Here is a 144,179-nt window from a genome sequence, read left to right as displayed (position 1 = left end):
TTGCTGCTTTTAGTATTTGTTCTTTGTGTTTGATCTTTGTTAATTTGATTAACATGTGTCTTGGGGTGTTTTGCCATGAGTTTATCCTGTTTGGGACTCTGGTTTTCTTGGACTTGGGTGACTATTTCCTTCCCCATTTTAGGGAAGTTTTCAACTATTATCTCCTCAAGTATTTTCTCATGGCCTTTCTTTTGGTCTTCTTCTGGGACTCCTATGATTTGAATGTTGGGGTGTTTAACATGTCCCAGAGGTCTCTGAGATTGTCCTCATTTCTTTTAATTCTTTTTTCCTCTCTGCTTCATTTATTGCTACCATTCTATCTTCTACTTCACTTATCCTACCTTCTGCCTCAGTTATTCTACTGTTGGTTCCCTCCAGAGTGTGTTTGATCTCATTTAATATTGCATTATTCATTATATATTGACTCTTTTTTATTTCTTCTAGGTCCTTGTTAAACCTTTCTTGCATCTTCTCGATCCTTGTCTCCAGGCTATTTATCTGTAACTCCATTTTGTTTTCAAGATTTTGGATCATTTTCAATATCATTACTCGAAATTCTTTCTCAGGTAGATTCCCTATCTCTTCCTCTTTTGTTTGGTTTGGTGGGTATTTATCCTGTTCCTTTATCTGCCGAGTATTTCTCTGCCTTTTCATCTTGTTTAGGTTGTTGTGTTTGTGGTGGCCTTTCCGTATTCTGGCAGTTCATGGTTCCTCTTTATTGTGCGGGTTCCTCGCTGTGGGTGGGTTTGGACAGGTGTCTTGTCAAGGTTTCCTGGTTAAGGAAGCTTGTGTTGGTGTTCTGGTGGGTGAAGCTGTATCTCTTCTCTCTGGAGTGCAATGAAGTGTCCAGTAGTGAGTTTTGAGATGTCAGTGGGTTTAGTGTGACTTTGGTCAGCTTGTATATTGAAGCTCAGGGCTATGTTCCTGTGTTTCTGGAAAATTTGTATGGTATGTCTTGTTCTGGAACTTGTTGGCTCTTGGGTGGTGCTTGGTTTCAGTGTAGGTATGGAGGCTTTTGGATGAGCTCCTATTGATTAATGTTCCCTGGAGTCAGGAGTTCTCTGGTGTTCTGAGGTTTTGAACTTAAGCCTCCTGCTTGTGGTTTTCAGTCTTATTCTTACAGTAGCCTTAGGACTTTTCCATCTGGAGCAACGGCTGTAGAGGTTTCCCTGGGCACCTCTGGCCTGTCTTCCTCAGCTTCCTCCCACTGCTGTTGCTGCTGTTGCTGCTGCTGCTGCTGCTGCTGGATGAGGCTGAGGTCGGAGCAGCTAGCTTGGCTCTGGCGGCCATGGGGACCATCCTCGCCTTCAGCAGTACCACAGCTGAGAGATGGTTTTGAATGCTGCATGCCATCCCATGGACAGAGGAACCTGGCGGGCTACAGTCCAGGGGTTGCAAAGAGTCTGACACAACTGAACAAGTGAGCACACACACAATTCCTTCTAATCTTAATTCTACCCCCACCCATTCTAATGAAGCGTATTTGTCAATGAGTTCGTAATTTCATATTCAAGAGGCTTACCCAAATCATCATTGTCATCCAAGCATTTTACACCATTAATCCCCTACCTTGGCTTCCATATCACTACACTCTCCCACTTATTGCTCTTTATTTGATGTTTTCTATTGCAGTCTTTGAGGTAGGTGTCCCTGAGGACTTAGTCTTTGTTCCTTTCCTCTTCCTTCCTTACACTTTCACAATTATTAATCACCATCATGGCTTTGAGTAACTCTAACATCCATGTCTCTATCCTAGCTAAGTCTAAATCTTCTAGCAGTGATTCCTATCTAGATATACCACAGACTCCACAAACAGATAAAAACAAGACAAAATAAATATCTCATTTCCCTTCTTTATCTGAAGAGAGTCTTTCCTATTGACTACCTTATTTAGATCCATAATCTTCCTTAAATTTTCTCTTCCACTCTTAATCTCTCCCTCATATAAACAAAATACCTCTGACATTTAAAATGTTAGTGCCTTTCATTAGAATGTAAGTCTGAGGAGGGCAGGGTGTGACTTTTTCTCCACTTTATTTCTAGGGGCTGACAGATTAACACTCAATAAATTCATGTTGATTATCTGCACAAATGAATGTATTCATCTATCTAATCTATTCATCCATCTCTTTAGATAAATGAATAATTCACTAGCAGAATGGCTAAAAAAATTCATCTGGTCTTCTTTCATTCCCAAAGCAACCAGTTGGTTTCTGTCTCATATTATCTCTTGCCTGGATCACTGGGCCAGCCTTCTAATTCAACTCTCCACCTCTGGGTCTACTCTCCAGAGGACACAGGTATAAGAGAAATATTCCTAATGAGCAGCTCTAATTATTTGCTCCCTCCTGTCTAAAAAGCTTCAGTATATCTGTATCTCCATCTAAGCAAACTAAAATTCCTTAGCATGTATCCCAGGACATTCACAATTTGTCTATTTACATCATCCATGCTCTCAGCCCCTGCTTCCCAAATCTGACTGCATGTAAGAACTGTCTGGGGAGCTTATGAAAATACTGATGCTTGGGGATCACCACAAACTGGTTAAATTGCAATCTCTGGATTGGCAGAGGCATCTATATTTGTAAAAACTCTTCAGGTGATTCTAACATGCACCTGGGATTGAGAACTTCTTTAAGCCAACTGCACTAATTTTTGTTTCCTAAATTTGACCCACATATCTAGTTTCTCAGCTATTGGTCATGCTTTTTCTTTGAAAAATATTTTAAAAGATACAATTAATATACAATAAAATGAAGAAATTTTGAGTAGTTTTATCCATTTTTGAAAATCTAGGCATCCATATAACTTAGCCACACAGAATAAGAACATTTTTATCACTCCAGAGAGTTCTTTTGTGCCCCTCTGCAATTAGTTCCCTCCCCCTACTCTGAAACTACTTCTGGATTTCTAACAATATAGATTAGTTTTGCCTATTGTTCAGTTCAGTTCAGTTCAGTCGCTCAGTCGTGTCCGACTCTTTGTGACCACATGAATCGCAGCAAGCCAGGCCTCCCGACTTCATATAATTGAAACCACATGAGGTATACCATGTTTTGCCTGGTTTCTTTCCCTCAAAAAAGTGTCTTTACAATATATTACAATACATTATTGAAGTCCAGTAATTGCTTCTTCTTTTATTGCTGGGTTGTATTCCATTGTATGAATATACAACAGTTGTTTATTCATTTCTTGATTAAAGGACATTGGTCTGTTTTGATATATTCATCATTTTAAGCCCTACAAATCCTTCAAGGCCCAGTTCAATTTTTTAATAAAGTAGTCTTTATTATTATTTTAGCAGCTGCATAGCCCTGATTTTCTGTAATAGGCCTATTTCAAATGTCTCTACCATATTCCCAGTTTTTAATTCATAAACTACTGTCATCATATTGATCCATTTCCACCACTCTGGCCCAGTTCAAATTCTAACTTTATCATGAAATCTATATTCATTCCCTGGTTGTAAGCGATCTATTTTCACTGAACTCTCATAGCATTTTGTGCTATCTGAAAGAGTGTAAAATATATGAGTTTAAAGTATGTCTTTTTCACCAACTAGTTGATTTTAAATAACTTAGCATATTTATTTTCTATTCCTGCAGTAACAAATTTCCACTAATTTAATGGCTTAATGGGCTTCCCTTGTGGCTCAGCTGGTAAAGAATCTGCCTGCAATGCAGGAGACCTGGGTTTGATCCCTGGGTTGGGGAGATCCCCTGGATAAAGTAATGGCTAGGCACTCCAGTATTCTGGCCTGGAGAATTCCAGTCCATGGGGTTGCAAACAGGTGGACACAACTGAGCAACTTTCACTTACTTTCACTTTCACAGCATAATAAAATACAAAGATATTGTTATACAGTTCTGGGAGACAGAAGTATGACATCAGCATCCCTGAGCTAAGATTAAGATGTGAGTGGAGCTTTGTTCCTTTCTGTAGGCTGTGGTGAAGGATCTGTGCCATTTCCCTTCCAGCTGCCCATATTTCTTAGTTTATGCCCTCTTCCTCCATCTTCAAAACCAACAATGGCAAGTTGAGTCCTTCTCACATATCACTTTGACCTTTTATTCTCCTTCTCTCTTCCACTTTTAAGGACCTTCTTGATTACATTGGAGCCACCCAGATATCTCCCAATTTTAAGGCAAAATTAGGTTGCTTAACCTAATTTCGTCTGTAATTCTTAATACCTCCTTGCCATGTAACATAATACAATCACAGATAGCAGAGATTAGGATATGAACATCTTTGGAAAGGAGGCATTATTTTGCCTACCACACTCAGTTAATCCTTGAGTTTCAGTTTCTTCATCTAAAAAATGAGACTACTACCTATGTCGTAGGATTGTAGTGAAGATTAAATTAAATGAGTTCATATGTCTAGATTGCCTAGCATAGTTCCTAAAAAAACTGACAGTATCAGCTCAATGGGTAAAGAATCTGCCTGCAATGCAGGAGATACAGGAGATGTGGGTTCCATCCCTGGGTTGGGAATATCCATCCCCTGGAGAAGGAAATGGCAGCCCACTCCAGTATTCTTGCCTGGGAAATCCCATGGACAGAATAGCCTGGTGGGCTACAATCCATGTGTTTTCAAAGAGTCAGATATGACTGAGAGACTAAGCACACCCATGCATGATCATTCATTAAACAAACATTGATCTACTATGTGCTAGGCACAGTTGCTTATGCTAGTGATACAGTAATAAACAAAACAGACCAAGTATCTATTTCATGTTCACATTCTCATTGGAGGAGACACATAATAAACAATTAAACAAGCACCTGAATAAAATTTCATAAAATGTTAAATGTAGTGGAGAAAAAGCAGAGTACAGAGACAGTGAGTGATGCATATTACTTTCTATCAGTTGATTATAGATAGCCTCTTGGGTAAGGTAATATTTAAGCAAAGTTATAAAAAAGGTGAGGGAATGAACCACAGAGATATCTGAGGGATGAAAATTATAGGCATAAGAAACAATAAAGACCCAGAAGTTGAGCAGGCCAACCCAGTGGCATGGATTCAAATGATAAAAGAGAAGAAAGGCAGGAGACAAAGTCAAAGAGACAGTGGAAACTACTAGGATTTTTCTACTGCTTTCTGCTTTACAATTCTTTAGGGCTTGAGGGCAATGGACATGACCTTGGGCAAACTTCGGGAGATGGTCAGGGACAGGGAAGTCTAGCATGCTGCAGTACATGGAGTCACAGAGAGTTGGACACAACTGGGTGACTGAAAAACAACAGGGCTTGAGGGCATGGACCTTTGTCTTATTCAGTGTTGTATGCCTCTCAGTTTAGCACAATGGTCAATGCATAGTAACTGCTCAAAGCAACTTTATTGCATCAACTGAACTTGTACTACTTAATGCCACTTGGTGCATGCCCATATGTGTGCATGCTCATTTGTGTCTGATTCTTTGTGACCCCATGAACTGTAGCCCTCCAGGATCCTCTGTCCTTGGGATTTTCCAGGCAAGATACTGGAGTGGGTTGCCATTTCTTTCTTCAGGGGATCTTCCTAACCCAGAGATCAAACCTGCATCTCCTGCATTGGCAGGTGAATTCTTTACCACTGCATCATCTGGAAAGCCCTCTAAGTACACTCTACCTTGATATTATAACCAATCCTGCTTCTTTGATTAATGTTTGTAAGATAGCTTTTTCTATCTTTTCATTCAAACCCACATATAACGTTGCCTTTGAAGTGAGTTTCTCATAAACAGCATAAAATTTGGTTCTTTTTTTAATCCACTTTACCAATCTTTGTCTTCTAATTGGTGTCATTAGTCTTTACAGTGCATCCAATTATTGATTTGATAAAATTTATATATGCCGTTTTATTTTCTGTTTTCTGTTTTTTCTCTTTGTTTTCATTTCTCTGTTTTCCCCTCCATCTTCCTATGGGTTGCATCAACACTTTTAGAATTCCATTTTAATGTATCTATTGTTTTATCTTTGTATAAGTGTAGCTTTTTAATAGTAGTTTCTCAAGGTACCCCTGGCAGCTCAGATGGTAAAGAATCTGCCTGCAATGTGGGAGACCTGGGTTTGAGCCCTGGGTTGAAAAGAACCCCTGGAGAAGAAAGTGGCAACCCACTCCAGTATTCCTGCCTAGAGAATCTCATGGACAGAGGAGCCTTGTGGGCTCCGGTCCATGGGATTGCAAAGAGTTGAACACGACTGAGCAACTAAGCACAGCAAGGTATATGTTGTTGTTATTGTTGTCAGTCAGTCCTAAGTTATGTCTCACTCTTTGTGATCCCACTGACTGCAGAACGCCAGGCTCCTCTGTTCTCTACTATCTCCCGGAGTTTGCTCAAACTCATGTCCGTTGAGTTGGTGATGCCATCCAACCATCTCCTCCCTGGCCACCCCCTTCACCTTTTGCCTTCAATCTTTTCCAGCATCAGGGTCTTTCCCCATGAGTCAGTTCCAGGTTTGGAAAGAGTTGCCAATATTCATTATTGCCATTTCTTTTGGTCTCATCCTCTTATAAACCAAATCTAATCAGGTTTTTGTTGCCACCATGAACTGAAATTATTCTCGTCAGAACGCCAATGACCTCCACAGTTGAAAAGCAATAGTCATTTTTTATCCTTCATCTCACTTGGCTATCAGCAGCATTGATCAGCTGATCACTACCTTTCCTTGGAATACTCTTTACATTGGCTTCCAGAACACCACCATTTTCTGGTATTATTTCCCTGTAAAAGTTGCTTCTACTTCATTTTTCTTATTGGTTCTTTCCCATCTATCCTGTCTTTGAACATTGAAGTGATACTCTACTTTTCAGTGGCTCTGTCCTTATATCTTTTATCTCCTCTGTTCTCATTTTCTTGGTAATCTAATCCCCCATCATAGCTTTAAATTTCATTTATCTGTTGCTAGCTTCTAAGTTTATCTCAGTCCCACAGTTTATCCAGATCTCTCCACAAAACTCCAACCTCAAATATATCCAATGGCCTACTCAAAGCCTCCACTTGGATATACAATAGGCATCTCAGAGTCAACATGTCAAAAACCAAATTCATGATCTTCCATTCCTACCTCTGCTAGTCTTGTCCCTCCCACAATTTTTCCCATCTCAATTAATAGCAGCTCCATTTTTCTAGTCACGAATCTTTGACCTATTTCTTTCACTAAACATTTCACAGCCAATCTGTTAGAAATCATATCAACTCTTTCCTTAAAGTGCATCCAGAATCTGACTACTTCTCACTGCTTCCACTGCTGCCTCCCTGGTCCACTGTCTCTTGGCTGAGTTATTATAATAATCTTTTAACTCATATAGTACAATATAGCTTGTTCTCCACACAACTTCCTGAGTGATCTTTTTAAGACATTAAATCAGACCATGTCACTTATCACAACCCTCTATTAGCTTCTCATCTCATTTAGAGTGAAAGTCAAAGTCCTTACAATGGTCTACAATGCCTTATATATGTCTTCCAGCTTCACTACTTCTTTAATTGTATCTCTCCTACTCCCTTCCCTTGTTCACTTTGCCCAGCCACACTGGACTCTGTGCTAGGGATCCTCAACCTCTGGGATCTATCTCTGATGATCTGAGGTGGAGCTGATATAACAATAATAGAAATAAAATGCACAATAAATGTGCACTTGAGTCATCCTGAAACCATCCCCCACATACCCAGGTTCATGGAAAAACTATCTTCCACAAAACTGGGCCCTGGTGCCAAAAAGTTTGGGGACCACTTCTCTATGCTTTTCTTTGGATTCCCCAGGAATAACTTTGCTTTAGAATCTTGGCACCTACTATTCTCTTCACTTAGAACACTGAGATATCTACCTGATTCATTCTGTCTTTTATAATTTTATTTCCTCTTGGCTTTCCCTCTGACTCTCCCCTGGTCTATGTATCTTCCTAGGACTCATCATATTTTAATGACTGATATAGCTTATTCATTTTGTTTTATGCCAGTCTTCCCCCACCTAGAATATAAGTTCCATGAGGGCAAGGATTGTTGTCTGTGTTATTAACTGTGCTGTGTCTTCAATGCCTAAAACACTGCCTGTATATAAAATACTGAATAAATATTTGTTTAATGAATGAAGGTATTAATTCCCTGGAATTTGAATATACTCAGAAATGTATCTGTAGCATTAGTTCAGGCTGACCCTGTATTGAAGGGGTTTTTGTTTTTTTGCTTTTTAAACTCAGGAAGGTTACTTTATGGGTTAAGCAACTGTTATAGTGATTTGGAAGAAAGCCCATGAAGAAGATTTGAAGCAATTACAAGGTGTTGAGGGTGTCAGGCATGATTTGTGGAGGGTATCTATGAATTGATTAGAGGACTGGTCTCCACAATACCCAAATCAGAAAGTCCATGATTGTGTGACAAGGGCTTTTGCTGAGACATGTCTCTAAAAAACAAGAAGCTTCAAAGTGGAGAAAAAGTATGTAGAAGATCCTTAATGGAACTTGATGAATGTGTATGTTTGTATGCAGGTGTGTAATTGTTGCCTTAGCTCTTGTGGCAAAATAGCTATATTAAGTTCCTAATGTCTAGAAGAAGTAAATTATTCTCTCTTTGGCCTTGCTTAACTTTGGGTTAATACTCAGGTCTCTCCTTATCTCTCCATGAGACTAAAGCCTGTGGGAGATAGATATTCCAAAGTTCCTAGAGAAGCAGGAGCACTTTGGGGAATATTATGGCTATTTTTCATTTAAAAAAAACACAACATTTTGCCAGTTACTGTCTAAAAATGGTTCTTGATGGGAGTAGCCACACAGATGCATTGTACTTTAATGAGTTTTGATGAGACATTAAAATTTTTGCATTATAGTTATACCCTCTTAAAATGGAAGCCTGTTGTTAAAATGTGCAGAACTGGTGCTGTCTGTTGTTTACAGCTTTTTTTAAGTTAATATTTGATGTTTATTTTCTGCCACTAGCAATAGGGATAGCTAGCGATTTCTACAAAGGATTCTTGAGAGGCCAACTCTCTGTGGGTCAACTCTCTGTGTGGGTCACAGTGTGCCTGTTTTTATCTTCCTAAGGGATGCAACCTAAAACCTCACTACAATTTGAGGTATTTTATGGAAAATAAGTAGAGAGGTTTGTGTATCAGTTGAGATTCCAGCAAGAAATGGAACATATACTCAGTCTGTATTCTGAATAAAATGTAATGAAAGGTCTATATCAGAGGTGTAGACAGGGTTAAGGGAAACAAGAAGGGATGGTGAGGTACCCAGTGACTAACAACAGTGGGAAGCTCTCACCCCTCAGGCCAGGGAGAGCTGGGATCTGCAGAGGGGTTTGAGGAGCACCAGGCATGAGCTGGAGTTACAAGGAAACATAGCTATTGCTGGTACAACCATGTGGGGCAGAGAAAGGAGTTTAAGGAATTTGGGAAGGTGGTGCAGAAGGACACTAACCAATACATCTGTAAGTCAGCTCTCTGGGAAAGTGGTTTTTTAATACCCCAGGGAACCTTGCAAAGGGAAGCATGCATGAGTTAACATTGTATTCAGGCTTGATTAGTGATGTGAAAGTTCATATACTCTGTCCTTCCCTAGAGTTCTTAACCCAGGAATCTTGAAGTCCAAGCTACTTATAGGATGATCCACCATATAGTTGTCACCAAAAGCCAGACCATACATGTCAAGTCTGGCTATCTGTTTCTTTACTGAAATATAAAACCTTCATATTCTCAGGGATTTCATAACAGCACTTTTCTTATCAACAGAAAGCCACAAAGAATGGTAGAAATAGAATTTCCAATAAATTCACATTGGAAAGTCAGTCCCACCTCTGACTGGTCGAATAACCTTAAATCCCTTTTCTTTCCCTGTGGCTAGACATCCTCATCAGTAAAATAAGAGAGAGGGCTGAACCAGTGGTTTTTAAAGGTCTCTTTTTAGCTCTAAGATCATGGCATCTGGTCTCATCACTTCATGGCAACAATGAAATGGAAACAATGGAAACAGTGACAGACTTTATTTTTCTGGGCTCCAAAATCACTGCGATGATCACTGCAGCCATGAAATTAAAAGACTCTTGCTCCTGGGAAGAAAAGTTATGACCAACCTAGACAGTGTATTAAAAAGCAGAGACATTACTTTGCCAACAAAGGTACCTCTAGTCAAAGCTATGGTTTTTCCAGTAGTCATGTAGGGATGTGAGAGTTGGACTATAAAGAAAGCTGAGCACTGAAGAATTGATGCTTTTGAACTGTGGTGTTGTTGAAGACTCTTGAGAGTCCCTTGGACTGCAAGGAGATCTAACCAGTCCATCCTAAAGGAGATCAATCCTGAGTATTCACTGGAAGGACTAATTCTGAAACTCCAATACTTTGGCAACCTGATGTGAAAAATTGACTCATTTGAAAACACTCTGATACTGGGAAAGATTGAAGGCCGGGAGGAGAAGGGATGACAGAGGATGAGATGGTTGAATGGCATCACTGACTCAATGGACATGAGTTTGAGTAAACTCTGGCAGTTAGTGATGGACAGGGAAGCCTGGCGTGCTGCAGTCCATGGGGTCGCAAAGAGTCAGACACGACTGAGTGACTGAACTGAACTAAATTTAAGCTCTAACACCTTCACCTTGTGCACCCGTGCCATAAGTTGCTTCAGTCCTGTCCGACTCTTTGTGACCCTGTGGACCATAGCCCACTCAGCTCCTCGGTTCATGGGATTCTCCAGGCAAGAATGCTGGGGTGGGTTGCTGTGCCCTCCTCCAGGGTATCTTCCCAACCCAGGGATTGAACCTGCATCTCTCACATCTCCTGCATTGTCAGGTGGGCTCTTTACCACTAGCAAATGCCACTTAGGGAGCACCAATATTTTTGGCTTAGAGAAGAGTAATTTCCAGCATCAATGGTACTTCAGCAGTTTTCTTACAGCCTGGACTGTTCTTTCAGCTGTCAGCAGTGTGTCCAACTCTTTGCAACCCCATGGACTGTAACCTACCAGGTTCCTCTGTCCATGGGATTTTCCAGGCAAGAATACTGGAGTGGGTTGCCATTTCCTTCTCCAGGGGATCTTCCTGACCCAGGGGTTGAACCTGGGTCTCCCACATTGCAGGCAGACTCTTTAACATCTGAGCCACCAGGGAATCATTCTTTACTCTGTAACAAAAATAACTTAGATAGGGAAAAAGGCATTTATAACCTCTCCTTTCCTGTCCCTAAAATGTCAGTTCAACATTTTGAAAAGTCAGCATTTATTAAAAAGTTTTAAAATTGTACAGATATTCAAATGTTGATACTATACAAAAAGATATAAACAAAAGTTCAACTTTATCATGATTTTTAAAACTAATTACTTATTTTACAGGAGTATTGATTTGGATTGTTTGGTAAATGTTAGAAATGTCCCATCCTGTAGGACCAGATATCATGAATTATTTCTGGAAAATTGATTCTACTTGTACTTTTATAAATCTATTGTTCTTTTATAAGCTGGTTTATATAATAATCTTTATTAAAAAGTGCACTGAGAAATGAACATTGACTTTATATTTTTTACATTATTATTAGTTAAAGTAATACTTTATTCAGATTTTCATAGGTTTCTTTTTTTATCTTGTATTGAATTATAGTTGATTTACAATACTGTGTTAGATTCAAGTATACAGCAAAGTGATTCAGCTCTATATGTGTGTGTGCTCAGTCACCTTAGTCGTGTCTGACCCAATTCTTCATGGCCCTATGGACTGTAGCCTGCCAGGCTCCTCTGTCCATGGGATTCTCCAGGCAAGAATACTGGAGTGGGCTGCCATGCTGTTCTCCAGGGGATCTTCCTGACTCAGGGATTCAATCCTTATCTCTTACATCTCCTGCATTGGTGGGTAGGTTCTTTACTACTAACACCACCTGGGAAGCCCTCAGCTTTATATATGTGTGTGATTCTTTTCCATTATAGGTTATGACAAGATAGTGAATATATTTCCCTGTGCTATAAAGTCCTTATTGCTTATCTATTTTTTGTATAGAAGTTTGTATCTGTTAATCCACTATTGCTAATTTATCCCTCCCCCAAGCACTGACTTTAAATAGTTGAAGGACTGTCACATAAATAAGATTTCCACTAACTCTTGTAGTAGCACAATCTGGTCATTGCCTTACAGACTTAAGAATTAGGTATCTCTGACATAAGTATCAGTAAGTTTAAATAATTAACCAATGCATCATACCCCAAGTGCTTTCTGCAAATTTTATGTCACCACCCTCAGATCAAAAGATGTAGACTGAGAGTGTGACTCAACTATTTCATAACTAAGAAGTACCTAATTTGATCCTAATTAGTCATCTCTGAACTAGGACTTCACCCTGGCTTGCATGACAAGTTAAAAAGTCTTATAGAGAAGACATTTACAGGAGCATTTTGATGATGATACAAAATAAATGATATCATTAATAGTATAGATTTTTTTTTCACCAAGCAGTTTTCAAGTATAAGAAGTGTTCTATTTATTTACATGTATTAAAGTTTAAGGGGAGATCCTATTGGAAAAGAGATTTTTTTTCCCCCTGAGCCTTTTCAAAGAAAAACTAGCAAATCCTTGCTGGACTATTTCTTTTCTTTTTTAAAACATCCTCTTAACTAAAGAGAAACTGAAAGAACTGATATTTACTGAATGCCAACTCTGTAAAATAATGTTGTAGTATGAGCTTCTTATAAATAAGTAAATTTAACAATCATCTACTATTAATATATTTCTCTTTTATTGGTGAAGAAATTCCTGGTTACAGCAAGCACTAATTTGCCTAAGATTACCGAGCTGGTAATTGGTATGTGAAACCAGTGGCTCAAAGGTCATTAGCCGTGGTATTGTCATTACTTACTTGAGGTTTTCTGAGACCATATTCAATTGTGTCATAGAGTATATTCCCATGTTTTAACACTAAGGTGTTTAGATTTTTCACTTCCCAGGTCTTTGTCTTTTGAACAGATATCGATCTTTCAGTTCAGTTCAGTCGTTCAGTCGTGTCAGACTCTTTGCGACCCCATGAATTGCAACATGCCAGGCCTCCCTGTCCATCACCAACTCCCGGAGTTCACTCAGATTCAAGTCCATCGAGTCCGTGATGCCATCCAGTCATCTCATCCTCAATCGTCCCCTTCTCCTCCTGCCCCCAATCCCTCCCAGCATCAGAGTCTTTTCCAATGAGTCAACTCTTTGCATGAGGTGGCCAAAGTACTGGAGTTTCATCTTTAGCATCATTCCTTCCAAAGAAATCCCAGGGTTGATCTCCTTCAGAATGGACTGGTTGGATCTCCTTGCAGTCCAAGGGACTCCCAAGAGTCTTCTCCAACACCACAGTTCAAATGCACCAATTCATTGGCTCTCAGCCCTCTTCACAGTCGAACTCTCACATGCATACATGACTACTGGAAAAACCATAGCCTTGACTAGACAGGCCTTAGTTGGCAAAGTAATGTCTCTGCTTTTGAATATGCTACCTAGGTTGGTCATAACTTTTCTTCCAAGGAGTAAGCGTCTTTTAATTCCATGGCTGCAGTCACCATCTGCAGTGATTTTGGAGCCCCCCAAAATAAAGTCTGACACTGTCTCCACTGTTTCCCCATCTATTTCCCATGAAGTGATGGGACCAGATGCTATAATCTTTGTTTTCTGAATGTTGAGCTTTAAGCCAACTTTTTCACTCTCCTCTTTCACTTTCATCAAGAGGTTTTTTAGCTCCTCTTCACTTTCTGCCATAAGGGTGGTATCATCTGCATATCTGAGGTTATTGATATTTCTCCCTGCAGTCTTGATACCAGCTTGTGTTTCTTCCAGTCCAGCGTTTCTCATGATGTACTCTGCATAGAAGTTAAATAAGCACGGTGACAATATACAGCCTTGACATACTCCTTTTCCTATTTGGAACAAGTCTGTTGTTCCATGTCCAGTTCTAACTGTTGTTTCCTGACCTGCATACAGATTTCTCAAGAGGTAGGTCAGGTGGTGTGGTATTCCCATCTCTCTCAGAATTTTCCACAGTTTATTGAGATCCACACAGTCAAAGGCTTTGACATAGTCAATAAAGCAGAAATAGATGTTTTTCTGGAACTCTCTTGCTTTTTCTATGATCCAGAGGGTGTTGGTAATTTGATCTCTGGTTCCTCTGCCTTTTCTAAAACCAGCTTGAACATCAGAGAGTTCACGGTTCACATATTGCTGAAGCCTGGCTTGGAGAATTTTGAGCATTACTTTACTAGCATGTGAGATGAGTGTAATTGTGCCGTAGTTTGAGCATTCTTTGGCATTGCCTTTCTTTGGGATTGGAATGAAAACTTACCTTTTCCAGTCCTGTGGCCACTGCTGAGTTTTCCAAATTTGTTGGCATATTGAGTGCAGCACTTTCACAGCATCATCTTTTAGGATTTGAAATAGCTCCCCTGGAATTCCATCACTTCCACTAGCTTTGTTCGTAGTGATGCTTTCTAAGGCCCACTTGACTTCACATTGCAGGATGTCTGGCTCTAGATGAGTGATCACACCATCGTGATTATCCAGGTTGTGAAGATCTTTTTGTACAGTTCTTCTGTGTATTCTTGCCATCTCTTCTGAATATCTTCTGCTTCTGTTAGGTCCATACCATTTCTGTCCTTTATCAAGCCCATCTTTGAAATGTTCCCTTGGCCTCTCTAATTTTCTTGAAGAGATCTCTAGTCTTTCCCATTCTGTTCTTTTCCTCTATTTCTTTGCATTGATTGCTGGAGAAGGCTTTCTTATCTCTCCTGGCTATTCTTTGGAACTCCGCATTCAGATGCTTATATCTTTCCTTTTGTCCTTTGCTTTGAGCCTCTCTTCTTTTCACAGCTATTTGTAAGGCCTCTCCAGACAGCCATTTTGCTTTTTTACATTTCTTTTCCATGGGGATGGTCTTGATCCCTGTCTCCTGTACAATGTCACAAACCTCATTCCATAGTTCATCAGGCACTCTATCTATCAGATCTGGGCCCTTAAATCTATTTCTCACTTCCACTGTATAATCATAAGGCATTTGATTTAGGTCATACCTGAATGGTCTAGCGGTTTTCCCTACTTTCTTCAATTTGAGCCTGGATTTGGTGATAAGGAGTTCATGATCTGAGCCACAGTAAGTTCCTGGTCTTGTTTTTGTTGACTGTATAGAGTTTCTCCATCTTTGGCTGCAAAGAATATAATCAATCTGATTTCAGTGTTGACCATCTGGTGATGTCCATGTGTAGAGTCTTCTCTTGTGTTGTTGGAAGAGGGTGTTTGCTATGACCAGTGCATTTTCTTGGCAAAAGTCTATTAGTCTTTGCCCTGCTTCATTCTGCATTCCAAGGCCAAATTTGCCTGTTACTCCAGGTGTTTCTTGACTTCCTACTTTTGCATTCCAGTCCCCTATAATGAAAAGGAGATCTTTTTTGGGTGTTAGTTCTACAAGGTCTTGTAGGTCTTCATAGAACCGTTGAACTTCAGTTTCTTCAGCATTAATGGTTGGGGCATAGACTTGGATTACCATGATATTGAATGGTTTGCCTTGGAGACGAACAGAGATCATTCTGTTGCTTTTGAGATTGCATCCAAATACCTCATTTGGACTGTTTTGTTGACCATGATAGCTACTCTATTTCTTCTGAGGGATTCCTGCCCCCAGTAGTAGATATCAATCTTTAGCCAGGGCCAAGCAAGCTCAAGATTATACTTTAGAGAACTTCTGCTATCCAAGAAACCTGTAGAAAGCAAGCATGAAATCTGAGTTCTAACTCTTGATGATTGATATTAATAGAGCTACTGCTGAGTTCAAATAGCACCAAGAAGGCAGTGCTACTTAGTACTTTGGAAAACTTTGAGTAACATACGTATGATCAAGGTGTTAAGCACAGTGCTGTTTGTGATGGCAAAATTTTATAAACAACTTTCATTATGGTACATCAATATGGGAACAAATTCAGTCATTAAAACCAATAAAAATAGACCCATATTTATTGACATGATCATATACTCACAACATATAAATTTGTTATTATGGAAAATCCTAACATTACCAAATAAAATGCAGTGTTATATTTAAAAAGATAATATATCCCAAATCGTTGTGTTCAGTCACTAAGTCATGTCCAACTCTTTTCGACCCCATGGAGTGTACCCCACCAGGCCCCTCTATCTATAGGATTTCCCAAGCAAGAATACTGGAGTGGGTTGCCATTTCCTTCTCCAGGGGATCTTTTAGACCCAGGGATTGAACCTGTGTCTCCTGCACTGCAGGTGGATTCTTTACCCCTAAGCCACCAGGGTAGCCCGTATCCTAAATAGGTTAATTTTATTTCAGAAATGCAAAAGTGGTTTAACACTTTTAAATCAATGGATGTAATTAGCAGCAACAGAATCAAGGTTTAATTAATATTTTATCTCACTCAACATTTGATAAAGCCCATTCAAGACTAAAAAAATAATAAAAGATGGGAAACTAGGAAGAGAGGAGAAATTGTTTTTGTGTGTGTGTGTGTGTGTTACGAGAGGAGAAATTGTTTAGTCTGATAAGGAGGATATATCAAAAGCCTACAGGAAACATGTTTAACAGTAAAATATTGAAAGGCTCTTGCCCTAGTGTACACCAAGATTGTGAATGAGACACAGATACACATTTAACATTGTACCAAAAGTCTTAGCCAATGCAACAAAATAGGGAAAAAATGGTGTAAGGACTGGAAATAAATAAATAAAACTGTCATTGTTCACAGATGAGATTGTATATGAAGAGAATCCAAAAGACTCTGTAAGCAAGCTATTGCCATTAATAAGTGAATTATTAATGTCATACCACAAGATCAAATATACAACTGTGTTTATATGCCAGAAACAATCATAGAAAATGAATATTTACAATACCATAAAATAGCACATATCTAGGAAAAATCAAACAAAATCTATGACAAACTACAAAGAGTAATCAAGAGATATTAAAAATACCTAAATAGATGGAGGTATATGCCATGCACATAGTTTGTAAGACACTATTGTAGCGATTTTTCCAAACTGACCTATAAATTCTGTAACAGTCTTAATAAAAATTGCAGCAGGTGTTTTTGTGGGAATTGAAATGCTTAAGCCAGAAAGAAAAGCACCAATGCAGTATACTAACACATATATATGGAATTTAGGAAGATGGCAATGACGACCCTGTATGCGGGACAGGGAAAGAGACACAGATGTGTATAACGGACTTTTGGACTCAGAGGGAGAGGGAGAGGGTGGGATGATTTGGGAGAATGACATTCTAACATGTATAATATCATGTGAATTGAATCGCCAGTCTATGTCTGACGCAGGATGCAGCATGCTTGGGGCTGGTGCATGGGGATGACCCAGAACGATGTTGTGGGGAGAGAGGTGGGAGGGGGGTTCATGTTTGGGAATGCATGTAAGAATTAAAGATTTTAAAATTTAAAAAATAAAAAACTAAAAAAAAAAAAAAGAAATGCTTATTCTAAAGTTTTTATGGAAATGGAAATGACCAAGAATAATCAAGACAAAGAGAATAAAGATAGAGGACATGGACTGCCATGGACTGCCTGATAACAAGATATTATGAAGTTGCAAGAGTTAAGATAGCATGATGATGGTACAAAATTAGATAAATAGAGGAATGGAGCAGAATAGAGTGTTTAGAAACTGATTTGCATATATATAAAGTTACTTGATGTGGGAAAGATGACCTCAAAAAATGGTGCTAGATTCATAGCTTATTTCATTACACATAGAAAAAATAGGAACTCTAACCTCTGTATATCACCATATACAAATCAATTCCAGATGGACTGCCGATCTAAATGACAAAGATAAAGCAGTAAAATTTCCAGCAAAAAATAGGACAATATCTTTCTGACTTTGGGCAAAGATTTCTTAAACAGGACACAAAAAACTACAAAAGATGCAGTAAGATTGGTGTTAATCAAAATCATCATTAAAAGAATGAAAAAACAAGCTACAGATTGGGAGATGTAACCAGAATATCTAAAGAACTGGTGTAACCAGAATATCTAAAGAATTCTACACATTAACAATGACAGAAAACACAATAGACAAAAGGGTAATATACTTGATCAGACACCTCAAAAAAGGATAACCAGTGAATTTATGAAAAGCTACTCAGCATCGTCAAATATCATCAATATCAAAGAATTACAAGTTGAAAACAGGGTGAGACACAAATATGCATCTGTTTGCATGGCTAAAATGAAAAAGAGAGATAGTTTTGGTGAGGATGTGAACTGACTAGAATGCCATGAACTGCTGGTGGGAGTGTAAACTTACACAACAACAACTTTGGAAAATGGCTAATATAGCCTAAGACTCAGCAATTGCGTTTTTAAGTATGTTAAGAGAAACATGAACATAAATACACCAAATATATGTACAAGAATATTCAGAAGCAGCATTATTCATAAGAACCAAGAATTGGAAACATTCCAAATGTTCATCAAGTATGGAATGAATAAATAACGTTGTATACTCACACAATGGACTTCTGTACAATAATAAGGGTGATTATTGCCACATGCAACCGTTTGGATGAATCTTCTAATACAGCCTGAGGGAAGCCAGATACGAAAACAAGTGAATAGTCTATAATTCCACTTATAAAAATTTCAGAAACATAAAAGTAGCCAACCATGAAAGAAGACAGGATAGTGTTTTACTTTTGGAATGGGTGGTGTGGCACTGGGAAGCCAGTAATATTTTATTTCTTTAATATTACCTAGCCAGTAATATTTTATTTATTTCTTATTACATGGGCATGTTCACTTTGTGAAAAATCAGGCAACTGTATACTTACAGTTTGTGTATTTGTCTATAAGTATGTTGTTCTTAAGGATCAGAGTTGGACACAACTGAAGCAACTTAGCATACATGCATTCATGTTGTTCTTCAAAATATATAATATATATGTATATATTAATAATATATAAGGAAAATACTTGTTAAAAATACATTATTTCCACAGAAAAAGTTTTAAATTATTTATTACCAAAATGTTACATTTTGATGGATGGGATTATTGATGGTTTTGATTTTCTGCTTACTTTTCTTTATTGGGTGTGGGAGTGATATAGAAAGAAACACAGGGACATTGTGAAGGTATAGTCCAAACCTTGAGTTTCTATACTGTCTATGCTATGTCTTGAAGTTGAACAGATCTGAATCAGGCTGACAAGAGAGGCAAATACTAGAGAAATAACTCAGGTTCTCTTTAGTTACAATCATGACATCAACAGAAGAAACTTCTCTGCTTCAAGGTCTGTGCAAGAGGCAGTTGTCAAAGGCTCAGTGTAGATCTCCTCTCTGCCAGTAAACACTTCTTTCTTGAAGCACTGATGTAGTTGGTTGAGTTATTATTGATGCTAAAACTTAAAGGAGATTTAGGGAGGGTGACAAGAACAGAACATTTTTGACATTATTTCCATGGCTCTTAAGGGATCTTAGACTTGATACCTAAGGGAGGGGCTTAAAAATATAGGAGATATTTATGACACAACTTTTGACTAGTAAATCTCTATGCATATTGAAATCAATTTTCTTCTTTATTTTCTCTTCAAATGCATAGCTGCCTACTTTGTAGTTGGACTTTAGATATTAATTTGTTATGATTTAAGGGGGGTACATGAGCTTGGACTTCGATGTTTTCAATTTAATTGCTACATTTTTCTTAGCATATTGCTAAGTCACTTCAGTCGTGTCCGACTCTGTGCAACCCCATAGACGGCAGCCCACCAGGCTCCCCTGTCTCTGGGATTCTCCAGGCAAGAACACTGGAGTGGGTTGCCATTTCCTTCTCCAATGCATGAAAGTGAAAAGTGAAAGTTAAGTTGCTCAGTCGTGTCCGACTCTTAGCGACCCCATGGACGGCAGCCCACTCGGCTCCTCCATCCATGGGATATAGAAGAGTTCAAAGTTCTAGCCTCATAGTTGAATGTTTTGTCACAAGCCAAGTCAATCACAGATGAACCAAACAGGTCTAACATGATTTTACTAGGCAAAATCCGGCCAGCCTCTGCTGCACTGTCACTTACTTTACAAGTTTTTAATAATCTATGTAGTGGTTCCAGAGTGGCTGGGGCTCTCTAGTTCTGGGTGCAAGGGTGCATAAATACAGGTCCTTTGGGCAGTTTTGGTGGTTCCACCATTGTTCTATCCTATTCTTTAATTATCAGGTTTGGATTAAAAATTTAAGAAATCATTTTCCTATTAAAATTAAGAAAGCTAAAATTCCATTTAAGCAGGAAATTATTCAGGAAATTTTCTATATGTTAGCTCCAAAAATAGATATAGTACTTTTTTTAATTTCCAAAATAAAAAACATCAAGGTAGGAAAAGAACTTGTCAAACAACTTTTTCTTTTTTGTTGAGGGAAGGGCCTTGGTATGCGGGATCTTATTTCCTTGACCAGGGATCGAAGCCCTGCTGCCTGTAGTAGAGGCACTGAGTCAGCCACTGGACCCCCAAGGAATTCCCCTAAACAACTTTCCAAGAACCTTTTTATGTTGCTTACATAAAAGGAGTTACCTTTTGGGGTGCTTCCCTTGTTTTTTCCTAATAGCAGTTTATTTGCATTCTATTATTGAATCACAAAAGTCTGGTGAAAAAAGTACTATATTATTATCCCCATTTTACAAATGAAGAAACTGAGACATAAGATGCTTAAGAAACTTGTCCAGAGTCATTCAGCTTGGAAGTGGCAGAGCTAGAATTTTCATAAAGATTCATACTATTAGAGCGATCACATTCTTAAACATTCCAGTATAGTTCCCAAATATATGTGCTATCTAATAGTGCAAATATACCTTTCTTGATTCTTCTTTAAAATAAGAAAGAGGGAAGTATGGGAAGTAAGGAAGGGAAGAAGTTAATATTTTATGTCCTTACAGATATACCCTACCCTCTTGACTATCTTTGCCCAACTCAAGCATTTTCCTCTCTACAGCCATTTCTTTCTTCTTTACCTTAATCTTAAGCTCTGAGGGGAAATCAGAAATAACACCTTGCTACAAAGAAGTTGGGGACACTGTAGTGAGAGCAGTGGTTATCAACTGGCAAGATTTTGTCTACTATCTTCCACCCTCAACAATAGTTAGAACTGGACATGGAACAACAGACTGATTCCAAATAGGAAAAGGAGTATGTCAAGGCTGTATATTGTCATCCTGCTTATTTAACTTATATGCAGAGTATATTATGAGAAACGCTGGGCTGGAAGAAACACAAGCTGGAATCAGGATTGCCGGGAGAAATATCAATAACCTCAGATATGCAGATGACACCACCCTTATGGCAGAAAGTGAAGAGGAACTAAAAAGCCTCCTGATGAAACTGAAAGTGGAGAGTGAAAAAGCTGGCTTAAAGCTCAACATTCAGAAAACAAAGATCACGGCATCTGGTCCCATCACTTCATGGGAAATAGATGGGGAAACAGTGGAAACAGTGTCAGACTATTTTTTGGGACTCCAAAATCACTGCAGATTGTGACTCCAGCCATGAAGTTAAAAGACGCTTACTCCTCGGAAGAAAAGTTATGACCAACCTTGATACCATATTCAAGAGCAGAGACATTACTTTGCCGACTAAGGTCCGTCTAGTCAAGGCTATGGTTTGTCCTGTGGTCATGTATGGATGTGAGAGTTGGACTGTGAAGAAGGCTGAGCACCGAAGAATTGATGCTTTTGAACTGTGGTGTTGGAGAAGACTCTTGAGAGTACCTTGGACTGCAAGGAGATCCAACCAGTCCATTCTGAAGGAGATCAGCCCTGGGATTTCTTTGGAAGGAATGATGCTAAAGCTGAAACTCCAGGACTTTGGCCACCTCATGCGAAGAGTTGACTCATTGGAAAAGACTCTGATGCTGGGAGGGATTGGGGACAGGAGGAGAAGGGGACAACGGAGGATGAGATGGCTGGATGGCATCACTGACTCGATGGACGTGAGTCTGATTGAACTCCGGGAGATGGTGATGGACAGGGAGTCCTGGCGTGCTGCAATTCATGGGGTCGCAGAGTCAGACACGACTGAGTGACTGAACTGAACTGATCTTCCACCCTCAGGCACACTAATCAGTGTCTGGAGACATTTTTGATAAAAACAACTTGTGGGGAAGGCGTTGCTTATGGCACCTACTGGATAGAGGTCAGTGCAAAGAGTCAGAGATGACTGAAGTGAGTTAGCACGCATACATGCCACTGAACATCCGATGAATACAGGAATCCCTCCAAACAAAAGAGAACCATCTGGCCCAAAATGTCAGTAATGTTGAGTCTGAGAAACACTGACTGGGAGGATAATCATAAATTGCCTTACAAGGTTTGTTGGAAGAATTTATCTAAGACAATACCAGTGCTGTAACTTGGTGCTATCTTGTAAATTCCAGCAGTTTTAATGTACTCAAGATGGCTCCTGTGGACAAAAAGAATTGTCTCAGAGATTGTTTCCCAAATGTTTATAGGATTCTCATACAAGTGGTTGATAATTTATTGAAAGGAACAAGAAATAGACACTTGACAAGCAAGCCACTCCTTTTAAGGGAAGAGGAGGGAGCAAGATGCTCTGAAAGAAGTTGATTCATACATTAGATTAGTCCTTACCTCATATTTAGTAACATATATTGATGTAAAGACAGTCAAATTCTGCCCCTAGATATTTGTGTGGCATTTTGTAGGTGTCAGCAAGAGTTACAATGAAGGTCAGTACAGTTCAGTCACTTGGTCGTGTCCAACACTTTGTGACCCAAGGTACTGCAGCATGCCAGGCCCCCTGTCCATCACTAAATCCCGGAGCATGCTCATACTCATGTCCATCGAGTCAGTAATGCCATCCAACCATCTCATCCTCTGTCATCCCCTTCTCCTCCTGCCTTCAATCTTTCCCAGCATCAGGGTCTTTTCCAATGACTCAGTTCTTCGCATCAGGTGGCCAATATATTGGAGTTTCAGCTTCAGCATCAGTCCTTCCAATGAATATTCAGGACTGATTTCCTTTAGGATTGACTGGTTTGATCTCCTTGTAGTCCAAGGGACTTTCAAGAGTCTTGTCCAACACTACAGTTCAAAAGCATCAGTTCTTTGTTGCTCAGCTTTCTTTATGGCCCAACTCTCATATCCATACATGATTACTGGAAAAACCATAGCTTCGACCAGAAGGACCTTTGTCAACGAAGTAATGTCTCTGCCTTTTAATATGCTCTCTTGGTTGGTCACAGCTTTTCTTCCAAGGAGCAAGCATTTTTTAAATTTCATGGCTGCAGTCACCATCTGCAGTGCGAGACAGCAAAAAAGACACAGATGTAAAAACGGACTTTTGGACTCTGAGGGAGAGGGAGAGGGTGGGATGATTTAGGAGAATGGCATTGAAACATGTATACTACCATGTAAGAAATGAAGTGCCAATCTATGTTTGATACAGAATACAGGATGCTTGGGGCTGGTGCATGGGGATGATCCAGAGAGATGATATGGGGTGGGAGATGGGAGGGGGATTCAGGATTGGGAGCTTGTATACACCCGTGGTGGATTCATGTCAATGTATGGCAATACCAATACAGTATTGTAAAGTAAAATAAAGTAAAAATAAAATTTAAAAAAAGAAAAAAAGAAAAGAAAAGAAAGTCTGTCACTGTTTCCATTGTTTTCCCATCTAATTCCCATGAAGAGATGAGACCGGATGCCATGATCTTAGTTTTCTGAATGCTGAGTTTTAAGCCAACTTTTTCACTCTCCTCTTTCACTTTCATCAAGAGGCTCTTCAGTTCTTCTTCACTTTCTGCCACAAGCGTGGTGTCATCTGCATATCTAAGGTTATTGATATTTCTCCCAGCAATCTTGATACCAGCTTGTGCTTCATCCAGCCTGGCACTTCACTTGATGTACTCTGCATATAAGTTAAATAAGCAGGGTAACAATATATAGCCTTGACATACTCCTTTCCCAGTTTGGAACCAATCTGTTGTTGCATGTCTGGTTCTAACTGTTGCTTCCAGACCTGCATACAGATTTCTCTGGAGGCAGGTCAGGTGGTCTGGTATTCCCATCTCTTTAAAAATTTTCCACAGTTTGTTGTGATCAACACAGCCAAAAGCTTTGGCATAGTCAATAAAACAGAACCAGATGTTTTTCTGGAACTCTCTTGCTTTTTTATGATCCAACAGATGTTGGAAATTTGATTTCTGGTTCCTCTGCCTTTTCTAAATCCAGCTAGAACATCTTGAAGTTCACAGTTCACGTACTGTTGAAGCCTCACTTGGAGAATTTTGAGGATTCCTTTGCTAGCATGTGAGATGAGTGCTATTGTGCAGTAGTTTGAACATTCTTTAACATTGCCTTTCTTTGGGATGGGAATGAAAACTGACCTTTTCCAGTCCTATGTCCACTGTTGAGTTTTCCAAATTTGCTGGCATATTGAGTCAGCCCTTTAACAGCATCATTTTTTAGGACTTGAAATAGCTCAGCTGGAATTCCATCACCCCCACTAGCTTTGTTTGTAGTGATGCTTCCTAAGGCCCACTTGACTTTGGACTCCAGGATGTCTGGCTCTAGGTGAGTTATCACACCATCGTGGTTATCTGGGTCATGAAGCTATTTTTTTTTTTTTTTGTATAGTTCTTCTGTGTATTATTGCCACCTCTTCTTCATATCTTCTTCTGTTAGGTCCATACTGTTTCTATCCTTTATTGTGCCCATCTTTGCATGAAATGTTCCCTTGGTATCTCTAATTTTCTTGAAGAGATCTCTAGTCTTTCCCATTCTGTTCTTTTCCTCTATTTCTTTGCACTGATCACTGAGGAAGGCTGTCTTATCTCTCCTTGCTATTCTTTGGAACTCTGCATTCAGATGGGTATATCTTGCCTTTTCTCCTTTGCCTTTCACTTCTCTTCTTTTCTCACCTATTTTTAAGGCCTCCTCAGACAACCATTTTGCCTTTTTGCATTTCTTTTTCTTGAGGATGGTCTTGATCACTCCCTCCTGTACAATGTCATGAATGTCCATCCATAGTTCTTCAGACACACTGTCTATCAGATCTAATCCCTTGAATCTGTCACTTCCACTGTAAATCATAAGTGATTTGATTTCAGTCATACCTGCATTGTCTAGTAGTTTTCCCTACTTTCTTCAATTTAAGTCTGACTTTGGCAATTAGCAGTTCATGATCTGAGCCACAGTCAGCTCCCAGTCTTGTTTTTGCTGACTGTATAGAGGTTCTCCATCTTCAGCTGCAGAGAATATGGTCAATCTGATTTCAGTATTGATGTCCATATGTAGCGCCTCTGGTATTGTTGGAAGAGGGTGTTTGCTATGACCAGTGCATTCTCTTGGCAGAACTGTTAGCTTTTGCCCACTTCATTTTGTACTCCAAGGCCAAACTTACCTGTTACTCCAGGTATCTGACTCCCTATTTTTGCATTCCAGTCCCCTATGATGAAAAGGACATCTTTTTTGGTGTTAGTTCCAGAAGTCTTGTAGATCTTTATAGAACCATTCAACTTCAGCTTCTTCAGCATTACTGGTCGAGGCATAGACATGGATTACTGTGATATTGAATGGTTTCCTTGGAAATGGACAGAGATCATTCTGTCATTTTTGAGATTGCACCCAAGTACTGTATTTTGGACTCTTTTTTGACTATGAGGGCTACTCCATTCCTTTTAAGGGGTTCCTGCCCACAGTAGTAGATATAATGGTCACCTGAGTTAAATTTACTCATTCCAGTCCATTTTACTTCACTGACTCCTAAAATGTCAATGCCCACTCTTGCCATCTACTGTTTGACCACTTCCAGTTTACCTTGATTCATAGACCTAACATTCCAGGTTCCTATGCAGTATTGCTCTTGACAGCATCGGATTTTACTTCCACGACTAGTCACATCCACAACTGGGTGTTGTTTTCACTTTGGCTCAATCTCTTCATTCTTTCTGGAGTTATTTCTCCACTCTTCTCCAGTAGCATATTGGGCACCTACTGACCTGAGGAGTTCATCTTTCAGTGTCATAGCTTTTTGCCTTTTCATACTGTTAATGGGATTCTCAAGGCAAGAATACTGAAGTGGTTTGCCTTTCCCTTCTCCAGTGCACCACGTTTTGTCAGAACTCTCCAGCATGATCCGTCCATCTTGGGTGGCCCTACACGTCATGGCTTATAGTTTCATTGAGTTAGACAAGGCTGTGGTCCATGTGATCAGGTTGGTTAGTTTTCTGTGATTGTTGTTTTCATTCTGTCTGTCTCTGATGAATACAATGAAGGTATCTGAGGATAAATATTCTTTCCCAATATTGTTAAATAATAAAGTGTAAATGTACGCATAAACTAATAGACAACATTAGAATTGGAGCCACTGGGTTTAAGTCATTTTTACAGCAGCTTCAATGTCACATACTTTGTATAGATGTGTTGTTAAATTGAGTGGCTGTATTTAGACTTCTAATGGGCTCTGCAATCACTTATTGATTCATTTTCAGAATATTCCTGGGGTAGTACTAGTTTATGGAATAGAATAGTAATCAAACATAGTAATTAAAAATCAAATAGAATCAAAATAGTAAAAGACATGTAAAAATAGCAAAAAGATGAAAATTATTAATCATCAGAGATGATATTTCTGTTTCAGTTTACCTTTCAGAATGTCAAGTGGGGAAGTGGAAAGTGCTCTAGCTGTACTATCAAATATACTAGGGCCTAATATGTGGTTCTGCGATTTTCTAGTGGTTGGAGTAGAGTTACTTACACTCTCTAAGCCTATGTTTCCTCATCAGAACTTCACCTAAGAGTTTTGTGAAAATTAAATGAGATTATTCATGTAAGGTGAGAAGTATACACTTCTGGCACATGTTACTGTTCATAAAATGTAAGGCTTCACTCATAATTTTCACAGAAATTGACTGAAATCAATTAAAATTACCCAAAACATTAGGGAATTGCATTTTACATTTATTTGGTGACTTGTTCAGTCATCTGAAATCAGTCAGTGAAATTTTCACATGGATATTTGTCCTATAATTTTTATTACATTCTGGTGAGATTTAGGTTGTAAGTGAAATCCACAGAGAAATGTGACTAAGAGGTATAAGATAGCAAACCCACTAATTTGACTTCATGGTCATTTTAAAAAGTGATTTTTCATAAAGGTCAATGGAGAGTCTTTCTGTTTATAGTTAGGAAATTGCAGTAAATCTGATATGCAAATAATTAGATAAGAACTTTGCATATCTGGGACTGGGTCAGGATTCTCAAACCATACTGAAAATATTTCCAAGAATTGCCAAGGTTCTCTGATATACTTCTGGAGTTAATGTGAATTGGTACAATTTTGGATGGTAATTTAAAAATATGTCTTAAACCTTTAAACAGTCATTCCTTCTGAGTTCAAATCACACTTTTATACCAAGGAAATAATCCATAATAGTTTATAGATAAAGATTATTATCTAAACATTATTTATAGCAATGAAAACTTGAAAAATTATAAATTACCAGTAGGTCAAGTAAATTGTCATACCTATTGTAAAGAGATTCTATGAAGTCATTTTTTTTTGAATGTTGACCTAAGAAGATGCTCAAAATATAATACTAGGGGCAAAAAAAAAAGTATGTAAAACCTTTTTTAGCAACATGAAACTGATTTTATTTTTTTATACATATATACATATAAACACATTTACATAGGTATAAAATATATGTCTGAAAAACAGTGATTGTATCTGGGTGGAGGTATTATGAATGATTTTTGTTTTTACTTTATACTTTTCTTATTTTGCGATTAAAAAATATTTATTTATTTAACTATAAACTCTTTGTTTTGTATTGGGGTATACCTGATTAACAATGTTGTGGTAGTTTCAGGTAAACAGAAAAGGGACAGCCATACCTATACATGTATCCATTTTCCCCCAAACCCCACTCCATCCAGGCTAGCATGTAACATTGACTAGAGTTCCATGTGCTATACAATAGGCATTTGTTATCCATTTTAAAAACAGTATTATGTACACAACTTCCCCCAAAATATTGCTTTTATGCTCAATGTATATTTTCTGAAATGTTCACTTATATTTTATCCCAGTGATTTTTCACTTATTATAATATATGCTATGCCATTTTGGAGTACTTAAAGAAGGCACTGTTTTACCTCAGCCTTGGGGGTGGGACTGCTGGTCTGCGAGGAAAGAAGAAGGCCAAGTAAGTGAGCTGTTCCGCTTTGGAGAAAAATCTAGAGCAGCAGTGTCTTTAAGGGCCTAGTTAACAAGCAAGCTGTGTTGAGCTAATTTAAATAATAAACCTGTGTACCTGCAATTTACCTAGTCTGTGAATGGTTTATAATTTGAAACTGCCATGGTCTGTCAGTAGTGTTTTCACTCCAACTGACTCACTGAGCACGTGTGGGTAGTGGACATGGGGCAGATGAAGGAGACAAGAGAGAAAGAAAGAGGAAAGCTGATGGGCCATAGGGCACAGAGTTAAAAAAAAAAAAAAAAAAAAAAAAAAGAACCACCCTCCCCTCATATCTGCTACCCAGGCATTACCCTGGATGATGTCAGCAGAAAGTTAGCTAGCAGGAAACTGCCTGTTTGAGGTTAGTAGTCATATTTCTTAATACTCCCAATTACTGCAAAGTTGGGAGGAAGTAAACACTGTCAAAGCTGCTAGAGTCCATTTCCTTCATTTTCTGTTTAAATTTTATACCAACTTTAAGGGCAAGAAGCAGAAGAATAGAGGTTTATACTAGAATTCAAAGAGAATCCTAGGCTTAGAACTAGATATATCACTTTTTCCTCCTTGGGATACCAGAAAATAGAGAACTATCAAAATTAAACTAATTTTTTTGTTGTTGTTGTTCTGTTGTTATTTTCATGGATAGTCATACTGGGGCAAGAATGTTAAAAAGAAATTTGCAGGATTACCCCAAGAATGGACTTAGGGTACCTAGGCATAGTTCATAAGTACCTATGATATGTTCCTCAATTACATTAAATTTATTGTCACTTCCATTTCTCTGTCCGCTTTCTTTTTTTTTTTTTGCCTCTGCAGAAAGGATGAGAAGATAGATTTTAAAAAACAAATTCAGAAAGTATAGTTTTTCTTTGATTATAAAAAATACTTGTGGTAGTTGGAAATATAAACTATTATCTCATCACCTGGAGAGCCCCCATCCCTAATATTTTAGCATAATTTCTTCCAGACTTTCCAGTCTATTTGGGTACATGCTTATTTTTGTATGTAATTATTCTACAACAGAAATTTTCTTGGTTGAATAATATAAAATTAACTGAAACATTCACAAAATGTTTATTCAGTGTGTTACTAGTTTTTGTTGATTATGCTAAATTTTTGTTCATATCTTTGTTTTCTTAGACTACATTTCTAGCAGTAAGAAGTACCAGGTCAGAGGGTATGAACATTTTCCAAATTTTTGATACATGTTGCCAAACTGCCCTCTGGAAATTTATACCAATTTACCGTCTTATTAAATGTGCAAATAAATGTAAATCTAGATTTTTCAAACCACAAGAAATTATACAAATATTACCATAAATTTGATCCTAATGTCAGCCAAATAAAGAAAAGTGAATGCTACTTTGACCATTACTCAGCTTCATTTCACAGACTGGGACTGCTGTTTTTGCCCTTATCTACTTTGAGATTTCCTTAGATAGGATAAGGATGTAGGATGAAGCCTGGATACAAAATAAAATTTGAAATATTTCTAGAGGCACTTTGTGAAATGCTCAAGTGATTCTATTCTTGATGATAACTCCAAAGGCTCCCTCTTACCTACAAGGTGGAATCCAGATGGAAGCATCTCTATTCTCAGGCTCAGCAAGCAACAAATATTTATTGAGCCTGCTATTCTCCAGGCCTTCTTCAAGGCACCAGGGATCCAGTGGTGAACAAGACAAGGTCCCTTCTTGAACCTTGCAGTATGGTAATCCCACTGCTTTGAGCCAAACATTTTGTCTACTCCCCCTCCCTCACACAAAATTGTTTGCTTTAGTATCACCTGTATTATGCTGCTTTATGCTCATTGCTGCCTGATTAGTTATCTTGTCCCATAAACCCTAAGCTTTTCAGTCAAGGCTTATCCTACATCTCTTGTGACACTCTCCCTGGCTAACCCAGTTATCCAAGCACTTAGATCATTTAGCACATGATTGTTCATTGTCTTCTTGAACTCTAGCATTCTCCTGAGAAAGACTCCTTACCACAGCTTCCCCAAAGCACCTAGTGATGTATATATACAAAATGGCCCTTCCTTTACCATAACATTGCTTTAATATATTACAATGAGACTGTGAATAAGGCCTCTCTGTCTTGCAACAACCTGCCCAAGGAGATGTCATTAGTTAAGTCCCAAAGATCTTCATGTCAGTTTAGTTGCAAGGATAAAGCAGAGTGCCTGCAGTGAGGCTTAGAGTGGAGCTCCAGCAAAGAGCACAAGCCTGGGAAGCAGGGAACCAGAGTTCATTCCTGGCTCTGCCACTCACACAGGGGGTCTTTGAAAACACAATGTTTTGGGACAATCATATACTTCTTTGTGCTTTCGATTCTTTTGTAAAATGGGTCAATGATACATTTGCTACCTATTTCATAGTGTTATTTGGAAGATGATAAGTGAAGTTATATGTAAAAATTTATACACATGGAGGGGCTTCCCTTGTGGCTCAGCTGGTAAAGAATCTGCCTGCAATGTGGGAAACCTGGGTTTGATTCCTGGGTTGGGAAGATCCCCTTGAGAAGGGAATGGCTACCCACTCCAGTATTCTGGCTTGGAGAATTCCATGGAGTCCATGGAGTTGCAAAAAGTCGGACATGACTGAGCGACTTTAACTTCACTTCACTTCATACATGTGGAGTGTTTATTTTCCTCTTTTTAAATTTTATTTTTGAGATATAATTGAAATATAACATTATGTTAGTTTCAGGTGTGCAACATAAACACTTAATATTTGTATATATTGCAAAATTATTATCACAATAAGTGCTCTTTCTTCTTAAAGGGGAAGAGGATGGGTACTCCAATACCAAATGAAGGTGGAAAGGACTCCAAGATAACTGCTTGCCAGAAACTGCAAGACTTGGTAAAAGGAGGATGATGGTATGTCATTTTTTGTTTTCATCTCTGCTTATCTAGTAGACCATCTGGTCTGTCTCTTATGACTCTGGGCAACAGGAGAAAATAATAGAAGAGAGATGGCAGGGCAAAAAGAAGATTTGTCAGTGGAACAGCCTGAACTTCCAGTGTGGCATAGAAATTGTGTATGGGTTTCCCATTGGTCAAATGGATGCCACCAAAGAGAGCCAGTATTGAGTCATCTTGCTAGAATGCTACCCAAGAAGACAGCCTGTTGATGAAGATATTCCCAACAGCCAGAGGCTCTGGGGTGTACTACCGAGGCCAGCTTGGCAGGGGTTGCAACTGGATGTCACAGACTAGGGCAAAGATCAGTCACATGTCCACATGGTTCTAGATGACTTCACATGCACCCATAATTTGAATATGTTTCTTGCACAGGTCACTGATGACTGGTCATTCATAGTCAGGGAAGCAGTGACAACTGAACATGTATTTTACCAGGAGTACTTCCCATCTGAGAAAGGGAATCTAAAAAGAGAAGAAAAAAATAAAAGAGCCAGTAGTCTTTCCTCACCACTCCAGGTCTCTTGAGCTGAAGTCTGGCTATTACTAGAGGAAGAAAGAAAATGAAAAGTAAGTAGATAATAAATTGAAATTTTAAAATAGGTTGGACTAGGTTGAACTTTTAATACCTAAAAGTGACCCCAGAACTATAGAATATACCTGAGGCACTGTTTTTCTTTTTCCTCATGTGTCCTTTACTTTTTAAGAATTGAAGTATAATTTAAAAACATTATATTAGTTTCAGGTGTACAACATAATGATCCATATTTGTATTTTCTGCAAAATGATCACCACAATAATTGTAGCTAACATCTGTCACCTGGCATAGTTAAATTTTTTTTCTTGTGATGAGTACTTCTAAGATCTACTCTCTTGGCAACTTTCAAATGTACAATACAGTATTATTAACTATAGTCACCATGTTGTACATCACATCCCCAGAACTTAATCATGTTATAGCTGAATGTTTATAACTTTTGACCACCTATTTTGCCCACCTTTCTCAACCCATGCCCCTGGCAACCATCAATTTCTTCTCTGTATTCATGAGCTTGTTTTGTTTGTTTTTGTTTTAAATTCCACATATAAGTGATATTATGTCATATTTGTCTTTCTTTGCTTGACATTTCAGTTCGACACAAAAGATCTAAACAAATGAGTCAGTCAATAACCCACACTGAGGCATTAGCTGGTGTTGTGTAATTACAAGACAGGTGTATCACCACTCCTAAGCCTGAAAACAACAGTATCCCAATAACACAGGATCATGGGCAGCCTGAAATCCTGATCATCAGTGACTGGTTGCTGCACCCCACTGATGTTAATAACTGTAAGAGTACTGATTATGGAGCTGGACTGTATAAAAACACAAACAAATCAGTTGTCATGAGATTCAGCAATAAACAAAAGTGCACAGACGAAGGAGGCCTCAGATAGCCCTCCAGATGTCAGTTTGAGCAAACAAAGCTAGAGCACTGCTGTGCCTGGTGAAGGAAGAATGAATTGCATTATTTTGTTTACATAGTGGACTTTCTACTGCACATCACTTTTACATTAAAGGATTTTGGCCAAGCAAGAAAAAATAAATCCTATACTTTATACACATGATCAGTTTTGTTCATAGCCCTTCCTTTTTTCCAGTTCTCTGGAATATGTAGTAATGGCAACTCCCAACTTGATCTTTCTTAATTAGAATAAGAGATTGAGAATTCCTGCACATCAACATAGATAGTATTAATGTAACTATTCTTTAGTTGATTTCATCTTCTTAAAGGCCCCTAGTAGGTGAATTTCAATTAGGTTTCATACTGAAACGATTTTTTAATGCTTACTTTTATTTAAGAAGTTCACAAGATCAATTATTCTGTGGTTCATGTGAAGTGAATGATTTCCTTAGGTGGGAAAGCAAAAGATTAGACATCTGGATTTCTAAACGACTCAATATTTAAGTGCTGCAGCACATAGTTTTGGTACAGTTTATTACTGTAAATGCAAACTAGCAATAAGCATGCTTTACAGCAATGCTTTTGAAAGGAGATGTACCAGTATATCAAGAGTGAAGACTAAATATTTCTCTCCTTTAAAGCATCATTTAATAGTATCAGATAACTAGGTCAAATTAATGTGTTTATTATTACTAACAATTTAAAGAGTACCTCTGGTTGGTACAGATCCAAAGTTTCAGGGTTATAGAAAAAATGAATATTGGCATACTGAAGAAAGATACTCTCTGTCCTGGGAGAGAACATTCTCATTTTATTTTATTTTTTTAAATCCACGTTAGATCCATTGTCTAGTATGGTTCAAGTGCTTTGGTAAATTATATTTTAAAGAAAAATTACATTGTATAGGATGGTTAGTGAGCACCTAAGTGTTTTATATGCTTTAAATCCTATGTGTTTGTTGCACCTTAGAGAAAAATGTGTGTCCCTCTTTGTTTCAAAGTTCTCACTACTGAAATCCAGCCCTCACCCTGAACCCAGTTTTAATCATCCTCACTGTGAGTCAGTTGAATCTGAATCTCTCAATGATGACCCTTGCAAATTGACAATGTGAGACTCCACTAGGGAGGAAGCACAGATGTTGTCTCAGTTGTGACTTCTCCTTCAAGGAGGGAATACAGGTAAGCTTATTCTATCTCACTGAAGATGAAATTATACAAAATTTCACCTATGTGTACTATTCTACTGGATACGGAGGGTTGTCGAGACCAGCTCAACAAACAGGGTTTCTAAAAGAGCAGTACGGCAAGAGAATGAGAAATGAGACACAAGAATTCAGAGAAAAGCAAGGATCAGGGGACCAACACCGCTCTAAGGTGAAGGTGACAAAACTGAATCCAAGCCAGCTTTATTATACTTTCAGCCATGAATGAAAGAACAGAGACTGCTTTTCATTTATTCTTCCTGTCTCCTACATCTCCCCCTTTTTGATTTTGCACGTGATGAGAAATGGTGAGAAATGCTAGTTGCTGTTGTTGGCTACATTGTCTCTTGATCGTTCTTCTCCAGACTATACAGAAACACAAACACATAATTAATAGCACTTCCATAACCAGAGCAATTCCGTATCCAAATGTCTTGATCTATTTTAAGGGATTAAGAGAAGAAAGATTATCAGCAACAGTATCAAGAAAATCTGATCCAGAAATTACATCAAGATGTTTATTAAAAGCTTTTAATATATCTTGTTGTAGATCTTGAATATCTACAGAAATATTACCTTGGTTCAATAGGTGTTGTTTAACTCTATTGCAATTGAATTGTGTCTTATTGTATTTGAAAGCCATTACACAAAAGGAAGTATATTCCAATCTCATCTTAGTCTCATCTGTTTTTGTAAACTGACTAATTGAACTCCTAATAAAATAACAGATTGTTGAAGGTCGGCCACTTGGGAGGCCAACTTTCCAACAGTTTTTTGTTGAATGGTCCAAAGGACATCAGCATCTTTATGCCATTCTTGTACAAAATGAACTGTTTGTACAGATTTATGAAGAGCCATTCCAGCTATGGCTGCCGTAGTGGTAATAGCAATAATGCCTAAGGGGGCAGCAATTAGTAATCCCAGGAAATGTTTAACACATTTAAGATTTTTCAATGTTTGTTCAATAACATATAATGTAGGGCTTTCTTGCCAAGGTCATTGTAAATCAACTGGAACCCATATGCCAGTTCTGGTTTTAAGAACATAAATACTCTGCCAACTTTCATCAAAAGGAATGGTATTATTTATACATTTATAAAATGAACAGTTAATACATGTTACTAATCTCAAATTAGGATCATATTTTGCTGGCCCAATAATAAAAACAAAAAGGAATTCTTATACAAGTCTGAATAGTGTGGGTAGAGTTTTTTGTAAAATTAAAGGTAGCTTTTGGGTCATTTAAAATATATTTAGTATATCTTCCCTTCCAAGCATTTGGTTCTTTTAAGGCCATGGGTATTTTCCATAATTCATCATGGATAGGATAATGATCTGGACGAGGCACAGGGGTAGCTAATCCACCCCCCATGTCATATGAAGGCTTGACTACCATATGTACTAATTGTCTTTTCATTATATACCCATGGGGAAGACACTTTAGATTCTATAAGTTTAGGGGTTCCTCAGGGTTCCCAATCAATAATGGAGCCTTCTGCAACATTTAATAATAAGTGACCTTTTGATCCTTTACATAATTTCCATCTTAAACAATTTTCAATACCATGGCTACTTTCAGCAACACAATCAGGAAGGTCAGGTGGATTCATCATGCTGGAGGTTTCCTTTTTTTCTAAAAAATGTAAGGGCAGTTAACAGAAAGAGGGAAGTCTTATCCTCATTTGATTCTTTGACAAGTGACAGCCACTTTTGTTATACTGTTTTAAGACATATACTTCCAAAGCCAATACAAATAGGGGTGGCATCAGAGCCAATAGTATAATTTATCACTGACTACCTTCTTACCACAGCCTTATCTAACTCAATGAAACCAAGCCATGCCTGCGGGGCAACCCAAGACAGGTGGGTCATGGTGGAGAGGCCTGACAGAATGTAGTCCACTGGAGAAGGGAATGGCAAGCCACTTCAGTATTCTTGCCTTGAGGACACCATGAACAGTAGGAAAAGGCAAACTGATAGGATACCAAAAGAGGAACTCCCCAGTCATTAGGTGCCCAATATGCTACTGGAGATCAGTGGAGAAATAACTCCAGAAAGAATGAAGGAATGGAGCCAAAGCAAAAACAATACCCAGCTGTGGATGTGACTGGTGATAGAAGCAAGATCTGATGCTATAAAGAGCAATATTGCATAGGAACCTGGAATGCCAGGTCCATGAATCAAGGCAAATTGGAAGTGGTCAAACAAGAGATGGCAAGGGTGAACATTGACATTCTAGGAATCAGCGAACTAAAATGGACTGGAATGGGTGAATTTAACTCAGATGACCATTGCATCTACTCCTGTGGGCAGGAATCCCTCAGAAGAAATGGAGTAGCTATCATGGTCAACAAAAGAGTCTGAAATGCAGTACTTGGATGCAATCTCAAAAACGACAGAATGATCTCTGTTCATCTCCAAGGCAAACCATTCAATATCACAGTTATCCAAGTCTATGCCCCAGCCAGTAACGCTGAAGAAACTGAAGTTGAACGGTTTTATGAAGACCTACAAGATCTTTTAGAACTAACACCCAAAAAAGATGTCCTTTCCATTATAGGGGACTGGAATGCAAAAGTAGGAAGTCAAGAAACACCTGGAGTAACAGGCAAATTTGGCCTTGGAATGCTGAATGAAACAGGGCAAAGACTAATAGAGTTTTGCCAAGAAAATGCACTGGTCATAGCAAACACCCTCTTCCAACAACACAAGAGAAGACTCTACACATGGACATCACCAGATGGTCAACACCGAAATCAGATTGATTTTATTCTTTGCAGCCAAAGATGGAGAAGCTCTATGCAGTCAACAAAAACAAGACCAGGAGCTGACTGTGGCTCGGATCATGAACCCCTTATTACCAAATTCAGACTCAAATTGAAGAAAGTAGGGAAAACCACTTGATCATCCAGGTATGACCCTAATCATATCCCTTATGATTATACAGTGGAAGTGAGAAATAGATTTAAGGGCCTAGATCTGATAGATAGAGTGCCAGATGAACTATGGAATGAGGTTCGTGACATTGTACAGGAGACAGAGATCAAGACCATCCCCATGGAAAAGAAATATAAAAAAAGCAAAATGGCTGTCTGGGGAGGCCTTACAAATAGCTGTGAAAAGAAGAGAGGCAAAAAGCAAAGGAGAAAAGGGAAGAATAAGCATCTGAATGCAGAGTTCCAAAGAATAGCCAGGAGAGATAAGAGAGCCTTCTTCAGCGATCAATGCAAAGAAATAGAGGAAAACAACAGAATGGGAAAGACTAGAAATCTCCTCAAGAAAATTAGAGATACCAAGGGAACATTTCATGCAAAGATGGGCTTGATAAAGGACAGCAATGGTCTGGACCTAACAGAAGCAGAGGATATTAAGAAGAGGTGGCAAGAATACACGGAAGAACTGTACAAAAAAGATCTTCAAGACCCAGATAATCATGATGATGTGATCACTCATCTAGAGCCAGACATCTTGGGATGGGAAGTCAAGTGGGCCTTAGAAAGCATCACTATGAACAAAGCTAGTGGAGGTGATGGAATTCCAGTTGAGCTGTTTCAAATCCTGAAAGATGATGCTGTGAAAGTGCTGCACTCAATATGCCAGCAAGTTTGGAAAACTCAGCAGTGGCCACAGGACTGGAAAAGGTCAGTTTTCATTCCAATTCCAAAGAAAGGCAATGCCAAAGAATGCTCAAACTACCGCACAATTGCACTCATCTCTCATGCTAGTAAAGTAATGCTCAAAATTCTCCAAGCCAGGCTTCAGCAATACGTGAACCATGATATCCCTGATGTTCAAGCTGGTTTTAGAAAAAGCAGAGGAACCAGAGATCAAATTGCCAACATCCACTGGATCATGGAAAAGCAAGAGAGTTCCAGAAAAACATCTATTTCTGCTTTATTGACTCTGCCAAAGCCTTTGACTGTGTGGATCACAATAAACTGGAAAATTCTGGAAGAGATGGGAATACCAGACCACCTAACCTGCCTCTTGAGAAATCTATATGCAGGCCAGGAAGCAACAGTTAGAAGTGGACATGGAACAACAGACTGGTTCCAAATAGGAAAAGGAGTACATCAAGGCTGTATATTGTCACCCTGCTTATTTAACTTCTACGCAGAGTACATCATGAGAAACGGTGGACTGGAAGAAACACAAGCTGGAATCAAGATTGCTGGGAGAAATATCAATAACCTCAGATATGCAGATGACACCACCCTTATGGCAGAAAGTGAAGAGGAACTAAAAAGCCTCTTGATGAAAGTGAAAGAGGAGAGTGAAAAAGTTGACTTAAAGCTCAACATTCAGAAAACGAAGATAATGGCATCCGATCCCATCACTTCATGGGAAATAGATGGGGAAACAGTGTCAGACTTTATTTTTGGGGGCTCCAAAATCACTACAGATGGTGATTGTAGCCATGAAATAAAAGACGCTTACTCCTTGGAAGAAAAGTTATGACCAATCTAGATAGTATATTCAAAAGCAGAGACATTACTTTGCCGACTAATTTCCGCCTAGTCAAGGCTATGGTTTTTCCTGTGGTCATGTATGGATGTGAGAGTTGGACTGTGAAGAAGGCTGAGCGCCAAAGAATTGATGCTTTTGAGCTGTGGTGTTGGAGAAGCCTCTTGAAGGTCCCTTGGACTGCAAGGAGATCCAACCAGTCCATTCTGAAGGAGATCAGCCCGGGATTTCTTTGGAAGGAATGATGCTAAAGCTGAAGCTCCAGTACTTTGGCCACCTCATGAGAATAGTTGACTCATTGGAAAAGACTCTGATGCTGGGAGAGGTTGGGGGCAGGAGGAGAAGGGGACGACTGAGGATGAGATGGCTGGATGGCATCACTGACTCGATGGACATGAGTCTGAGTGAACTCTGGGAGTTGGTGATGGACAGGGAGGCCTGGCGTGCTGCAATTCATGGGGTGGCAAAGAGTCAGACACGACTGAGCGACTGAACTGAACTGACCTTCTTCTTCCTTTACAGCCTATTTTAATGTGTCCTAATTTTCCACATTGGTGACATCTCATATCTGTGTTTTTATTAGCCTTAGACAATGCTTGAGCCAGAAGTTGCATTTTATATGGTTCAGACCCAATATCTTGGCAAACTTCAAGATATTCTTCTAGAGGGGCACCCTGTGCTTTGAGAGGCTGAATCACCTTTTTTCATTCTGAGTTAGCACTGTAAAAAGCAAGAACTTGCATCAGCATATCTCTTAAACCAGGTTGTGAGACTGTTTTATTTAAATTTTGACGTAGCCTGGCAATAAAATCTACACAAGGTTCCCCATTTGATTGTTTAATTTGGGTAAATGAAATTGAGGCTTGACTGGGTGGATTTATTCTCTCCCAGGCTTTTAAACATATTTTCACTTGAGCGAGTAATTGATCATCAAGTTGTAACTGATCTTGAATGCCAAAATATGCCCCACTACCCATTAATTGATCAAGTGTTATATCAACTGGCAGGTTGGCTGTCTCATTTCTGCGAGCTTGTTGATTTGCCTCATCTTGCCACCAGGTCCTAAATTGTAAAAATTCTGAGGTGGATAGGCAAGTTCTGGCTATCATTTCCCCATCATAAAGAATTAACCATTCAGCTTGTGAAAGTCCCTGAATTAGTCCCATGGTATAAGGACAATTATTTCCATATTGGGTACATACCTGTCTTATCTCTTCTATGGTTTTAAATGGTATGGCATTATAATCATAATGCATTCCTCCTTGTGAGAATTGAGGATCTGGTGGGATTTGATTTACAGTCACAGGGAGAACTAAAACGTCTTCATTCCCTGCAATTGTGCCATATGAACTCCCTTTTGTAAAGGCGTCATTTTATTAGGCACAGTTATCTGTGGTTTAAAAGTAAATCCATCATCCCAAGGGGTTTCAGGATTGAAAGGAGGAGGCTCAACCAAAGGTGCAGTTGGTCGAGAGAGAAAGATCTGTTCTTGACTTCTATCATTCTTTTGGCTCTTATTTTTCATTTTTACGGATTGTTTCTCTTCCTCATCACCTATGTTATCATATAAATTCATTTCCTCTATTTGTTCTTGTATTTGTTCTACAGAATCGCCCGAACCTGAGGTTTCAGATTGCAGAGGTCCTGCTGCTGCTGCTAAGTCACTTTAGTCGTGTTCAACTCTGTGTGACCCCAGAGACGGCAGCCCACCAGACTCCCCCATCCCTGGGATTCTCCAGGCAAGAACTCTGGAGTGGGTTGCCATTTCCTTCTCCAATGCATGAAAGGAAAAGTGAAAGTGAAGTCTCTCAGTCGTGTCTGACTCTTAGCGACCCCATGGACTGCAGCCTACGAGGCTCCTCTGTCCATGGAATTTTCCAGGCGAGAATACTGGAGTGGGTTGCCATTGCCTTCTCCTGGCCATGGATAATTAAGTATGGATGATCAGAGCTCTGATCCATCTTATAGTTCCCTGGGGTAGTTTTGTAAAATGAGGAGATCTTTAATTATGCTCCCTAAATGAAAGAAAATGTCTCAGTACTCTCTAAGATCTGGAGAACAAAGGCCCCTTATGGCTTGGTTATTATATCAAAGTGGGTCTTTTGGTATTTCTGTTAGTGCTATTGGGTGTGTGTGTTTATATGTGAACGAGTATCTCAGTATTGAGTCCAAATCTGCCTTTTTCATCCAGATTTTGCTGAAAATAAGGCATGAGAATGTGAGCAGGTGATATGTCTTATTGTCTATCGCTGTTATTTGTTCGTTTAAACTAAAGTGGATATTTGGTAATGGGAAAAAAAGAAAGTTCCCTGAAAATAGCCCCAAATGGCTGGGTTTTGTATAAGTAGTTAGAGGAGGAATTTATATTTCTCTTCCTGTGCCTGTGAGATATAAATGACCTACCTGGGTTCTCTGGAACTTATCTAATCATCTGTGTTACTTGGAACTAAAGGAAAAAAGGATGTGGTAATAACATTAAAAAAAAACCTTCAAAACTTTTTAAGACTTTTATCATTTATAAGCAGGTAAGCTGATGCTTTGCAAAACTGCCACATCTTCAAGAAGAGTCATAAAAAGGGTGTTTTAACAAAAAGGAGTTTCTGATAACTTAAATCATAGTGCTAAGCTAGATAAGATACTTTAAAAATCTAATGGAAACTGATTTCATAAAACTATTAGTGAAAAGAGATTAATTATATACAGCTGAGTAAACTGATGAATATGGTTATAATTTTTTAGTTTTGCCTGAAATATTACTGGCTTTTAATCTGTGTTTTTCCAGATGTAAGGAAATCCTCCCCCCTAAGTATAGTTATGACACAGAAAGTTAAAATTAATAAATAGGTATGGGAACTGGATTCCCAGGTGACACAGTGGTAAAGAATCCGCGTGCCAATGCAGGAGACTCAAGAGATGCACGTTCGATATCTAAGGCGAGAAAATTCCCTGGAGGAGGCAGTGGCAACTCACTCCAGTATTCATGCCTGGGAAATCCCATAGACAGAGCAACCTGGTGGGCTATAGTCCATAGGGTCGCAAAGAGTTGGACATGACTGAGCACGCACTCACAAACACATCATGGGAACTGGAAGCAAAAACATATAAGTCAAAATACAAATTAGGTAGTAGTTAAGTCTAGGAGGTTTCATCCAGTTCAAATAATTGTAGATAAAGAAGGAAAGAGAATTGTGCTATTTACTAAAGATTCTAAGGAATATTCACTGCCCAAGGCTGATCAATTACTTTCTACAATCTCCTTTTATCACCCTGTTTAGCAGAAAGTAACCAGAGCTATCCCTTTCCCACAAGACTGTAGAGTAGACATCGACAGTGGGGAATTGTAATAGGCAATAACAAATCTAACTCCATATTGAATCTGTTTCTTTTACTTTATCCTTTGTATTCTATTGCTTTTGCTACCAGTTGATCACTAAAGGGACATTGCCTATTGTTTAAAGTATACATGATGGGCCATCTCAGAGAACTCTCCCCCATGTTTAAATGTTAAACAAAAATATCTCTGTTCAGTTCTCAAGGAACATTCTGACCTAACCCACCAGTGAATGGCTGTTTTACAAAATTGTTTCTTGCATTAACAAATGTGTGACTGAACCTCTGATAAAATGATGACATATAGTCCCATATGAGATAAATGATTGTAATAGTGTAACTCTAGATATGGGAATAAGCAACAAGAGAGAATACTTACTTTCCTGGACCATAAGAAACTAGTAAGACAAGGGGTCCAGAGACTTCTGGCACTGTTAATAAGTCCTAGTCCAGTGATAGCACACTGAGTAGCCTATCAATGCAATATTCGCCAGACCTGGGAATGAGCACATGGGATGAAATGCCCTCAAAGCCATGGTCAAATTGATGATGAAAGGGCTCTGCCAACTAAACATTGGCACTTGCCATCTACCTCTACAAGGGTTAAATCACGAGCCACTGCTCCTGCTAACTTTCAACACCCCCTGAAAGGAGTTCAAGGTGGAGATCAGGGATCAGGTTCCCTATACTCTGGGAACAACTGGCACAACAGGCTTTCAGATAGTAAGATACGTTCAGAAGATTTTATGAGCTCAAATTCTTGCATTTTCTCAAGGAAATGAAATCTAGGAAAGCATTAAAACCACTAATGGTGACATTTCCTTTGGCTATTGAGGAGAGAAATGCGTTTGGAAGTAAAAATGGAGTAACTGTCAGACTCTGATGCCACCAGCCATTTTCAAAGTGGTATCTGCTGGAATTGTATCTGACCAGGACCCTATGGGTACCTCTGTCAAGTTTATGATTGATCTCCTTATCTGAACCTTTATTCTTTTTCTTGTTCAGACCTTGTTTCCTCAAGATTGAGGAGTATAAAGAAAAGGGGGGACTTGTAAACAAGCAGGACCCAAGGGGGCTTCCTGGACAGAGTTCTCCCCCATATCCTCTGCTTTAGCTCCTCTCTGAAGTACCTAGATAACAGTATTTGATGCACATTTCCTGAGTTGTTTTACAGATGTTAAAAAACTCCCCCTCCCCAACAAATTGAAGATGTCAACTACTTGTTGACCATGAGCACATAGCCCCAGGCCTCCTGGAGCCTAAGGGCTGATAATGTTAACCCCTGTGACACTGCCTGTTCCCTAACCATCAGCCAATCAGAGAATTGGGCACAGACTGATCACGTTTGTACCCTGTCCTTTAAAAATGCTTTGCTGAAACCCTTCAGGGAGCTCAGGGTTTTTTTAGGGCATGAGCCACCTGTCTCCTTGCTTGGCCCTGCAATGAACCTTTCTCTGGTCCAAACTTTGACGTTTCAGTTTGGCTTCACTCTACATTGGGCACACGAACTTGCTCAACATGCCCACTCAATTTCTATCCTTCTTTCAAGTCCCAAATAAATTAAAAAATTCACAAACACAATTTGTTCATCAGTTAATAATTCAGACTCCCAGAAAGAGAAAATGAGCTCCTGATATTTTATGATCTTTTGGAGATGGATTCTAGACCAGTTTTCCTTTCCCTTCTCTGACCACAAAGTTCTAAATGTCCCTTACTGAGTAAAATTTCCTAATAAACATTTCCTGAGTGCCTGTTCTGTGTCTGTCAGGATTTGTGCCAGGTATCAGAAATACAGGAATGATTAAGACAGTTTCCCTACCCACAGAGAGTTTGCAGTCTAAAGGACTTTAGGCAAGTAATTTCACACAATGTAAAATGAGCATTGAATAGCATAGGAATCCAGAGGAGAGGCATCTAAACCTAGCTTTTAGTAATAGAGGCACAACTATTGTGGAAAGATCTGGAAGAGGTAATACCTAAGCAGAGTCTTAAAAGATGGGTAGTAGTTAGCCAAATGAGGAAGGCAGGAATTTCCAGAAGAAGAAACAGCATGAGCAAAGGCACAGAGGTGAGTAACAACATGGTATGTGCATATGCTGGAAAGGACACACAAGCTCACGAGTTTGAGGCAGAGACTGGCAAGAGATGACACTGAAAAGTTAGAAAGAAGTCATATCATGGAAAGCCATGCACGGCGATGGGAATGATATACCTAAAGCAAGCAAATAAGCAAACACTACATTCTTTAAAGTACCTTCTATCTTAAATTTTACGCCTCTAAACTCTGGTGGTTCAGATGGTAAAGAATCTGCCTTCAAACTAGGAGACTCAGGTTCGATCCCTGGGTTGGGAAGATCCCCTGGAGAAGGATATGGCAACCCACTCCTGTATTCTTGTCCATGGAGAATTCCATGGACAGAGGAACCTGGTGGGTTACAGTCCATGGGGTCACAGAGTCAAACAGGACTGAGTAACTAACATTTTCACTTTCAAACTTTCCAAGTTGTTAGAAGCTTCTCTACTGTATAACAGGCAGGGAAAATTGCTGATTGTTTCCTCTGCTTACCACTTATCCCTGGAACAGATAGATTCCTAGTCTCTTAAAAAAATGTTGTGTTTTTTTTTTACTTTTATTATTGGAGTGTAGTTGCTTTACAATAGTGTGTTAGTTTCTGCTGTACAACAAAGTGAATCAGCTATATGTATACATACATCCCCTCCCTGTTGAGCCTCCTTCCCACCCTCCCATCCCACCCCTCTGTTGCTGCTGTTTGGTCACTAAGTCATGACCTAAGTCTGACTCTGCGAACCCCATGAACTGTAGCCCACCAGTCTCCTCTGTCCATGGGATTCTCCAGGCAAGAATACTGGAGTGGGTTGCTATTTCCTTCTCCAGAGGATCTTCCCAACCTAGGGATCGAACCCGGGTCTCCCTCATTGTAGACAGACACTTTACCGTCTGAGCCATCAGGGAAGTCCCCATCCCTCTAGGTCATCACTTTTCCCATCAGTTCAGTTCAGTCACTCAGTCGTGTCTGACTCTTTTTGATCCCATGGACTGCAGCACGCCAGGCTTCCCTGTCCATCACCAACTCCCAGGGCTTGCTCAAACTCATGTCCATCAAGTCAGTGGTGTCATCCAACCATCTCATCCTCTGTCGTCCCCTTCTCCTCCTGCCTTTACTCTTTCTCAGCATCAGGGTCTTTTCCAATGAGTCAGTTCTTCGCATCAGGTGGCCAAAGTATTGGAGTTTCAGCTTCAGCATCAATCCTTCCAATGAATATTCAGGACTGATTTCATTTAGGATGGACTGGTTGGATCTCCTTGCACTCCAAGGGACTCTCATGAGTCTACTCCAATACCACGGTTCAAAAGCATCAATTCTTCAGTGCTCAGCTTTCTTTATAGTCCAACTCTCACATCCACATATGACTACTGGGGAAAACCATAGCTCTGACTGGATTGACCTTTGTTAGCAAAGTGATGTCTCTGCTTTTTAATATGCTGTCTAGGTTGGTCATAGCTTTTCTTCTCTTAATTTCATGGCTGCAGTCACCATCTGCAGTGATTTTGGTTACAATCTATTTTCAGTGTTCCATGTAAATAGAAATTTGATATGCGACTTTGATAGTTTTGTAAACGCTATTAGGTTTGCTTTTCAGCTCATTCTTTCATAAAGAGGTTTATAAGTCTTCCTTCCCCTCCTCTCTTTTATGTCTGCAACAGGTTAATATAATTCCTTCATTTTAGCCTTTATGTCACACCAGTAGCATTTAACACTAATAGATTCACATACACGTGCATGTGCACGCACACACAGACGCAAACACGCACAGACATACACAGCAACCTGTGCTATATTCAAGACAAAATTAGATGAAATTTACTGATATTTTCTCTTGACTACCTTCCCACTTCCCTCATGGACTTTCTTCTGCCTTACCTGCTCAGGTTCCCCAGGGCATATTTCTATTGCAAATGGAAGATTCTTGTCAGTCAGTGGAGAGCAGAGGAGCTGGACACTGGATGTAGGATACCCAGGACTTGGCTGGTGGCGGGTTCATCTGTGTGCAGCTATTTGTACTGTGCCTCATATAACTGACACCATCTTTTGCCTGGTATGATCAAGTTTAAATCCTTTGAGTTTTCTGAAGAAAAGATGTTACCTTGGTAAACAGCATTATAATAGTACTTTCCTCCCTGGCCTCACCAGAATGCTTCCTCATAGTTTACTTTCCAGGCCTCGCCTTTCTTGCAGAGTGGAGTCCTTTGTTAGGGTTAGAATTTCCCATAAACCTGCTCAATAATTTGTTTTTGTTTGGCCTCTTTGAAATTTACACAAAGCATTCCCTGTAAAGGGCAACACTGTCCTGAAGGCTGAGAAAGGCGCTTGAGACACAGGCTCAAAGTTGCTCTTTTCAGGCAGAGCCAGGTGAGTAATCTTATCTCAACTGGCTGCTTTTCAAGGTGCCCAATTCACGAGCTTTCCTCTCTGGGAGCAGTGTTAGCCCCAGGGGATCAAGTGCTTTCTAGTGAAGGGCAAAACTTTGGGAAATCCCAGAGCCCAGGACAGTACAGTCTGTTCAGGAGAATCTTGGGGAATGGAATGAACCCCACAGACCATGTCCTCTGCCTCAGGCACTGGTAGAGATCAGCACTTGGCCCCAGGACAGAGACCAGACTGAGAGGTTACAAGGAAGCAGGGAACCCGGGAAAGGAGGAGAGACTGCAAAGACAGCTGCCAGGCTCTGAGTCAAAGGCTATCAGTCATCTCGGCTCCGACTGCTCCGCTCTCTCACAGCCCAGCCCTTTCCCGGGGCCAGGGCAGGGGATTGCTACATGCCAGCTTACCTGGGGAAAAACCAGAGCCTCACTTTAGTCCCTTCCGGTAATTGACATGACAGGGCAACCAGGCGGGGGAGGAGGGAGCTTCCCTCCATAAATGGTCCCACCCCTGGGCAAGGTGGCTCACTCTGGCAGCTAGTGACCGGGGAGTGTGTATCCGTCACCAGTCAAGCTCGGCCAGACTGAGAGCCAGGCAGAGCAGCCCAGGGAGCCAGTGAACCATGGATAAGTTCAAGTGTCTGAGCTTCTTCAAGTGCAGAAGGAAGGAGGTAGGAGGAGTCTGTGAGCTGCGGACCTGTGGAGGGCTTGGGAAGGGAAAACTTAAGGAGAGGCAAATCTCAGCTTTCGCTCTCTTTGGCTATTCCGTTTGCCACATTTCTGTTCAACTGCCTTCAAGTGTGGCTGAGATGTCCCCATAGAGGAGAGGAAACAGGACAGCTCTTACTCTGGTAGCGAGAAGACTTATGGTCGCCTCATCTTCTGCCTTGGGTATGCTCACCACCTTCCGTGTTCTGTCCCTCTCTGGACTGTGTCCATAGGTTGGAGGGAAATAAGAAAATGACTTGACCTGAGGGAACCCTTCCCTCTTCTCTGAAGTGGAGAGAGTGCTGTTCCACCTGATGGGACATGAGACTTTGTCTGTATTATTTTGTGGCTTTCAGAAATGCACTAGTTTTACTCTCCAAGATATGGAAAGGAACTCAAACTTCCCTGACAGCTCCAAACATCAAAACTATCAGCCAGTATGAAAAAGAGTCAATGATTTTTTTTTTAAAAAGCAGAAACTATATTTGAACCTTTTTTTTCAAAGAGCTCCTCCAATTTCAGAGGTGTTGATTTTACCTAACTCATCTTTAAAACTTTTGCACTTGAAGTTTTATTTGCCCATCTTCATTTGCCTTTTATACTGGGTGCCACATGTAACCTTTTCACTAAAATTTGGATGACATAACCCAAAGAACTAGTAAAAATATCCACCTACAGAGTTTTTTTTTTTTTCACTTTAAAAGCAGCCATGCACAGAGGTGTCACTAGCTTTGGAAAGCGTTCTCTTTGGCTATGTTTTTCAGGGTTCGTTTCTCTCTGTCTCTGTCTGCCTGTCTCTGTATGTCTTTCTCTCACTGTCACTCTATGAATTTTTGAAATTATGCTTCTGTGTAATTTTTAATAGAAAAATAAGCTGATGGTATTTTTCTTTTTCTAGAATGCTGAGGTTGCACCCAAGGATCTTCATGTTAATGAAAATGATGAGAATCAGGAGCGTGGTAACTGGTCCAAAAAATCAGATTATCTTTTATCTATGATTGGATATGCAGTGGGACTGGGGAACGTGTGGCGATTCCCCTATTTGACCTACAACAATGGCGGAGGTACTACCCCCCTTCCCCCAGTTTATTTCCCCTTCAGTTTTAAGGGAGGTGCTCTATGGCCTCTGATGATATTTTAAGACCTAAGGAAAGGTATATGATAATATGGGTTAGTGGGAGGATGGGAAATGAGCATACTGCATTTTATTATTAGACCATGGTTTTCTAGCTCAAGTTGGAAAGCTAGTTTCATAAGATCTTCAGATATAAACTTGGTGAAAGTTGCATATTTAGCACTTCTGATTTCTCATTTGAAATCCCAAGCGATCATCACATGACTTACTCTTCTTAATTTATACATGTTCCTATGATAATGTGTTCAGACTCAAGTTGTGTTTTGCCAGATTTATTGCTGAATCTAAGCAAAAGGCAGGGAATTCTCATTCTAATAAGAAATTCAAATAAATCATTTGCTTAAATAAAATAAGGCATTACATTCTGGAAACTTAATCGTGGAAAGAATTGATTAAAAAGTAATTAAAGGTTTTGTACTTTAAGCTGCAATATCAGTTACATATACTCCAAATTGGATTGGCCAGGTAGAAGATCCTTTTAAAATGCAATAGAATTTAATTCAAGGCTAGGTGTTTAATTTCTGTAAAACAATATGGTTTATACCTCATAGATCACTAAAGAAGACTCAACTAGAACAAGGAGAAAAAAATAACTCTGAAGTGACACCCAAAAGGAAACAGAATGAATTGCACAATCCTCTAGTAATGTTGAAACAACTTTTCACTTACACCATATTTATTTACTTGTAATTATAAGTCCTATTAGAAGTGTAGAGGTGGCATTCCCTTATATTTCAAAATTGGATACCAGTGAAACTATGCCATTGTAATTATTTTTCTTGGTACAATAGGATTTTGTGTGGTGATATTTCAATCTTACATTCCTTATTAATTAGTTATATTAAAACATTCATATTACCCTTCAAAGATTTAAGAAAGGAGCTCTGTTTATCAAACACTTTAAGTGTTGGTACCATAAATTACCAATATAAATTACCAACTAGAACCAACATTGTTTAATCAAGAGTTTAGTATACATTTGGGCTGGAAGATGAGTCAGTGTAGTAGAGAAAAGCATTTAGGTTCCTTTTCAGCCCCTTATGTTCAGGTTTAAATTAAGAAATACCCTGGGAGTTGATGTCATAAAGGGCCAGTACTTACTATAGATTTCTAGGAACTATATCAAACTAAGTTTAATATAGAATTTTTAAACTTAGCTGAAACAAAATGGCATTACTTTTTTGTATGCTATTACCTCTCTCACTGTTTCCTCTAAAAATTAGCTTATCATATTGGCTTTCATTTTTTAAAGATCACATCATTTGAGTAGCGGATGATCTACTCTCTCTCAGTTGCTTCTCTTTTTTGCCCAAGGGTAGAACAGGAACATGAAATTTAAATTTGTCAAATGTTAATAGATTAGATTTAAAATTATGGTAAGGCTTAAAAAACTGTTGCTAAAATCTGGAATCATTTTTATCTTTAGATGCTTTTTAACACTATAAGAAAGAGAAGTATCAGACTACCTTAGGGTCTAGGTCAGTAGTGTTAACAATTTGACCACTAGTTTGTATTGCTAATCTACCAGTTATGGTTGTTATTAATAATGAAATAATATAATGGGAGAAAAGCCATCAATAACACTGAGGGAAATTGTTTTCTGTATGTGTCTAAAAAACTATTTACACTGGGCTAGCAAAACATTGCATATTGTTTTTCAAACAGAGATTTTGTATTACTTTTTCTTCATATTTGCCATTGGTGGGAATTAAACTTCTATTAGTCATAGTAATGATGGTATGTGCATTGCAACATCTGTAAAAACATATTTGTCCCTATGTTCTGGTGACTAGTGACTTGTATGTAACAAGTACTTTATTGTCTTATTTTCAGTAAAATATATTTTTAGGGTTAGAAAAAAATGTAATCCCCAGGTATGATGTTACAGTATCATAATGGGAAAACTATATGAAGAAAAAAACATACATAATCCAACCCAAAGTCTATTTTACTCACTTATCTCAATTTCTTATTAAACATTGTTAATTTAAGACTTCTAGACTACTTAAACAACAAATTTAATATTCTGTCCCTGCTTCTACCAAAAATCTGGTCCAAGTTTTAATGAATTGTATGCCCTAAAAGTAGACAGGATAAACGTAAAATAATAAAAGGTTTAACAACAACAACAACAAAAAACCCCAAAACAAAAATGGGACTAAATAATCCAAATGTAGGAAAATTAGTCCTTATGAAATTGAATGTTAATTCTGAATGCATCTCAAGGGTTCAAGATTATTCTACCAAAAATAATGTTTCTTATTAACATTGAGTGAAGACACATGACTATTTGGAGAATAATGAACTTAACTGCAATAGCTTCTACTTTGAACCACATTTAACATTTAAACCCTGAGTCTTAAAAGCAGATTTTTTTTTAAGGAGAGAGGAGGGAAACTAGCTTTGAACATATACTATGCGCCTGCCCATTTTGTGAAGTGTTTTCACATAGGCTCTGTGATCAAACCCTTACCACAAACTGATGAGTTGGCATTGCTCTTCCCATTTATGAGGAACCCAAGATTGAGAGGTTAGATAAACTGCCCCAGGTCACATCACTAGTACACGATGAAGCCAGGATATAAACCTAGGTCTATCTGTCTTCAAAGCCTATGATCATTCAACTTCTTTGAATTGCTTTTTATGGCTTATTGTTTTTCATAATCACAACAACCTCATTAGGTAATACCAGCATCACCATTTCATGCATGAGGAATCCATGATTTAGAGAATCAACTACTTTCTCACAGATTTTAAGCCCAGACTCAGTTCTCTCTGACTCCACTATATCAGAGTGCTTTCAAAATGTTGTGTTGGTTGTCAAAGTGCCATCAAGATTTGGGCATATAATAGTACTTTGGTTCTTTTTTTTTTTTTTTGCCTTTTCTAGGTGCCTTCTTGATACCATATGTGATTATGCTAGCCCTGGCTGGTTTACCTTTGTTCTTCTTAGAGTGCTCCATGGGACAATTTTCTAGCTTAGGTCCAGTTTCAATTTGGAGGATTCTTCCATTGTTTCAAGGTTGGTATTAAAATGTTTTCCTTATTGTGCTTATTGGTTTGTTTCTGCATATAGCTGTCCTCACTGCGTGGATGAAAGCATTTAACATCTGGACATGATGGCCCAGGTGGTAAAGAATCTGCCTGCAATGCAGGAAATGTGGGTTTGATCCCTGGGTCAGGAAAAACCCCTGGAGGAGGAAACGGCACCCACTCCAGTATTCTTGCCTGGGAAATCCACGGACAGAGGAGCCTGGTGGGCTATACAGTCCATGGGGCAGCAAAGAATTGGACACAACTGAGCAACTAACTTTCAAAGGCAGAGACATACATTGTTTTTCTATTTGCCACCATCAAATTTAGAAATCAAATGTTAATATGTATTTCTCTTTATCTTGGGCTGCAGATATGGTTAGGGTTAAGAAGGATATGAGGAAGTTGTTACTATTTTCCTATTTTCACCTTTTGAATTCTCTTGGCAAACAGTCTTGTGCGTTAACTTTATGACTCTCTTTTCTACTTCCTCTGTGGTCTCTGTCTTCTTGCTTTTGCATATCTTTTACAATGCCTCATTCAGGAAAGTTGAAGGGCAGGTCACTATTTTTTTCTTGGATGATCTTAATGGAATAGGACACTGGGAATGTTTTTTTTTTTTTTGAAAATGCTTTGATTGTTATTAAACATCAAACAGCATTTCTGTTTGAAGATTATATATCATTTTTGGTATGTGCTAGCTGCTGAAAGCTACTTGTAAAAGTTTCAATGTAACATCAAAAATACATTTATAGTGAGATGAAGAGACTATCATGCTGGAATATGAAGGAAGCTACCTCAAAAGTTAGTCTTAACAAGGAGTTATATTCAGTATGCTAAGCTGCATTTTGAAACTAGAGAGAGAGTTAAAGAAATTTCAGAAGTTTAAATTCAGATAATTACCAATTTACTGAATTTTCTTTACACACACTTGTAGAAATGCTGTACATTTTCCTCTTAGGACATTCATTCAGAGGCTTTATCTTCTACTTGTCAAAATGCTTGTTTATAGATGAAGATGGGAGTATTGGTTACTGAATTGATAGGATATAAGCTTTGAATAGTTTGTTGTTTTTTTTTAGTAGTACACACTCTGACAAGAATTTACAGACTTAATAAGAATGAGTAATAAACATGGTTTTTCTTTATGTGAATTCAGTGGCTTAATATAGATCTTTAATCTTAGCACCTTTTCCTGATCAACTCAAAATCTGTCTCAAAAAGTCAATCATCAAAATAATTTTGAGAAGGTATTCAGACAACAGTACTGTCTTCCACCTCTCCAATAAAGAGAAAACATTGGAACAGTTTTCTCAGTTTAAAATAGATTTTGTGGAAATTGAGAATGCAGCTGTATGAATTAGCAAAAGAAATTTCACTTATTTTTTTTAAATTGTTCTCTTTTCCAGGTGTGGGGATTACAATGGTCCTGATATCCATTTTTGTGACAATCTATTATAATGTCATAATTGCCTATAGTCTTTACTACCTGTTTGCTTCTTTTCAACGTGAACTACCATGGTCAAAATGTTCCATCAGTTGGGCTGATGGAAACTGTAGCAGATCTCCTTTCGGTAAAATTCATTTACTTATTGTTGGAAAAGACTTTGATGCTGGGAGGGATTGGGGGCAGGAGGAGAAGGGGACGACAGAGGATGAGATGGCTGGATGGCATCACTGCCTCGATGGACGTGAATCTGAGTGACCTCTGGGAGTTGGTGATGGACAGGGAGGCCTGGTGTGCTGCAATTCATGGGATCACAAAGAGTCAGACACAACTGAGCAACTGAACTGAACTGAACTCTGAATCATTCATTCTTTAATATTTTCTAACGATTAAAGGCCTAAATCATTTCCTAACAAATTTAGGTTCAACTTTAAGTGAGCCACAGGCTACTGGTGAAATCAGAATAAATCATGTATAACCTGAAATTTGATTAATGCAATATGTTAATTTCTGAGGGCAGCCAGTAAAGCTAAACCACTACTTGGAGTACTTCTTGCAGACCTAGGTTGTGGGTGGTAGACAAGGAAGAAAATGGGAAAGTGGTAAGAGAGAAAATCACTGTTTATGATACATAGTAGTGTTCAGGAGATGGTGAGTATTGCTAGTCTTTGGAATAATGTAGCATTGATATTGTAGACTATTACCACTGGGATTGGCTGTGTATATTGGAGAATAAATTGATACAGATTTAACACTTCTTAGGAATTTAAAGGTGTCATTTATCTATATATGTTAAATAAGTCCACATATGAAAATTTCCCTAGAGTACTGAATCCCAATTGAAATGACTATTACTCTACAGCTGTTGTTACTGTAAATATAAAAATATACTGTAAATATAAAAATGCATACTGTTTAAAAGGGCAGATATTTTCATACTCACCCTCAGCTTAGTAGTAGAGAAAATTTAAGTTGCTGAGTGTGCATGGCTTATTCCATTTGTGAAATTTCTACTCCACATTCACTAAATAACAATTTAGACAGTACCTTAAGTATTTCACCATTTAAACTTTATTTCCAGGAAAGCACTCTTCTAAAACTAAGTACATGCCTGTGTGTATTCTTTTTTTTCTAATTTTTAGTGACACATTGTAATGTGAGTATAAGCATAAATGAAACCTTTCAAGCGAATAAAAGCTGGGTAGATGCCAACAATCTTACCTGCATCAATGGAAGTGAAGTTTATCAGACAGGGCAGCTTCCCAGTGAACAGTATTGGAAGTGAGTACAGTACATTATCTACATCCTAAGCAGATGTTAATAAAATTTTTTATAAGTAACAATAAAATATTGATCAGCTCTTAACTCATATAAGAGCAAATTATACTTCATTTGACTCAAATGTTTATCCTGTGTGAATAGTAGTAGCCTGCAAAATTAGCCCATAGCTAATAGATTGTCATTCATAAGTTAGTTATTAAATGGGGCACAAGGTCATCAGTGATGATTTATATAGTGCTTATTATTTATGTTAGGACATTGCTTTGAAGAAAAATATGCAATTTTTAGACTATAATGAGAAAGTTCTAATGATAAACAGTTGGGTGATGAATAATACTAAGGGCAGAATTGCTATTTACAGCTGAAATTCTTCATTATTCATTTTGTTTATAGTTGTCATTATATGACAAAATAGACGTTTGGGGTTATATTTGCTTTTATTAATTTTAAATGATCTCTAATCTCCTTACTGTATACCTGCCCTTTACCCTTATATAACTTCTTTGACTATTGCTGTAACGAAATCTTCCTCACCTCCATGTTACTGCTCTGTGTGACCCTTTTAAAATTTGGCCCTTGAAATGTTCTAAACATCAAGCTAAGAAGTAAAATCCTATATCTATATATGTCCCTAGTGGAAATCATGGAATTTTACAGAAAGCCTTTGAAAAAGGTATAAATAATGGGACCATTTAGCTTTGATAATAACAAGTATGATGAATTAGAGCTTCCCTGGCTCAGGTGGTAAAGAATCTGCCTGCAATGCAGGAGACCTGGGTTTGATCCCTGGGTCTACGTTCGATCCCTGGGTTGGGAAGATACCCCGGAGAAAGGAATGGCAACCTACTCCAGTATTCTTGCCTGGAAAATTGCATGAACAGAGGAACCTGATGGGCTATACTCCATGGGGTCGCAAAAAGTCAGACACAACTGAGTGACTAACACTATGATGAATACAAAAATATTTAATACAATTTAAAATGTCTTCTCTGTCATTTTAACTTGAGAAAAACATACCATAATGAGTAAAATAATCTGATGTTAATTTTTTCCCATAGAGGAGCTTTGAAATATTAGGGGAAAATTGGAGCTAAAAGAATGAGTGGATCTTTTATTCTATGATTTGAAACTTTGGATTGGCTGCAGTTAACCAGAAAGTTCTGAGTCTGACTTATCACTGAATTATTTTTGCCCCTCCATACAACTGTATCAGTAAAAGGCTCATGTGACATTGACGTCATAGTAACATTAATAAATACTAATTAATATTAGTATTAATATGAATAAATATGAATTAGTATGAGTATTAGTAAAATACTCATGAAGCTTCCCCTGTATGAAAGATATTACAAAATTCAATGTATTAAGATGAATGATTGTGTGTTAATCAAAGGACATCTGTGTTTTCAGTAAAGTGGCACTCCAACGGTCAAGTGGACTGGATGAGACTGGAGTCATTGTTTGGTATTTAGCACTTTGTCTTCTTCTGGCTTGGCTCATAGTTGGAGCAGCACTATTTAAAGGAATAAAGTCTTCTGGAAAGGTAATTTAGAAAACACCTTAGACAGTGATGTTACTGTTTTCCAATTTCACCGTAGTTCAATGCCAAGTAGTATCAAATGCATGTTCTTTTCTATCATGAGATCCTTTGAATGTGTGAAAAGCTTTCTGAGTAGGCAGCCTCACTCTAAGAAAATACATAAGAACACTGCTATTGTTAAAAATAAAACTAGCAAAAACTATTACTAGATGTGTGTCATTTCTCTAATCTTGGACCCTTCTAGCTGATACAGCATTCTGAGGCTTGGGAGTATATTTTTAAAATTTCCATCCTATTATAATAAAGAAGCATCTTGAGTGGAATTATGTTACAAGTTTTGGTTTGGAAAGTCTGGATCCCTGTTATATATGTTATATAGGGTAATAGTGTCAGGATTCCCATTATTCCATTGTTGGAGAGAGAAAGAAAAAAATAAAGCTATACAAGTGTTCTCTCAAAGCTTGCCAAAACTGACTCAGAACCCTCTCTCAGCAGAAAGTCCTCTTCTGAAAAACATTTCCCATGTTATTGTTTTATTTTTAAACTCTCAGAGAGTACTGCGGCAATATCAGAGAACATGAAATTTTCTCTGTGAGCAGCTGTACAATACCCAGAAAAATAAACATGTGTGTGTTTGTAACTACCAGACTGAAATTTCCATAAGGACAGAGAACAAGAATAACTGTGGATACTATCTTTGTGTTCCCGGTACAATATCTAGCACAGTTACTGTTACATTGTAATGAGACATACTGTTAGATCACAAAAATACCAGGAACATCACAAATTCAGTGGAAATTTTCCAAAACAGTGTTGTGATTGTACATTTTTGAAGCTCTTGGTTGTTTCTGATGTTAATATTGAAAAATCTATGAAAATCCATTTACCCAGGCAATTAATTTTTACTGGCCTTGGGATGGTTTGTTTAAATCGTCTCCTTGGGCATATTACCAAACATAGGACATCTATGGAGCAAAGAAATTACCCACATTAATGCAAAGCTAGCCTCAAAGGCAGTCTGTTCATCTGGAACCATGTGTTATCTAGGATACAAGCAGTTCACATGTATACATGTGTGCTCTCAAACACTTTTAATGGTAGCTTTAAGGATAATAATATCAAGTGTCCAGTACTCACTTTAAAAACTTTCACAGGATTTGGACAACTACTAGGAGATTTTCTTTCTTCTCTGGGATTGAGCATAGACTACTTCAGTTAAAAGTTTACTTTTTAAACTACTTTAAAGTCATTTTCTTTCCCACCTTAATGCACTAATTTACCAAGAGGAGATTTTCACTCCTATCAGACATTTGTTGTTTAGTCACCAAGTTGTGTCTGACTTTTTGCGACCCCCATTGACTTCAGCACGCCAGGTTTCCCTGTTCTTCACTATCTCCCAGAGTTTGCTCAAACTCATGTCCATTGAGTCAGTGATGCCATCCACCATCTTACCCTTTGTCACCCGCTTCACCTCCTCCCCTTAATCTTTCCCAGCATCAGGGTCTTTTCCAATGAGTTGGCTTTTTGCATCAGGTGACCAAAGTATTGGAGCTTCAGCTTCAGTATCAGTCCTTCCAATGAATATTCAGGGTTGATTTCCTTTAGGATTGATTGATTTGATCTCCTTGCTGTCCAAGGGACTCTCAAAAGTCCACAATTCAAAATCATCAATTCTTCATGTTCAGCTTTCTTTATGGTTCAACTCTCACATCTGTACATGACTACTGGAAAAACCATAGCTTTGACTATACAGACCTTTGTTGGCAAAGTGACATCTCTGCTTTTGAATATGCTGTCTAGGTTTGTCATAGCTTTTCTTCCAAAGAGCAAGCATCTTTTAATTTCATGGCTGCAGGCACCATCCACAGTGATTCTGGAGCCCAAGATGATAAAATCTGCCACTGGTTCCGCTTTTCTCCCATCTATTTGCCATGAAGTGATGGGACCGGATGACATGATCTTCATTTTTTGAACGTTGAGTTTTAAGCCAGCTTTTTCACATTTCTCTTTCACCTTCCTCAAGAGGCTCTTCAGTTCCTCTTCACTTTTCTGCCATTAGAGTGGTATCATCTGCATATCTGAGGCTGTTGATATTTCTTCAGGCAATCTTGATTCCAGCTTGTACTTCATCCAGCCTGGCATTTTGCATGATGTACTCTGCATAGAAGTTAAATAAGCAGAGTGACAATATACAGCCTTGATATACTCCTTTCCCAATTTTGAACCAGTCCGTTGTTCCATGTCTGGTTCTGTTGCTTCTTGACCTGCATACAGGTTTATCAGTAGGCAAGTAATCTGGTCTAGTATTCCATCTCTTTAAGAGTTTTCCACAATTTATTGTGATCCACACAGTCAAAGGCTTTAGGGTAGTCAGTGAAGCAGATATTTTTTTCTTGAATTCCCCTGCTTTTACCATTATGCAATAGATATTGGCAATTTTTTCTGGTTCCTCTGCCTTTTCTAAATCCAGCTTGTACATCTGGAAGTTCTTGGTTCATGTACTGTTGAAGGATAGCTTGAAGGATTTTTAACATTACCTTGCTAGTATGTGAAATGAACGCAACTGTATGGTAGTTTGAACTTCTAGATACACAAGATGGATTTGGAAAAGGCAGAGGAACCAGAGATGAAATTACAAACATTTATTAGGATACATTTAGGAAAGTACTTCATCTGGATTTCAAATAACCATTGCTGATATAGTGTTTATTTACAACATAAACCCGGGAAACATTGCCACATACATCAGAGTGTTTTGAAAGTGGATCATTCGAAGAGTGGTAAAAACAGAAAGAGGAAATTATGCCAACTTTGGTATTAGTATTATCAGACATTAATAGGCTAAACATCTCAACTGGCTAGTAACTTTCTTTGTATACAATTATATACCATGAGTTTTAAAAATAATAACTTTTGGTTGTTCTTGGTAGGTGGTGTATTTTACAGCTCTTTTCCCCTATGTTGTCCTACTCATCCTGGTGATTCGAGGGGCAACTCTGGAAGGTGCATCAAAAGGCATTTCATACTATATTGGAGCACAGTCAGATTTTGCAAAACTTAAGGATGCTGAGGTAAGACAATTTGGATTTCACATATCTAAGGAGGTCAACCTTAGATAAAGTCAATACTGAAAATCTTTGATTACCTAGAGTGTTATAATGTAATATCTTGTAAAAGAATATGGAGTTAAAGTTATTAATGTTTCTGTCCACTAGGATGCCTGATTTTAAGTGTTTAACATGACACTAATGCTGTCTTATTAGAAGTGAGACAGTCATTTTTAGTAACAGGATTTTCAAAGTCATTTTATTCAAACTGATCCTATTTGATCAAAAGGATTTGGGCCTTATTAATCTGAAAAAGCATATTTCATGCATGAATACCCACAAATTGATGACCAGGGCTTCCCAGATGGCATTAGTGGTAAAGAACCTGCCTGCCAATACAGGAGACATAAGAGACGTGAGTTCAATCCCTGGGTTGGGAAGATCCCTGGAGAAGGGGCAACCCACTCCAGTATTCTTGTCTGAAGAATCCCACAGACAGAGGAGCCTGGTGGGCTACAGTCCATGAGGTTGCAAAGAGTCAGACACAACTGACGTGATTTAGCATGCATATGACTTATCAGATAAATGCGTAGTAGATTTAAAAATTACAGTTGATGGTTTAATGGTCTAATATAAACTTTGTCTTCAAAAGTTAATATTCTGAAGTTAAAACATAAATTTGAAATGAAGAATTCCATAAACAAAACTGTTACTTGTATATAAGACACATAAATATGTGTCATGAATATGAATTTGTAACCCCTTTTAATATTAGTCTGTCTTCAGATAATGGCTATGTGTATCATATGTACAGAAAATCTTTTAGAATTTTAACTGCAGAGGGCATTGCCAGTAAGTATACTCCATAGACTTTCCTTCTATTGATACAGCCTAATAACACTTTCACTTTTTTAGTAGTCATGTCACATTCTTAGAATACATTAAGCTTCTGGTCAGGCAAAATCCCACAATATTATATTAAAATCAAGAAACACTATAATATCATATTAGTAGTATTAGCCAAAATGGATGTTAGTTTTAGCTTGCTATGGTATTCTTTGTGGAACTCATGCTTTCAGCAGTTGCTATGTTCTAAATACTCACAATATGGATATTTAATTATTTTTTGTAGAATGTTTCTGATAACCAAGTCAAATTTATCAATTTTTAGTCATGGAAATCCATCCTTTACCTTTTTGAAAATTGAGAGGTCGGTCTCCAGCTTTTGGTTACCTTCTGTGTGTCCAAATCTTTTTCATTCAGTAGTAATCACAAAAAATCACTCTAAATCATTGATCTAAATTGATGACTCTAAATCATTTTAGAACTATGAACTTTTATTGTTTATGCATTGGAGATTAACGTACTTTGATGTATCCAAAGGCCACTGCTTATTTCTTCATTTTTCTTAGGCCTCACATTTTTTAACCTTGTGTGTTAATCTCTTCCCAACTAGATGACCATTTTTGATGATGGATAAGAAACAAATAAAATGGAAGCTGGGATTCATCATCTTCTCTCTGTTAGGTTATTAAACAAGATAAAATATGTTAATATACTTTGAAAAAATGGTAAACTGTTATATAAATGATCACACAAGTATTTTAATTATTGCTGTTATGTAATACTAAATAATTGTAGAATGTAGCATTTTTCCTAAGAAATGAACCCTACATTTTCTTTAAATCTCATAACTTTTGAGCACAGTGGAAAAGCTCCTTTGATATTCCTCTAAGTGGCTTTTAAAGCCTTAGAAACCTAGGCTTTATAGCTCCATGAGACTATCCTGCAATTTTTATGTGACTGTTTTATATTGGTCTATGGTTTGGTGTCTATTATCTTTAAAACATCAGAGCTAAGCCTAAAGTTCTGTGTGAAACATACAATTTAATTCTCCTACCTCCCCATCCCAACACAAACACTACCCTCACCCCTTCTTTGGGTGTGCTGGCAATGAAAATATTTTCTTAGATTTTTTTTATTCCTCTCCAATTTATATTCTAAGCATGCAATCACAAGTATGTATTTTTCCTTTTCTTTAAATATTTGAACTCTATTGATATCTCTAGGAGAGTAGAGAACCACACAAATTGATAGCTAGAGGGGTCTCCAGTGATTGTTTTACTAACTCCTTCATTTTACAGTGATAAAAATTGAGATCCAGGAAGATTCACATTTAGTTAAATTTACATCGCCTGTTTGTGCATCTTGAATTAAGATTTCCTAATCCCTAAACTTGGAGAAGGAAATGGCAACCCACTCCAGTATTCTTGCCTGGAGAATCCCAGGGACAGAGAAACCTGGTGGGCTGCGATCTATGGGGTTGCACAGAGTCGGACATGACTGAAGCAACTTAGCAGCAGCAGCAGGAGCAATCCCTAAACTAATAGTCTTTTATATAGCTGTGAGATGGGTAGGTATAGAGACGATAAGTATGTTTGGAACTAGGCAGCTTAGTTACATCATTCATGGTATGCAGAGCATTCTTACATAACCGAGACCTGCCACACCACCTCCAGACCCTTCACCCCACTCACATATGCATACATAATGTATCAAGTCAAAGCAGCTGAGAGACTAACATAAGCATGTTGTTCATCTCTTAATATGGGTTGGCCAAAAAGTTCATTTGTGCTGGCCAACCTGATATGTAAAACTGCCTAAAAAATGAGTGCATCTTATTTCTCACATGATTTTCTTATCTTGTTGTTGTTTAGTCACTAAGTCATGTCTGACTCTGTGTGACCCCATGGACTGTAGTCCTCCAGGCTGTTCTGTCCATGGGATTTCCCAGGCAAGAATACTGGAGTGGGTTGCCATTTCCTTCTCCAGGGGATCTTCCCAACCCAGGGATCGAACCCGAGTCTCTTGCGTTTCCTGCACTGGCAGGCAGATTCTTCACTGCTGAGTCACCACTTACATATAACCAATTGTTAAATGTATAAGTGAAATAACCATGATTTAGCTGTCTATCTATGCATCTATCTACCCATCTATTTATCCATCCATTTTACTTTCTACTGGCTTCCTGCCATTATAAAGCAATTTAGTATAATAATCATCTAATATCAAGCTATATTCTGAAGACCTAGTAAATATTTATTTACTCCTAACAACTTTATTTCTATTGAAATTGGAAATAGATTATATACCTTTCAAAGAAAAAATTATTGTTTTTAACTTCCACAAATGAAACTGAGTATCAGTTTATATTTCTTTTCCATAAAAACATAATAGCTATCATTGAATATCCTATGAATTGCTTTGTATATGTTATCTCATTTAATTCTCACATCATTCTTAGGACACATAGTTATTACTACTATAATTATCATCATCATCTCCATTTTACAGATGATGAAACAGGCTTGAAGATGTTAAAATAAATCAAATTCAATGAAAGTGAGAGGTATTGGATTTAGACTTCATTCTTTTTGATTCCAGAGCTAGAACTATTAAGTCACCATGTTAACACGGCCTGCCTTCCATTGACCAATCATATTTCCAGATAGACTAAAAATACACTTTTGCCTACTTATATACCAACCCTATTATTTGAAGTCTCCATAATTAGATTTTTCTTCAGAGTAATGTTATATCTATAGAATTTCACTATTAAGATGGATTTACCTAGGTTAGTTTCTAAGACTAATTATTTCCCTTTAGCAAAGACATAGGAGGGGTAAATTGTAAAAGGGGGAAAGATAAAGGGGTTGAATTAGATGAAGAGTGTGAGCACTGCTTAAAGAGATAAGGCCAGCTACATGGGGCTCTAATCAAAACATGGAATGAGGGAACTGGATGATTGAAGGGATATCTAAATGTGTCATCATTCTTTAAAAACTCCCTAGTACTATCCTTGTTAAGAATATGTTTTTATTGTCCCCAAGTTGATATGCAGAGTAAACAGAATTCCAATCAAATTCCCAGCACAGTTTCCATGGAACCTGAAAATTTATTCTAAAATTTATGCAATAAATCAAGGCATTTCATAAGAAATGAGGAAGATTTGTCCTACCAGATATAAAATGGTATTATAATGCTAATGGTATTAAAATAATGTGTTTGCATAGGTATACACGTACAGGCCTGTGGAACAGAACAGTAGCCTCAAAAACAGATTCATGAACATATGGAACTTGATATGTGGCAGAGGTGGGGATACAATCAATGGGAATGGGATGGACTATCCAATTGATACAATTGATATCCAAATAATATAATGGATAATATCAATTATCTTCAATTGACATTTCATTTAGAAAACAATGTATTAGGATTTCTAATTTAATATGCATTAAATTCAATTTCAGGTGAATTGAACTTAAGGATATAAGCAAAACTAAGTCTTTTAGAAGAAAATATAGGATAGTAGCTTTATGACCTTGGGCTAAGGATTCTTTTTTTCAGTCATAGAAATCAAGGACAATACATAAAAGCAAAGATAGATACCTTCAGCTACATTAAAATAAAATCTTTGGTTCATCAAAGGACATAGTGTTAAGAGGGGGGGAAAAGGCCACAAATTGGGAGAAAAAAATTAAGACTTATAACAGATAAAGGATTAGAATCTGACTACATAAAGAATTGCTAGAGGTCACATAAGACAAATAACCCAAATAAAACATTGGCAAATATGTGAACAGGAATTTCACAGAAAAAAAAATAACTATAGAATATAAACAAATAAAAACATGCTAAGCCTTATAAATTATTTAAGGTTATCAACACTCATTTTACGGCCATTAGTTTGGACAGCATTCAAAATTCTGACTGATGTTGGCAAGGATGTGGGGTAGTGAGAACTCTCATACCATCTGGTGGGAGTGCAAACTGATACAACCACTTCAGAGAATAATTTGGCAATATTTAGTTGAATTGAAATTTCATATGGTTCAAATTGATAATGGATAAAAATCTCTTATACTACTGAATGAAAAAAGCAGGTTGTATTAGTTTCCACGCACTAAGATAACTTTACTATAAACTTAAAAACATGCAAGGCTAAATGCCATATTGTTTAGGATAGTAAAAATATGAAGAAAACCAGAGAAACGATAAACACAGAAGTCAGGATAGCAGTTACCACTGAAGTTGGAAGTGTGATATAATCAGGAAGGAGCACAGGGAGGCTTTAATAGCCTAGCAACATTTTATTTCTTAAGCTCAGTAGTGGGTATTTAGGTGTTTGTTTTGTTTTTATGTTATTGACTTGCATATATGAAATATTTTATACAAGTGAAAAATTAAAAGTGTGTGTTTTAAAATATTATTTCCTTTTATAGGTTTGGAAAGATGCTGCCACACAGATATTTTATTCTCTGTCAGTTGCCTGGGGTGGTTTGGTTGCCTTATCATCTTACAATAAGTTCAATAACAACTGTTACTCAGATGCCATTGTAGTTTGTGTGACAAATTGCCTTACTAGTGTGTTCGCTGGATTTGCTATTTTTTCTATATTGGGACACATGGCTCATATATCTGGAAAGGAAGTCACACAAGTTGTAAAATCAGGTATGTAATGCTATATATAGCTTCTATATAGCTCATTTAAGAAACACTGATATCAGTTCAGTTCAGTCGCTCAGTCGTGTCTGACTCTTTTCGACCCCATGAATTGCAGCACGCCAGGCCTCCCCCTCCATCACCAACTCCCGGAGTTCAATCAGACTCACGTTCAATGAGTCAGTGATGCCATCCAGCCATCTCATTCTCTATTGTCCCCTTCTCCTCCTGTCTCCAATCCCTCCCAGCATCAGAGTCTTTTCCAATGAGTCAACTCTTCATATGAGGTGGCCAAAGTACTGGAGTTTCAGCTTCAGCATCATTCCCACCAAAGAAATCCCAGGGCTGGTCTCCTTTAGAATGGACTGGTTGGATCTCCTTGCAGTCCAAGGGACTCTCAAGAGTCTTCTCCAACACCACAGTTCAAAAGCATCAATTCTTCAGCGCTCAGCTTTCTTCACAGTCCAACTCTCACATCCATACATGACCACAGGAAAAACCATAGCCTTGACTAGATGGACCTTAGTCGGCAAAGTAATGTCTTTGTTTTTGAATATGCTATCTAGGTTGGTCATAACTTTCCTTCCAAGGAGTAAGGGTTTTTTAATTTCATGGCTGCAGTAACCATCTGCAGGGATTTTGGAGCCCCCAAAAATAAAGTCTGACACTGTCTCCACTGTTTCCCCATCTATTTCCCATGAAGTGATGAGACTGGATGCCATGATCTTCGTTTTCTGAATGTTGAGCTTTAAGCCAACTTTTTCACTCTCCTCTTTCACTTTCATCAAGAGGCTTTTTAGTTCCTCTTCATTTTCTACCATAAGGGTGGTATCATCTGCATATCTGAGGTTATTGATATTTCTCCCGGCAATCTTGATTCCAGCTTGTGTTTCTTCCAGTCCAGTGTTTCTCATGATGTACTCTGCATAGAAGTTAAATAAGCAGGGTGACAATATACAGCCTTGATGGACTCCTTTTCCTATTTGGAACCAGTCTGTTGTTCCATGTCCAGTTCTAACTGTTGCTTCCTGACCTGCATATAGGTTTCTCAAGAGGCAGGCCATCTTTTTCAGAATTTTCCAGTTTGTTGTGATCCACACAGTCACAGGCTTTGGCATAGTCAATAAAGCAGAAATAGATGTTTTTCTGGAACTCTCTTGCTTTTCCATGATCCAGTGGATGTTGGCAATTTGAACTCTGGTGCCTCTGCGTTTTCTATAACCAGCTTGAACATCAGTAAGTTCACGGTTCACATATTGCTGAAGCCTGGCTTGGAGAATTTTGAGCATTACTTTGCTAGTGTGTGAGATGAGTGCAATTGTGTGGTAGTTTGAGCATTCTTTGGCATTGCCTTTCTTTGGGATTGGAATGAAAACTGACCTTTCCCAGTCTTGTGGCCACTGCTGAGTTTTCCAAATTTGCTGGCATATTGAGTGCAGCACTTTCACAGCATCGTCTTTCAGGATTTGAAATAGCTCAATGGGAATTCTATCACTTCCACTAGCTTTGTTCATAGTGCTTTCTAAGGCCCACTTGAGTTCATATTCCAGGATGTCTGGCTCTAGGTGAGTGATCACTCCATCGTGTATATCTCGGTCGAGAAGATCTTTTTTGTACAGTTCTTCTCTGTATTCTTGCCACCTCTTCTTAATATCTTCTGCTTCTTTAGGTCCATACAATTTATGTCCTTATGAAGCTCATCTTTGCATGAAATGTTCCCTTGGTATCTCTAATTTTCTTGAAGAGATCTCTAGTGCTTCCCATTTTGTTGTTTTCCTCTATTTCTTTGCATTGATCGCTGAAGAAGGCTTTCTTATCTCTTCTCGCTATTCTTTGGAACTCTGCATTCAGATGGGTATATCTTTCCTTTTCTCCTTTGCTTTTCACTTCTCTTCTTTTCACAGCTATTTGTAAGGCATCCGCAGACAGACATTTTGCTTTTCTGCGTTTCTTTTCCAAAGCACTCAAGATTTAGGGTATTTTTTCTTTCTCATTTCATCTTAAATAACTTGGTTGTTTTAATCATAATTCTTAGATGATCTGAGAAACAAGACTATATTACAGAACAATTGTTTAAATTTTTTTCCAAATTTTGTTTAGTGCTTAATATGAACTACTTATGGTTAATATGAACTACTTACTGCACAATTGCAAGTATTAGGCATCATGCTATGCACTTTATATTCATTATCTTCATTTGCATGCATGTATATAAAGACAAATACATATATATACATGTGTGTATTAATATATATATGAATATGTGAGAGAAACTATATATGAAAATTAATCCATGTACAATTACACCATTACATCTGAATTTTTTAAATGCACAAATGTCATATAGATTGAAACCCAACTGACTTTGCATATACAGCTGTGTCCAGCTTTAAAGGAATCTGATTAATGAATGTCTTAACTTTAAAGACATTAACTAGAGATGCTTAATTATCTGGCTTGGTGGCTCAGACGGTAAAGAATCCGCCTGCAATGCAAGAGACCCAGGTTCGATCCCTGGGTGGGGAAGATCCTCTCGAGAAGGGACTGGCTACCCACTCCAGTATTCTTGCCCAGAGAATTCCATGGATAGAGGAGCCTGGCAGGCCATAGTCCATGGGGGTCACAAAGACACAACTGAGCAACTAACACTTTCACTTTTGAAGACTCTTAGGAACAGAAGTCTAGGGTTCTTTCAAGTCGGTTTTTCTTACTAAATTTCTATTTATTGTTAGTATCATTTGGTGGAGAGATTGATGAGTGAGAATAGAATGTTGGGACTAGAAAGGACTTTGGAGATCATGTAGTGTCCCACTTCTCATTTACAGAGGACGGGACTGAGCATAGAAATGTTATGTCTTCCAGAAAGATGTTATGGGGAGGGAGGTGGGAGGGGGGTTCATGTTTGGGAATGCATGTAAGAATTAAAGATTTTAAAATTAAAAAAAAAAAAAAAAGAAATGTTATGTCTTGCAGAAGATCAAAAATTAGGAAGTGATAGAGTCTAGACTAGAAGCGAATTCTCCTGAAGCCTAGGTCAGTCCCCTGGGAGGTTGGAGACACTTAAAATACTAAGTATTATATAATATGATTTAAAAAATGTTGACAAGTGTCTCTAAAGGCAACATACATCAAATGGAAAATAAGATTCAATTTATAGTTTTATTACATACAATCTTGCAGGGGTCCATATAATAATTTAAATGACACTAAAATTATACCTGTTATCTTGTAATAACCTATAATGGAATATAATGTGCAAAAATACAGAATCACTATGTTGTATACCAAAACTAACAGAATATTGTTGTAAATCAATTATACTTCAATAAAAAAATAAGTTGGCATTACATAGCTGTGAAATGTACAGTGAAAAAAATAAATGACACTACATATTGTGATATTGGGTAAACATTGGAAAGAGAGTTGACTGGAGTTTAAGACAGTTGCTCTTCATTAATTAAATAAAAGTAAAATCAGCCAAACATCAGTGACGTAGTTAAGATTTCTTATGTGAGAAATGTACCATTTACAAAATTTATCTCACTAGCTTAATTCACAACACATGTTTACATTATCATATTATAGAACAACCTACATGAACACTTTTAAAAAGTGATAGTGAAACAGTTGCTAAAGAATGTATATTATCCATTGAGCTGTCAAATTGAGAGTTTTCTAGTATCTTACTTTGAAAAATGTTCAAATATGTGAATTTCTTTAATTTTTTTAACTTAATTTAAATTAAAATTCCATTAATTTTTCCTAGGTTTTGATTTGGCATTCATTGCCTATCCAGAAGCTTTAGCTCAACTTCCAGGTGGGCCATTTTGGTCCATATTATTTTTTTTCATGCTTTTGACTTTGGGTCTTGACTCTCAGTTTGCTTCCATTGGTAAGTAATACTCCCAATGTTAACATATCCCTCTCATATTTTACTCTACTTCAAAACATCATTTTCTTACCCTTGTTGCCCCTGTCTAGCTTTTACTCTCAGAATGATCTTTCTGAAAAATCTTTTTAACTTAAATTTTAAATATGGAAAAAGAAAACATACTCATGTATCAGATACTCAAAAGGAACAGATATTAATATTTTATGTTTGCTTCGGACATTTTTTAGAAAAATAAACTGTTACAGATAAATTTGAAGTCCCTTATGTTTCTTTGCCTAATACAATTCACATTTCTTCCTTCCTAGAAAGCAACTGTCACCATGGATTATATGTGTTATTTGTGTACACTGTATATATATATATATATATATATATATATATACATAAATAATATATATATATTCATAAATAAGATAAAAATTTTAAATTTTCACATAAATGTGAAGTTTCATAGCATACATACCATTCTGACAGTTGCTTTCTATATGTATTATGAATCCATGTTGATACACAGACATGTGTTAGTTGCTCAGTCATGTCTGACTCTTTGCTACTCTTTGTGCATGGACTTAGCCTTCCAGGCTCCTCTGTCCATAGAATTCTCCAGGCAAGAATACTGGAGTGGGTAGCCATTCACTTCTCCAGGGGCTCTTTCCAACCCAGGGATTGAACCCGAGTCTCCTGAATTGCAGGCAGATTCTTTACCATCTGAGTCACCAAGTTAATTCACAATCTGTTACCATAATTATGGGCATTTGGATTATTTCCAATTTTAAAAAATTAATTTATTTTAATTGGGGGCTAATTACAATATTGTAGTGGTTACACGCACTGCTGCAGTAATTATTCTTATATATGGTTCTCTTCTCCAATGAGTCAACTCTTCGCATGAGATGGCCAAAGTGCTGGATGACAGAGGATGAGATGGCTGGATGGCATTACTGACTTGATGGACATGAGTCTGAGTGAACTCCGGGAGTTGGTGATGGACAGGGAGGCCTGGCGTGCTGCGATTCATGGGGTCACAAAGAGTCAGACATGACTGAGCGACTGAACTGAACTGAACTGACTGATGGTTCTCTTTACACACAGGAATTTTCCCTAGGGTTCAGTTCAATTCAGTTGCTCAGTCGTATCTAACTCTTTGCGACCCCATGAACCACAACACACCAGGCCTCCCTGTCCATCACCAACTCCTGGAGTCCACCCAAACCCATGTCCATTGAGTCAGTGATTCCATCCAACCATGTCATCCTCTGTCGTCCTCTTCTCCTCCTGCCCTAGGGTACACAACTAAAAATCCTGAAACAGTTTTTGTGATATCACACTGTTACATAAAACATTTTAATAATTTATAGGAAAAAGTCCAGCCTCCTCCAGTTGACTTTCAAAGCCCTCCAAAAATTTCAAACATGTTTCTTAATCCTTTACTCATATATCATTCTACTTTTAGCCAGTATCCTGTTTAATGAACATATTTACTCCTTAAACCTAGAAGGCCTTTCTGTAGCCATGTGAATTCACCTTATTCAAAAGTTCTACCAAAATCTTCCTTCCCTATAACCCTCTTTCAAACTTCTTCAGCCCTCAGGAAACTATTACCTTATAATTACTACCAATGAAAAACCTTATAAAACACACTAAAAACAACAAATAGAGCTGTATTTGATTTTTTTATCAGAACTGATGAGTTGTGACTGCCAAGAGAAAGGACCCTATGGATTTTTAAAAGCAAGAAGTTGGGCCCAGAGTATATTCTCAACATATATTTGTAAACTTAATTAATAGAAGTTGAATTCTATGATTAAAATTATTGGCAAATGAATTGACATGTCATTTTTTTCCTTCTGAAGAAACGATTACCACGACAATTCAAGATTTATTTCCCAAAGTGATGAAGAAAATGAGGGCTCCCATAACTTTGGGTTGCTGCTTGGTTTTGTTTTTCCTTGGCCTCATCTGTGTGACTCAGGTATACTACAGTATTTTTTCATAGATAAAATATTAGTTGGAATGTACTTTATAATCTAAATAAGGAAGCCATGGTTTAAGAGCGTGTTTAGTACAGACTTCAAGATTTTCTGAGTCTTAACCCAGATTCTTTCCCCATCATAACACAATTTCAATAGCATGTATAATTTGGGGAGGGGAGCCCAATAGTGGATAATTTCCCCAATTACAATAAAGTTACAGACTTTGTAGGCTGTAACTTCTTTGTAGGCTGTAATATAGGCTATATTTCTTGGCAACTACAAAAGAGCACACTACCTTTCATTTTTATAATCAACTATTCTAAATGCTTATTTTTTAAATAGGGACTCAGAATAGAATAAAAGGTACAGACTGTTTAAAATATTTAAAGGCCCATTTGTGTTTACATTTGAAACATTCCCTTTTACATTTTGGCAGAGGTGAAACCAAGGAGCATATGTTAAAAATCAAATTAGTAGATTCAATCTGAGTACCTCATCAATCATAAAAGTAATTAAAACTATATTTAAAAGTAATTGACTTTTTTTTTTTTGGTAGGCTGGAATATACTGGGTTAATCTGATTGACCACTTCTGTGCTGGATGGGGCATTTTGATTGCAGCTATACTGGAAATAATAGGAGTCATCTGGATTTATGGTAAATAGTGACTATAGAATGATCTACACATTTTATTAAAATGACTTAGTTTTATTCCTTTTCATTATGTTTACTATAATAACTAAGTATAATATACTGGGCAAAAATTTATTATGAATAAAATGTAGTTAACGGTATTATATGCTTCACTGCTATAGTACAGGGAAATGTTTAGACATAGAAAGATAACTTAGAGCCAGAATGATTAATGAATGAAAGTATGAGTAAGAGCTAAATGCACTCTTTATTGCTGTTTTTAGGAGGGAACAGGTTTATTGACGATATAGAAATGATGATTGGAGCAAAAAGGTGGATATTCTGGCTATGGTGGAGAACTTGCTGGTTTGTCATTACGCCTATCCTTTTAATGGTAAGTATTAACATGCCGTGAATCTGGTATCAATAATATATATATTTAAACACTTGTAAGATAAACTTGAATATTTACATTAAATACAATAAAGCAAATTAATATCATTTTAAAATCAGTGATTTTCAACTTTTCATGACTGGTGCCTCCAAGTTGCTGAAATTACAGTGCCTTTCTTTGTTGCATTATTTCTGAGGCCATAGGCTTAAACATTTACTATTTGAGACTTAAAGGTATCCTAAAGAGTACCTAGGACAAGACACTTAAAAATTATCAATACAATAAATTTTTAAAAACCAGTTATTTGCTCATTCCCTAAAAAATATGCTGAGCCACTTACAATGTTTTTAACCTCTCTGTTTAAGACCTAGTCTCTGCCTTCAAGAAATTCAATCTAAATATACTAACTGCTAAGGAACAACACTCAGTTATTAATGCATATTTTTTATGGGAAGTAGTATCTGAAATTTCAAAAACTCACGTGCGTCAATAGAGGCAATAGTTTATGTTAAAAATTAGTGCAATTTAGGAGCTGAAGGGAGAAAGACATGGCAACCCACTCCAGTATTCTTGCCTAGAGAATCCCGTGGACAGAGGAGCCTGGTGGGCTGCTGTCCATAGGGTCGCACAGAGTCGGACACGACGGAAGCGACTTAGCATGCACACATGCATTGGAGAAGGAAATGGCAACCCACTCCAGTGTTCTTGCCTGGAGAATCCCAGGGACAGAGGAGCCTGGTGGGCTGCCGTCTATGGGGTCGCTCAGAGTCAGAAACGACTGAAGCGACTTAGCAGCAGCAGCAGCAGCAGGAGCTGAAGGAAAGCAAAAAATAACTTTAAATAACAGTTCAGAACGGTAAAAGGCTGAATGCCAAGTAAACACTTTATGAGACAGAAAATTACTATGGGCTAGAGATAATGGTGGGGGTGGGGCAGGGGGAAACTTTATTGAGGATGAGTTTTGGTTCTCATTGCCTCCATGCTTCAACGATTTCCCTAGAAAAGGGTATTATGTTAATTTGATCTATACTTTATTTTAGAGGGTGCTTTTAATATTTGGCTTTGACAGTGCTACTAAATATTGTTTTCCTCATTTGACAAGTTTCCATAATAAAATAAGCCCTTTATCAACTTAGAAGATCTAACTAGACATTTTAGCCAGCTAATTTCATTGATTTCTAGGCTTGACAACTAGATTTACTTTAAAATGCAAAGGTATTAAATATTAAATGATATACATTATCATCTATTTTGTATAAAGTCATACATATTAGACTCCTATCCCTCATCCATTCTCTTGTAATTATATGAAATTATGGTAATTTTGAAATAAACAGTATAATGAAATTAAAGGAATTTTTTTTTCATTTTGCTTTACAGATTTCTATATAATTAGTTTTAATGCTGCAACAGTATAGTAGAGGTTTTTTTAAAAAACATTTTTTAAAAAACTTGGCCTTAAAATGTTTTCATCTTTAAGATTCACTGTGTTACCCGAACATCTTTTTTTTTTTCAATAAGAAAGTGCTTTGGTAACTATGTACCCATGTGTGAATGCCTGTATGTTTTGGGTGTGGAATAAGGGGTACCCTGTGTAGTGGGAAATAAATAGAAACTACTGCTAAGCAAGACACAAGGCATGTTCACTAAAATGTATTTTACATTCTCATTGAACTAACTGATATGCTGGCTAGCTTACAGGACAGAATGCATGCATACTAAGTCACTTCAGTCATATCTGACTCTTTGCAACCCCATGGACTATAGCCCACCAGGCTCCTCTGTCCATGGAATTCTCCAAGCTAGAATACTGGAGTAGGTTGCCATATTTCCTCCTCCAGATAGCACAGAATAAAATTATGCTATTATAAATGAAAGTTCAATAATATAAATTTCAGACACTATTTTACTTTCAACAGATAAATTTTATGGTAAGGTATTTTACTGAAATACATGTTGTACAAGTATCTGTATCGATGCTAATTTTTGTAAGACAAATACAAGTTATTTAGATTGGTTCATTTAGAATTTGATTTTCTGGCTAGTTACCTGATTATCTTAGTCACCTTGAATGTATTTTCATCTTAATTGTTTTTGATAAGTTATTTCTAAGGAATGGAATACAACTGGTAATAATTAGTACAACTGAAACCATTAATGCAATAAAGTCTAATCTTTACCATTTTCTTTTCATATTTTACTTTCACAGTCAATCTTGATCTGGTCAGTGATACAGTTTCGTAGACCTAAGTATGGCCAAATTCCATACCCTAACTGGGGAGTTGCTCTAGGCTGGTGTATGATTACTTTCTGCATTATCTGGATTCCAATCATGGCTGTCATAAACATAATTCAAGCTAAAGGAAACATCTTTCAAGTAAGAATGTTAATATTATTTATACTTTATAATATAAAGTACTTATGATCAAAATGAAGGTTAATATGAGATTTTGAACATGAAATCAAATTAATCACTCTTTCCCTCAGGTAACTTTTTTTGTTTGTTTATAAGGCTTCATTTTATTTTCTAAATTTTACTTTATTTTACTTTATAATACCATATTGGTTTTGCCATACATCAACATGAATTCCTCATGGGTGTACATGTGTTCCCAATCCTGAACCCCCCTCCCACCTCCCTCCCCATACCATCCCTCTGGGTCATCCCAGTGCACCAGCCCCAAGCATCCTGTATCGAACCTAGACTGGTGATTCAATTCTTATATGATATTATACATGTTTCAATGCCATTCTCCCAAATCATCCCACCTTCTCCCTCTCCCACAGAGTCCAAAAGACTGTTCTATACATCTGTGTCTCTTTTGCTGTCTCGCATACAGGGTTATCGTTACCATCTTTCTAAATTCCATATATATGCATTAGTATACTGTGTTGGTGTTTTTATCTTTCTGGCTTACTTCACTCTGTATAATCGGCTCCAGTTTCATCCACCTCATTAGAAATGATTCAAATGTATTCTTTTTAATGGCTGAGTAATACTCCATTGTGTATATGTACCATAGCTCTCTCAGGTAACTTTTATACCTGATACAATTTATCTGTTACTATGTGCATAACATTGTATTATACTGGATGTATATTTTTGTGTCTCCATGTACTAGGCTATAAGCTTCTTTAAGAAGGGGTCTTGTCTTGATTACTATCATATCCTCAGGCCGTATTAAAATGCTTAGCACATAAAAGTTATGGTATCTTGGTGCTAGGGGTAAAGAACCCGCCTGCTAATGCAGGAGACATAAAACCCAGGTTTTATCCCTGGGTCGGGAAGATCCCCTGGAGAAGGAAGTGGCAACCCACTCCAGTATTCTTGCCTGGAGAATCCTATGGATGGAAGAGCCTGGAAGGCTACAGTACATAGGGTTGCAAAAGAGTTGGACATGACTGAGCGACTGAATTGAACTGAGATGACACAAAGCAACTTCATCTGGTTATAATACATACTATAATAGCATGTTAAAACTGGAAAAAGTCTGGTAAATTACCTTGAACCAAATCTAGACCCTGAGTTATCCCTCTTTCATGGAGGCCTAAGGGAATGGAGTTGATTATGATATCTCAGTAGGACAATGTCTAGGTAGGCTCAGAAGTCAGACTGGATTCAAGATTTAGGTCAGTGTTTAGTGGATCTAGATGATCCGCTTTACCCTCTGATTCTTGAAACTTCCCAGTCATACACTGGTTTAGCTCCTAACCTAACCCTTACTCTAAAGCCAGGATAGAAATTCAATGAAAGTATGTGAAGTGATACTGTTGCTTGAATGGGTTCACATACTTCCTTTTGAGTTCATTTATATATTCAGTTATTTTGGCTTTGTAGTTAATACAGTTCTATTAACAACTGGTTAAATTTGAGTATCATTTTCTCTATAGACAATTAAGAATTTAGATGATCACTTTTTTACTTTTCTATGTTATTTCATTTTGGTTAGCAAGAAGACATAACACTCTATAATGAATTTTTTTTTTTTTTTTTTTGCTTCTCAGCGCATTGCAACCTGCTGCAGACCAGCTGCTAACTGGGGGCCATACTTGGAAAAACATCGGGGGGGAAGATACAAAAACATGTTAGATTCTAAAAAAGAGACTAACCATGAAATATCTAATATTAGTGACAGCAGAAAACCAGAATGAGATCTATGAGCTTTCTAATTTCAACAGGAATGTAATACAAAAATGTGAATCTACTAATGTTTAGCAATGTGATTTATCTATCTGTTCACACATACATAGCTGCCTCTATTTCACAATAAAAATTTTGTATTGCTACAATATTTTTCTAATATACTGAAGGCTTTATTTTGAGCTGATTATTTAGAAAATAGTTACATTTTCTATTATAAAAGTTTTTAAATACTGTTTGCTTATATTTCTTAGCACACAATGTTTCTTTTCCATAAATCTGGGGAAAATAAATATATTTAAAAGAAAGTGGTAAAACTGAAAATTAGAAATGCCGTGCATATATGTATATATGGAAAAAATGAACTATGTATATAAAGACTATTGTTTAATATCTTTGATTCATGTCTAAAAGCTTCATGCCCTCATAATTCACTTTTTTAAGGTGAGCTTAATAGTTATTCTTTATTTACAAATAGTGAAATAAGACAGAAAACTATGGCCAGTAAGTGATAAATCTAGAAAATGGAATCCAGAAGCTTTGGTTATTTCTTCCCCCATAAAATGTGTTCTGTAGGTTACGGTTAGAAGAAAAACATGACCCATCTAATTTCTACTGTGTTTCACAAAATTTAAAGTAGTTCATTATACACCCTGAAGTCTAATTTCAAATAGAACATAGAACAAAGTACTAATGAGGAAATGGCTTCAATCAAATCTAAGATCTTGTGATTGTAACATATAGTTAAGTAGAATGATTTTGTTTTACTTGAATAAGTTACTATTTACAGCTGATAACTTATTTACATACTTATAGGAGATAAACTTGTGAAGCTTGTCAAGAATGAGGGCAGCCAACTTAGAAAGTCCTATGTGCCAATTTCTTTACAAAAGATAATGAAAACATCATATCACTAATAGATTTATGCACTGATTATATATCATTTCTAACTTGTTTAACATCACAATCTAGGATTACCTAACTATGGAAGAAACTTTTCAGTTATTCTTAAGGTTCTTAACATGGGCTTCAGAGACTGTATGAGGCTGAAATTACATGTAATATTTTTCTACATGTACGTGTATATGCATTTTTTCTACTGTGAGAGTCCATATTTTTCATCAGACTATCAAAAGAAATCTATGACTCTAAAATATGTTTAAGAGCCAGATATACTACTGCTGGCTTTTTGTTCTTGTCAAATGATGAGTAAAATAATAAATTTAAGCATTAATTTCGTATACATTTTAAATTCCTTTTCCTTTTGATTGAAGATTAAATGAGTACGGGATTAAGGTTTTCCTTTAATTTATACTGGTTACTTATTTTGGGGGCAGGGGGCATGAAGTTAGGTAGATAGGTAGGCCTGTAATTGAGCAATCTCAGTGAATTATGTACATAAATATGATGAACTTGTGTTAGATATTTTGAGGATTTCCTTTGAGGCTTCCCTGGTAGTTCAGATGGTAAAGCATCTGCTTGCAATGCAGGAGACCTGGGTTCAATCCCTGGGTCAAGAAGATCCCCTGGACAAGGGAATGGCTATGCACTCCAGTCTTCTTGCCTGGAGAATTCCATGGACAGAGAAGCCTGGTGGGCTATGGTCCATGGGGTTGCAAAGAGTCAGACAAGACTGACCAACTAACATACACATAAGATGAACTTGTGTTAGATATTCTGAGGGTTTTCTTTGAGGGTAGGTCAAATGCTGTTAGTGAATGTCAACAGATTACTAGATTTTTTAAAATATTTAAAATAGATTGCTAAATACAGCATATAAATACTTTAATTTTAAGCCATATTATATTATATACATTCTACCATTATATTTTGGTGCTATTTGAGGTATGGGTTTTTCACCAAATAAAATGCAGATAATTTTCTACAGGTGACTTGCAATTCAGGGAAGATTTAGGCACACTTCTAATGAAATATCTAATTAGTAGCAGAGGTGGTGCTGGAAAAGTAGTCTACTTCAATAGCTGACTATGAAGAGTAGTTAAGAGTTTCTGTAACTATCTTTACAAGTATGTAAAGCACAGATCTTAACAGAGTCCCCGGCATATTTTAGGGTGCTCAATGATAGCTCTTAGTATTATTACACAGATTCAATGTTAGACTATTCTGCATAATGGAAAAAAGTTCCATCAAATCTCATTTACTTTAATGCAAACTTGGAGACATTTACAGTATTGTATTGTAAACCATTAGAAAAAAAACTTTCACAATTGAAGTCAAAATCACTATATCTCAACTATATTCTTTTTACTGTAGCTAATTAAAAAGAAAACAACTCAAACTGTTTCTTTCTCTATTGTGCTTTCATTCCTTCTCCAGTAAAATATGTTAGCAACATAATCAACTCTCTAAATGTAAGCAAACTGACAAATGTCTGGATTTTGTATCTGACTTGGCACCCCTCCCCTTTAAAATAATAATTCATTTGGTATAAACATATAATCAAGTGAATCCACTCAAAGTCCCTTTAATGATTGCCTCAATTGTTATTACATTCTGTAGGCTTGTCAGTGGATTTCCGGTTAACTAATGCACCATTTAAACCCTTAATAACTAGGAATTGTTCCAGTTCAGCCAGCTTGTATTCCACGATCCTGAGGTTTACCAATATTCGCTTCTGCATGGCTATTGAGTGTGGGAAATTAATTAAGATATCCCGAGAGAGATTGTTGACCGAAAGACTCTTATCAGTATTGCTCTTAGTTGACTGAGTAGAAGAGTATGATCTTACTAGTGCAACAGAAGTTGAATTTGATGACATTTCACCAGTGTTTCTCTGTAAGGGAAGGAAATTAAACATATGTAGTTTATTGACTTTAGCAATGTCCAAATACCACCAAATAATAACATTCTTAGTCTTGGTTTACCAAAATGAACTGATTGACCTCCCCCAAGATTAAAAATCTGTTGAATGAATACATTAATTTGGAAATATGTCCTTCCCAAAGAGTGAGAGGAAAAAAAAAAAAATGAAAGTAGCCTTTTGATGCCAAAATGCCATAGCCTTGGCTTACATTTCTTAGGCATTCCAGTAGGTCCATACTTGGACCCTGATTCTTATCTAAAAGCACTTCACTTGGAACATTAAACATCACCAGGAAACCCACATTTGACCTTAATTATCTGTGATGCCCCCTCCACCCACCCAAAGCTGTCATAAAGATGACTGATAATGAAAATACAAGAGAGGAAGAGGCAAACAGAATCACATGGGGGTAGTAAAAGCCAGAGAGGAAGAGTAGGTACACTTTCTTAAAATGGGAGGGGACAGATGGACACTTTCTGCTGTACTTTTCAAGTGGATGAAAAACTGACCTCATCACCTAGTGACTTGGGGCTTTTCACAACACAGTACAGCTGTGGAACTACTGGTCAACATGGGAGAAGTGTGAGGTAGAGTCAACATCTGAGTGCTTTCAAAGGAAAAAGGAATGGGGAGACCCCCGCCTTACTCTTTACTATCTACTTTCTTAAACACACCTCCCTCCCCAAGCCATGTATTTGTCGAGCTTCATCTAATTCCAACTTCTCTTAGACACTTTACCTGAAACCAGGTTTTCCAGAAGACAAACATGAAGGCAAACAGAATGCTGCTCACTAGCAGGAACAGGAGGCTCATGGTGCCTCTTCAAACCTCTTCCCTCTTCTCGGGAACTGAGGCACTCAGCTGGCAGTTGGGAAGCAGGGGGCCGCTAGCCGCCCGGGAAGCAGCGGGCCAGGACGCTCAGCGTCCCTCACTGCCTGGTGCAAGTGGGATGCTAGGCAGAGTCCAGCTTTATATACCAGAGAGCGTGTGACCTCACAATTGAGCACGCACAGGGGGCGGTACGTCACAATCTGATGACGTAACACCAGCTTGACGGGAAACCAGGCAGCACATACCGCGCACCTGATTACAGTTAGGATAGTTAGAGATGGTGGGAGAGTTTGGGATTTTGGGGAAGCTGAAACACAGTAGAAGTAAAGACGCCAAATTGACTGGTTAAATGCTAGATTTTAGAAGTGCTTCCCCCACCTTTTTTTCTGTTAAGATTTTTTTTTTTCCCTTGCTGCAACCGCTTCATTATTCATTTCAAAAACTAGTTCAAAAGCAAGGTAGAAATACACTGTAAAAGTAGTTACCTACATATTGTGAGTCGTGGCCAAATACCTCCTTACCACCCCCGCTGCTATTTTAGGATTCACTCCAACTATATTCACATTGGGATAATGTACGTTTGTGCCACTGTACAGTTTAAAAAGTAATTCCAGGGCCATTTCTCCATATAGCTCTCACAATAATTTTGTGCTATGCTGCTAAGTCGCTTCAGTCGTGTCCGATTCTGTGCAACCCCATAGACAGCAGCCCACCAGGCTCCACCGTCCCTGGGATTCTCCAGGCAAGAACACTGGAGTGGGTTGCCATTTCCTTCTCCAATGCCTGAAAGTGAAAAGTGAAAGTGCAGTCGCTCAGTCGTGTCTGACTCTTGGCGACCCCATGGACTGCAGCCCACCAGGCTCCTCCATCCATGGGATTTTCCAGGCAAGAGTACTGGAGTGGGGTGCCATTGCCTTCTCCGAATTTTGTGCTATAGGTATCTTTAATGGTGTGTCTACTTCGGGAAAGGCAGAAACAGATTCAGGTGTTAAGTAAACTCATTTGAAACTAGTAGCAAAAGCACAGCTTGAATCCACAGAGTTTGAGTTCTGAGATAAACTCCCATTCCCTCATCCTCATCCCCATCCTCAGGACCTCTACCTACACGTGTGAGCCTCAAATATTTACTATTCTCTACCCAAGGAATGGAACAGTATATTTGGATTAATTAATGAGAAGGGACAGATACAGAAATCATTGTACAAGTTAGAAGTGCTCAAGAAATTCAGGTAAATGTACAAGATGACACTGAACTAAAAGTCAGTACTAAAGCAATAGCCAGGATAATCTCAAGATAAGTGTCAAACTGTAACCCACTAACTGCTTGGGGAATAACTCACATCTTCATAAAAATAGGAAGGAGAGGAATTACATTTATGCATTTTTATATCAAGCTTTTTTCCCGAATTATGAGTTAAACCTTAAAGATTTATTTAACATGTATTTATTAAACACCCATGTAAAGGGCAGGCACTGTGCTATATTCTGGGAATATGATTATGAGCAAAACTAAAGTCTCTGCTCACTCAGAATGTGCACTCTAGTGTGAGAGATATATAGTAATCAAATACAGAAATAATGTAAAAGTATTAATGAAATAACTGATAACAGGAGGTACATGATGGCACAGAAGCATATGATAGGATGTGAGATGTAAAGGAGAGTGAAGGTCCTGGCTTTATGGCTTACTCAATCAGATGGATGACAAATAACCAAGTATGGGGATGCTGATCATGAATTTGGTATTGGGCGTGTTGAGTATGACATGACTTTTGTCAGGTTGGTTTATTTCTCTTCCCTGGTTCTTGTTTTGTCACAACAAAAAATTGGAGTGATGAACCAAAACATGTAGAACATTCAACTCAAGCAGACAGAGCTTTTCTTAGTCTAACACTCCCAGGAAAGTTGCCCTCATCCTTCCTGTCAAATCCTCTTGGCTTCCCCCTTCTATACTTCCAGTCTCTTCCTTTTGGTTGTGCCTGATGCAAAGTGGGGCTTGCACCCACCACCAATCAATGAAAGGGAATGCAAATAAGCATATGCTCAAGGCCAATTGACAATTATGTTACATAACAGCAAGTTGTATTATTTATGTCTTCCCATAATTCTGTCATAATTAGATGTAGAATATTCATGAGCCCTTAATGAGATCCTAACTGCCTAAAGTTACTTGGAGAAGCCCCTGTGGTCATTTTGTATCCACTTGTGCCTAGGGCCCATGTGCAAGAGTTGAAAAGTATAGTTATTTTGTAGCATGTCTGTGAGCTCTCCTGGGGGTTTCTTGGATGGGGTTCAGAGATAGGCTTCCATCCCTTACAGCCAGGCCTCCTCTGGTTGCTCCTGTCTAACTTCCAACCTAACACTTTGAAACATTAAATAACTGATCTCAGGGAAATAATTGAAGACATACGTTTATGAAGCATCTGCATGTAAATAGCAATTGAAGCTCTAGACGTGTAAGAAATTCCCTCATGTCAGTGTAGGGAATTGTTACAATGTAATTGTGGTTAACACTTAATTTCTTGTTTCATCAAACAAAATTGAGTGAAGCCCAGTAACACTGTCTCCAACAATAGAATTTTGAATTTTGATCCTACTGGTATCCAAGGGAGCACTTCAGAGATTTTGGAAGATATTCTGATCACACACATTGTTGCTAACCATTGACTTTTTTTGCATTTTTTATTGTGGTAAAGTATATAAAACATAGAATTTATCATTTTAACCAATTTTAAGTGTACACTTCTGTGGCAGTAAGTAAATTTGCATTGTTGTGCAACCATTCATCTCCAAAACTTTTTCATCTTTTCCAACTGAAAATCTGTCCTCATTAAACACTAAGTTCTTTTTCACCCTGCCACTCATCCTCTGGAAACTACCATTCTACTGTCTTTCTCTATGAATTTGAATATACTAGGTGTCTCATATAAGTGAAATTATACAATATTTGTTGTGTTGTGACTTGCTTACAGAATGTAAGTATAATGTCTTTAAGCTTCATCCATGTTGTAGCCCTTGTCAGAATTTCTTTTCTTTTTAAAGCTGAAGAATATTTCATTGTAACAATAACTTAAATACACAGAGTTGATTAAAAGACAAGCAATTCAGTGTGGGCAGGGGAGAATTCATAAATGTATTGGGAACCCTGGTTTGTTATACTCTTTTGCTTTGTCATCCTCAGTATGACAAATTGTGTTGCTGAATTGTTCTGTTACCAGGCTGGTGGAAAATGTGAAGAAGGATGAGCCTCCTCTCTTTTAAGGAGCACATAATACTACCACTTTCATTACTGGCCAGAATGTAGATAAGTGATCAAATCTAGCTACAAAGGAGGCCAAGAAATATAGTTTTTGTTCTGTGTACTGAGCCAAATCAAAATTTATGGTTATGCTACTGAGAAGGAGAAGATAAGGAGTTATTGAAGGATGTCTGTCAATCTCTCTGACACCTTCTAGAGAAGGAGGTTTAGATTTTGTCTCAGGATACCAACCCACCCTTGCACCCATAAGATGCACATGAACTTCATCATTTATAAGGACTTGGCTGATATTTGAAGATTAGGGAAATGGAGAGTGAGGATAGTAGTCTGACTTGTTCAGAATTCCATCCTTCTACCTTTTCTACCTTGCCTTAATTGAAATTGTCTAAAAATGTTTCTTCCCTTCCAATTGTTGTTCTTTCAGAACGAGTTCAGAGTAGATCACACCTATTCGTGGCCATGTGACTGGGCCTACTACTGCATTAACCATTTATACATGGATACTTTTTCTTTTTAACTGACATAATTTTGCGCTGAATGCTATAAAAACAGAAGAATATAAAATGCTTATTTTATGAAATTAAATTAGAACATAATTTAGAAAAACTTAAAAATAAGAACTAAGAAACATATGTTGAATTTTTTCTTTCCAATCATACATTCTCTAGTCACACATTTCATCAACAGAGAGCATGGTAGGTTTGTTTCATTTCATTTTTTCTTTTCTGGTTGCTCTGTGCTTTTCAATTATAGTTTCCTTTCATTTGGAATCACATCATACAATCCATGGTCAAATAAATGAGTGGTATGTTAAATATACCACAGATCATTGATCACTGACAGCATAATCCAGACTTCACTACATATAAATTGCCATAGAATTTTGCTGAGAACATGCCCTTTAAAATTAATCAGATTGAGTCAAAATTTCTACACCATATTTATTTTCTTTAAAAAGAGAAAGGATAAAGATAATATAGTTATGATCAACCCTAACCTGAGATTGTTTTTGTTCCTCTACCCCCATATCACCCCTGATGTTGTAATAGAGGCAAAATAAAAAGATTATATAATCTGAATGATGATGCTTAAATCTGGTATTTTATTTTCAGTGACATTGTTTTCCTTTAAGTGACATTTAGAGCTTATTTTAAATGATCTTTAGATCTGTAATCTGTTCTGAAAAGTATTAAGTGACTTAGAAGAAGAATTGCTTTTAGCTTTTTTACTAAGAGAATGAGCTACAATGTCCATCTCAGATTGAGACTTTAACAATTCATTATGTTTGTCACTGAAACATTGAAATGCCAACCTGAAAATTGTATTAAAATATAATTTGCAGCCTTTTTGTAAATTGTAATAATGGAAAATGTTGATAATTGTTATTAATGTCAGTGGAAAATTTAAGTACAATACAGATTTTTCTAGTGATATTTATATTTGAGTTGTTTATAATAAACTTTTTTTTGAGGAGTGGTGTGTATGTATGCATGTGTGTGTGGGGGTGCACACACATAAGTGATGCCCTGAAAGAGCTTTATAGAGCAAAACACAGGATAAATCAGGAAGGAAAAAAAACCCTTCCAAGCAACTCTATTAAATGTCCAGGGAGACTATTCATTACTTTCTATTTATTCAACAAACATTTACTGAATACCAGGTACTGTTCTAGAACAGTAGGGATACAGTAGTGAACAAAACAGATAGAAATTCTCCTTGCAGCTTATATTCTATGGGGAAGCTGTATTCAAATTCCCACACTGATTATTTGTGGATTTTTCTTTTCAGATTTTCATGAAGTATTTAAATAGCCAGTGATTTAAAAAGTCAGATCATGGCAAATGCAATTTTTGAAGCTAGCATAACCCTGACATAAAATCTTGCCAAGTGTAACACAGAGGATTTAAAGAATGATACTCTTAAAATGAAAAAAAAAAAAAAACTAACACAAAGCACTAAGCAAATAAAATATGGACAATATTTTAAAACTAATATCATCAAATATAGTTTATTTCAGAATATTAGGAGGACAATATCAGGACAATATATCTCTAGTATATCATTTCCATAGGTCAAAAGAAAATGATATAAGTCTATCTCAACAGGTGTCCAAAAGACTCATTTGCTAAATTTCAACATCCATTTTTGGATTAATTAAAACCAAGTGTTAATTTTTTAAAAGCCTGGGCATGAAAGATTAGGCCCTTAATATTATGATGTTGAGAAGAAAACAATAACCAACATCTGTAACAACAACACACTGGGGACATAATCAACATCAAGAACAAGACAATTGTGTTGCATCACTATAATTATTTAATAGTAGTATAGTGAATGCAATAAGAAATATCGGCACAGAAAAATCTAAAAAATTCTAAATAAAAAATCTTAGAACTAATGACTTTAGTAAAGTGCCAGTAAGCAAAGTCAGTGAACAGATTAAAGAGCTTTCTTATATACATAAAATAAGTGGGGAAAAAGTGAAAGTGTTAGTCGCTCAGTCGAGTCTGACTCTTTGTGACCCCATGGACTGTAGACCTCCAGGCTCCTCTCTCCATAAAATCTTCTAGCCAAGAATATTAGAGTGGGTAGCCATTCTCTTCCTCCAGGGGCTCTTCCCAACCTAGGGATCAATCCTGGGTCTCCCACATTGCAGGCAGATTCTTTACAGCCTGAGCCACCAGGGAAGTCCTGTACTGATACTAGCTAGTTAGAAAATGAGACCACTTAAAATGGCAACATAATATACAAAATACCTAGAAACAAAAAACTAAAAATGGGCTGAAGAAAATTACAAAACTTCACTAGGAGACATACAAGATTTACATACATGTAGAAGAAGAACATGTTCCTGGATAGGAAGACTAAACAATATAAACATGCAAAGTTTTCAAAGATTCAGATGTAATTTACCTGTGAAAGAAGGTGAAAGTGAAGTCACTCAGTCGTGTCCAGCTCTTTGCGACCCCATGGACTGTAGCCTACCAGGCTTCTCTGTCCATGGAATTTTCCAGGAAATAGTACTGGAGTGGATTGCCATTTCAGATTAAAATCCCAAGAGGATTTTTAAAATTTAAGAAAGTAATTTTAACATTCATCTGAAATATTAAAATATGAGACAGCTGAGAAATTTTTGAAAAACAAAAATAGAAGATACTTTGCTTATATAAAAATGCATTAAAGAAAACACTTTTTAAAACAATGTGATGTTAGAACACGAATATGTGGATGTGGAAAGAGATTGGAAAACAGAACAAAGATGAATGATCTAGTATAAAATTGGGAAGAACATTAAAAATGAAGCAAAACAATTGACAAAAATTATGATAATAATAATTCTGTGGGCTGTGCTCAGTCACTCAGTCATGTCTGATTCTTTGTGACACCATGGACTGTAGCCCACTGGTTCCACTGTCCATGGAAAATTTTCCAGGCAAGAATACTGGAATGGATTGCCATTTCTTTCTCCTAAAGATTATACTGAAATGAGAAAGAGGCTGGATCTTGAAATCATGGAAAGGCAAAAGATGATGGTGAGCAAAGAAGTGGACATGTCTGTGACCAAAGCTTATCCAGTTCAGTTGCTCAGTCGTGTCCGACTCCTTGCGACCCCATTGCAGCACGCCAGGCCTCCCTGTCCATCACCAACTCCTGGAGTACATCCAAACTCTTGTCCATTGAGTCGATGATGCCATCCAGCCATCTCATCCTCTGTCGTCCCCTTCTTGTCCTGCCCACAATCCCTCCCAGCATCAGAGTCTTTTCCAATGAGTCAACTCTTTGCATGAGGTGGCCAAAGTACTGGAGTTTCAGCTTTAGCATTAGTCCTTTCAAAGTACACCCAGGACTGATCTTCTTTATAATGGACTGGTTGGATCTCCTTGCAGTCCAAGGGATTCTCAGGAGTCTGCTCCAACATCACGGTTCAAAAGCACCAATTCTTTAGCACTCAGCTTTCTTAACAGTCCAACTCTCACATTCATGCATGACCACTGGAAAAGCCATAGCCTTAACTAGATAGACCTTTGTTGGCAAAGTAATGTCTCTGCTTTATACTATGCTATCTAGGTTGGTCATGACTTTCCTTACAAGGAGTAAGCATCTTTTAATTTCATGGCTACAATCACCATCTGCAGTGATTTTGGAGCCCCAAAACATAAAGTCTGACACTGTTTCCACTGTTTCTCCATCTATTTCCCCTGATGTGATGGGACCGGATGCCATGATCTTCATTTTCTGAATGTTGAGCTTTAAGCCAACTTTTTCGCTCTCCTCTTTCACTTTCGTCAAGAGGCTTTTTAGGTCCTCTTCACTTTCTGCCATAAGGGTGGTATTATCTGCATATCTGAGGTTATTGATATTTCTCCTGGCAATCTTGATTCCAGCTTGTGCTTCTTCCAGCCCAGCATTTCTCATGATAAACTCTGCATATAAGTTAAATAAGCAGGGTGACAATATACAGCCTTGACATACTCCTTTTCCTATTTGGAACCAGTCTGTTGTTCAATGTCCAGTTCTAACTGATGCTTCCTGACCTGCATATAGCTTTCTCAAGACGGAGGTCAGATGGTCTGATATTTCCATCTCTTTCAGAATTTTCCACAGATTTTTGTGATCCACACAGTCAAAGGCTTTGGCATAATCAATAAAGCAGAAATAGATGTTTTTCTGGAACTCTCTTGCTTTTTTGATGATCTAGCAGATGTTGGCAATTTGATCTCTGGTTCCTTTGCCTTTTCTAAAACCAGCTTGAACATCTGGAAATTCACGGTTCACCTATTGCTGAAGCCTGGCTTGGAGTATTTTGAGCATTACTTTACTAGCGTGTGCTGCTGCTTCTGCTAAGTCGCTTCAGTCTTGTCTGACTCTGTGTGATCCCATAGATGGCAGCCCACCAGGTTCCCCTATCCCTGGGATTCCCCAGGCAAGAACACTGGAGTGGGTTGCCATTTCCTTCTCCAATGCGTGAAAGTGAAAAGTGAAAGGGAAGTCGCTCAGTCGTGTCTGACTCTTCGCGACCCCATGGACTGCAGTCCACCAGGCTCCTCCATCCATGGGATTTTCCAGGCAGGAGTACTGGAGTGGTTTGCCATTGCCTTCTCTGTACTAGCGTGTGAGATGAGTGCAATTGTGCTGTAGTTTGAGCATTCTTTTTTTTTTTAATTTTTATTTTTACTTTATTTTACTTTACAATACTGTATTGGTTTTGCCATACATTGACATGAATCCACCATGGGTGTACATGCTTTAGCTTTGCCTTTTTTTGAGATTGGAATTAAAATTGACCTTTTCCAGTCCTGTGGCCACTGCTGAGTTTTCCAAATATGCTGACATATTGAGTGTAGCATTTTCACAGCATCATATTCCAGGATTTGAAATAGCTCAACTGAAATTCCATCACCTCCACTATCTTTGTTCGTAGTGATGCTTTCTAAGGCCCACTTGACTTCACATTCCAGGATGTCTGGCTCTAGATGAGTGATCACACCATCGTGATTATCTGGATCGTGAAGATCTGTTTTGTACAGTTCTGTGTATTCTTGCCACCTCTTCTTAATAACTTCTGCTTCTATTAGGTCCATACCATTTCTGTCCTTTATCGAGCCCATCTTTGCATGAAATGTTCCCTTGGTATCTCTAATTTTCTTGAAGAGATCTCTAGTCTTTCCCATTCTGTTCTTTTCCTCTATTTCTTTGCAGTGATTGCTGAGGAAGGCTTTCTTGTCTCTCCTTGCTATTCTTTGGAACTCTGCATTCAGATGCTTATATCTTTCCTTTTCTCCTTTGCTTTTCACTTCTCTTCTTTTCACAGCTATTTGTGAGGCCTCTTCAGACAGCCATTTTGCTTTTTTCAATTTCTTTTCCATGGGGATGGTCTTGATCCCTGTCTCCTGTACAATGTCACAAACCTCTGTCCATAGTTCATCAGGCATTCTCTCTATCAGATCTAGTCCCTCAAATCCATTTCTCACTTCCACTGTATAATCATAAGGGGTTTGATTTAGGTCATACCTGAATGGTCTAGTGGTTTTCCCTACTTTCTTTAATTTAAGTCTGAATTTGGCAATAAGGAGTTCATTATCTGAGCCACAGTCAGCTCCTGGTCTTGTTTTTGCTGACTGTATAGAGTTTCTCCATCTTTGACTGCAAAGAATATAATCAATCTGATTTCAGTGTTGGCCATCTGGTGATGTCCATGTGTAGAGTCTTCTCTTGTGTTGTTGGAAGAGGGTGTTTGCTCTGACCAGTGCATTCTCTTGGCAGAATTCTATTAGCCTTTGCCCTGCTTCATTCTGTATTCCAAGGCCAAATTTGCCTGTTACTCCAGGTGTTTCTTGACTTCCTTCTTTTGCATTCCAGTCCCCTATAATTAAAAGGACATCTTTTTTGGGTGTTCGTTCTAAAAGGTCTTGTAGGTCTTCACAGAACCGTTCAACTTCAGCTTCTTCAGTGTTACTGGTGGGGCATACACTTGGATTACTGTGATACTGTATGGTTTGCCTTGGAAACAAACAGAGATCATTCTGTTGTTTTTAAGATTGCATCCAAGTACTGCATTTCAGACTCTTTTGTTGACTATGATGGCTACTCCATTTCTTTTAAGGGATTCCTGCCCACAGTAGTAGATATAGTGGTCATCTGAGTTAAATTCACCCATTCCAGTCCATTTTAGTTCGCTGATTCCTAGAATGTCAACGTTCACTCTTGCCATCTCCTGTTTGACTACTTCCAATTTGCCTTGAATCATGGATCTAACATTCCAGGTTCCTATGCAATATTGCTCTTTACAGCATTGGACCTTGCTTCTATCACTAGTCACATCCACAACCGGGTATTGTTTTTGCTTTGGCTCCATCCCTTCATTCTTTCTGGAGTTATTTCTCCACTGATCTCCAGTAGCATATTGGGCACCTACCAACTTGGGGAGTTCTTCTTTCAGTATCCTATCATTTTGCCTTTTCATACTGTTCTTGGGGTTCTCAAGGCAAGAATACTGAAATGGTTTGCCATTCCCTTCTCCACTGGACCACATTCTGTCAGACCTGTCCACCATGACCCGCCCATCTTGGGTTGCCCAGCAGGCATGGCTTAGTTTCATTGAGTTAGACAAGGCTGTGGTCCGTGTGATTAGATTGACCAGTTTTCTGTGATTATGGTTTGTGTGTCTCCTCTGATGCCTCTCACAACACCTACCATCTTACTTGGTTTTCTCTTACCTTGGACGTGGGGTATCTCTTCAGGGCTGCTCCAGCAAAGCGCAGCTGCTGCTCCTTACCTTGGAAGAGGGGTATCTCCTCACAGCCACCCCTCCTGACCTTGAACGTGGAGTAGCTCCCCTCGGCCCTCCTGTGCCTGTGCAGCTACTGCTCCTTGGACATGGGGTTGCTTATTTGGCATTGCCCTTAAAACTCATACTATGATGAATACTTTGGAGGAGTTTAAAAACAAGGTGGGACTTCCACTTCTAGGAAGTAACAATTTAAATCTTTCCATATGACAAAAGGACAAGGTAAAATTAGAACATACAACTGGGAGAAGTTAATGCCAACAGGTATAATCAAAACCAGTTGAGGGATCAAGAATCCATAAAGAACTCCTTTATATTTGTTTTTTAATTGTTATTAATAAAAGATGGTCAAAGAATATGGACAAGCAATTCACAGAGGAGGAATATGAATAGTCAATAAATATCCAAAAGGATCATATAGTACATCTATTCTTAATTTTTTTGAGGACCCATCACACTTTTCCATATTGTCTGCATCGATTTACATTCCTATTAACAGTGTTTGAGTGTTCCTTTTTCTCTACATTCTCAGCAGTATTTGTAATTTGTTGTCTTTTTTATAATAGCCATTTTGACAGCTGTGAGGAGATAGCTCATTGTAGTTTTGATGTGCAATATGGTGGCACTACTGGTAAAGAGCCTCCTTGTTAATGCAGGAGACATAAGTGACAAGATTCGATCCCTGGGTCAGGAAGACCCCCTGGAGGAGGGCATGGCAACCCACTCCAGTATTATTGCCTGGAGAATCCCCATAGACAGAGAAATCTGTTAGGCTATGGTCCATGGAGTTGCAAAAAGTCCAGCAGTACTGAAGCGACTTATCACAGCACACCGCTATGTTTATTGCAGCATTGTATACAATAGCCAAGATAAGAAAATAACCTAAGAGCCCACTGATGGATGGATGGATAAAGAAGAATGAGTATCCACATTGTCATCATTGAGGATTTGTGTCTTTAAAATGTTAACTAAATATATACACCACATTTTAACTTTTATTTCTTTGATTGCTAACTGGACATCAACTAATCTTGTTTTCACCCTTCAATGTATCTTGATCGGCGCTTTACTCTTTCAATCTGAGTATTCATGTCTTCCTTAAATTCTGGAAAATCCTTCGTTATTTTCATATTGTTTCTTTATATTTTCTATTCTCTTCTTTTGGAATGCTTGTCAGGTGTGTCATTCTCACTTTTATGTCTCTTAATCACTCTGTAATATTTTCTATCTCAATTCTGAATCAACTTAATTTTTAAATTTAGTGACCCTATTTTTATTGATTGAAGTTTTATAATTATTGTAGTCATTTTCTCTATTTTTCTTCTTGTGACTTCTATTCCCTTTAGTGCCTTTAGTCATGTTATATATATATATCTTTAGGGCTTGGTTTGGGGGAGGGTGTTAGTATTTTTTTTTATTTCTGGATTACTATTTCTTATAGCTGCAGAACTTCTTAAGGATAGATCACAAATTTGTGTGATTTGCATTGTGTGTTTATTGTTTGAGTGTGTGCATGCATATTCCTCTGTGGGAATCCTAGGCATCCTGGTTTTTTGAAGATACATCTAAAAAATAATTATTCCATTTGTTTCAGGTAGGAGCATCAGGGACTTCACACATTGGGGAGCAGTTTTTAAAGTTAACAACCTCAGAAATCATAACGTTTTAGTTAAAAAAAAAAAAAACCTAATTTTAACTAAATTACACCCACACAAGCAAAATAAATTAGCTAAATTTGGGAAATGATACAAAGCAAATCACAGGTTATTTCAAACAAAGATACCCATGCTATGTGACATGTATTCATTATACAAAAATAATATGAGGACTGTAATCAAATATGCCCTACAGTAGCATGAGTCGGAGAAGGCAATGGCACCCCACTCCAGTACTCCTGCCTCCAAAATCCCATGGACGGAGAAGTCTGGTAGGCTGCAGTCCATGGGGTCGCTAGGAGTCAGACACGACTGAGTGACTTCCCTTTCACTTTTCACTTTCATGCATTGGAGAAGGAAATGGCAACCCACTCCAGTGTTCTTGGCTGGAGAATCCCAGGGACGGGGGAGCCTGGTGGACTGCCATCTATGGGGTCACACAGAGTCGGACACAACTGAAGTGACTTAGCAGCAGCAGTAGCAGCATGAGTATGATCCCCTAAAGCCAAAGTTTTGTACTTTAACATGCCTCTGTATGTTTGAGACTGAGTCAGAATAGGCTCTTTTTCCTGTGAGAAATGTAAAACTAACAAATTTTTAAATATAATAATCATTAAAGCAAGTAGACATTTGCAGAGATGCGGATGGACCTAGAGTCTACCATACAGAGAGAAGTAAGTCAGCAAGAGAAAATCAAATATCATATATTAACACATACATGTATATATGGAATCTAGAAAAAATGGTACAAATGAACCTATTTGCAAAGCACAAAGAGACACAGATGTAGAGAATGAATGTATGGACACCAAGCGGGAAAGAGATTGGGGTGACATATTCACCTCCACTGAGTAGCCTGGAGATCTAAAATGACTGGTGTGCCATACCAAGCACACTTTCAAGTTAGAGAAATCAAAGTGAGCGAATGCAAGGAGAAACAGGGAAGACAGACCAGAGCAGGTCACAAGCAGAAGACAAAAAAGATTGATTATAAGTCATTAGCTCATCAAAAGATTGGGAATTATGGCTGAGATGGAACCGAAATTGCCCCAAGCAATCTTCAGTTAGTGTCTAAGATGAGGAGCAGAACCCACTGTTTCTATTCTCTGGAAAGTGCAGTCTTCATAAAATGTCAGATGATGCTTTAGACACATACACTCTATAGGATTGGTACAGTTCACTATTTTTTCCATGAAAGCCTGCTCTGGAAGGAAGAGGTTAAGGTGGATCCAGTGGTGAAGGTCCTGACCTGAGCTACATAAATTTGAAAGGAACTGCTGTCCCCTAGTCTCCACATTAACTTAGGCTGGTAACTATTGGAAGATAGACTGATTGTGAAAAGGGGTTTAAAATATGGGTATTTCTGACTTAGGAGAAAAACTATTTCAACTAAATTGAAGTCATTTCAATTGAAAAAATATTCCTGCTTATGATTATTACTAAATTTTATATGTGTTTTTAGATGCTAGTTGTTATGTTTTGCTTACTTTATTCAGCTTCAAGAAATGACTGTGGCTGACTGTATACAAAGAAATAGGAACTGCAACTTGAAATGAACTAGATTTTTTTTCCTTCCCATTACATATTATTTATTTCTTGGTCTCTTTCAGTCCTAAAGCTGATAATGGGCACTATTATTCCAGACTCTATTTTAAGATCAGTCTGCAGTACATTGGACTTGGAATCCTACTGTTATTATTGTTCCCTGACTTTAAATTATATTTCAATAATTCAGTAGAAAGTGTATTAAAATTGTACTAAAAAAGAGTAGTCAAGCTTTAAAGAAATAGTGAATGAAATTCTACAAATTGATAAGAAAATACGGTGAGATTGAATGCTGGACAAAAATCAATAAACCTCCAAAGATAGTAACAAAACTATCCTTTTAAGAAGGTTATTGCTTAAATTCATCTATGAGTTTTTAATGTTTTTATCTTTTTAAAATCAACTTTACCAAGGTTTGGAGATATATTTGAATATGTAATCTAAAGTTTTTGCTTTTAGTAATATTATGTGCACATGTGTGTACATTATAACAAAATGAAATAACAAATGCCCCTTTCCCTTCCCCCAGAATCTAGTTGCATTGACCTGATCATTAAATTTAAAAAGTCTTAAGCCCCCTGAGGGATTTTTTAGCCCGTTTGTGACTCTATACATTTCTCTAGCTGCCAGGTGGAAATAGTTACATTGTAGAAACAGCACTGAATTTTTTTTTTCTAGTCAGAAAAATAGTTTTAAATCCTCTTTGTCTCCAATCCAATTTTTATGACCTCAGGCCAGTTATTTGATTTAACTAGAACTCAGTTTCCACATCCATGAAGTGGGGGAATTGTAACTTTTGCTTACAGAGTCCTGTAATTAGTAGGCCTGGCCATTTTTATGAGCAAAGCATCTGTATACCTTGTCACATGATTTAAGGGATTCAATGATAATTATCCCTAAATATTTCTTCCATTGATATGGCTGTAGTATTTAAGATTCCCATATTATATTTGCTTAAGAGTTATTGAAGGTTTACTTTAAAATGCACATTCTTCTGAACAAGGTAAAATTTTGACACCATTATTTGGTAGTAATAAGTTGATGAAAAGTTTTTTTCTGTCCCCTAAAACCTTAATATTCAAAGTGCTCTCTCCAAAGTAGCAGATGTGGTGGTCACCAAGGAGATCATTAGAAATATAGGCCCCAACCCAGCCCTACTGTACGAGAATATGCATTTTAACAAGAGACCAGTGAGTCACATGCACATAAAGTTTGAGAAGAACTTATAATATGGGAAAGTGGTTCAAGTCTGGGCAGGAGAGAAGAGAATCACCACAGTAGAGGGTGTATACTTTCAGATAATAGCAGGAAGATAAAGACCAATGAGAGGGGGCAGAAAAAGGGTTCCAGAAGGGATGTGCAGCCTATTTCCCAACTCCTAGGGCAATATATCTTTGATGACAAAGAAAATTGATAATCTGGAAGGAAAAAAAAAGAAAACTAAACAGTAAGAACAATAAAGAGAGAGTGCTTCGGTGCTACAGGGACAAGTTTCAGTTTTATTTAAAACTTTATCAATTAAAAAGAACAATTTCTTCTGGGCTAGTAAAACATCCTAGAGGCCTTGCAACCATGAGAAAATTTACATGTTAGTTCATGTTCATCCAACAACGCATAAAATGCCTGATCACTTTGGTTAACAAATCTAGAACATATTCTACTCTGAAAGTCTTATTCCTGAAAAGCTATTGACTTTGAGCCCACTTATGTAAAGGTACTTGACTTCATCCAGTCAATGAGGCATATATCTTTGTGTAAATCTTTCTGAAGTATTAATACTCATTTCACTCATTATATAGCAGGACCTTCTTTTTTTTCTTTTTTGAATTTTGGTCCACAGTGTGAACTGATTCATTGGATGAGAACAAGTTAAAAATAACCTAACTTTGGAAATGACCTCTGGAAGGTCTACTTGAAGAAATGCCAAGAATTTGCTGCTCCAGTGCTGTTTTCTCAGTGACTCACAGCATGGCATCATCAGCATTGCTTCTGGAGAAGACATATCATCTAGTTTGCTCTGTGAAAATGGATGAATTAGAAGTCAGAGTGTGAAGTAAAATTGAGTGAATGACAAAAAGGACTTGGGATTTTTTATTAGTGGAAATCCTGTATATTGAAACCATATGAGTTCATATATCCATGTCTAACACTTATTTGTTGTTATTCCATTACTAAGTTGTGTCCAGCTCTTTGCGACACCACGGACTGCAGCACACCAGGCTTCCCTGTCCTTCACTATCTCCCAAAGTTTGCTCAAACTCATGTCCACCGAGTTGATTATGCCATCCAAACATCTCATCTTCTGTCACCCCCTGCTTCTCCTCTAATACCTATAGGCTATATTTATATTTATGGAAAACAGCAGCTGTCTATGTATACTTTAATAGCTTTTGTAGTTAAGGAGGAGATGTTCTGATAGTAGTATATTCACAGGCAATCTTGCTCTTTGTAGAATAGTAAAACTTATTTCATTTTTTTCAGCAAATATATCCTCTATCACTTACTTTACCCAAAGAACTAAGCTAAGCATTTTGGTAGATACAGATTGTCTTAGAAAAAGAATAGATGATTATGGTCTGGTAGGGGAGACAAGGCATCCTAATACGATGTATAACAGCTATAAACTAAAGGCTTCAAGAGCTCACAAGAGAGTGAGAAATCAATTCCAGCTGAGGAGAAATCTCAAAGCTCAGTGGAAGAAGTGGCCTCAGAATGAAACCTTCAAAAATAAGGATTGTAATTGGCAGATGTGTGAGGTGAGGGCATTCTAAGCAGAGAGAACAGTACAAATAAACAGGAAAAACAGATGGTATTGAAGGAATGGCTATAGTCCTGCTTATTTGTAGGGCAGCAGAGAGAGACAGGGCTGGAAAGGCATGTTGAGAAGATGGTTTTCAAACCACTCTACACATCAAAATCTTCTGGAAAGCTTTTGGTTATATCAAATTCCTGGACCCCATCCTAAGGTTTGATTCAGAGGCCTGGGATGGGGATCCCAGAAAATTTTCTATTGGAAAAAGTCTTACAGGTGATCTGAGGCCCACTGTTTGGAAATCACTGCATTAGAGACATATTGCAAAGGAAGATACTGAGGTAATTTAAGAAAGATTACTCTAGCCTCAATGATTAGGAAGGATTGGAGAGTGGAAAGGGCATAGGTAGGATCAAAAATTGAACACAGAGGTAATAGTTCAGCTGTGAGGCAATAGCCCAGAACTGTGGGCAGCAAGAGTATGTGTGAGATTTTGCTCTGAAGAAGGATAGGATACAGTAACTGAATGAGGATAAAAGAAGTCCAGAAAGAAGGTTAGATCAATGATGATTGTGAAATTCAAGTTTGGGTGACTGAATGAACAGGCATGCTATTTATCCAACTTAGAATATTAAAAATTAAGCGAAGCTCTTCTATGGGTCATTATAAAGAGATAAGCTAACAATAAGCATTTCCTGACACCCATGACTTTATGCTAATATCCTATTACACAGTTTCATAACACCTTGTACCTTTACTTTTAGTATATCTTAAAGTGCAATTTTATGTTAATCTGCATGGCATTTGATTAATATCTATGTGTCCTATTAGACGACTAAGTCCATGAGGGCAAGGAACCACAATACTTGGAAAATCCTAAGAACTCAGTACATTTTTTTGTTGATTCAGTTTTTCTACATAAGTGGTTGAGTAGACAGGAAAAATGAACTTTTCAGTAACTCATTAACATTAGTACTATATATTACTGGGACAAAAATATTTACATAAAAAAGATTTAATTGTAACTGAACATATTTTCATTCCAAATACTTCATAAAGTATAATGGTAAAATTGTGCATTTTCTCTCAGTTAGTGGCACAAAACTTGAGTACACCGGTTTTGATGAAAGGCTCTCTAAATGAGGTTATGTATGGTTACTTGAACAAGAAAAATTCCAAGCATTTTAGAAGTTCCATCTATCTGAGTATTTGTTTATTGTAAGGAAAATATGTGTACAATAGATCTGTTTTTATAATTTGAGATTATAGCATATGATTCTGTGTGAATTTTGTAAATTCCAGATTGTCTTTTTATAAAATAAAAGAAAATTACATAATGAATTAATTATATAATTAATTACATCATGAATTAATTATGTAATTAATTACATCCACTCTTCATTAAACCATAAGACTTAGGATCTCTGTTAGTGTACAGAGAAGATGTACATCTTCAAAACTGTGTACATCATCAAAACTGTGTCCTACATGACCTAAAATAAAAACCCAGAGGAAATTTATAGAGATAAAGTTCTTTTTGTTAATGCCCCATTATTCACCTTCCTCATTTTACTCAGAGGACTAAAAGACTTGATGAAAATTCTACATTTAGTTATTACCAGAACTATACAATTAGAGAGATGGGATGATTATGGCTAATGTTTATCAAATGTGTGTAGTATGGGACACTATAAACACATTTTTATTTTAATGTCACAGCTCCTATATATGATAGGCGTTGTCCCATTTTTAAAGACAAAATATTGAGGCTCATGATAATATGCATTTCCTGTGCTGTATAGTAGGTTGTAGAGTATTAATCTTCTTGATTCCAAACCCCACGTATATTTTCCCCATAATGCTCTATTTTCAATTAAATAGAAAAACTAAGAATTAAATAAACCAGGTGCTTTGTTGTACTGCCAATAATATTTTATAATTATACTTATTTGTCAAATTAAGGCAACAGATCAGATAGAATGGCAAAAAATAAGCTGTCTCTATTTATAATTACAGTATTCTCCTTTATCCAGAAATCTCTTATCTAGAAATAATTAGCTATATGTAAAAGGTCAGAAAACTAACAAAATTAAAATTTGTACAATTTTAAAACTTGAAGTATAGTTGATGTATTGATAATATAACATTAGTTTTAGGTGTACTATATAGTGCCTTGATATTTACATACATTATGAAATGACGACCACAGTAAATTTAGTAACAATTTGTCCCTATACAAAATTATTACAATATTATTGACCCTATTCCTTTTGTTGTATATCACACCTCTGTAGCTTATTTATTTTGTAACTGGAGGTTTGTACCTCTCAACTCCTTCACCTATTTTACCCCCTACCCTCTCCTTTCTGGTGACTACCTTTTTGTTCTTTGTATCTATGAATCTATTTTCATTTTGTTTTGTTTTTGAGAATCCACATATAAGTGAATCATGTGATACAGGTCTTAGAAAGACCTATTTTCTATAAATATAAATGTATATATATATATCATATATATATGTATATACAAATGTATGATATATATAATACATATATGTATGATACATATATGTGTGTGTGTGTATATATATATATATATATATATCTTTATCCATTCATCTAAACTCCATGCTTCCTTATAACATACTGTGCCCTAATTCTGTTTATTTCCACTGCAGTGTTCCAAACTGTTATCTTTCTGGGAAACACAGAACAATTTCAGCAGGAACATTTTCATCCAAAGAGTGAAACTGTTATCTTTCTGGGAAACTGTTATCTTTCTGGGAAACACAGAACAATTTCAGCAGAAACATTTTCATCCAAAGGGTGGGTATGTTCCTACATTGTAAACAGAATGAGAACTTACATGAGTATTGGCAAGACTGAAGAGATAGTGTAAGTATCATTTGAGTGATGTGCAGCACTGACTCAGAAAAGCCAGACTTAAAAGAGGCAGAAAACTGTAGCTCTGGGTAGACAGAGCATAGCAAGAATCCCTACACAATTAGGGAGAGGTGGACTGGAAGTCGGTAAATGAGTTGGAAAGAACAGTCCTGTTCTTTTTTCCTAGATACCTTTCTTTTTTTCCCTAATGTTGTGAAATATACAACATGAAATTCACCATTTTAAGGTGTACAATTCAATGGTATTTAGTACATTCACAGTGTTGTGTAACCATCACTACTATCTATTGCTACTTCTAGAACTTCATCATCCTAAAGGAAAAGTTCATACTCATTAAGCATAGATTCCTTTCTTCTTAAAGTCAAGTTAGAGAGCAGCAGTTCAGGCTGGGATAAAAACATTTAGCTGTGAAATAGCAAGCTTTCTGCTGAAAAAATATCAGGATCATCTCCAAGTTTCCCAGTCATTCAATTTCTTCCCTCTGCTGTAATGTTCAGGGTAGAACTGTCTCTTGAAAACCAGCCCCTAGAGCAAAGGCAGCCATTGGATAAGCCATTTTTTTCTGGTCAGTCCACAGGCACAGACTGACAGCTGGAATTTAATAAACCAAGTTGGTTAAGCACTCATTCTTGGGGCTTCTCTGGTGTCCAGTGGTTAGGAATCTGCCTGCCAAAACAGGGGACACAGGTTCGATCGCTGGTCTGGGAAGAGCCCACATGCTGCAGAGCAACTAAGCCCATGCACTTCAACTACTGAGCCCACACTGTAGAGCTGGTGCTCTGCAACAAGAGAAACCACCACAGTGAAGTGCCTGTGCACTGCACCGAAGAGTGGCCCTCACTCTTGCAACTAGAGAAAAACCTGTGGGCAGCCACAAAGACCCAGTGCAGTCAAAAATATTAACAAAAGCCAGAACAAAACAAAGCACTTATTCTCGTCATGAACAAAGAGAATACCATTCAGAACACGATATAAGATTCTGTCAGATAGCTGGTGGAAATTTGCTCTATGATGCAGGAAGCTCAAGTCCAGTGCTCTGTGACAACCTAGAAGGGTGAGATGGGGTAGGAAGTGGGAGGGCGGTTCAAGAGGGAGTGGATATATGTATACCTATGGTTGATTCATGTTGACGTGTGGCAGAAACCAAAGCAATATTGTAAAGCAATTATCCTCCAATTAGAAATAAATTAATTTAAATTAAAAAAAGAGTGTTGAGTTCGTGTACTTTGTCATTAAGACCTTCCTTACCTACCTAAAATCTTAAAAACTCTGACAAAGCTTGGTATGTGTGGGCAGGGGTGAGGAGGAATCTCTTGTAGTTATTGCTTCAAAGGAAAGATAGAAATTTGTGATAAAATGTTAACTCATAATTTAGTGTTTCTACACAAGAAGAAATAAAGCACCTAGAGTGCTGAAGAAATATTGCATAGCAGTGTATAAGGGGAACAAATGGAATGAGGACAGAATTGAATGAGGAAAGCTGAGATGTTTGAGCTTACGTCTTACTGAAGTTGAATGTAATGGAAGCTACAACATAGTCCACCGGAAGGTTTCTTCAATGGAGCAGAGCAATCCCATCTTCAATAGAAAGAGAAAAAGAAACTGATAATTGCTACTTCGCCAATAGTAACTGGGCAGGGTATTATCTGCGGAAACCCACCAGATGGTCTGAGTGAGAGGGAGAATAAGCAAGATAATGTGAGAACACAGATCAGTCACTTTTATTGCAGCATTGCTTGAAGTTTGATGGGAATGGCAGGCAGACAGCAAGAGGTTTTTAGTATGCATTTGATATTTTTCTTTTGGGAACCAATTTATTTTGATATTATACCTCAAACATCTAAATGATACACAGAACTAAAGTCTCTCAGGCCTTCTTAGCTTGTCCCCAGAACAAGGTCAGATTCAATCTGTCAGCCTCTGAGATTACAACTCATTAGAAGGGAGGACAAGATGATTAACAATTTGACACAAATGGACCAAATATTTAAAAATATTCCATCATTTTGCATATACTTCTTGGAAAATGTCAGTAGGCAGAGGAGAGTATAATTTTCACTTTAATATGGCTTTAATACAGTTTTTTTAATGGACAGAATAGTCTTAAATATTCCCCTTTCAGAATATCAGCAAAGAGGGTCTTTATATCTTCCCAGAAAGAATCATGATATAGGAATTAAGGTAGTCCTCAACCTAAGAAAATAGGTGGGCTCCAGTATTCCACTGTATGTTGGTTGCTTAAAATTTGTAATACATTTTTCTTTAAAGACAATTTGCAGAATAAATAAGTACACAGGTCAACTTCAAAGCCTGGAATGAAATGCAATGCTAAATCTGAGGTCATGGTTTTGGGTCATGAAATAAAGGAATGAGAAAAGAGAGGGGAAATAAGAGATTATTTTTACCAGGGTGAATGATCAGTTCAAGGTAAAATTTTAAAACAAGATTGATCCTTGATTCGCGGTACATACCAGTGTCTTCTTAGCCACACAAAACTCAATGCCCTCAGGCTGCCCTGCATAGACCCCTGCCCACGACTGTGGGATTCCAAACAGACTTATCCTGCTGTTTAAAATGCTGCAGGATCCAACATTATCTATTGTATTTGTCTCTAATAAAACTGCCATATGTTCCTTTCAGAGAATTCATTTTATACCCCAATGTCAAGAAGAAAACAATCTGCTTTAAGTCCCTTTTAATGTCTGGATGATCAATAATCCCTTTTTTGTTGACATCAATGCTTAAGTTGCTCAAAGAGAATTCATGTTAATCCAAAGATATCACTAATTAATAGACTTCCTTTGTGTTAATAACATGAGGTGAAACTATTAGAGTAGTGTAGGCAGAAATTTTTTCAGAGCTGGAGGCCAACTAACCAAACAGGTTAGTTATTCCTGAATGGTTCTCTCAGGAGACATTTTCTCTAAGATGTTTCAGGCTTTTAGTTTCTTCCTCTTGTTACTTTTGTATTAAAAAAACAAAAGGACCTTTTTATAGTGACATCATGACTCAGGCAGCATTGATGATAACATTAGAATCAGGAACTTAGGCAGAGATGAAGCCAGGACAGGAATAGTGATCCTGATTCATGAAAGAGGTGTTTTAAAAAGGAAAAATTTACTGTATCCCTTTTCTTAAGATCAAATTCACTAGTTTTCAAAATGAATTCAACAACACATAAGAGCAAGACATTCACTCTTTTTTTTTTTTTTTTTGCACCAGCTTACTTTATTTACAGGTAAATTTAACTTTATTTTAAACTTAGTCCTAACCATGTACAAAACTCTTTCCTCATGGTTCACTTTTCACAACCCTTATCACTTTCTGGACCCATGACTGTGTTCTCGCATCTTAAAAATCCACCTGTAAGTCAGGCTTACTTCCTTTTCCCTTCACAAAATGCAATTCCATTCCTCATACCTTCTTTCCCGAAAACACACTTCCTACTACCCTTAAGCAACCAGGAACTGACTTTTATATTAGCATTTTATAGATTGGTGAGCATAAATATGGGTGATAATTTCTAAAACCTTTGCTTTCTTAGAACATTTTAGGATGGCACCAAACATCATTCATTTTTTTAAAATCCCAAACCTCTTTAGTTCCTCTATAAGAGGAAATTAGGATAGTAAACGTTTCAAAATCTTATTTTATTTGGAAATAGCTATTCGGTATACTTCCAACACTTAGTTCAGCACAACCCTTAGAAGTTCAAGTTACCCCAATCTGGAGAGACTATTTTTTCGACAGATATTCCTAAAGCATAATTATTCTTAATAGAGTTTATCTAAAGGCTCATAATTTCATTTACATTTTTTAGAAGTTTCTTCACTCAAGGTAATTTCCTTGCTGACAAGCTTGTAACAGATATAATATTTAACTTATATTAAACCTAGGTACAATGAAAATATTCTGCTTAATGTTAATTACTCTTAGACATGTCTACATTAGTTAGATCAACAAACATTAATATCAAGTATTTAATACTGAATATTTCCCAGTTCACATGAACCCGAAATTCATTTAGGTTAATTTCTCTTGTATTTAGAATTATTTGATTTGTAAGTGCTAACTTTTTTTTTAAGGTCAGTTTGATTAGAGCTCATTTACAAACTAATATCAGCAATATTATTCAAAAACACAAAGACACACACTGAGACATCAGTTCAGTTCAGTTCAGTCGCTCAGTCGTCTCCGACTCTTTGCGACCCCATGAATCGCAGCATGCCAGGCCTCCCTGTCCATCACCAACTCTTGGAGTTCACTCAGACTCACGTCCATTGAGTCGGTGATGCCATCCAGCCATCTCATCCTCTGTCGTCCCCTTCTCCTCCTGCCCTCAATCCCTCCCAGCATCAGGGTCTTTTCCAATAAGTCAACTCTTCACATGAGGTGGTCGAAGTACTGGAGTTTCAGCGTCAGCATCAGTCCCTCCAATGAACACCCAGGACTGATCTCCTTCAGAATGGACTGTTTGGATCTCCTTGCAGTCCAAGGGACTCTCAAGAGTCTTCTCCAACACCACAGTTCAAAAGCATCAATTCTTCGGCGCTCAGCCTTCTTCACAGTCCAACTCTCACATCCATACATGACCACCAAATTCGTCTGCACTCCCTGAGGAGGGAGATTGGTGCAAGGGGCAGCTGCTGGTAACAAAGCTCGGGTTCCTCATGGAGTCCAGTCAAAGGAAGGAAGTCCCCTCTGGGTCGCTTCATCAGTCGCCATAACTGTTGACTAAAAAAGATGTACAATTTGAGAGTTGTGAGTTAAGTTTTATTTGGGGCAAAATGAGGACTACAGCCTGGGAGGCAGCCTCTCAGATAGCTCTGAGAGACTGCTCCCAAGACATTCACTCTTGTCTAAACCCCAATGAATCATCAGCAGTACAAAAACAGTACACACAGCATTTGACAATAATAAACTGTAAGATGATAGAATAATTTAATGTAGATCTTGTGTGAAACAGACTTGTTTTTCCTCCATGGGATGATTTTTGCCAGGATGTGCTGGAGAAAGTCATGAATAGGCAACATAAACATTAACACCTGAAAACTTGTCAGGCTAACACAGATTTCATTGGTGGTATGTGTTACTGAGCAACACAACTTGAAGTTTATTTAAAAAAAAAAAGGGAGAGCAATCAATTGCAATTTCTAGAAAAACATGATTGAAATTCATTTACTTAATGTCCTAACTCTTGCCAAATCCTTAAAACTTTGGTATCGAATAGAAAGTATAGATGAAGATTAACATTAAGCAAGTACAATAAGTATAAATTTACCACTCTGAGATGCACCAACCAGGCAATAGACAGGCCAGAGAAGTGGATAATATCTCAGAAAGTAAGCAGCAATGAAAGTTTTCTCTCCAAGGACCAATGGATCTGTTCATTGTGAACTCTGGTTCTTTAAGCATGGCCAGTTTGGGAGAAAGTCTCACCCTAAATGGTTGTCCTCTGAGGACAGTTCTAGCTACTAGTAGATATTTTCCTTCCATTCTCAATGAATCATTCTGAACCTACAAATGTAATCTTATTAATAATAGACAAAATATATCTTATATTAAGTATGTGCTGGGTTTGGCAGCAATTGTTTTACACACATTATCTCACTTAATTCTTATAACCCCATGAGATAAACACTTTAACATCTTCATTTTACAGATGAAAAAAAACAGATTTTATGAGATTGTGTCTTCCTGAGGTCACACAGCTGGTAAGTGGTAGAACAGAAATTGGAACCCAGATCTGTCAGAGTAAATCCATGCTCTAAATCCATGCCCTTAAAAGTAGATACAAGCACTTTAGCAAGTGTGAAAGAAGATTCACTTGGATGCTGGAAGTTAGTAATAAATTCTCTATTTACATAAAAAAAATGAAAGTTTACCAAGATTTAGTATTATAGGTTGACATAGGCATGCTCACTAGATCCACATGTCAGATAGTCAAATACTACATGTGGTATATGACATTTCAGGGAAGTGCAGGCATTTCAACATGTGGAGGGGAAGTCAGTAGTACCCTGTTGCTTTTGGCATACTGCCACATGTAACAATGTGTGTGCTCATTTTAGTGTATTTATGGATTATATTCAGCTTTCCTGGTGGCTTAGTGGTAAAGAATACACCTGCCAAGGCAGGAGATGAGGGTTTGATCCCTGGGTCAGGAAGACCCCCTGGAGAAGGAAACAGCAACAGATTCCAGTGTTCTTGTCTGGAGAATTTCATGAACAGAGAAGCCTGGCAGGCTACAGTCCATGGGGTCACAAAAGTGTTGGACATGACTCAGCACCTAAACAACAACAACAGTGGATTATATTATGCACTTTTGAATAGAAAATTATTTAAGAAAAGATTGATTATAGGATATATTAATATGTAAGTACGAACAAACAAAATGGGGCTGACACTTCTAGTATCCGTTTTTTTTTTAAATCAGTCATAAACAGTAAAACTAATGGTACAGATTTATTTTGAAAGATGGCCAAGATACATTTAAAATTTCTTTTTTTCTGAAGTCTATGTGAAATTCAAATGTATACCTACTATCATTAACAATGAATTCCACTCTAAATATATATCAACAGTATGAACTATTAGCAACTGATAGCATGAAGCCATATTGATTAGAAAAATGTTAAAAACTAAGCACTTTGAACATTAACATATATCCCAAAAAATACGTCAGTAATGTTCAAAGTCATTGTTTCCATGCAATATTTAATAACATTTCCCTAAACTTAATCATAACTATGTAAAAGCCTCTTTGAAGTATCTCAATATGTCTATGCGTATGACTTACAGACATCAACACAAATGTGAAGTGAACCATTCTTTTTTTATATTTGTACATTTTTATTGAAGGACAGTTGCTTTACAGAATTTTGCTGTTTTCTGTCAAACCTCAACATAAATCAGCCATAGTTATACATATATCCCCTCAGTTTTGAACCTCGCTGCCATTCCCTGCTCCATTCCACCCCTCTAGATTGATACAGAGCCCCTGTTTGAGTTTCCTGAGCATACAGCAAATTCCTATTGGCTATCTATTTTACATATGGTAATGTAAGTTTCCATGTTACTGTTTCCATACATCTCACCCTCTCCTCTCCTCTCCTCTCCCCATGTCCATAACTCTATTCTCTATATCTGTATCTTCATTGCTGCTAAGTCACTTCAGTCGTGTTCAACTCTGTGCGACCCCATAGACAGCAGCCCACCAGGCTCCCTTGTTCCTGGGATTCTCCAGGCAAAAACACTGGAGTGGGTTGCCATTTCCTCCTCCAATGCGTGAAAGTGAAAAGTGAAAGTGAAGTCGCTCAGTAGTGTCCGACTCTTGGCGACCCCATGGACTGCAGCCCACCAGGCTCCTCCATCCATGGGATTTTCCAGGCACATTGCTGCCCTGTAAATACCATTCTTCTAGTACCAATCAGCACCATTTTTCTAGATTCCATATATAGGCGTTGCTGCTACTGCTACTGCTGCTAAGTCGCTTCAGTCGTGTCCGACTCTGTGCGACCCCATAGACAGCAGCCCACCAGGCTCCCCAGTCCCTGAGATACTCCAGGCAAGAACACTGGAGCGGGTTGCCATTTCCTTCTCCATATATGCGTTAGAATACGATATTTATATTCTTTTTCTGACTCACTTCACTCTGTATAATATATTCTAGGTTCATCTACCTTATAAGAACTCACTCAAATGCTATCCTTTTTATGGCTGAGCAATATTCCATTGTGTATGTATGTGTACCACACCTTCTTTATCCATTCATCTGTTGATAGACATCAAGGTTACTTCCATGGTCTCAGTTCAGTTCAATAGCTCAGCCATGTCCAACTCTTTGTGACACCATGACTGCAGCACACTAGGCCTTCCTGTCCATCACCAACTAGCGGAATTTACTCAAACTCACGTCCATTGAGTCAGTGATGCCATCTAAAAATCTCATCCTTTTTCGACCCCTTCTCCTCCCACCTTCAATCTTTCCCAGCATCAAGGTCTTTTCCAGTGAGTCAGCTCTTCGCATCAGGTGGCCAAAGTATTGGAGTTTCAGCTTCAGCATCAGTCCTTCCAATGAATATTCAGGATTGATTTCCTTTAGGATAGACTGGTTGGATCTCCTTGCAGTCCAAGGGACTCTCAACAGTCTTCTCCAACACCACAGTTCAAAAGCATCAGTTCTTCAGCACTCAGCTTTCTTTATAGTCCAACTCTCACATCCATACATGACTACTAGAAGAACCACAGCTTTGGCTAGATGGACCTTTGTTGGCAAAGTAATGTCTCTGCTTTTTAATATGCTGTCTAGGTTGGTCATAGCTTTTTCTCCAAAGAACAAGTATCTTTTAATTTCATGACTGCAGTCACTATCTGCAGTGATTTTGGAACCCCCCAAAATAAAGTCTCTCACTGTTTCCACTGTTTCCCCATCTATTTGCCATGAAGTGATGGGACCAGATGCCATGATCTTAGTTCTATGAATGTTGAGTTTTTTTTTCTTTTTTTTTTTTAGTATAAATTTATTTGTTTTAATTGGAGGCTAATTACTTTAAAATATTGTATTGGTTTTGCCATACATTGACATGAATCCGCCACAGGTATACATGTGTTCTCCATCCTGAACCCTCCTCCCTCCTCCCTCCCTATACCATCCCTCTGGGTCATCCCAGTGCACCAGCCCTGAACATCTTGTATCATGCATCGAACCTGGACTGGTGATTTGTTTCACATATGATAATATACATGTTTCAATGCCATACTCCTAAATCATCCCACCCTCTCCCTCTCCCACAGAGTCCAAAAGACTGTTCTATACATCTGTGCCTCTTTTGCTGTCTCGCATACAGGGTTATTATTACCATCTTTCTAAATTCCATATATATGCACTAGTATACTGTATTGGGGAGAAGATAATGGCAACCCACTCCAGTACCCTTGCCTTGAAAATCCCATGGACGGAGGAGCCTGGTGGGCTGCAGTCCATGGGGTCGCTAAGAGTCGGACACTACTGAGCGACTTCACTTCCACTTTTCACTTTCACGCATTGGAGAAGGAAATGGCAACCCACTCCAGTGTTCTTGCCTGGAGTATCTCAGGGACTGGGGAGCCTGGTGGGCTGCCGTCTAGGGGGTCACATGGAATCGGACATGACTGAAGTGACTTAGCAGCAGCAGCAGCAGCAGCAGCATACTGTATTGGTGTTTTTCTTTCAGGCTTACTTCACTCTGTATAATAGGCTCCAGTTTTATCCACCTCGTTAGAACTGATTCAAATGTATTCTTTTTAATGGCTGAGTAATACTCCATTGTGTATAAGTACCACAGCTTTCTTATCCATTTGTCTGCTGATGAACATCTAGGTTGCTTCCATGTCCTGACTATTATAAACAGTGCTGCAATGAACATTGGGGTATACGTGTCTCTTTCAATTCTGGTTTCCTCAGTGTGTATGCCCAGAAGTGGGATTGCTGGGTCATATGAATGTTGTGTTTTAAGCCAACTTTTTCACTCTCCTCTTTCACTTTCATCAAGAGGCTCTTTAGTTCTTCACTTTCTGCCATAAAGGTGGTGTCCTCTGCATATCTGAGGTTATTGATATTTCTCCTGGCAATCTTGATTCCAGTTTGTGCTTCCTCCAGTCCAATATTTCTCATGATGTGTTCTGCATATAAGTTAAATAAGCAAGGTGACAATATACAGTCTTGACGTACTCCTTTCCCAATTTGGAACCAATCTGTTGTTCCATGTCCAGTTCTAACTGTTGCTTCTTGACTTGCATATAGATTTCTCAGGAAGCAAGTCAAGTGGTCTGGTATTCTCATCTCTTTAAGAATTTTCAACAGTTTTTTTTTTTTTTTGTGATCCACACAGTCAAAGACTTTGGCATAGTCAATAAAGCAGAAGTAGATGTTTTTCTAGAACTCTGTTGCTTGTTCCATGTTGTAGCTATTGTAAATAGTGCTGCAGTGAACAATGTGATTCATATGCATCTTTTTCAATTTTGGTTTCCTCAGGGTATATGCTTAGGGTTCCTAGTTTTTTAAGGAATCTTCAAACCGTCTTCATAGTGGCTGTATCAATTTACATTCCCACCAGCGGTGCAAGAACGTTTGCTTTTCTCCTCATCCTCTCCAGCATTTATTGTTTGTAGGCTTTTTGTTGATGGTCACTCTCACTGATGTGAGGTGATATCTCATTGTAATTTTGATTTGCATTGCTCTAATAATGAGTAATGTTGAGCATCTTTTCATGTGTCTGTTAGCCATCTATATGTCTTCTTTGGAGAAATGTCTGTTAACGTCTTTTTCCCACTTTCTGATTGGGCTGTTTGTTTTTCTGACATTGAGTTACATGAGCTGCTTGTTTATTTTGGAAATTAATCTTTTGTCAGTTGTTTCATTTGCTATTATTTTCTCCCATTCTGAGGGTTGTCTTTTCACCTTGCTTATAGTTTCCTTTGCTGTGCAAAAGCTTTTAAGTTTAATCAGGTCCCATTTGTTTACTTCTGTTTTTATTTCTGTTACTCTTGTTCTATGGGTCTATATTTCTGTTTTTGTGCCAGTACCACACTGTTTTGATGGCTGTAACTTTGTAGTATAATCTGAAATCTGGAAGGTTGATTCCTCCAGCTCCATTCTATCTCAAGACTGTTTTGGCTATTTGGGGTCTTTTGTGTTTCCATATGAATTGTGAAATTTTTGTTCTAGTTCTAAGAAAAATGCCATTGATAATTTGATAGGGATCACATTAAATCTGTAGATTGCATTTGGTAGTATAGCCATATTTACACAATATTAATTCTTCCTACCCAGGAACACAGAATATCTCTCCATCTGTTTGTGTTGTCTTTGATTTCTTTCATTAGTGTCTTATAATTTTCTGTGTACACTTCTTTTGTCTCCTTAGGTAGGTTTATTCCTAGATATTTAATTCTTTTTGTTGGAATGGTGAATGTGATTGATTCCTTAATTTCTCTTTTTGATTATTCATTGTTAGTATATAGAAATGCAAGTGACTTCTGTGTGTTGATTTTGTGTCCTGCAACTTTACTAAATTCACTGATTAGCTCTAGTAATTTTCTGATACGATCTTTAGGGTTTTCTATGTACAGTATCATGCCATTTGCAAACAGTGAGAAGCTTTAATTTTTCCTTTCCAATCTGGATTCTTTTTATTTCTCTTTCTTCCTTGATTGCTGTGGCTAGGACTTCCAGAACTATGTTGAATTATAGTGGTGAAAGTAGACACCCTTGTTTTGCTCCTGATCTTAGGGGGAATGCTTTCAGTTTTTCACCATCGAAAATAATATTTGCTGTAGGCTTATCATATACGGCCTTTACTATGTTGAGGTAGTTTCCTTCTATGCCCATTTTTCGAAATGGGTGCTGAATTTTGTCAAAGGCTTTTTCTGCATCTATTGAGATTATCATATGGTTTTTAATATTACAATTTGTTAATATGGTGTATCATATTGATTTATTTGTATATATTGAAAAATCCTTGCATACCTGGAATAAACCCAACTTGACCATGGTGTATGAGCTTTTTGATATGTTGCTAAATTCTATTTGCTTAAATTTTGTTGAGGATTTTTGCATCTATGTTCAGTGATATTGGCCTATAGTTTTCTTTTTGTGTGTTGTCTTTTGGTATCAAGGTGATGTTGGCCTTGTACAATGATTTTGGAAGTGTTCCTTCTTCTGCAATTTTTTGCAAGGGTTTTAGGAGAATAGGCATTAACTCTTCCCTAAATGTTGATAGAATTCTCCTGTGAGGCCATCTGGTCCTAGGCTTTTGTTTTTCAGAAGGTTTTTGATAACAGCTTCAATTTCAGTGCTTGTAATTCAGTTGTTCATAATTTCTATTACTTCCTGGGTTGGTCTTGGAAGATTGAAGTTTTCTAAGAATCTGCCCATTTTTTCCAGGTTATCTATTTTATTGCCATATAGTTGTTCATAAGAGTCTCTTATAATCCTTTGTATTTCTGGATTGTCTGTTGTAATTTCTCCTTTTTCATTTCTAATTTTGTTGATTTGATTCTGCTTTCTTTTTTTCTTGATGAGTCTGGCTAAAGGCTTGTCAATTTTGTTTATCTTTTCAAAGAACCAGCTTTTAGTTTTATTAATGTTTACTATCATTTTTTTCACTTCTTTTTCATGTATTTCTGCTGGGATATTTATGATTTCTTTTCATCTACTAATTTTGGGTGTTTTTGTTCTTTATCTTTTTCCAGTTGTTTTAGATATAAAGTTAGGTTGTCTATTTGATGTTTTTCTTGTTTCTTGAGGTAGAATTGTATTGCTATAAACTTCCCTCTTAGAACTGCTTTTGCTGCAACCCATAGGTTTTGAGTTGTCATGTTTTCATTGTCATTTGTTTCTAGAAATGTTTTGATTTCCCTTTTGATTTCTTCAGTAACCTGTTGGTTATTTAGAAATGTATTGTTTAATCTCCATGTGTTTGTGTTTATTAGCTTTTTTCTTGTAATTGATATCTAGTCTCATACCATTGTGGTTGGAGAAGATGCTTGATACAATCTCAAGTTTCTTAAATTTATTGAGGCTTGATTTGTGATGCAAAATGTGGTCTATCCTGGAGAATGTTCCATGTGCAGAGAAGAAGGTGTATTCTTCTGCATTTGGATGGAATGTCCTGAAGATATCAATGAGATCCATCTCATCTAATGTATCATTTAAGACTTGTGTTTCCTTATTAATTTTCTGTTTTGATGATCTAGCCATTGGTGTAAGTGGGGTGTTAAAGTCTCCTACTATCATTGTGTTACTGTCAATTTCTCCTTTTATGTCTGTTAGTGTTTGTCTTATGGATTGAGGTGCTCCTATGTTGAATGCATAGATATTTACAATTGTTATGTCTTCCTCTTGGATTGATCCCTTGATCATTATGTAGTGTCCTTCCTTATCTCTTGTAATCTTCATTTTAAAATCTATTTTGTCTGATATGAGGATTGCTACTCCAGCTTTCTTTTGCTTTCCATTTGCTTGTGGGTTTCTTGTAGACACCATAAATATGGGTCTTGTTTTTGTATCCATTCAGCCTGCCTGTGTCTTTTGGTTGGAGCATTAAATCCATTTACATTTAAAGTAATTACTGATATATATGTTCCTATTGCCATTTTCTTTATTGTTTGGGGTTGAAGAAGATTTATATACATTAAAGATTAACTGCAAGGGAAAAAGAACAGTAGGAAAGGCAAACAAAGGAATAAATGTAGAAAAAATATAATGTTTTTTTTTTAAATTAAAAATATAAAAAACAGAAAAAAAAAAAACACAGAAGAAGCAAGAAAAAAGGGGGAAAAAATGGAAAACTCCACAGAACAGTCAAAGCCCAATGCAGAGGCAGAGGTTTATAACAGCAATAAAAAATGTGACTGAGAAAAAATAAAAGCGCAAAAGCTTAATAAGATTTCATACTTCCAGTAAAATCGACAACTACAATGGGGGGAGAGGCGGGAGGAAGTAAAAAAAAAAGAAAAAAAGTCCAAAAGAATCTACAGAACAAGTCAAAATATAAGAATAATAAGTGTTTTTCTCAAGTCATTGCTGTCAGTCTTTTCCTCACTGGGAGTCATAGTCCACCTCACCTCCCTAAGATGCCCTTCAACACCGTGCTGATCTCTGGACCTGCTATGTGTGTAGCTCAGATTCTAATCTGGTCCTACTCCTGTGTGTTCTTGTCTCCAGTGTCCATAGCTATCAAAACGAGTGCGTTTTCTTTTATAGGAGCTTTCAGTGACATTTTATATATTCCATAGACACAGAGTCTGCCTACTTGATCGTGTGGATTTAATCTGCAGCTTGTACAGTTGGTGGGAAGTTTTGGGTCTTCTTCCTTAGGCACACTGCCCCTGGGCTTCAATTGTGGTTTTATTTCCACCTCTGCATGTGGGTCATCCACTGGGGTTTGTTCCTGAGGCTGCTTTGGAGGACTTGGGTTTGTGAGGGCCAAGTGTGGAGATGGTGTAGCTGCTTGACTGCAGGGCTTCTGGCAGCACCAGGTACTCAAGGGTGTTGGTGGCTAGGGCAACAGGAAATATAATGCTCTAAAAGAGTATGGCAACCAGTATTGGCCAATATGCTCCAACATTCTTCCCTGGAGAACCACCATCCCTGACAGAGAAGCCTGGCAGGGCACAGTCTATAGGGTTTCAAAGAGTCTGACACTACTGAAGTGACCCTGTGCGCATAGACACAAGACATTTTTTTTTGACTGTGGCAGCTCTTCCCCAGTGAGAGTTGAGCGTGAAGGTAGCACAGCTGCTTGGATTGCAGGGACCCTGGTGGTGCCAACTGCACAGGGACACAGACTTATGCTGCAGAAGTTATGACCCTATCAGAGGTTTTTTTTGAGCCTCTTGTGGCTGGCGATCAGAAGGCCTCTTTGGCCAATCTTTCTCCATAGCTCCACCCTTTCAGGCACTTAGAGGGTTCCCTTGTCTGGGGTCCTTCTCTGTTGTTTGGCACATCAGGCACATAGAGGGTCCCCCCCTGGCTGGAGTCCTGTAGATTGGCACATCCATCACTTAAAGGAGCACCCTGGGTGGGGTCCTGCTCTGTAATGCTGTGTGTCAGGCATTTGATGGGCCAGCCTCTCTATTGTTCAGATGCTGATGCTGGTGTGTGGGGAGAGAGAGGCTATGGTGATGGCTCCACCCCCTATATGTGACTCAGCAGTATCGCCTTGCTTCCATGGCTGCCTGGCTTTCCTCCACAGGCATTTCCCACCTCAATCTCCTCCCTCACATCCCCTTGATCCAATCTGTCTCTCCACAGTCAACAGCAGCCCTAGCCCTGGGATTGCTCCACAATCCCTAAAATTCAGCTCCAAGCTGCTGCACCTTCCAGGAGACCTGCATCCCTTCTGGGGTATGTATGGCTGTGGCAAGGACTGTCTGATTCTCATTCCATTTAGGCTGCTACAGATCAGCTGTTTCACTTTCAGCCTTAAATGTTTCTTCCCTGACTCAGACAACTGCCCCAATGTGGGGGTCAGACCCCTGCTTCAGTTCCCCCACCTGCAGAGGGCAGATCCAGTTCTACTAATGCTCCTGTTTTTCCCCCTAGTTTCTTAGTCCTGTGGAGTTTTGCGAGGTTCTATATATTCTTTTCCTCTGGTCAGGTACTCCTGGCACTCTCAGCTGGTGTTCTGCATGCACTTCTGTGTCTGAAGGTGTATTCCTGCTGTATCTGTGGAGAGAGATGTACTCCACGTCTACCTACTCCTCCTCTGTCTTGCTCTCCTGAACTATTTTTTAAAACTGATCTGGGTGCATGGTTTAAAATGTTTAGAGAGCAGTTCTCTAAATCACTAATTGCTGTTTATCTAGGAAAAATTAGGCTTAAAGTTGTTGTGTGAAAGGACATTTTGATATGAAGAGAATTAAAACAGGGTGCAGGAACTTGAATTCTCAGTGACCCATTTGAAACTTTAGCTTTTAGCTTTTCCTTCAGTCTCCCATTTTTCTTATGCTACATAATCTTCTATGTTTTTAGTACAGACTTACGCATCAGAACTACTCAAAACAATCCTGGAATTATAGTTTTATCATCCTATTTTCTTAAGGCACTGCCTTTTGAAGCACTATTTGACATATAGGTGAATCTGTCTACTATAGCATGTTTGTAAAATCTTATATTTTTTTGCCTTATTGTCTTATTTATTTCTCAGAGGTTGGTTTTCTTGGTTTCCAACACTATGAAGCACTTATCAGCTGATTTTCTTCTGCAGTTGTGAGATAATAGATATGATTAGCACATTAACACTTTTGTGTTACTATATCAAGCATATTCTAAAACATAATCTAGGTCATGTATATTAATTTTCTTTTCTCACAAGTGACAAAAGAACTTCTTGAGCCAATTTCATCTAATAGCAGTGCTGTCATACACCTGGTGGCAGCTCCTTGAATTGTAGCAAAGATGTAGAGTAGATGTCTAGCTCACCAAAACAGTGGAGGAAGAAAATTTTTTAAAGGTAAGAAAACAAATGGAAAAATAAGATACACTATAGTTTATATTTACCATTTTTAAATTCAGTGACTTTTTATTCAAGCTATAAGAGTAACTCTGAAAATAAGTTGACTCAAACTGCATCAAAACCACAATTAATATTTGCAAATTGTTTAGAATTATTTTATAAACTAGAAATATAGGGGAAATTGACATTAAAAGAAAATAGCATGATACTAGCAGTGAATATTTCATCTAGATTTATTTTAAATTACAATTGGAGTCTTTTCAAGGAGTACACAAGATTCAAGAATATGTTTTAATCTCTGTGACTAAATACAACTTCTAGACTGTGAAATGACTGAGAAATTTGAAAAGTCCCATACAATTTTTCATTAGCTATAATGAGAGATTTTTATTATCTTCTTGAATTCATCAAACCTGGCTTTAAAATCACATGTCATTTTGAGAGTAATCTCAGCTCGAATAGGACCAGAGAATGTGTGTGCTATGCACTGGAGGACAGTAGAATTGCTAGTTAGCAAGGAATAAGAGGGGCAAGAGGAACATATATGTATGGAGAAGGGACAGTTCAGGGAGGTGAGATGTGTCTCAAGAGAAAGAGAAAACTGTGGGATAGTCTGTACTAAGGCTGTGCATGCCACTGAGTTGAGGAGTGTTTATGAAATGGTGGGGGAGGGTGGTGAGGGGAGAGTGGTGAGAAGCAGATATTCAGGAAGGACAACATTTCCTCAAATGCCTTAGGAGATGAGATAAAATAGCTTAGATTGGCAGATAGAAACAAGAGTACAAAATCAAGAGAGGACAGTGTAAACCCACAGATGAAGATAATGGAAATCTCGAGCAAGAACAAAGTATTAAAAGCAGGAAACACGGACTTCCCTGGTGGTACAGTGGATAAGAATCCGCCTGCCAATGCAGGGCACAGGGGTTTGATCCCTGGTCAGGGAAAATCTCACATGCTCCAGAGCACCTAAGCCCATGTGCCACAACTATACAGCCTTCACTCTAGAACACCTAACCTGCATACTTGCAGCTGAGCCTGAGGGACTAGAGCCTGTGCTCCACAAGAGGATCCACTGCAATGAGAAGCACCACAACTAGAGAGTAACCCCCACTCTCCTCAACTAGAGAAAAGCCTGTGCAGCAATGAAGACCCAGCACAGCCATAAATAAATAAATAATTAAGCAGAAAACACTAAGGATTTACACTAAGTCAACTGAATGTAAGTGATAAGTGAGATGTTGTATTAATACCTGTAATTTGACTATTCTGTAAATAGTTTGCATCCTGAGAGCTCCTTGTCCTTTAGTAAACTATGTCATAAATATTTAGTTAGACATAATCTAAAAACCACTGCTGCTTTCGAACTGTGGTGCTGAAGACTCTTGAGGGTCCATTGGACAGCAAAGAGATCAAGCCAGTCAATCCTAAAAGACATCAACCCTGAATATTCATTGGAAGAACTGATGCTGAAGCTAAAGCTCCTATAATTTGGCTATCTGATGGGAAGGGCTGACTCATTGGAAAAGACCCTGATGCTGGGAAAGGTTGAGGACAGGAGGAGAAGGGCGCGACAGAGAATGGGATAGTTGGATGGCATCATCGCCTCAATGGACATGAGTTTGAGCAAACTCCTGGAGATGGTGAAGGACAGGGAAGCCTGGTGTGCTGCAGTTCATGGGGTTGCAGAGTCAGACACGACTTAGCAACTGAAAACAAAACAAAACAAAACACAACAAAACACTGTGGTGGGCACGCTGAAGTTTCAACTGAGAAATGTAAGAAATGGTACCTACTTTTCAGATGGTAGAAACAGAAAAGCAGATACTATTAATCATTCTCTCTGTATATAGTGTGTTCTTTAATTTTGTAGGAAATATAACTAGTTTACTGATCATGATCACTCTGATCTTGGTGGGTTACAATTATAGAAATTTTGTTATCTCTCATCATTGTTCCCAATTGTACTACTTCTGATATTGCTTCCATAGTAGGTGACAAATACCTTAAAACTATCTTGACAAGATGCTGTAGCTTTCCGATCACTACCCAATTTCAGTAATTTTCATAAGTCATCTAACTTTACTCCAATATTGACTCTCATATTGGATTCAATGCTTTCCTCAAAGTGATATCAGGAGACATCTCTCCACCACTGACAGGAAACTGGACTTCTTCCTCCTCAAGCAAAATTTCTTTAAGATTGAGAGATGGAAAAATAAGAGAGATTGCATGTATCATCTCCCATAACAAGTTTTCTATCAGTTGCTGGTGACTTTTGCTAATCCATCATTGATGGAGTAACAGGATTTTCTAGACTCTGTTACAGTAATAAACAACTCCAAAATCTCAGTGTCTTGTGAAGAAAAAAAAAAAAAAAAAGCTTTTTCATTAATCTTACAAAGTCTTCAGGAGTCTAGGTGACACTTCAGTTCATATTCCTCCATACGTTGGCTCAGTATTCTAGGATGTGTCAATCAATATGTTATCTCAATAATAAATGCTTCTACAGGTACTGCAGTGGGCAAAAGTAGGCTGTAGCACCAAACACTGGCAATTATATCCTTCAGTATAGAAGAGATGCATGCAATTTCTGCCCACATTTCATTTCACATTGTGTGTGAAATTAAAACTGGCCCCATCACACCACTGTGTGATGTGACCAGTTCACACCACAGGGCCACATCACACAATGTCAATGCGCAACTGTTTCATGTGTCCAGAGGTCAAAGTGAAGTGAAAGGTGCTCAGTTGTGTCCGACTCTTTGTGACTCTATGGACTATACAGTCCATGGAATTCTCCAGGCCAGAATACAAGAGTGGGTAGCCTTTCCCTCCTCCAGGGGATCTTCCCAACCCAGGGATCGAACCAAGGTCTCCCACATTGCAGGCAGATTCTTTACCTGCTGTGCTACTAGGGAAGTCCAAGAAATCAAAAGGCTTTCAATACTGACAAATAATGGTAATGCCCAACACAGACATTTTTGGTTTTTTCTTTTGGCTTTGTGGAGGGTGGGGCAGTGTACAGAGTACAGTGTAATCTCTCTGAGCCTTCTATCTGGCTGATGAAATGTTGTAGAGCCACACCCCAAGAACTTCTCTGGTTCAGATATTTCCTCATTTTTTGGCTGCCTAGGTAGCCCCACTGTATTTGTCTCTTCTGTACAATATAATCCTTTGTGTAAATTCAAGGAAACAGCTGAGGCCCTTTTCTATACACCCCAGTACTGTGGAGTACTGGTTACTATTCTGTTTGAGGACTCTCCCCTTCCTACCAAGAACACTATAGGGCATCCCCTCCTTGTTCTGGCTGTACTGACAAAACTCCTCTAATATTTGCCATGTGTATGTCTATCAAAGGACTCATATACAAATTATATGGGCTTCCCTGGTGGCTCAGTAGGTAAAGAATCTGCCTGCAATGCAAGAGACACAGGTTTGATCCCTGGGTTAGCGAGATCCCCTGGAGAAGGAAATGGCAAGCCACTACATTATTCTTACCCAGATAATCCCATGTACAGAGGAGACTGGTAGCCTAGAGTCCATGGGGTCGCAAGAGTGAGAAACAACTTAGCAACTGAACCATACCACCCACAGATTATATAAGGAACTACTACAAGTCAATAAAGAAAAAGGACAGACAACCTGACAGAAAAATGGGCAAAAGACTTGTACAGGACATTTCTAAATAATCAATAAATACGTTAAAATGTCACCCTGGAAATGTTAATTAAAACTACAATGTGATACCATTATATACCCACCAGAATAGCGAAATTGGAAAACATCATACATTGACTTGTATATAGTTTCTTTGGTAAACTGCTTGTTAATTGTAATAATTCTTTATGTCTTTTGGGGTTATCTATGTACCCAGTTATGCTGCCTATAAATAATGACATTATGCTTCATGTGTTTTGAAGCTCTGTTATTTGATGTATAAATATTTATGATTATTTATTATATTCTCTTGATGAATTTACTATTTCTCTATCATGAGATGGCCCTTCCCTTTTTAGGGTTAATTTATTTAATTTCACTGGTGGCTAATTACTTTACAATATTGTAGTGGTTTTTGCCATACATTGACAGGAGTCAGCCATGGGTGTACATGTGTTTCCCATCCTGAATCCCCCACCCACCTCCCTCCCCAACCTATCCCTCTGGGTCATCCCAGAGCACGAGCCCTGAGCACCCCATCTCATGTGTCAAACTTAGACTGGAGATCTATTTCACATGTGATAATACACATGTTTCAACGCTATTCTCTCAAATCATCCAACCCTCACCTTCTCCCACAGAGTACAAAAGTCTGTTCTTTACATCTGTGTCTCTTTTGCTGTCTCGCATATAGGGTCATCATTACCATCTTTCTAAATTCCATATGTATGCGTTAGTATACTGTATTGGTGTTTTTCTTTCTGACTTACTTCACTCTGTATAATAGGCTCCAGTTTCATCCACCTTCTTAGAACTTATTCAGTTGTGTTCTTTTAAATAGCTGAGTAAGATGACACCACCCTTATGACAGAAAGTGAAGAGGAACTAAAAAGCCTCTTGATGAAAGTGAAAGAGGAGAGCAAAAAAATTGGCTTAAAGCTCAACATTCAGAAAAATAAGATCATGGCATCCGGTCCCATCACTCCATGGGAAATAGATGGGGAAACAGTGGAAACAGTGTCAGACTTTATTTTGGGGGGCTCCAAAATCACTGTAGATGGTGATTGCAGCCATGAAATTAAAAGATGCTTACTCCTCGGAAGGAAAGTTATGACCAACCTAGTATAGTAAAAAGCAGAGACATTACTTTGTCAACAAAGGTCCATCTAGTCAAGGCTACGGTTTTTCCAGTGGTCATGTATGGATGTGAGAATTGGACTGTGAAGAAAGCTGAGTGCCGAAGAATTGATGCTTTTGAATTGTGGTGTTTGAGAAGACTCTTGAGAGTCCCATGGACTGCAAGGAGATCCAACCAGTCCATTCTAAAGGAGATCAGTCCTGGGATTTCCTTGGAAGGAAAGATGCTAAAGCTGAAACTCCAGTACTTTGGCCACCTCATGCAAAGAGTTGACTCATTGGAAAAGACTCTGATGCTGGGAGGGATTGGGGGCAGGAGAAGAAGGGGACGACAGAGGATGAGATGGCTGGATGGCATCACCGACTTGATGGATGTGAGTCTGAGTGAACTCCGGGAGTTGGTGATGGAGAGGGAGGCCTGGCATGCTGCGATTCATGGGGTCGCAAAGAGTCGGACACGACTGAGTGAATGAACTGAAATGAACTTAATTGAATATTCCATTGGGTGTATGTACCACAGTTTTCTTATCTATTTGTTTGCTGATGGACATCTAGGTTGCTTCCATGTCCTGGCTATTGTAAACAGTGCTGCAAAAAATATTGGGGTACATGTGCCTCTTTCAATTCTGGTTTCCTTGGTGTATATGCCCAGCGGTGAGATTACTGGGTCATATGGAAGGTCTCTTTCTGGTTTTTAAAGGAATCTCCATACTGTTCTCCATAGTGGCTGTACTAGCTTGCATTCCCACAAACAGTGTAAGAGGGTTCCCTTTACTCCACACCCTCTCCAGCATTTATTGTTTGTAGAATATTTGATAGCAGCCATTCCAACCGGCATGAGATGGCACCTCATTGTGGTTTCAATGTGCATTTCTCTGATAATGACTGATGTTGAGCATCTTTTCATATGTTTGTTAGCCATCTGTATGTCTTTGGATAAATGTCTGTTTAGTTCTTTGGCCCATTTTTTGATTGCGTCATTTATTTTTCTGGAATTGAGCTGCAGGGGCTGCTTGTATATTTTTGAGATTAATTTTCAGTTGCTTCGTTTGCTATTATTTTCTCCCATTCTGAAGGCTGTATTTTCACCTTGCTTATAGTTTCCTTCTTTGTGCAAAAGCTTTTTAAATTAGGTCCCATTTGTTTACTTTTGCTTTTATTTCCATTACTTTGGGAGGTGGGTCATAAAGGATCCTGCTGTGATTTATGTCAGAGAGTGTCTTGCCTATGTTTTTCTCTAGGAGTTTTATAGTTTCTGGTCTTACATTTAGATCTCTTATCCATTTTGAGTTTATTTTTGTGTATGGTATTAGAAAGTGTTCTAGTTTCATTCTTTTACAAGTGGCTGACCAGTTTTCCCAGCACCACATGTTAAAGAGATTGTCTTTTCTCCATTGTATATTCTTGCCTCCTTTGTCAAAGATAAGGTGTTCATAGTTGTGTGGATTTATCTCTGGGCTTTCTATTTTGTTCCATTGATCTATATTTCTGTCTTTGTGCCAGGACCGTACTGTCTTAATGACTGTAGCTTTGTAGCATAGTCTAAAGAAATAACCCTTCTTTTATCTCTGCAAGTATTCTTACTCTGAAAAAATCATATACCTATGGCAGACATTTCTAGTAGAGATGCAGGCAACAATAGCTATGTCTCCATATACTACTCACACTCCATGAGGCACATGCCAAGCTCTCCCATAAGGCTCACTACTCATCCACTACACTCCTACAACAGTGTGACAAGCAGGCTGTAACCAGCATTATGCCAAGGAGTAAGATAATTATCTCCTATATCTTCAGGTATAGGAAAGAGAAAAGCTGCCATATCTTGACATTAAGTGCCAAGTTGCTTCAGTCATGTCCAACTCTTTGCGACACCATGGACTGTAGCACACCAAGATTCTCTGTCCATGGGATTCTCCAGGCAAGAATATTCGAGTGGGTTGCCATTTCCTTCTCCAACAGATCTTCCTGACCTAGAGATTGAACCTACATCTCTTATTGGCAGGTGGATTCTTTACTGCTGAGCCATTGGGGAAGCCCATTTGCTGTTAAAGTGCTTACTAAATGCTGACTTATCTTACCTCTCTTTAGTCTTTTCCTCTTATAGACTTTGCCATTGGCCTCTCGAGATACTTTAGGCTAATAAGAGTCAGTTCAGCAGCTTTTTTTTTTAAATAACCGTAAGAGATATCTGACCCCAATTATGGATTTGGTCTTGGAAAATGAAAAGGGAAAGTGCTAGTCACTCAGTTGTGTCCAACTATTTCCAACTTCATGGAATGTAGCCAGACTCCTCTGTCTATGGAATTCTTCAGACAAGTATACTGAAGTGGGTAGCCATTCCTTTCTCCAAGGAATCTTCCTGACCCGAGGACTGAATCCAAGTCTCCTGAATTGCAGGCAGATTCTTTGCCATCTGAGCCACCTTGGAGGCCCTCCTTAAAATGTCAAGTGTTTAACTGTCCTTTGTTCTCAGGTTTGGGCTGCTGATACTATTCAAAGGCAAAAAGAAAAGTCACCCTTTTTTGGTCAGTAGTCTTTGTTTATATTTTGTTTGCATAACCCTTAAGAGAAATTTGAAAAAAAAAAAGTAGGTATTCCTACACATTTTTAAGTTGATATCTAAATATTTCCCCAAGTTTAAAAAATTACAAAGGATTCTGTTTCTGGCATGTTGTAAATGTTGATTTTAAAATTTTAGAGTTTATGTGTGGAATTGAAAATTTGATTAGATGGACCTTTGTTGGCAAAGTAATGTCTCTGCTTTTTATTGCTATCTAGGTTGGTCATAGCTTTTTTTTACAAGGAGCAAACATCTTTGAATTTCATGGCTGCAGTCACCATCTACAGTGATTTTGGAGCCCAGGAAAATAGAGAAAAAGAGAAAAAGGGGGAGAAGTGGGGAGGGGTAAATTGGGAGATTGGGATGAACATATGCACACTGCTATGTATAAAACTGATGACTAGTGAGGACCTACTGTATAGCACAGGGAATGCTACTCAATATTCTGTGATGTCCTATGTGGGAAAAGAATCTAAAAAAGACGGGATGTGTGTGTGTGTGTGTGTGTGTGTGTGTGTGTGTGTGTATAACTGATTCACTTTGCTGTACACCTGAAACTAATACAATGTTGTAAATCATCTATACTACAATATAAATTAAAAATGAAGTTATTTGTTATTCAGTTGCTCAGTCATATCCAACTCTTTGTGACCCCTTGGACTACAGCATGCCAGGCTTCCATCATTCACCATCTCCTCGAGTTTGCTCAAACTCATACCCATTGAGTTGGTGATGACGTCCAATCATCTCATCCTCTCTCATCTGCTTCTCTTGCCTTCAATCTTTCCCAGCATCAGGGTCTTCTCCAATGAGTCAGCTCTTTGCATCAGGTGGCCACAGTACTGGAGTTTCAGCTTCAGCATCAGTCCTTCCAATGAACACCCAGGACTGATCTCCTTTAGGATTGACTGGTCTGATCTCTTTTCAGTCCAAGTGACTCTCAAGAGTCTTCTCCAACACCACAGTTCAAAAGCATCAAATCTTTGGCACTAAGCTTTCTTTATAGTCCAACTCTCACATCCATACACGAGTACTGGAAAAAACATAGCTTTGACTAGATGGACCTTTGTCAGCAAAATGATGTCTCTGCTTTTTAATACACTGTCTAGATTTAAGTTATTACAAAAGAATAAAAAGATAAAATTTTAGAGGAAAAATTTCAAGCCTACATAAATAAGATGATGCACTCCCTATGCCCATCACCAATATTCAACAATCTTTAATATTCCCTCACTTGCTTTATCTATTCTTTTTTTGTTATTATTATTGCTGCTGAAGTATTTTAAATACATATTATTACCCATATCATAATATACTCTATCTTGATGATGTGTTTCTAAACATCTGAACTTTTCATAAGAGAACTATATACAATTTTATGAGATTTTTATGACATATAATTCTTATGAGATATAGTTTATATGAGATAACAATTTTATAATTTTATGAGAAGTATATAATTCTTATAAATTTTATGAGAGGTATATATAATTTTTTAAAATTTTGCATAATTTTTATGTCTCATAACAAACAAGCCAACAATAGTTCTGTGATAATCTGTTTCAGATCTCATTTGATATGTGTGGTAGTCAGCCTCCAAGATGACACCACATGCTCCTCACTTTCTGATATGCAAACTCTTAGATAGTACCTTCCCATACTGTACCAAAGTTAGCCTATGTGACCAATAGCATACAGTAGAAATGTTGATATGTCATTTCTGAGATTCGGTTTTAAAAAAACTGTGGTTTCCATTTTGTGTACTTTCTCCCAATAGGGTCACTTATTCTGGGAAAAAAAAAAAAAACCTGCCATGCTGTGAACTGGCCTATGGAGAGGCCCACATAATGAGGAACTGAAGCCTCTGGCCAACAGTCAGAAAGGAGCAGAAACCTGCCAACAACCATGTGAGTGAGTTTGGAAGCAGATTTTCCAACCCCAGCCAAGCTCTGTAATGACTGTAGCTCTGGCCAAAAGCTTGACTACAACCTCATGATAGACCTTGAGCCAGAAACACTCAGCTAAGCTGATCCAAGAATCCAACCACTCAGAAACTTTAATGTAAAAAATGTTTGCTGTTTTAACTTTCTAAATTTTAGAATAATTTTTAAATAGCAGTAGAAAGCTAGTATACTATATAATACTGCTTCCCAAATTTAGTGGCTTAAAACAACAAGGTTTTATCTACTATTTTTATGATGGTGAAGTGACTGGTTTTTCTGCTGATCTTCCCTGGACTCACTCATGTGGCTGCATTCAGCTGACAGGTTGTCAGGGGTCTTGATTCATTCGAAACATCTGGGATGGCTGGACCTTTCTCTTCACATGGACATTAATCTGGTCTTTCTCAACAGTATCTCAATTTCAGGACAGCATTTTAAGTGATTGAAGGCAGAATTTTCAAGGCTTTCTTTTTAGGATTAGTCTCTGGAAAACACATGATGCTACTTTTATCATATTTCACTGGGCAAAATAATAGGGAAGTTCCAATTCATAGAATGGGGGAAAATATGCCACCTTTTGAAAGTGGGAGCTGTAATGTATTGTGGCCATGCTTTTCAATCTAGCATAGTTTCTTCTAGGCACAATTATTTATACTCCTCCCTTGTATCGAATAGTTTATCCCTTCACCCAAAATTCAAATCCCATTATGATATTTGGCTCAGGCTCAAAATTTTAACCTCATTATCTAAATCTAAATCTAATCTAAATATAGAGCAGACTCATTAGATAAAGTTCATCTCTAGGCTTCCCAGGTGGTGCTAGTGATAAAGAACCCGCCTGCCAATGCAGGAGACACAGCAGATGCAGGTTCAATCTCTGGGTCAGGAAGATCCTCTGGAGAAGGGCATGGCAACCCACTCCAGTATTCTTGCCTGGAGAATACCATAGACAGAGGAGCCTGGCTGACTATGGTCCGTAGGGTCACAAAGAGTCAGAAACACTGAAGTGATTTAGTACACATGCATGCAGTACATCTCTGGAGGTGGAGATCTTCTTGATTTTGAGACCTATCAAGTAACAGAGGTATTATCTGCCTCCCTCAGATATACATAGGGGCTTCCTAAGTGGCTCAGTGGTAAAAAAAAAAAAAAAAAAAATTTGACCTGTCAATGTAGGAGACATGGGTTTGATTCCTGAGTCTGGAAGATCCTCTGGAGAAGGAAATGACAACCCTCTCTATTATTCTTGCCTGGAAAATCCCACGGATAGAGGAACCTGGTGAGCTATAGTCCATGGGGTGGCAAAGAGTTGGACACAACTGAGTGACTGAGCACACACACATAAGAGACAAGGATAAGATTAGTATGATGGGTGCTTCCATTCAAAAATGGAATAAGGTAAGGTAAGCAAAACAGATAAACATTTAGCTAATCTTCAGTTCAGTTCAGTCGCTCAGTCATGTCTGACTATTTGTGATCCCATGGAATGCAGCATTCCAGGCTTCCCTGTCCATCACCAACTCCTGGAGCTTACTCAAACTCATGTCCATCGAGTCAGTCATGCCATCCAATCTTCTCATCTCCTGTTGACCCCTTCTCTTCCACCTTCAATCTTTCCCAGCATCAGGGTCTTTCCAATGAGTCAGCTCTTCTCATCAGGTGGCCAAAGTATTGGAGTTTCAGCTTCAGCATCAGTCCTTCCAAAGAATATTTAGGACTGATTTCCTTTAGGATAGACTGGTTGGATCTCCTTGCAGTCCAAGGGACTCTCAAGAGTTTTTTTCCAACATCACAGCTCAAAAGCATTAGTTTTGGAGGCAGTCCTAAGATGGCAGAGGAATAGTACAGGGAGACCACTTTCTCCCCAAGCAGTTCATTGAAAGTACATTTGAACGCTGAGTAAATTCCACAAAACAACTTTTGAATCCTGGCAGAGGACATCAGGCACCCAGAAAGGCAGCCCATTGTCTTTGATAGGAGGTAGGACAAAATATAAAAGATAAAACGAGAGACAAAAGAGGTGGGGATGGAGATCTGTCCCAGGAAGAGAGTCTTAAAAGAGACGTTTCCAAATACCAGGAAACACTCTCACCACCAGGTCTGTGGGGAGTTTTGGAATCTCAGAGGGCAACATAACTGGGAGGAAAAATAAATAAATCAAATCCACACGTTATGTGCTTAACAGCAACTCCCAGCCCTTGCATCTGCCACCAGCAAGCAGGGACTGAACAGGGAGGCATGGGCTGCATTGCTTAGGGTAAGGACCAGGCTTGAATGCCTTGAGGGCAATCTGAGGGAACTAACGTGAGATAGAAACCCAAACTGTGGGATACTCAGAGAGAGACAGACAGAGAGAGAGAGAGAGAGAGAGAGAGAGAGAGAGAGAGAGAGAGAGAAACTATCCTGTGAAAAGCCCTAACCTAAGGCATCTACCTAAAGAAACAAAATACCTATATATAGAAAACTATAAAACACTGATGAAAGAAATCAAAGAGGACACAAATAGATGGAGAAATATACCATGTGCATGGATCAGAAGAATCAATATAGTGAATATAAGCATACTACCCAAAGCAATCTATAGATTCAATGTGATCCCTATCAAGCTACCAATGGTATTTTTTCACAGAACTAGAACAAATAATTTCACAGTTTGTATGGAAATACAAAAAAACCTTGAATAGCCAAAACAATCTTGAGAAAGAAGAATGGAACTGGAGGAATCAACCTTCCTGACTTCAGGCTATACTACAAAGCTACAGTCATTAAGACAGTATGGTCCTGGCACAAAGACAGAAATATAGATCAATGGAACCAAATAGAAAGCCCAGAGATAAATCCACACATCTATGGACACCTTATCTTTGACAAAGGAGGCAAGAATATACAATGGAGAAAAGACAATCTCTTTAACAAGTGGTGTTGGGAAAACTAGTCAACCACTTGTTAAAGAATGAAACTAGAACACTTTCTAACACCATACACAAAAATAAACTCAAAATGGATTAAAGATCTAAACATAAGACCAGAAACTATAAAACTCTTAGAGGAAAACTTAGGCAAAACACTCTCCAACATAAATAACAGCAGGATCATCTATGACCTACCTCCCAGAGTAATGGAAATAAAAGCAAAAATAAACAAATGGGACCTAATTAAACTTAAAAGCTTCTGCACAACGAAGGAAACTAAGCAAGGTGAAAATACAGCCTTCAGAATGGGAGAAAATAATAGCAAATGAAGCAACTGACAATCTCAAAAATATACAATATACTCTGCAGCTCAATTCCAGAAAAATAAATGACTCAATCAAAAAGTGGGCCAAATAACTAAACAGACATTTCTCCAAAGAAATACAGATAGCTAACAAACACATGAAAAGATGCTCAACATCAGTCATTATCAGAGAAATGCAAATCAAAACCACAAAGAGGTACCATCTCATGCTGGTCAGAATGGCTGCTATCCAAAAGTTTCCAAACAATAAATGCTGGAGAGGGTGTGGAGTAAAGGGAACTCTCTTACCCTGTTGGTGAGAATGCAAGCTAGTACAGCCACTATGGAGAACAATGTGGAGTTTCCTTAAAAAACTGGAAATAGAACTGCCATATGACCCAGCAATCCCACTGCTGGGCATACACACCGAGGAAACCAGAATTGAAAGAGACACGTGTACCCCAGTGTTCATTGCAGCACTGTTTATAATAGCCAGGACATGGAAGCAAGCTAGATATCCATCAGCAGATGAATGGATAAGAAAGCTGTGGTACATATACACAATGGAGTATTACTCAGCCATTAAAAAGAATACATTTGAATCAGTTCTAATGAGGTGGATGAAACTGGAGCCTATTATACAGAGTAAAGTAAGTCAGAAAGAAAAACACCAATGCAAAAAAAATAATAATAAATAAATAAATAAAGAAAAAGAAAAACACCAATACAGTATACTAAGGCATATATATGGAATTTAGAAAGATGGTAACGATAAACTTATAATGCAAAACAGCAAAAGAGACACAGATATAATATAGAACAGTCTTGGACTCTGTGGGAGAGGGCAAGTGTGGAATGATTTGGGAGAATGGCATTGAAACATGTATATTATCTTATGTGACACAGATCGCCAGTCCAGGTTCAATGCATGAGACAGGGTGCTCGGGGCTGGTGCACTGGATTGACCTAGAGGGATGGGATGGGTAGGGAGGTGGGAGAGGGGTTCAGTATGGGGAACACATGTACACCCATGGTGGATTCATGTCAGTGTATGGCAAAGCACTACATTATTGTAAAGTAAGTAGCCTGCAATTAAATAAATTTATATTAAAAAATAAAGAAACAACGTTTGCAGGGAAAACTCTTCCTCAACCAGCAGGAGGCAGAAAGTACTTTTCAAGAGTTCTTGGAATCCTAAAGCAAGGATTTTTATGCTACAGAAATAAGCCAACTTATTTCTCGTGGCAAAAAAAAAAAAAAAAATGTGTTGATTGTAAGGGTTCCTATTGTGATTAATAAAGATGTGTCTGAACCTAGCTATAATGATTTAAAATTCACAGTCTGAAACTGCAATTACTTTTTCACCAACCTAAAATTAATATATAGAAAACACTAAAGATTCCACAAAAAAACTGTTGGAATTAATCAGTGGATTCATCTTTCATTTCCTGTACTTTGTCATGCATAGCTAGGGGAAGCCAATTGTCATGTTCAACATTCTCCTGAGACTTGTCCTTGGCCAGAGCTCTAAGTTTATTTATGTACACTTCCTATTTTCCAAGTTTACTTGAGTGACATTTTGCTAATAGTTCTGCTACTCCAAGACATGAATTCTCTTTTTGCTAGATTCAAATGGCAGTTCTTCACTGCCCTTATAGTTTTCACTAGCTGTTTAACACTCCTCAAGCCTTTGCCAACAGATTCCTCACTGTTTTTCTAGTCTCTGCATCCTTCTGATCCCATAGAAAATGTCACACCTTTTAGGGTTTTATTACAACATAACCATGTTTCTACATCCAATTGCTGTATAAGTTATCTATTACAAAGTAATAAGCCACCCTAAAACTTAGTGGTTTAAAACAACAAAATTTTATGTGACTTCCACCATATTTAAGACAGAGACCATCCGAAAATATACCATTGTTTCCTTTTGCAGTTTATTCCCTTTCTTGGCCCCAGATATCCACTGATCTTTAACCATAGAATATATATGTATTTTCTAATGTCATGTAATAGAATCATACACTGTTGTGTCTGTAATCTTTTTCCCAGCATTGTTTTGAGATTTAGCCCATTTTTTTTTAATGTTCAGAAAGCCTTATGAACACAAAGCAAGATAAATACTAATGAAACTACATCTAGGTGTTATAGAACTGATGGAAAAAAAAAAAAAACAACATCAAACATCAAATCTTAAGTGCATCCAGAGGAAAATAAAGATAGATTGACTCTAGAGGAATAACATTAGATGATGGCTGAATTCTCGATAAAACAATGGAATTTTGAAATTGTGAAGATTATATTATCTGATCACAGTGCTATCGGGTTGGACTTGTTAAAATTCAAATAAATAACTAGGAAATACTCATATATTTAGAATTAAGAAATATAAATATATCTTATATAGTTTTGATTCTCAATTCTTTCAATAATGCTTTCTTTCAAGTTTGATTTTCTCTAGTGTGCCATTTTAATTCCCTCTTCATTTCCTTTTCTGCATATTTAGTTATCTTCTTAGTGGTTCCAAGTGAATTACAGTTAATATCTTAAATTCACATCAATCTATTTTGAACTGATATGAATGTAGTTTCAATATCACTTATTATTTGTATCTAAACACCTTTGCTTCCCCCTTTATCGTTATCATCATAAATTACATCCTGTCACATCATTTGACCATTAACATGAATTTATAATTACTGTTTATGCATTTGTGTTTTAAACCATATAACAGACCAAAAAGAGGTGTTATGAACCAAAAATATGATAATACTGACTTTCTTATTATACCAGCAGTAATCTGCAATCAGTTAACAAAACATCTAAAAATAAATATTAAATTTGTTAGAAACAAAAGGATAAGTAGGCAAAGCTATATTAGTATGGGATATTTTTCATAAATTCTAGTCATTGCTAGATTAAGTATATTGAGTATATTATAAAATTTTAATTATTTGCTAAATATAACAGATAAATATATAACTTTTATACTAACTTTATAACCAGATAGAAAATAATGAAAATGAAAATTCCTTTTACAATAACAACAAAACTATATAATCCTTAGAAATAGGCACAAGAAGAAATGCACAGAACTTACATGAAGGACACTATAAAAACTTTACTGAGGGACAGAAAGGAAGAATCAACTAAATGTTTGGATGTAAATTTGTTCCTGGTTAGAAATACTAGCTATCAAGTTTCCCCACATTAATTCATGATTTAATGGAATTTCACTTAAAATATCAATTTTCTTGGAAATGGGGAAAATGTTCAATTAGAAGGATATATGCAGAAGGTTAGACATTGATATATCTTTTAAATGAAAAAGTAAAGAAGGATGTCCTTGTAGATTTAAAAATACATTATATAAAAATATATCATAAAGATACATATTTTGGAATTGGTGTTGAAAAAGATGGATAAATCAGAGGAACATATTAGACATTTCAGAAATATACAGGTCAGTATTAACATTTGGTATTAATTTCTTTATTTAGCAAGTAGTTATTGATCTTTTCATGTTTGCCCATCACTCTTTAGGTACTGGGGATATAGAGGCTGAGTAAGAAGACAAAATCTCTGCCCACATGAAACATATGATGATAAACAAGACAATAAACCAGTATGTAAATACATGTAAATTTCAAGTAAAATTAAGTGCTTTGAAGAAAAAACAGACTACAAAGAGTGTGGTATTTTGTTTTAGATGAAGTGTTCAGGGAAAGGCTTTATGAGCAGGTAACATTCAAGTGGTGATCTGACCTAAGTAAAGCAGTGAGCCATGCTCACTGTCCAAGTAATAGCAAATATTAAGGTCTTTACATGAGAATGAGTTTGGCATGTTCAAAGACTAGAGAAAATGCCAATGCAGCCAGAGATAAATCTGAGAGACAGAGTGGCATTTTAAGCGAGTGAGACAGAGTGTATGTTTCAGTAAATTCAGTGGAGACACCTAGAAAATCATACCTCTCTAATTCCACAGGAATTAAAAGTTTCTTTTAAATTCTAGAAAAGAATATAGGTAGAACATTGAAGTTATCATAGGATGAGTCGAATTTTCTAAGCCTTACATCACAGTTGCAATTCATAAGTGGTAAGACTGATAGATCTGTTTTAAGTAAAATCTCACAACTTCTGTAAGTCCAACACTGACTTTCTAATCATACCAGTAACTAATCTGCAACCAGTTAACAAAACAAAACGTCTAAAAACAAACATTAAATTTGTTAGAAACAGAAGGATAACCTGACAAAACTACATTAGTATGGTGTGTTTTTCATAAATTCTAGTCATTGTTAGATTAAGTATATTGAATATTCATAAGGTTATAAATTTTGAATTATATAATAAATTGAAAAGCAAATAAATAAGAGAAAATGTTCACAAATGACACAGAATTCACATCCTAAGCATGCAGTAAGTTCCTACAATTCCATAAGTAATAGACAAGCACAACAATTCAAAACAAAAGGACAAAGACACAATTGATGACAGTACCAGTGGACATCAAAAGATGAAGAAAAAGTATAATTTCCTTTTCTGACCAAGGACCAGTTTCCAGAGACACCATACGTACAGCTAAGTGATAGTTCAAATCAGTGCAATCTTTTTGGAACAAAGGTTGGCAGTAGTATTCACCCAAGACCTTGAGACTAAGATGCATATTTCTCTTTATAAAAGATAGTGGCAGAGGAAAAGCTGTGAACAACCAAGCAGAATTTATAACTGCCATATTATGAATTTGTTGTGTGACTTTAAGACCTTTCTGCTTTCATTTCCTCATCTGTAGCTATTCATAAGTATTTATATAAATGCAAAATGGAAACAAATGCCTTTAAAAATGCTATACAAATGCAATTCGATTTTGTTATACGGAATGATCAAGAGTCAAAACCAGAAACACTTTAAAAACATTTTTATATAAAGTGGTTTCAATCTTTAATGACCAAAAATATTAGTCATGGTGAATGTTTTTCTATAATGGTTAATCTGGGACCATGTTTCCTGAACATATTAAAAGTTAGAATTAAAATTATGAATCCCTTATTACTCGTGCAATGTTTAGTTCTTATTTGACCTTTAAAAGTCTGAAGGCTTTGAGCAGTCTTCTGTGATTAATTTTAAAACACTATTTAAATTCCCTACTGAGCATTAACTTAAAACCAGTTTGTCTTTCATAGAATCTGTAATAATGTGGAACTCTTTTTCAACTTGTTTAGATTTTTTTCGGGGATTTGGTGCTGTCATGAGAGTTAGGCATTTTATCATTCAAGATTCTGAAAATGACTTTCAAAGAACTAGTCATCTGAAGTCATACATTAGACTTCAGAGAATATTGATTACATTTGGGACTAACTAAATAAAACTAAACCAAATATGAGCCCCTAAAAAAGACCCAAAGTAGCCAGAAATATAAGACAATTGTAAATCAGCAAAATTCTTACCTTTCTCTTTTTTACTCTGCAAGAGTCAGCAGCACAAGCCTCATTAAAAGAGCTAACAGACAAAACCTTTGATAGAGTGGGATCTCCATCTGCTTGAAGGGCAGAAGGATCTCTGGAGTTTTCAATAAAGTGATATATAGGTACTATGTTCTACATTTTCTCTACAACTCTTTTTAGAAACTGTACTTCTGAATTATTTAACAGAGTTGTTTGGTTGAGGATTAACTCCCAAATTGCTGTTGAGAAGGAGGTCCCCATCAGCTTTCCAAGCTCTGTGCCTCTGAAAAGAGTTGTGTGGCTGTAGGGTGAATCATCTAGCTGGATCTCCTTGTGTTGATTTTCCCAGACAACTGTTTGTAAGGGAGGAGGAGAGGCGGGGGAGGAAGTGATGAATAGATATTGGTTAAGCAAGGGGAGGGATCTTGAGGGTTTTATCCAACCCAAATTTAAAAATTTAAAATAGGAGAAGCCAGAAATACTACTTTAGACCCCTGAAATGAAAGACAATTTTGCCATGGAAGAGACACATTTTTTCTGGTACGTGCAGAGGGGTGTGAAATAGAAAGTGAGTTTTCAGAAGTGGCAACTAGACTTTCCTGCTAAGAGCCAGAAAAAAACTGGCAAGAAAGCTACTGGCTTCTCTTCTTATTCACATCTGTGAGTTCAGTATTAAATTGTAAATTTGCCTTGAGATAAAATTGTTGTTTCTTTAGGGTTACAGGTAAAGGTACAATCTGCTTTTGTTTTTCCTATTCTAAGATTAAGGCATTTCTAACTTAAGTACTATTCATATCTATAGTTAAATGACTTGATAGTTCTAGTTCTAGCTAAACCAGTAGAGGCAATGTCAGCCATTTTATAATTTATGAGAATGCTGAAAGATTTAATTCCATTAAGCAGATCATAAAAATCTGCTGTCTGAAGATGTGATGCAGTAAAGTTTCAATGTAATTTGAAGGGAATTAAATATGCATTCTTGTTATAGCTAATAGAACATGGGTAAAACACTTCTTTGCAGGCTATTAGGAATGATCTTGAATACATCTTGCCTTTAGAATTTTGAAACTCAATGGCATCATTCTACTGACAAATTGACTAAGTTACTATGATGGCATTTGAAGTTTTAAAAGTCAAACTATTTTGCTTATGTCCTTTAGGTGGAAAGGAATAACAGTATTTTTATAAAAATGGCAGAATGACTATATTAACTCAAGATACATGGGGAAATTTTTCTAAAGATCCCTTCTTTTTTCTAAATAAATGTACAGCTCCTGATCAAGGGGCATCAAACACCAGGTCTCTAAGAGATTCTGTAGATGAAATTGTTCAACATGTCTGTTGATTACTGAGAATGGGAAAATATACCAAGAGATTCAGTTCAGTTCATTTCAATTCAGTCACTCAGTCGTGTCCAACTCTGCAACCCCATGAACCACAGCACACCAGGCCTCCCTGTCCATCACCGACTCCCAGAGTTCACCCAAACTCATGTCCATTAAGTTGGTGATGCCATCCAACCATCTCATCCTCCATCATCTCCTTCTCCTCCTGCCATCAATCTTTCCTAGCATCAGGGTCTTTTCAAATGAGTCAGCTTTCGCATCAGGCGGCCAAAGTATTGGACTTTCAGCTTCAACATCAGTCCTTCCAATGAACACCCAGGACTGATCTCCTTTAGGATGGACTGGTTGGAGCTCCTTGCAGTCCAAGGGACTCTCAAGAGTCTTCTCCAACATCACAGTTCAAAAGCATCAGTTCTTCAGTGCTCAGTTTTCTTTATAGTCCAACTCTCACATCCATACATGAGAGAAAAGTCAGTCAGATAGTCGATAAGAAAAAGAAAATGGGTCTTTTACAGACCAATGGATACATGTTCAAATTTGTGCATGAATTGAGAAGGAGTTATGAAAGTTTGTTAGCTCTTATTAGAGAAAGCAATGATCAGCCAAATCCACCAGGAGGTCACCAAGAAAAATCATAACAGACCATTTCTTTCATTGATGAGAAAGATCAAGGAAATTGTACAGGCATAGACTACCCAGACCACAGAATTTCACTTTTCCCAAACTATCCCCTAGTTGTATTTAAAACAATGGATTATTTTTTGATTACTTCTCTTTTTAACTTGATAGTCTTTGATTAAAGATGATCATATGACTTTCAGGTGAATTGACATTAACTTTTTTTTTTTAATTTTTTAAATTTTATTTTATTTTATTTTATTTTTTTAAATTTTAAAATCTTTAATTCTTACATGCATTCCCAAACATGAACCCCCCTCCCACCTCCCCTCCCCATAACATCTTTCTGGGTCATCCCCATGCACCAGCCCCAAGCATGCTGCATCCTGCGTCAGACATAGACTGGCGATTCAATTCACATGATAGTATACATGTTAGAATGTCATTCTCCCAAATCATCCCACCCTCTCCCTCTCCCTCTGAGTCCAAAAGTCCGTTATACACATCTGTGTCTCTTTCCCTGTCTTGCATACAGGGTCGTCATTGCCATCTTCCTAAATTCCATATATATGTGTTAGTATACTGTATTGGTGTTTTTCTTTCTGGCTTACTTCACTCTGTATAATCGGCTCCAGTTTCATCCATCTCATCAGAACTGATTCAAATGAATTCTTTTTAACGGCTGAGTAATACTCCATTGTGTATATGTACCACAGCTTGCTTATCCATTCATCTGCTGATGGACATCTAGGTTGTTTCCATGTCCTGGCTATTATAAACAGTGCTGCAATGAACATTGGGGTACATGTGTCTCTTTCAATTCTGGTTTCCTCGGTGTGTATGCCCAGCAGTGGGATTGCTGGGTCATAAGGTAGTTCTATTTGCAATTTTTTAAGGAATCTCCGCACTGTTCTCCATAGTGGCTGTACTAGTTTGCATTCCCACCAACAGTGTAGGAGGGTTCCCTTTCTCCACACCCTCACCAGCATTGAAAAATATACCATGTTCATGGATTGGAAGAATCAATATAGTGAAAATGAGTATACTACCCAAAGCAATTTACAAATTCAATGCAATCCCTATCAAGCTACCAGCCACATTTTTCACAGAACTAGAACAAATAATTTCAAGATTTGTATGGAAATACAAAAAACCTCGAATAGCCAAAGCATCTTGAGAAAGAAGAATGGAACTGGAGGAATCAACTTGCCTGACTTCAGGCTCTACTACAAAGCCACAGTCATCAAGACAGTATGGTACTGGCACAAAGACAGACATATAGATCAATGGAACAAAATAGAAAGCCCAGAGATAAATCCACACACATATGGACACCTTATCTTTGACAAAGGAGGCAAGAATATACAATGGAGTAAAGACAATCTCTTTAACAAGTGGTGCTGGGAAAACTGGTCAACCACCTGTAAAAGAATGAAACTAGATCACTTTCTAACACCGCACACAAAAATAAACTCAAAATGGATTAAAAATCTAAATGTAAGATCAGAAACTATAAAACTCCTAGAGGAGAACATAGGCAAAACACTCTCAGACATAAATCACAGCAGGATCCTCTATGATCCACCTCCCAGAATTCTGGAAATAAAAGCAAAAATAAACAAATGGGATCTAATTAAAATTAAAAGCTTCTGCACAACAAAGGAAAATATAAGCAAGGTGAAAAGACAGCCTTCTGAATGGGAGAAAATAATAGCAAATGAAGCAACTGACAAACAACTAATCTCAAAAATATACAAGCAACTTCTGCAGCTCAACTCCAGAAAAATAAAATACCCAATCAAAAAATGGGCCAAAGAACTAAATAGACATTTCTCCAAAGAAGACATACGGATGGCTAACAAACACGTGAAAAGATGCTCAACATCACTCATTATTAGAGAAATGCAAATCAAAACCACAATGAGGTACCACTTCACACCAGTCAGAATGGCTGCGATCCAAAAATCTGACATTAACTTTTTATTGAAAATTTTTAGAAAATTGAAATAGAGACTTCCCTGGCTGTTTTTGCTCAGCTGCTAAGTGGGGTCTGACTCTTTGCAACTCATGAACTGCAGCACGCCAGGCTTCTTTGTCCTTCATTATCTCCTGGAGTTTGCTCAAACTCTTGTCCATTGAGTTGGTGATGCCATCCAATCATCTCATCTTCTGTTGCCCCCTTCTCCTCTTGCCCTCGATCTTTCCCAGCATCAGGGCCTTTCCCAATGAGTCTTCACATCAGGTGGCCAAAATATTGGAACGTCAGCTTCAGCATCAGTCCTTCCAATAAATAGAACCCCATGAACAGTATGAAAAGGCAAAAAGATATGACACTGAAAGATGAGCCCCCCAGATCGGTAGGTGTCCAATATACTACAGGGGAAGAGTGGAGAAATAGCTACAGAAAGAAGGACCAGACAGTCAGTGAAGGTTTACTTCCCTGGTGGTCCAGTGGTTAAGATTCCATCTTGCAATATAGGGGATGAGGGTTCGATCCTTGGTCAGGGAACTAGGATTCCACATGCTGCAGAGCACCTAAACCCGCATGCTGCAACTAGAGACCCTGTGCAGCAAGGAAAGATCCCACTTGCTGCAACTAAGACCCAATGCAGTCAAATAAAAAATAATTTTTAAATGTAAATAAGTTGATACAATATTATGTTAGTTTTTGGTATTTGCTCACATTATGAAATGATCTATTCTAGTAACTACCTGTCCCCATACAAAATTATTACAATATTACTGACCATATTCCTTATGCTGTATACTATATCCCCATAAGTTATTTACTATATAACTGGAGGTTTGTACCTTTTAATCCCGCTACCCTATTTCACTTACCCACCCGCCCCCTCACTTCTGTCAGTCACCAGTTTGTTTCTGAATCTGTTTTCAGTTTGCTTTGCTTGGTTTTTTACATTCTATGTATAAGTGAGATCATGCAGTATTTGTCTGACATTTCATTTAGCATAATACTCTCTTAATCCATGTTGTCACAAATGGCAAGATTTCATTTTTTATGGCTGAGTAATATTCCATATCTTCTTTATCCATTTATCCATCAGTAGACACTTAGGTGGCATCCACATCTTGGCTATTATAAATAATGTGGCCATGAACATTGAAGTGCATATATCTTTTTAAAATACTGTCTTTGCATTTTTTTTTCATGTAAATACCCAGAAGTGAAATCACTGGGTCATCATATGGCAGTTCTATTTTTAAATTTTTGAGAAACCGCCATACTGTTTTCATAGTGGCTGCACCAATTTACAATCCCACCCTTTTCTCAACACCCTGACCAATGCTATTTTGTTGTTGTCTTTTTAATGATAGTCATTCTGACAGGTGTAAGGTGATATCTCATTGTGGTTTTTGACTTTCATTTCTCTGGTGATTGGTGATGTTGAGCATCTTTTTGTGTGTCTGTTGGCCATGCATATTTCTTCTTTAGAGGGAGGAAGGAGGGGCGTTCAGGATGGGGAACACGTGTAAACCTGTGGCAGATGCATGTTGATATATGGCAAAACCAATAGAATATTGTAAAGTAATTTATCTCCAAATAAAATAAATAAATTTATATTGAACAAAAGAAAAATATCAGTTTAGGTCCTCTGCTCATTTTAAAAATCAGGCTGTTTTTAGATATTGAGTTGTATGAGTTCTTTGTATATTTTGGATATTGACTCCTTATCAGATATATTATTTGTAAATATCTTCAGTAGTATCATTTTCTTGATAGCTACCTTTGCTGTATAAAAGCCTTTTAGTTTAACATAGTCCCATTTTTAAACTTTTGCTTTTGTTTCCCTTGCCTAAGGAGACATCAAAAAACATTACTAAGACCAATGCAGAAGAGTGTACTGCCTGTTTGCTTCTAGGAGTTCTATGGTTTCAGGCCTTATATTTAACTTGATAATCCATTTCGAGTTTATTTTTATATATGGTGAGAGTAATCCAGCTTGATTCTTTTGCATGTAGCTGTCCAGTTTTCCCAACATCTTTTATTGAAAAGGCTGTCTTTTCCCCATTGTATATTCTTGCATCCTTTGCTATACATTAACTGACACTATAAGTGTGATTTCTTCTTGAACTCCTGTTGCTCCACAATTCTTCCCTGATGGCTTCCCTGATGGCTCAGCAGGTAAAGAATCTACCCACAATGCAGGAGACAGAGGAGACGTGGGTTAGATCCCTGGGTTGGGAAGATCCCCTGGAGGAGCAAATGGCAACCTATTCCAGTATTCTTGCTTGGAAAATTCCATGGACAGAGAAGCCTGGGGGGCTATAGTCCACAGGGTCACAAAGAGTCAGACACTGATGATCATATGGCACATGCACCATAATTCTACAAATTTTTTTTCTCTCTCTGCTTTTTATAACCTTTACAACTTGCTTTTCCTAAACCTGTATAAACTATACCATAAACACTAATATTCATAAGCATTTGATCCTCCTCATAATTTCACTATTTAAATTCCTACCGATCAGCTAATAATTCCCAGAGCTATGCCTGAGTCCTAGACCTCTTCTCTTGTGTTAGCACGAGGAGCTCAAGCTCAACACCTTAAAAAAAAAAAAAAAAAACTTGATTCTTTCCCCTATATCTGCTTTCCTTCCTGAGTTTCTTATCTCTAACTGCACTGCTCAGTAACCAAGGCAGAAAATTGGCCATCAGCCTTGACTAGTCTCCTGATAGTCTGAATCCAATAACATACATTTATAGTAGAGCTAGCCATAAGATATTGACCTAGGATTCTCAAACCTCACCTGAAAAACAACTCAACTGGGTAAGTGCATATTACAGGAAGTGTGACTTCACAGCAATTCATGAAAACAGCTTTAAGCTCTTTTAGCTGACTTTTAAATTCAGTATGCATCAGTAGTCTGATGCAGCTACTGGAGAAGGTATTCTTTAGCTGCAATCAACAGAAGAAAATCTAGAGTGAGATATCGGTTAAGTTCAATCTGCTCTTGATGCCACCCTTGAGTAATATTGCTGGGAAGTAGGATTTGCTGTGAAAGACAGCAGCCATCTCAATCACCATGCAAGAAGTGGAAGCAACATTTTACAGGGCATTAAAGATCAAATAACCTTCAAGAGCCCCTTTCAATTTTATGTTCTATTCAGTTCAGTTCAGTTCAGTTCAGTCGCTTACTGGTGTTCGACTCTTTGCAACCCCATGAATTGCAGCACACCAGGCTTCCCTGTCCATTACCAACTCCCGGAGTTCACTCAGACTCATGTCCATCGAGTCAGTGATGCCATCCAGCCATCTCATCCTCTGTCGTCCCCTTCTCCTCCTGCTCCCAATCATTCCCAGCATCAGAGTCTTTTCCAATGAGACAACTCTTCACATGAGGTAGCCAAAGTACTGGAGTTTCAGCTTTAGCATCAGTCCTTCCAATGAACACTCAGGGCTGACCTCATTCAGAATGGACTGGTTGGATCCCCTTGAAGTCCAAGGGACTATCAAGAGTCTTCTCCAACACCACAGTTCAAAAGCATCAATTCTTCGGCGCTCAGCCTTCTTCACAGTTCAACTGTCACATCCATACATGACCATAGGAAAAACCATAGCTTTGGCTAGATGGCCCTTAGTCGGCAAAGTAATGTCTCTGCTTTTGAATATGCTGTCAAGGTTGGTCATAACTTTTCTTCCAAGGAGTAAGCGTCTTTTAATTTCATGGCTGCAGTCACCATCTGCAGTGATTTTGGAGCCCCCCAAAATAAAGTCTGGCACTGTTTCCACTGTTTCCCCATCTATTTCCCATGGAGTGATGGGACCGGATGCCATGATCTTCGTTTTCTGAATGTTGAGTTTTAATCCAACTTTTTCACTCTCTTTCACTTTCATCAAGAGGCTTTTTAGTTCCTCTTCACTTTCTGCCATAAGGGTGGTGTCATCTGCATATCTGAGGTTATTGATATTTCTCCCGGCAATCTTGATTCCAGCTTGTGTTTCTTCCAGTCCAGCGTTTCTCATGATGTACTCTGCATAGAAGTTAAATAAGCAGGGTGACAATATACAGCCTTGATGGACTCCTTTTCCTGTTTGGAACCAGTCTGTTGTTCCATGTCCACTTCTAACTGTTGCTTCCTGACCTGCATACAGATATCTCAAGAGGCAGGTTAGGTGGTCTGGTATTCCCATCTCTTTAAGAATTTTCCACAGTTTATTGTGATCCAAACAGTCAAAGGCTTTGGCATAGTCAATAAAGCAGAAAGAGATGTTTTTTTCTGGAACTCTCTTGCTTTTTCCATGATCCAGCGGATGTTGGCAATTTGATCTCTGGTTCATCTGCCTTTTCTAAAACCAGCTTGAACATCAGGGAGTTCACGGTTCACGTATTGCTGAAGTCTGGCTTGGAGATTTTTGGGCATTACTTTACTAGCATGTGAGATGAGTGCATTTGTGTGGTAGTTTGAGCATTCTTTGGCATTGCCTTTCTTTGGAATTGGAATGAAAACTGACCTTTTCCAGTCCTGTGGCCACTGCTGAGTTTTCCAAATTTGCTGGCATATTGAGTGCAGCACTCTCACAGCATCATCTTTCAGGATTTGAAAAAGCTCCACTGGAATTCCATCACCTCCACTAGCTTTGTTTATAGTGATGCTTTCTAAGGCCCACTTGACTTCACATTCCAGGATATCTGGCTCTTGATGAGTGATCACACCATTGTGATTATCTGGGTCTTGAAGATCTTTTTTGTACAGTTCTTCTGTGTATTCTTGCCACCTCTCCTTAATACCTTCTGCTTCTGTTAGGTCCATACTATTTCTGTCCTTTATCGAGCCCATCTTTGCATGAAATGTTTCCTTTGTATCTCTAATTTTCCTGAAGAGATCTCTAGTCTTTCCCATTCTGTTGTTTTCCTCTATTTCTTTGCATTGATCGCGGAAGAAGGCTTTCTTATCTCTTCTTGCTATTCTTTGGAACTCTGCATTTAGATGCTATTGTTCTATTAATGTGTTATATTTTAGATTTAAAATAACTACATCTAATGGAAATCCATTTACACTTTAGATTTTAAAGGTAATCTTTATATTTTTATTTTACTCATAGGTATATTTGTGTGATTAAAGTTGCTACTCATAAGACTTCGTGAGTTTATTTCTTTCCTGATTTTGGATCCATGAAAGGCCATCTCAGTGCATCATTGGGGGATTTCCTGGCTGTCCAGCGGTTGGAACTCCACACTTCGCAGCTGAAGGTGTAGTTAAGTCCCTGATCAGGGAACTAGGATCTCTCAGGCCATGTGCTGTGGCAGAAAAAATAAAATAAAAGCACTACTGAAAGGAAGACAATTACATTAACAAGCTACCTTTCTTAATCCAGTTTGCCTGAAGGCTGGATTGAGGCGGGGATCTAACCAATATAGACTACTTCCTTGTTACCTCATTTAACCAAAGACAGAACATTAAATGGAAGAGGACTGGGTTTTTGGAGTCGGTCTTGGCTCACTTGCTTTTTATTCCATTGACTTGAGGGCCATTAATCTTCCATGAAATGACACACCTGAAAGGGCCTGGCATGTAGTTGGCATTTAACAGACACTGTCTTTTTCGCTTAATGGCCACAACGGAACTGTGAGGGGTAGCAGTAGGAAGCCTGCAACCTGGAGTTCGTGGGGTCAGGTGCTTGGTCTTTGGTCTTTTGCCTCCTTCAATGTTCCTTCTCCTTACATTCTCCCTATACTTAACCTCTATTTTAAAGACAGCAATTTTTAAAATAATGGAAATGCCTCCTATATGGTCTTATTGTACACACTTGTACTATTTCTACTATAGGTAGGGCAACTGTTTGACTAAAGGAAAGACTAAGTGTGAAATTATAAAAGATGAGATGAGAAAAGTTGTGACTGGGTGGAGTTGGGACAGGGACATGAAAACAAAGGGAAGAATTTCATTTTGAGCCAATGGATGAGAAGAAAGTGTTGTAGGCCTCAAATTCTGTGACAGATTTTGGTTAAGTCATTTCTGATAAAAAGAATTGATTTAAAAAACTAATGATATTGCCACACACAAAACAAATGGTCCACCAAACATTCTTCTTTCCTTCTGAAAGTTTTGTGATGCTGTGTTAATATGAAACATAACTAGCCAATTGAGATGAACAGTTCTGAGACTGTTCTTCCACGACTGCTTAGGTATTGGGGATAATTTTCATTTAGCCTTCTGAGCTTTCTGGAATAAATCAAAAGACACTGGCATTTCATAAGGTTAAATGTGGGTATAGCAAACAAGATTGGGTGGGGCAGAAGGAGAGACACTAGACAGGGAGCCTCAACTGAAGGCTGTGTTAGGAGAGGATGTTGCCTGCCTTACCAAGGACATGGCTGTGGAAACGAAGATTGAGGGTCAGGGAAATATCCCAGTAAGAGGGAAAGAGAAAGATGAAGTGAATTATTATTTCAGACACTTGCTTCTAACACCTGACAGACTCGGACATGAATGAGGCAGCCTCCTGTAGACATCGTCTGGTCTCTTCTGTTTTCTCTTGCTACCCTGAATTATTTCCATTTTATCCTTTGTGCTCACTTGAAGGCTTCTGGGAAAGGAGGAAGAAGTGACACCTTTTTCCCCTTTTGCAGTTTGAATGGGTCAACCCTGTGTCACCAGTCAGCCTGACCCCATTATTTTCAGCATATAGAGTGGCAAATAAACCAATAAGCCAATATAGGTCAGATAGTATTATGTCTGGCTTGGGGGTAAAACTGCATTGTCCCTGGTAGCCAGGAGCTAAGGTCTGATTAATAGCTTCTATATTCAGGGCAGGGCATGAGGATGAAAAGAATTTGAAGGACAGGAAGTCCAAAGTAAATTTTGGCTTTGGAATATAGTAAACTTCACCCTGCTTATTTAACTTATATGCAGAGTACATCATGAGAAACGCTGGGCTGGAGGAAGCACCAGGTGAAATCAAGATTGCTGGGAAAAAATATCAATAACCTCAGATATGCATATGACACCACCCTTATGGCAGAAAGTGAAAAAGAACTAAAGGGCCTCTTGATGAAATTGAAAGAGGAGAGTGAAAAAGTTGGCTTAAAACTCAACATTCAGAAAACTAAGATCATGGCATCCAGTCCCATCACTTCATGGCAAATTGATGGGGAAACAGTGGAAACAGTGGCTGACTTTATTTTTCTGGGCTCCAAAATCACTGCATATGGTGACTGCAGCCATGAAATTAAAAGACACTTCCTCCTTGAAAGGAAAGTTATGACCAACCTAGACAGCATATTAAAAAGCAGAGACATCACTTTGTCAACAAAGGTCTGTCTAGTCAAGGCTATGGTTTTTCCAGTGGTCATGTATGGATGTGAGGGTTGGACTATAAAGAAAGCTGAGCACTGAAGAATTGATGCTTTTGAACTGCGGTGTTGGAGAAGACTCTTGAGAGTCCCTTGGACTGCGAGGAGATCCAACCAATCCATCTTAAAGGCGATCAGTCCTGGGTGTTCATTGGAAGGACTGATGCTGAAGCTTAAACTCCCATAATTTGGTCACCTGATGCAAAGAGCTGTCTCATTTGAAAAGACCCTGATGCTGGGAAAGACTGAGGGCAGGAGGAGAAGGGGCTGACAGAGCATGAGATGGTTGGATGGCATTACTGACTCAATGGATATGGGTTTGAGTGGGCTTTGGGAGTTGGTGATGGACAGGGAGGCCTGGCATGCTGTGATTCATGGGTCGCAAAGAGTCAGACATGACTGAGCGACTGAACTGAACTGAACTTAAACTTCACTACTTTGTCACTCAATTTTTTATTTTGGGAATTAAAATTTTTTCTTCTTTCTTCAATTTTGTTATTTTACATAGAAAGGTAGTAGATATACAGACAGAAAATCAACATCATGACACAATATATAAATAGCCTCATTGAAAGCCCAGTTATCAAAAAGTAGCAACTAAAATGAATGAAGAAATTTGGAGGAAATACTTCCACTAGTATTTATACTTGAGAAAATTGTTTTTCTGTTGTTTCCAAAAGATAAACAAGCTATGTTTCACACATAGGCAGATATCTCATTTGGGGCAGCACTTATTACATAGCAAACATAGCCACTGGGTCAGAACTCATTTTTAATGATGAGGTCTTTAAATAAAGTCGATGGCATCATTGACTCAATGGACATGAGTTTGAGCAAACTCCAGGAGATAGTGAAGGACAAGGAAGCCTGGTGTGCTGCAGTCCATGGGTTCGCAAAGAGTAGACACAATTGAGAGACTGAGCAGTTAAGCACTGATGAAGGAAATCGGTGTGAGTGAAGGTTTTTTTTTTTTTCCTTCTTCTTCTTCTTCTTCCTCCTCCTCCTCTTCCTGTCTCCTCCTCCTTCTCCACCTTCTTCTTTTTTGTCTTTGTGATTTCACAGTACCTCTTTGGCCAAGAAGGGAGGAATTTCTGTTCCCTGTCTTCTCTAGGATGTCTGGTATGGCCATAAAACACAAT

The 144,179-nt window shown here is 37.8% G+C and overlaps 2 protein-coding genes and 1 long non-coding RNA gene across 5 annotated transcripts; 1 reads left to right on the top strand and 2 right to left on the bottom strand.

Annotated features, from left to right (window-relative positions):
- Positions 1-46,534: 46,534 nt before the first annotated feature.
- On the top strand, positions 46,535-75,981 carry SLC6A14 (solute carrier family 6 member 14). 2 transcript variants are annotated; one of them, XM_004022406.5, is made up of 14 exons: positions 46,535-46,683; positions 47,619-47,784; positions 50,746-50,877; positions 52,298-52,462; positions 53,478-53,616; positions 55,027-55,159; positions 58,087-58,227; positions 63,489-63,717; positions 67,475-67,600; positions 69,454-69,572; positions 70,130-70,229; positions 70,490-70,599; positions 72,809-72,976; positions 74,605-75,981. In XM_004022406.5, the coding sequence occupies exons 1-14, from the start codon at positions 46,636-46,638 to the stop codon at positions 74,749-74,751; spliced, it is 1,923 nt and encodes a 640-aa protein (XP_004022455.1). In that variant the 5' UTR covers positions 46,535-46,635; the 3' UTR covers positions 74,752-75,981. The 2 variants fall into 2 exon arrangements, with proteins under 2 accessions (XP_004022455.1, XP_042097620.1); XM_042241686.1 differs by lacking the exon at positions 46,535-46,683 and adding an exon at positions 46,686-46,903.
- Positions 58,189-78,510, bottom strand: CT83 (cancer/testis antigen 83). Of its 2 annotated transcripts, XR_006058244.2 has the most exons (3): positions 78,303-78,364; positions 77,490-77,534; positions 58,189-59,723 (listed from the first exon to the last, which is right to left on the bottom strand). XR_006058244.2 is itself a non-coding variant. In XM_004022720.5 (2 exons), the coding sequence occupies exons 1-2, from the start codon at positions 78,375-78,377 to the stop codon at positions 77,238-77,240; spliced, it is 372 nt and encodes a 123-aa protein (XP_004022769.1). In that variant the 5' UTR covers positions 78,378-78,510; the 3' UTR covers positions 77,220-77,237. The 2 variants fall into 2 exon arrangements, 1 of the variants encoding a protein (XP_004022769.1); XM_004022720.5 differs by lacking the exon at positions 58,189-59,723 and having other exon boundaries at positions 77,220-77,534; positions 78,303-78,510.
- A 20,986-nt stretch (positions 78,511-99,496) lies between these two features.
- LOC114111468 (uncharacterized) lies at positions 99,497-132,043 on the bottom strand. Its single transcript, XR_003587488.3, has 2 exons — positions 131,762-132,043; positions 99,497-102,531 (listed from the first exon to the last, which is right to left on the bottom strand). It is a non-coding gene; the product is annotated as an uncharacterized LOC114111468 (long non-coding RNA).
- Between the last annotated feature and the right edge of the window lie 12,136 nt (positions 132,044-144,179).

This window comes from Ovis aries, chromosome X, assembly GCF_016772045.2.
Source record: "Ovis aries strain OAR_USU_Benz2616 breed Rambouillet chromosome X, ARS-UI_Ramb_v3.0, whole genome shotgun sequence".
Taxonomy (NCBI): domain Eukaryota; kingdom Metazoa; phylum Chordata; class Mammalia; order Artiodactyla; family Bovidae; genus Ovis; species Ovis aries.
Note: the sequence above shows the minus strand (reverse complement) of the source record. Positions and strands in the feature narration are given on the sequence as shown.

Bases quoted from the DNA above. Each gene is read 5' to 3' on its own strand.
- CT83 (XM_004022720.5), bottom strand. From the start codon at position 78,377: ATGAGCCTCCTGTTCCTGCTAGTGAGCAGCATTCTGTTTGCCTTCATG. The intron at 77,535-78,302 runs GTAAAGTGTCTA...CTTCCCTTACAG, and splicing joins TCTGGAAAACCTGGTTTCAG to AGAAACACTGGTGAAATGTC.
- SLC6A14 (XM_004022406.5), top strand. From the start codon at position 46,636: ATGGATAAGTTCAAGTGTCTGAGCTTCTTCAAGTGCAGAAGGAAGGAG. The intron at 47,785-50,745 runs GTACTACCCCCC...TGCCTTTTCTAG, and splicing joins GACCTACAACAATGGCGGAG to GTGCCTTCTTGATACCATAT. The intron at 67,601-69,453 runs GTAAGTAATACT...TTCCTTCTGAAG, and splicing joins CTCTCAGTTTGCTTCCATTG to AAACGATTACCACGACAATT.